The 111,821-nt window shown below is 51.5% G+C and overlaps 4 protein-coding genes and 1 non-coding gene across 5 annotated transcripts; 3 read left to right on the top strand and 2 right to left on the bottom strand.

Moving 5' to 3' along the window:
- The first annotated feature begins 4,093 nt into the window (after window positions 1-4,093).
- TBL2 (transducin beta like 2) lies at window positions 4,094-12,551 on the top strand. Its single transcript, XM_056108260.1, has 7 exons — window positions 4,094-4,262; window positions 6,197-6,327; window positions 6,478-6,662; window positions 7,575-7,726; window positions 8,242-8,368; window positions 9,656-9,808; window positions 9,954-12,551. The coding sequence occupies exons 1-7, from the start codon at window positions 4,136-4,138 to the stop codon at window positions 10,414-10,416; spliced, it is 1,338 nt and encodes a 445-aa protein (XP_055964235.1). The 5' UTR covers window positions 4,094-4,135; the 3' UTR covers window positions 10,417-12,551.
- Window positions 12,552-19,376: 6,825 nt separating this feature from the next.
- BCL7B (BAF chromatin remodeling complex subunit BCL7B) lies at window positions 19,377-35,148 on the top strand. Its single transcript, XM_056108266.1, has 6 exons — window positions 19,377-19,549; window positions 24,425-24,500; window positions 30,762-30,858; window positions 32,480-32,650; window positions 33,899-33,978; window positions 34,187-35,148. Exons 1-6 carry the CDS (start codon window positions 19,458-19,460, stop codon window positions 34,283-34,285), a joined length of 615 nt encoding a protein of 204 aa, XP_055964241.1. The 5' UTR covers window positions 19,377-19,457; the 3' UTR covers window positions 34,286-35,148.
- A 7,672-nt stretch (window positions 35,149-42,820) lies between these two features.
- On the top strand, window positions 42,821-105,346 carry BAZ1B (bromodomain adjacent to zinc finger domain 1B). Its single transcript, XM_056108252.1, has 19 exons — window positions 42,821-43,171; window positions 52,436-52,552; window positions 55,534-55,678; window positions 57,408-57,609; window positions 60,063-60,184; window positions 62,230-62,427; window positions 73,981-75,682; window positions 80,532-80,670; window positions 82,887-83,020; window positions 84,375-84,477; window positions 86,405-86,503; window positions 90,239-90,416; window positions 92,620-92,802; window positions 97,707-97,854; window positions 99,258-99,405; window positions 101,133-101,251; window positions 103,374-103,516; window positions 104,750-104,853; window positions 104,959-105,346. Exons 1-19 carry the CDS (start codon window positions 43,065-43,067, stop codon window positions 105,314-105,316), a joined length of 4,449 nt encoding a protein of 1,482 aa, XP_055964227.1. The 5' UTR covers window positions 42,821-43,064; the 3' UTR covers window positions 105,317-105,346.
- Window positions 65,432-65,538, bottom strand: LOC130017570 (U6 spliceosomal RNA). The gene has a single exon (XR_008791431.1). It is a non-coding gene; the product is annotated as a U6 spliceosomal RNA (small nuclear RNA).
- Window positions 105,347-108,886: 3,540 nt separating the features above from the next.
- On the bottom strand, window positions 108,887-110,894 carry FZD9 (frizzled class receptor 9). Its single transcript, XM_056108257.1, has one exon. The coding sequence runs from the start codon at window positions 110,857-110,859 to the stop codon at window positions 109,054-109,056; it is 1,806 nt and encodes a 601-aa protein (XP_055964232.1). The 5' UTR covers window positions 110,860-110,894; the 3' UTR covers window positions 108,887-109,053.
- Window positions 110,895-111,821: the final 927 nt, after the last annotated feature.

The raw sequence follows: 111,821 nt of genomic DNA, 5'->3' as shown, positions 1-111,821 counted from the left end.
CACCTCCAAAACTGCTTCCTGAGTGCAGAGGCAGGAGGAAGCCCTGAGCTTAGTGGGTGCAGCGCCCATCTCCCACGACCAAAAAACAAAGGCTGCTGCCTGGTCATGAGCTCCCCAGATACAAAACTCAGGGAGAATGGTCTGGGTGACCCTACTGCGTCCCCTATAACCTCCTCCCTGAAGAAGCACCCCCACTTTCCGTCCCCTGGCAAGCGCCTGACTGTGCCAGCTCCCTGCTGGGAACCCCATACTCTCCCCCTGCTCCGATTTCCCCAGACCCACGGTACAACAACAGCATGCCCAATGGGGACCCTTCTGATTCCTTCTTCTGAGTGTTCCTCACCTTTCTTTTTTGAGGGTCACCAGTGCTCAGGCAGCCCAAGGGCCACACAGGTGACACTCTACCTGCATGAGGTTCAACGTGCAGCCTCCAGAACATGGCAGGGCCCCAACCCAGTGGTGCGTGGGGTCATCTAGACCATACCAGGCAATGCCATGCTGTGGGGAATTGAACTGTGGGGCTAGCATGTGCTCTAGTACATGGAGTCACTCGCTGGCCTAATCCCTACCTCGTGTGTATGTGTGTGTGTGTGTGTGAGTGTGTGTGTTACTTTGGGGCCACACCCAGCATTCTCAGGGCTTATTCCTGGCTCTGCATCCTGGAATCTCTGGTGGGGTTCGGGGGACCATATATGATGCCAGGGGTTGAACCCATGTCAGGTGCATGCAAGGCCCCAGCCCTCCCTGCTATATGCTCACTCCTCTAGCGCCTCCCACAGCAACATGGCGTGGGAACCACAGCACGGTGTCCAAATCAGGAAGCTGGCCTTGAGGACAGTCCAGAGGATTCCAAGTCGGCCTGGGTTGGCCACGTGCAGAACGAGTTTCCTACCCGCTGGACTATCACTCTGGGACTCTACCTACTTCTTCACCTCCAGGAGCCAAAACAGAACCCATGAATTCTGAGACTGTACACAATCTTCCCCTTTCATACCTGGTCTCCCACGTGCCCCCATCCCCCAAGAAGGTTCACTCTGTGCCCTCAGCCCCAGGCAGGTCTGGAGACCAACCGAGATGCCAGGGGTTAAACCTGGCTTAGCCATGTGCAAGGCAAGCACCTTCCTACCTGCTGGACTCTCTCTCTCCAGCCTCCTGTTTTGTCTCTAGAAGGTGAAGAGAGCAGTTCACAGTTGGGCCTATCATGCTAAGTAAATGGAGGAGGAAATGTCCCCAGGGTGCTCTGGGCACCTCCTCCTAGCCCTCCCCACCCCACTCCCCAGTCCTGTCAACACCAGGCTCCTCCAACCAAGGCCAAAAGGGAAGGAAGTGAGGCCCCTCCATTTGTTCTCAGACTGGCTCTGTTTCCTCAGCAGAGGTTGCGGGTGTGTCTGTCTGTCCAGCCTCCACACCAGCCTGTTTCCTGAAGGCTCCACAAAGGAGACTCCGTGGTGGGGTGGAAGGGTGGAAAGTTCTGGAATCCAGATGCTCGTGTTTTTTTTTTTCTCCCCCCCTCCGCTTTATTCCAATGCTGTGGTTTACAACGTTGTTCTTGATGGTTTATTACAGGCATTCACTATCCCGCCACCCGTTACCTTCCCTCCGTCACTGTCCCCATTTGTCCAAGCATCTCTCAAGCCTGCCCTTGTAAGCAGGTCCACAATTTATTTTACATTGCTTGTAATCACTAAATGGCTACTGGAATGATAAAATAAGTAAAAGAGAAAGTGAAAATTATCTCTTACTCTGGGGATGGGCTGGAGTGATAGCACAGCCGGTAGGGCGGTTGTCTTGCACGCGGCCAACCTGGGTTCAATTCCTCAGTTCCTCTTGGAGAGCCCGGCAAGTTACCGAGAGTATCCGCCCACACAGCAGAGCCTGGCAAGCTCCCCGTGAAGTCTCACAATGGAGACGTTACTGGTGCCCGATCGAGCAAATCGATGAACAACGGAAGGAAGGACGGTGCTACAGTGCAGTGTTACCCTGGGGACATTAAGTCCTTGTCTGAGGGTTTACTGAGCTGCTGTTTGTTGAGCCTTCTGTGTTAACTTTTTTTTTAGTTGTGCTTAGTTGGCTTCTATGTTACATCCCATCCAATGTGGTGTGCTCCTACTGGGATGTTAGCATTGCTGAGAGTGGAGCTGTCCAGAAAATCTAGAATATTTAGCTGGGCAGTGAGCTTAAGATGGCAGTGGTGGTTGAAATGTGGATGTCACTGCTAGGGCTTCCAAAAGTGCAAGGGGGGTTGTGGGGGAGGCCGCTCACCCCAACTTCAAAAAGACCTGGAGTTTTCAGCCAAAATAAACCCAGCCGTACCTTAAATTTCTGCAGGCAAGCAACTCTGTGGAGCTCAGTTGTGAGGCAGTAAAGTCTTGCCTGAGGCATGGCTGCAGTTTCTGGGGTGTGAATGTGGCTGTCGAAGCTTTGGTAGGGCAGGCTGATCTGCTGGCCCACCCCCCTCCCAAGATTGCCCTGGAGGTTTCAGCTGGCACTGGGGGGATACAGAAATTTTTGCAGTTAGTTGATCTCTTTTGAGATTTAATTATGAGTTTCTGGAACAGACAGGTAGGTGAGCTTCCTTGGAGTAACAATGCTGTGACTTCTCGTAGCACTAGAGCTGGGCACCCCCAGCAGAAATGTTCTGGAAAGATCCTTCTCTCAGCCAGGAGTGCTAATCCTAAATATCCCTGCCCTACAGAACAGTTCTTTTTGGTGTACTCTGAATACTCAGTAGAGTCCTCAATGCCAGCTTCCTGGTTTGGACATCATGCCCCGGTTCCGAACCAGCTGTGGGTGGCGCTGCAGGAGAGACAGTAGAGTAGGGAGGGCTTCAGCCTTGCATGCGGCTGACATGGGTTCAATCCGTGGCATCATATATGGTCCCCAGAACCCTGCCAGGAGGATCCCTGAGTGCCGAGCCAGAAGTAAGCTGAGTACCACCGAGTGTGGCCCCAAGCCCGCAAACAAAATGGGGGTGCCTATGATGTGCACATGGAAACTTCCTATTTAGCTTTGATTTAGGGCCACACCCAACATGCCTTGGGGACCAAATGCAATGGGGCTCGGAGGAAAAAAATGCGGTGCTAGGGCTCGAACCTAGGTCGACGATACTGTACTACCTACTTCTCGGGCCCCCACCAGTAAATTAAGGATCGACAGAGAACACAGATCTGGTTCCACAGGGCCAGGGTTTTGTTTTACTTTTGGGGCCACGTCCGGAGGTGCTCAAGAGTTTTACCCCTGACTCTGTGTTCGGGAATCACTCCTGGTGGGGCTCGGGGGACCGTATGGGGTGCCGGGGATCCAACCAGATGGGCCAGGTGCAAAGCAAAAGCGCTAGCCTCTGTGCTATCGCTGAGACACCGGGCCCAGACAGTTTAGATCTCAACGGTCAGGCCCCATCCCCCCAGGTCCAGCTCAAGACACGCCCATCTGCCAGGCCCCGCCCCAAAGCTCCCCAACGGCCAGGATGCGCTCAAGACACTCTCATCGGCAAAGCCACGTCTCCAAGGCGCCCCAACGGCGGTTGCGCGCAAGGCACGCCCATCTGTAAAGCCCCGCCCCCGAGGCGCCTCACCGGCCAGGCCGAGGTCAAGACACGCCCATCCGCAAAGCCCCGCCCCTGAGGCTCCCCAATGGCCAGGCCCGCTCAGGCCCCGCCCCCATGGTTCTCTTTGGGACGGGACCCGCCCCTCGGGAAGCCCAACGGCCGGGCCGCGCTCCGAACACGCCCATCTGCAAAACCCCGCCCCCAAGGCTCCCCAACGGTCAGGGCGCGCTCAAGGCACGCCCATCCAGAAAGCCCCGCCCCTGAGACTCCCCAATGGCCAGGCCCGCTCAGTCCCCGCCCCCATGGTCCTCCCAACGGCCGGGACCCGCCCCTTGAGAAGCCCAACGGCCAGGGAGCGCTCAAGACACGCCCATCCTCAAAGCCCTGCCCCCGAGACTCCTCAACGGTCAGGCCCCGCCCCCAGGCCCTCCCAACGGCCGGGCCCCGCCTCTCGAGGCGCACTAACGTCCCGGCCCCGCCCCTTGGGAAGCCCAACGGCCGGGCCCCGCCCCGGCGCGTGCGCGGCCCCGCGGAAACGTGCGGGCGCCCGCGGAGCCCGAGGCTGAGCTGGCAGTGGGGCTGGCCACCATGGAGTTGCCGCAGACGCCGGAGCTGATGGGGCTGTCCCTGCTGCTCGGGCTGCTAGCTCTGATGGCCACTGCGGCGGTGGCGCGGGGATGGCTGCGCTCCGAGGAGAAGTGCCGCCGGCCGGCCGGTTAGTGGGAACGGGCGGGCCCGGGGCGCCCCAGCCCTCCTGCAGCTCGGGCCTGCGGGGTTTGTGCCGGGGGATCCCCCGAGCTCGGTTTCTCGTGTTGTGAAGTGCCGCCCCGCCGGGCTGGTCGCGCCCCTTGGGCGGGACGGCTTGGACGCCGGGTCCCCCGCGGCCGCGCTCGCTGCCCGAGGCCGCCCCGGGGTCTCTGAGCCGCAGCTTCTCCCCCGGGCGGCCACGAGAAGCTCGAAAACGCCCAAGTGCCCTCGGGTTTTTGAAGGCGCGGCGGCGGTGGGGACTCATTCATTGTAGCCGCCCCCCCCGGATGTGCGGCCACGTGTACCGTGTGCCTGCCGGACGCCTGCCAAGCGCAGGAGGTCTTCCTTTTGGAGAGCCCACTCCGGGGAGGGAGAGGATCCCGTTACCGTGCTGGTGCAAAAGGAGGGTGATCAGTTTCTGGGCCGAGGAACCGGCTGGAAACCCGAACTCCCGGGGTGGGCGTGGTCGGCCCGGCCTCACTTCCTGGGGACCTGGAGATCTGTACCTGGTTCAGTGCTGCACGACGTCCCCGAGGCGGCTAAGCGAGTGGCTGCGGGGGTGCTTGCAGGGCTGGGGATCGACCTGGGGCTCTTGCACGGAAAGCCTGTGCTCCTGCCCTTGGGAACCATCTCCCCCAGCGCTTTTTCTTTCTCCTTTGCGGGTAGGTCCAGGAAATGGACCCTGAGAGTTGGGGAACCCCAGCGGTGGAACCTGGAAGTATAGACTTCTTAGAGTTTGCCAGGGAGCCAAGAAAGGACTATTTCCTGGCAAAAGTCGAATGAAGACCAGGAGCCCTGAAATGGCCTTTGCTTGGATTGCGGCCAGGGTTGGGTGATGATGACCCAGCGACATTCTATAATAACGTTTGTGGGAGCTGGGCGCCCAGCAGCCTTGCCCTGCCAGCCTGATGCTTTGCCAGATTCTTAGCTATTTGACGCAGAAGAGTGGGTGCCTGAGACTCATCCCTCTGTGTGCACTGGGGTTTCTCTGAGCCTCTGATGATTGTGCACTGTCCTCCACTAGTCCTTTTGTAGACATTATCCAATACTCCCAGCCGCTTTTAAGGCCCAGAGCAACTAAGTGACTTCCCCGAGGCCGGGGGCTGAGGGCCAATGTCCCCCTTCATCAGGCTGTGAGGCTACTCTGCCAACACCAGCTTGGAGAAGACACCGTTGAGGTTTATGAAGGTGCCATGTGGGCTGCAGACCCGAGCACCCTCATCCAGACCGCTTTATGACAGAGACACAGTGCAAACCAGGCTTGGTTCCAGAGCCTTTGTGTTGCCGTTATCTGCTGCCCCTGCTGTCCTCAGCGCCTGGCCAGTCATGGGAGGCCAGTCAAGAGTGAGAGCCCAGGGACTGGAGCAATAGCACAGTGGGTAGGGCGTTTGCCTTGCACGAGGCCGACCTGGGTTCGATTCCCAGTATCCCATATGGTCCCCCGAGCACCGCCAGGAGTAATTCCTGAGTGTAGAGCCAGGAGTAACCTCTGAGCTTTGCCGGGTGTGACCCAAAAACCAAAAAAAAAAAAAAAAAATAGGAAAAGTGAGAGCCCAGGTGTCCCAAAATAGAGGAGGTATGGCTAATGGGTGGGAAAGTTAGATATGACAAAGGTGGTGAAGTGTCATGTATGATACCCTATTTGCAACAGTGCTGTAAACCACAGAGTCAAAACACATAAAAAAGAGCCTCTCCTAGAAGCAGACTGGTGAGTGGGGCGTTTGCCTTGTACCCGGCCGACCCGGGTTCAATCCCCGGCATCTCATATGGTGCCCTGAGCACTACCAGGACTAATTCCTGAGCGCAGAGCCAGGAGTAAGCCTTGAGCATCGTTGGGTGTGGCCCCAAAACCATTTAAAAAAAAAAATGAGGATGGCTGGGTGACAGTATCTTTCTTTCTAGACCAGAAAGCCAATGGGGTGCCAGTGTCAAAGTCTGTAAGTTCCAAAAAGCAGAAGCAGCAGTTGCGGGGTCGCAAGGAGAAGCCCCAGCAACACAACTTCACCCACCGGCTCCTGGCTGCAGCTCTGAAGGTAGGGGATGCCCACCCCACACCTACAGGCAGAACCCAGTGGGGAGGCCTCGTCCTCGCCCTTTCCCAGGCCCATCCCACTGTGTCAGCTTCCCTGTGCGGCTGCTGGTTTAGGGGGTCCCGTTCACTCTTCCTGCACCCGTCCCCCTAGAGCCACAGCGGGAACATCTCTTGCCTGGACTTTAGCAGCAATGGCAAGTACCTGGCCACCTGTGCCGATGACCGGACCGTCCGCATCTGGAGTACCAAGGACTTCCTGCAGCGGGAGCACCGCAGCATGCGCGCCAACGTGGAGTTAGACCACGCCACCCTGGTGCGGTTCAGCCCCGACTGCAGGTGGGACAGGAGGGAACCCCAGACTGGGGACCGTGTTTGGGGGGCAGGACGTGGTGAGCAGTGTGCACTTGCAGAGCTTGGGCACCGCCCGGAGCTCCTTGGAGGACTCTGCCCTTCCCCTGCCTGGCCGCAGCTCTGTGAGTCGATGGCCGACACCTGGCCTCCAAGTTGGTCTTGGAAGTGTTGCACCCAGGCGTTGCTCAGGGGTTACTGCACGCTCTGCACTCAGGCATCATTCCTAGTGATGCTTGGGTGACCTATGGGATGCCGCGGATCAAACCCAGGTTGGCTACGTGCAAGGCAAACGCCCTCCTTGCTGTGCTGTTGCTCTACCCAGGCCACAGTGCAGTGATTTGTAAACCCAGGGCTGGAGCGCTTTGAGGCCTGTCTTCAAGCGACTTCGAAGAGATTTGAACCCTGGGGTGGTGGTGGGGAGGGGCGGTTTGTTAAGTTAGAAGGTGGGCAAGAGGGATGGCAGGTGCAGGTCTTTTGAGGGTTTTTTTTTTTTTCTTTTTGGGTCACACCCGGCGATGCTCAGGGGTTACTCCTGGTTCTGCTCTCAGGAGTTACTCCTGGCGGTGCTCAGGGGACCATATGGGATGCTGGGAATCAAACCCGGGTTGGACGCATGCAAGGCAAATGCCCTACCCACTGTGCTATCACTCCAGCCCCTTTTGAGTTTTTTGTTGGTTGTTTTTTTTTCTTTTTGGTTTTTGGGGCCACACCCGGTATGCTCAGGGCTCACTCAGGGATCGCTCCATAGGGGAACTAATGGAATGCTGGGGATCGAACCTGGGTGCCTCCCCTGCTGACCCAGCTCTGCAGTCCTGTGATTATTCTTGAAGCTAGCATATATCCACGGAGGGCCTGTGTGACCACGTGAGTGACCGTGTTTCTGCCGCCCGTCTCCAGGGCCTTCATTGTCTGGCTGGCCAATGGAGACACCCTCCGGGTCTTTAAAATGGCCAAACGAGAGGACGGGGGCTACACTTTCACCGCCAGCCCGGAGGACTTCCCTAAGAAGCACAAGGCCCCCATCGTCAACATTGGCATCGCTGACACAGGTAGGGGCAGCTGAGGGTGGGTGGCACGCGCCCAAGGGGAGGGGACATGGCTCTCCGGGTAACTGTGTCCGTGCTGGCTGGAGGTCTAGGATGGAGGCTAAGGCATTTTTGCCTTGCGTGCCCCAACCCTGGTTTGCTCCCTGATACTGCGTAGGATCCCCCAAGCACCGCTAGGTGTGCCCACCACCCAAAAAACTTGCAAAATCAATACTATGCGTGTGGCCTGAGAGAACAGCGGGTAGGGTGCTCGCCTGGCACAGGACAGACCCAGGTTCTACCCCCAGCTACCTATATGGTCCTCTGAGCCCACCAGGAGTGATCCCTAAGTACCCGCAGGTAGGGTTCCCAAACCAAAAATAAATCAGAGTCAGTGCTGCACCCGAGTTCCAGCAGTGCAGGGGGCCGGGCTGAGTGCAGGCTGTAGTGAGTTTGTCCTCAGGGTAAGCCCGGCTTGGAAATGGAGGGGCGGTCAGGGGACTGGTGCCCCTCAGCTCACGGCCCTTCTTGGCCCCCAGGGAAGTTCATCATGACTGCCTCCAGTGACACGACCATTGTCATCTGGAACCTGAAGGGCCACGTGCTGTCAACCATCAACACCAACCAGATGAACAACACATATGCAGCCATATCCCCGTGCAGCCGGTGAGAGCGAGGGTCAGCGGCTGGGTTTCCTCATCACTGGGCTTCGGAAGGTCAGGGTGGGGGCCGTTCTATCTTCTTTGGTCACACGGAAAAGCCGAGGTTGTGTGTCAAAGGTACTTAGGGGCCGGAGAGAGCATGGGGTATTGGCGCTTGTCTTCCATGTGGTCCATCTTGGTTTATTGATTTTGTATTTATTTTGTTTTTTTATTTTTTGGGGGGTCACACCCAGCGATGCACAGGTGTTACTCCTGGCTCTGCACTCAGGAATTACCCCTGGCAGTGCTCAGGGGACCATATGGGAGGCTGGGAATCGAACTTGGGTTGGCCGCGTGCAAGGCAAATGCCCTACCCGCAGTGCTATCACTCCAGCCCCAAATATTTTGGTTTTTTGAAGTGGGGCACACCCGGTTACGCTCGGGGTTTACTCCTGACTCTGTGCTGAGGAATTAAGCCTGGCAGTGCTCAGGGGACCATGGAGGATGACAGGGATTGAACTGAGGTCAGCCGTGTGCCAGGCAAACGCCTTCCCCACAGGACAATCGCTCCAGTGCCCCCAACCTCAGTTTCATTCCTGGCACCATGTTTGCTACCCTGAGCACCAACTCAATGAGGCCCCCAGGCAAAACTTAAAACTTTCTGGGTCAGGAGAGCTATCCGAGGGGTTCAGGTGCTCGCCTTGTACACAGCTGGACCCAGTGCAGTCTCCCGCAGCACCGTGCATGTCCTCCAGGTCCCAGCAGTATGACCCATGACCACTGCTGTATGACCTAGGACCACTGCTGCATGTGGCCACCATCGCTCCCGCCTGAAAAATAAAGAAAAAGCATTTGGCGCCCTAAGACAACTTTCTTTTTTAGTTGGGGTGGTGGCCGTATTTAGTGGTGCTTAGGGATCCCTCCTGGCTAGCTTGGGGACCATATGGGGTGCTGGGGAATTCAACCCAGGTCAGCCCATGCAAGCAAAGTCCCCTCCCTGCTGTAGTATCACTTCTGCCCTAAGACAACTTCTTCTACTTATGACAGACTTTTAGTGGTTTTTTTTTTTTTTTTCAGGGGATAGGTGGGTCACATCCAGCTGTATTCTGGGCTTATTCCTGGCTCTGTGCTCAGCAGTTTCTCCTGGCGGCCCAAGGGACCCTATGGGATGCCAGGGATCAAATCAAGGTTGGCCATATGCAAGGCGAGCGCCCTCTCCGCTGTCTGTTCGCTCTGGCCCTGCGTTAGTGGGTTTGCAGGAACCCAGTTCACCTTAACGGGAGGCCTTACAAGGAGCCTTGGTTACCCGTAGGTTTGTGGCTTCCTGTGGCTTCACCCCTGATGTCAAGGTGTGGGAAGTCTGCTTTGGGAAAAAAGGCGACTTCCAAGAGGTGGTGCGCGCATTTGAGCTCAAGGGCCACTCTGCGGCTGTGCACTTCTTTGCCTTCTCCAACGACTCACGCAGGTGAGTGTGTGTCTGGGCTCCTCGGTGCTCTTCTGCCCCCCCGCCCCTCTGTCATCAGCGTGTCTTGTCCCGTCGGTGCGTGTCATCATGGCCCCCCCCCCACCCCCGCAGTTGAGCCCTAGAGCCAGGCCTTTCCCCGCTGCAGGATGGCCTCTGTCTCCAAGGACGGCACATGGAAGCTGTGGGACACAGACGTGGAGTACAAGAAGCAGCAGGACCCCTACCTGCTGAGGACGGGCCGCTTCGACGAGGCCAGCACCCAGCCCTGCCGCCTGGCCCTCTCCCCGGACGCTCACGTCTTGGCCCTGGCTTGCGGCAGCACCATCCGCCTCTACAACACGCGCCGCGGGGAGGAGGAGGAGCGCTTTGAGCGGGTCCACAGTGAGTGCATCTCCGACTTGACCTTCGACGTCAGCGGGCGCCTGCTGGCCTCCTGCGGGGACCGGGCCGTGCGGCTCTTGCACAACACGCCCAGCCTCCGGGCTGTGGTGGAGGAGATGCAGGGTCTGCTGAAGCGGGCCACCAGCGAGAGCACCCGCCAGCGGCTGCAGCAGCAGCTCTCGGAGGCCCAGGAGGCCCTGAAGAAGCTGGGCGCCCTGAAGAAGTGAGAGTCGGGGCAGGGCAGGGAGGCGCTGGCCGCCGCTGCCCCCCCCCCGGCTGGCTTCCCAGGGACTCCCCGGCTGGAAACCATCTGCTGGAGCCTTTGATGTGTTCGGCGCTGGGCCCACTCCTCTCTCCTTTGTCTGCTGAAGTGACTCTTGCCCGCTTAGATTTCTCTTCTTGCTGGTTCACCTCTGGCCTTACAAAGGTGCTTATCTTTCTCTGAGACCCCCAGGGGACGAGTCAGCTTCCCCGGGGCCATGGAGGCTGGCGAGGAGAAGAGCCATCACCTGATCTCTGACCTTACGGTCCTATACCCTGGCACCCAAAGAAGTTTGTTAACAGTGAAGGCCGAACCTGGGAGGACCTGGGTAAAGACCAGCACTTGGGCCAGCAACTAACTGGGAGGGAGGTTTATTTCCCAGGTCCAGAGCTGGCGGGGGCAGGGGGCAGGTGGGATCAAGGAAGGGCTCATCTTGCCAGCCACCGCTCCCAGCTCCTTCCAGAAAGTATTGAAGGCTTTTGATCTGTACCTCGATTTCCTTATTTGTAAAATGGAGACTCATTTTCTGTGATCACCGTACAGAGACGTTGTGAGTAGAAAAGGCCCTAAACTTAGAAAAGTAGCAAAGAGGAGGGGGTCGACCCCGTACCCGTCTGTCCCATGTCATGAAACAAGAGTGGACAGTGTTGCTGGGAACAGAATCACAAGCAGATGCCTCCCCGGGGAGAGGGAAGGCTCTAGGATTCCATCACACAGTCTGTAGCAGGCTCTGCTTCAAGGGGTGCACAAGGGCGGGTTCCCCGCTTCCAGAATAGAACCCATTCGAGGAGAGCGGGCTGGTTTCCGGAGAGATGAGTGAGCCGAGAGGTTCCATCAGACACAGATGAGAGAAAGGCCTATTTCCCTGCTAGTTTCTCTATTGCTCCAGAAAATTCACTGGAAACTGAGGCAGTGAGTGTGACGTGCGCACGTAGCTTGGATAGGAGGTTAGTATTTCGGAGATTGACTGGACAACCGGTTGGCCGTGGGCCAGAAGGGAGATGAGGATTTCTGGCAGAGCTAAGTCTAGACACAGTTGATTCGTCCAGAAGCAAATTCTTCTCACTCTAAAACCAGCACCTCCCGAGTCTTCCTCAGCCCTTCCAAATCTTTGCGTGAGCCATAGCCTTGGAATTCTCCAGACTTGTTCTCCCGGCATCCTCTGCTCATATCCTGCATTATTTCCCAAATCTGCTACTTTGCTCCACTTTTCCTGTCCCCTGCCTGTCCTGAGTCACTGTCCCCTACTGAACTGCAGAGCAGCTACTTCACTGCTCTCCCTCCTCACCCTGTGCAGTCACTGTCCTCGGGGTAGGCCAGATGGAAGCCAGAGGCCGTCATTTCAAAGGCTTCCCATCACACTTAGAATAAAACCCAAAATCCTCACCCTGACCGCCAAGCTCTGGTGTCTTCCTTCACACCCAGCAGTGTGTCGGGCTTGTCCCCGGCTCGACGCTCAGGGATCCCTCCTGGGGGCTCAGGGAACCATATATAGTGCCAGGGATTGAAGTTGTGTCAGCCATGTGCAAGGCAAACGCGCTACCCACTGTGCTCTCTCTCCGGCCCCTTCCTCTAGATCTTGTTCCCAGGTGGCCCCCAGCACAACCCTTACTGCTCTCCCTTCCCCCAGGTCAAAGTTGGTCCTAGCCTCAGCCTAGCACCTCTGCTCTGCTGTTCCCTCTGCTTAGAAGCATTTGCTTTTCTGTTGGCTGCAAGTCAGGCTAGTTTAACCAGCTCTCGGGTTCATTGATGATGCCGAGACCCTCGCCGCGCCCAGTCTGAAGCAGCCCTGGCTCAGTTCCCTCGTGGCATTGTTTTTGTGTGTGTTTCAAGATGTCCGAAGTGATCTGTGAGTGAGCTCCTTTGGATATTTGAGTGCTCCGGGCGGCCCAGCCTAAAGTCTAAGACCTTAGGACATAGTGGAGGACTCAGGTGATGAGGGGTGTGTGTCTGCTCTAGGGGTGCCCGTGAAGAATCCTCAGGATGTGACTTTTCAATCTAAGGGGTTAGAAGTGGATGATATTTTAAGAAAAAAAACATTAAGCATTTCTGGGCCAAGCATTTATGCAATAATCATATGTTGCCCACCAGTCTCAAAGGCAGCCTTTGGGTTCGTTGGGCCTGGGAATGTGTGGCCTGCCAGGCAGGGTCCCCACCATCTGTTCTGCGCGATACTAAGCCATGGCTGGCTGCTGGGATGGGGGGTCCCCACCATTTGCTGTAATAGTTGCCCGTGGCCGGCTGCTGGGACGGGAGTGCAGGAGCGTTGCCGTCAGTTTGTTACTATTCTCACCTCTACTTTCCACTGTGAATTTGTGCCACCAGTAGACTTCTGGCCGGTCATGCCCTGCACATGGGTTCTGGTGAATATTTGCTTTCTGCTTGTCCAGAGAGTCGCATCTTTGCTTATCTGCTTTGCTCTGGCTTTATTCTCATTGTGAAGGGGAGAGGAAGTGAGCTCAGAATGTTGAGTTACTGAAGTCAGCCGTCCGCTGGGTAGCACTCTGACACCCTGAGCATAACTGACCTCCCTGACTCTCTTTCCTCATCTGTAAAATGGAAATAAATCTGGTCCTTGGGGTGTGGGAGTGGGTGGTGAGTTTCTAAGGAGAAAAGAGAAAGCAGGATGCAAAATGCCATTCCAGAAGGTTCCTAAGCCTGGAGAAAGTAATGGGAGCTGAAGGCAGGACAGAGACTGCTGCCTTTTCTGATCAAGTGTGTTGTTAGGGGCTGGAGTGATAGCACAGTGGGTAGGGCATTTGCCTTGTACGCCGCCGACCTGGGTTCGATTCCCAGCATCCCATATGGTCCCCCAAGCACTGCCAGGAGTAATTCCTGAGTGCATGAGCAAGGAGTAACCCCTGTGCAATGCTGGGTGTGGCCCAAAAAGAAAAAAAAAAGGTGTTGTCAATACAGTAGTGTTAATTTTTTAATATTTCAACTTTTTTGGGGTTTGAAATTTTTCCAAATAAAAAGTTGGGATAATGTTAAAAATGGTGGTGATAGAACTTATTTTTCTCAGTCTTTGGGGGAAAAAAATGAAAATCAAAAGATTCACATTTGTGGGGCCGGAGTGATAGCCCAGCGGGTAGGGCGTTTGCCTTGCACACGGCCAACCTGGGTTCGATCCCCGGCATCCCATATGGTCCCCCAAGCACCGCCAGGAGTAATTTCTGAGTACAAAGCCAGGAGTAACCCCTGAGCATTGCTGGGTGTGAAAAAAAGCAAAAAAAAAAAAAAATGTACATTTGAAAGACCTGTTTGTGGGTTCGGGGTTAAGGCGCTTGCCTTGCTTGCAGCCAGACCTGGTTGAATCCCTGGCACCCCCGTGGGCGCAGAGCAAGAGTATCAACCAAAGAGTGTCAATCCTGAGTACCACTGGTTGTGGCTCCAAAACCAAAATATTGGTTAATTTTAATAAATCGAGGTGATAATATATGGTAAAGACTGTCCTACAAGGCTCAACGGGCTACTACTCACAGCATGCCGGCCCCCTCAGGTGCAGTTCCCGGCACCACTGGTCCACTAGGAATGATCCCCAAGCTGCATGCCAGGATTAGGCTCAAAAACAAGATAATTTTGGGACTGGGAAAGGAGAGCAAAGGTTTACGGCACCTGCCTGTGTTGGGGTGACTCATAAAGTGGGGAGAGGACGGGTCTCCAGAAGGGGCGTCTAGAGAGGATTCAGCAGGGAAAGGTCCCACTGACAGCCATCGTGAGGCGAGCTGGCAGACAGGGCCTTGATGTCCAGGAGCCGGCTTGATAACCTCACACCCTAGTGCCCCTGAGCACTGGGTAGGGGAGAAACACGCCAACTCCCTGTTGGGCCGTGATGGTGATGGTAGTACTCTCAACCACCAACAGGAATCTCCCAGGCTGGGGGTGATTCTCCTGCAATTGGTGGCTCCTGAGGGAGGAAACTGTGACAGGCTCCAGAACTGGGGGCCCCCAGCACCTCAGCTTCTTTCTGTGATACCCCCCTTCACCTGGTGCCTGGAAGTCTTCACAGAAGCAACATAAAACAACGGGGACAAAGAAACCCTCATGCCCACACAGGGTCGGGTGAGGGTATCTGCAGACTCTTAAGACCCACTCACTTCCCTGGTTTCTGCAAGACTTTCTGGGACCCCCACAGAACTGACAACCCCAAACTATAGTCCCTGACCCCTTGGAGTGATTCTGGGAAATCAGCAGCTATCGTTATTCATTGATGACAGACTTACCTGCGGTTGGCCACTGTGCCGTGGGGTGCAGCCCCCCACACCTGTTTGCTGGCAGTAGCCTCCCCTTTTCAGCCTGGTTACAGACACCCTTTCACCTTCCTGCAGGGCCAAGCCGAGGGCTTATGCCCGCTCTGCCTTTGCAGTGGCAGGTTGGGAAGTAACTAACGTTAGTTCTGCGGTACAGGCATCCATACAAACTGCTCTGCACAACCCAAGTAGGTATCAGAGACTTGGGGAGCCCGGGGGCGGGAAACAGCCCCCGTAGCAGCAGGGCCAGATGAAAGATGTTGATGTCATTGAAGCTGGTTAGGTGGACAGGGTCTCTGCTTCCCTCAGCTTCCTCCACAGCACCTGTGACCTGCCTGCCTCTCAGCTTTTTGTGAGTGGAGCCCAGGGCTAGTAGGAACATTTTTGGCTTTTGGGCCACACCCTGCAGTGATCAGAAGTTACTTTTAGCTCTGAACTCAGGAATTACTTCTGGCAGTGCTTGGGGAACCATATGGAAAGGTAGGATCGAACCCAGGTCAGCTGCGTGCAAGGCAAACGCCCTATCCACTGTACACCCTCTCTGGCCCCTCAAGTAGAAACCTTATAATTTTTTTCTTTTTGGGTCACACCTGGCTACTCCTGTCTGCGGTCAGGAGTCACTCCTGGCAGTGCCTGGGGGACGATGTGGGATGCTGGGGATCAAACCCGGATTGGCCGCATGCAAGGCAAATGCCTTCCCTGCTGTGCTATCGCTCCAGCCCCATCAAGTACGAACTTCTTAATGTGGTATGTCCCAGGTTTCTATCTCAGCTCCAAGTTCAATCGCGGAGAGCAGCAAGACTAGCAGGGATTTGTCTGCGGCTGCAGGACAGCGAGTGGTCCCCGCCATCGTTTCATGCTTCCATGCCCCAAGGCCAGAATGTTCCCAACACATCCTAGAATGTGGTGAGAAGGTGGCACGATCTGGAGTGTTCCCAGCCCTGCCTTTGCCTCAACCACCGCCAGGATCATCTCTGGGGAATCTCTGGGCTTGTGCAGGCTGGTCCCCACCCCTCTGCCACTGAGGCTGGAGCCATCGGTGGGGTATGGCCGACGCTTTGGCATGGAGGCTTCCAAATGGACCTGGCCTACCACCCGTTCTCAGGGGAAAAATATCTCCCTGCAGCCCATAGAAATGTCCCTTCCTTAAGCAAATAGGAAGCACCCCCCAATTGCACCCAGGCTAGCTACAGCCCTTGCTTGTCTTCCCATTGGTCCAGCAACCTCTGGGAGACACTGTCCTAGTCTCTGGTGTGGAGTTTGTGTCCCTCTCCTCTCCCCTCCCCTCCCCTCCCCTCTCTCCCTCCTTTTTGCATTTCCCCTCCCCCCCACTTCCTTTCCACCTCTGCCTCCCTCCTTGTAACCCCTGCTACCTTCTCCCAGGAGATGGCTCAAAGGAGAGTGTCTTGAATGATGCCAACCTGGGTAGCACTGGGTGTAGGACCCAAAAGAAATAAAATGCACACAGGAGCCATGGTCCTTTGAGCCATCTCCCAGGTGACACTCACCGTCCTCTGTCTCAAGAGGGCACCTGGGGGCTGGAGCAATAGCACAGCAGGTAGGGCGTTTGCCTTGCACGCAGCCGACCTGGGTTTGATTCCCAGCATCCCATATGGTCCCCCAAACACCGCCAGGAGTAATTCCTGAGTGCATGAGCCAGGAGTAACTCCTGTGCATCACCAGGTGTGACCCAAAAAGCAAAATAAATAAATAAATAAATAATCAAGAGGGCACCTTCACAGGTAGTCCAGCTGTGAAGGAGTTGGCCAGACTGGGACATCCAATTTCCAACGGAGGGAGGGTGGTTTCCCTTGAAAGAAGAGAGATATTTGGGACAGGAGAGCTAGCATGGGGTGGTTAAGGCAATGGCCTTAATGCGCTGTGAGCATTTTATTTCTTTTGGGGCCTACACCCAGTGCTACCCAAGGCTTATTTCTGGCTCTGAGCTCAGGGATCATTCTTGGCAGGCCAGGGACCAAACCCAGGTTGGCATCATTCAGGGCAAGTGGTAGCTGCCCACTGTACTATCTCTTCGCATCCCACCCCCATGTGCAATAAAGTTTATTATTATTTAGGGGTCATACCCAGTGGTGCTCAGAGGTTGCTCCTGGCTTTGAGTTCAGGGCTTTCTCCTTGAGGTGTTCGATACCACACGGTGCCAGGGATGGAACCAGGCCTCCCACATGCAGAGCTATGCCCCAGCTCGGTGAGCTCTCTCCAGCCCTCTGCTGCCCTCCCAGAACTATTGCAAAGGATGTCATTGACAGCCTCATGGGAACACTAGACAGGACCCCACTTGGAGGGTGGTCTCACCGTGCAGATAAGAGGGCAGGAAAGAGCGGGTTACCCCAACTTTAGAGGAGCTGCTGGACAATGAATAATGTGGGATAGAGGGGGGGTGGCTGTGGGGGATAGAAGCTTTGGGTGAGTGGAGAGAGGAAGGAGGGGAAGACTGGTACTTGGACCTGGAAAAGAGAAGTGAACCTGGAGTGGGTGTGCTGGGCTCTGTGCTTGGACCAGAGGACCTTTCAGAGGCCTTAGAAAAATTGGGCGCTGGAGAGAGAGCATAGCGGGTAGGGAGTTTGCCTTGCATGCGGCCGACCCGGGTTCGATTCCCAGCATCCCATATGGTCCCCTGAGCACCGCCAGGAGTGATTTCTGAGTGCAGAGCCAGGAGTAACCCCTGTGCATCGCCGGGTGTGACCCAAAAAGAAGAAAAAAAAAAGTCTAGAAAATTGGTCAGTTCAGGCATGTATGTATTGGTCTGCCCAGCATTTTCTTTTCCAAGGCTGCCTCCTCATCGTCTTCAGGGGAGCTGGGGATTGTCTTCCTTCTGTCCCTGCAGCTGGGGTGTTCCAGCTAGAGTGGGAGAGGGGCTCAGGCAGAGTCCACAGCCTACATTATTTGGGATCAGGGTCATTTCTTTTTGGGGACGTGGGGGGGCCACACTTGGCAGTGTTCAGGGCTTATTCCTGACTCTGTGCTGAGGGATCACTCCTGGTTGGCTCAGGGGACCATAGGGGGTGCCAGGGATCGAACCCAGATCAGCAGCGTGCAAGGCAAACACCCCACCCACTGTACTATTGCTCCAGCCCCGGGGTCTGGTTATTTCTAAAAGGTACAGCTATGGGGTCTGGAGCAATAGTACAAAAAGCAGGACATTTGCCTTGCATATGGCTGACCTGAGTTTGATATCTGGCACACCATATGGTCCTCTGCATCCCTCCAGGAGTATGCCCCAGCACCTCCAGGTGCAGTCCCGAATCTAACAATAAAAGGTACTGCTTTACTCCCAGTAACCCCTCCTCTGCCAGGCAGCCCTATTTGCTATTCCTGGGCCCCTCGCAAGCTCTGAGGCTAGAACTTATGCAGCAGAGATGGCTGCTGGGTGATCAAAGGCCACAGAGGGATACTCAGGCTCTCTGGCAAGTTCTGGGTTTGCTTAGCATCTCACTGGGGCAGACAGAAGTTAGTGGCTCTGGAGGCCAGACAAGCAGCCACTCGACACTTTCTCGGAGTAAACTGTCACTTGTTTCTTCTGTGGCCCTTGAAGCAACTATTACTGGCCAACATTCTCCTGAGGCTCTGCAGACCCTCAGCTACATCAGATTACCAAACCACTTTGCCTTTCCTTGATCACAGAGCGTTTTATGTATTGGGGGCTCCACTGGCGTTGGATGCTCAGCCAAGTTGTTTTGTAGTTCAATGCAAGGGCCCTGCAGTGCCAGGGATTACCCAACCACCCCAGCGGTGCTAGGGCTTGAACCTGGGTCAGGCACCAGTCTAAGAGCTGTAATAGCTCCTGGCCCTTATCCATACCTTTCTGGTTTCTGGTCTGGGTATTTTTCTACACCCAGCCCTGAGTGCAAAACCCCAGATTTTTGTTCCCAGTTCTTCCTACTAAGCCTCATCGTCGGTCAGCCATGGGAGTGCCCCTCAACCTGGACAAAGGGGAAACACAGAACATCCTGGGCAGCGTTTTCCCGGGGTTTCCAACTGACGGCTGTTGGTAGAGTAAGCGGTTGGTTACTGGATGAGAAAATTTCAGGTGGGTGCAAGGGAGCAAAGGCAAACATTAGAAAAGGGGTGAAACTCGCAGGCTGGAAGTCCGCGGCCTTTTTTTTATTTTGCTCTTTGGGTCACACCCGGAAATGCACAGGGATAACTCCTGACTTTGTACTCAGGGGACCATATGGGATGCTGGGAATCGAACCTGGGTCTGCCGCGTGCAAGGCAAACGCCCTACCCTCTGTGCTATCGCTCCAGCCCCAGTCCACGGCCTATTTGGGAGCAAGGGTACCGGCTAGAGCAGAACACGCGAGGCGTGGGGCTACGCGGGGGACACAGAACTCGGTGCCCCGACGGTCCGCCCCGAGACAGGGTAAGTGGTCCTGGCCAGGCGGAGGAAGGGCCGACCTCCAGGCTCCTGGGAAAGCCGGGGGCTCACTGGCCGCACTTCGCACTTCGCCAGGCGAGCAGCACGTGCCGCCGGCTCCGCCCGCCCGCACCCCGGCCCGCCCGGGGCGAGGGGGACTCCCGGGGCGCCCCGGGGTGGACGCCTGGGGCGGGTCGCGCAGGCGCGCTGAGGCGGCGAGCCCCAAGGGGCGGGCGGGTGCGCGCGCTCCCTCGCGCACGCGCGCACGGAGGGGGCGCCGGCCGCGGTGACGCTGCGGCGGCGGGCGGCGGCGCGTGAGGCCGCGCGGTCCCCGGCGCCTTGGGAGCCCGAGTCCCGGCCCCCGCCGCTCCCGCCGCCGCCATGTCGGGCCGGTCGGTCCGGGCCGAGACCCGCAGCCGGGCCAAGGACGACATCAAGAAAGTGATGGCGGCCATCGAGAAAGTGCGGAAATGGTGAGAGGGGCCGGGCGCGCCGGCGGGGGTGGCGGGGCTCGCGGGCGCGGGCCCGGCGGCGGCGGCGGAGCGCTCGCCTGACGGGCGGGGCGGGCGCGACCGGCCGGCGCTGGGGGGAGGGGGCGCCGGGGACGGCGGGAGCGGCGCCCTCACGTCGGCGTGAGGTCAGAGGGCGCGCCCGCCGCGACCAATCAGCGCGGCGCCCGCTGGCCGGGCCCGCCCCCTCCACCCCCCGCCGGCCCGTCGCGTCTCCGCGCCCTCAGGGCCGGCTGCCGTGGGGCCGCCGCGTCGGGTCGCCGCGTCCCCGGGTGCTCGGCCGGCCTCGCGCGACTCGCACGTCTGGGTCAGCGCCCGCGGTGGCCTCGGTGTGGCGGCCCCGAGCGGCCTCGCCACTCGGGCGCGTCGTCTTCGACTCCCGGCGGCAACTTTTGGCGGTCGCGCGGGCGGGGGGGCGCTTCCCTGGCCCTGCGCTCGTCGTCGGACCCGGGTTCGAGCTCCCGGCACCCCCTTGTGATTCCTGGGCGCAGAGCCTCCCCCCGTGAAAAAAAAAAAAAGGAAGTTGTTTTGGGCGATTCTTTACTTTCTTGTCCGGGGGACCATCCGGGATGCCGGAGGAGCGGCGGGTCGCCCTGGCCCCGGCGCCGCCCACCCCGCCCCCGCCCCCGCCCCCGCCCCGCCCCGCCCCGCCGGGGTCGTTCCCCGGCCCCGGCTCGGAAGTTGCGTTTTTGTTGGTTCGTTTTCTGAAGCGGTGAAACGGAATGCCCGTCCTGCCTGCCTTGCCTTTTCCTGAAGGTCGTTTTAACTCAAGGAAACGCGCCGAGGAAGACTGGAGAGGGAGCGAGCGGGGCTTGGCCGCGCCCGCGGAGGAGGACGCGGGTTCGAGCCCAGGAGCCTCGGGTGGTGCCACGCCCAGCCCCATCGGGAGTGATCCCTGAGCACCGCCGGGCGTGGCCCCCCAATAAAAAGGGCTTGAGAAAAAAGAGGGGAGACGGGCCTGGACTGATAGCACTGCGGGTAGTGCGTTTGCCTTGCACGCGGCCGACCCGGGTTCGATTCCCAGCATCCCGTAGGGTCCCCCGAGCACCGCCAGGAGTAATTCCTGAGTGCAGTAATTCCTTGTGCATTGCCGGGTGTGACCCAAGAAGAAAAAGAAAAAAGAAAAAAATGGAAATAAGTGCAAAAGAGAGAAGATAGGCTTCTTCAGAGTGGAAACCAGCCAGCAGAGAACAACAGGGACAGAGCGATTGTACAGCTGACTGACCCAGGTTCTGTTTCCAGCACCCCATATGGTCGGTCCCTTGAGCACCTCCAGGAGTAATTCGAATGCTGAGCCAGGAGTTACCCTGAGTATTGCCAGATGTGCCCCCGCCCCCAAAAAAAATTTCCAAAGGTTTCACGTACGGTTGAGTTTTGAGTTTTATTGGGGGGAGCGGTTGCAGGGGTTGAGTCTCCTACTTCCTCCTGACTCTGCAGGGATTCCTCCTGCAATGAGCCAACTGCAAAGCACTGACCAGAACTCATGGAACTTGTTTCTGTTTGTTTGGGGGCTATACCTAGCAAGTGCTCAGGACTCACTCCTGGCTCTGTGCGCAGGGATCTCTCCTAGTGGGTAGAGGTGCTTGGGGATGACATCTGTGCTCTGGATCAAACACAGGCCTTTTGAGGGCAAGGATTATGTATAGACTATTGGACTATATCACTGGCCCTTAACTTCCTTTTTTTTCCCTTTCTTTTTGGTTTCTGGGCCAAGCCAGAGAAACTTACTCCTGGCTCTTCATTCAGGAATTACTCCTGGTGGTGCTTGGGGATCATCTGGGATGCTGGGAATCAAACCTGCCTTGGCCAAGTGTAAGGCAAAGGCCCTACTGTTATCACTGCGGCCCTCACTTTTGTTCTCTAGTTCTTTCTTCCTGTTATCAGTCTCATTTCTTGAACAATATCAGTAGCAGCAGCTACATTTTCTGCTTTCTTGTAATGTCAGATTTTTTTTTTGTTTTTTGGGTCACACCCGGTGATGCCCAGGGGTTACTCCTGGCTCCACACTCAGGAGTTACGCCTGACAGTGCTCAGGGGACCATATGGGATGCTGGGAATTGAACCCGGGTCAGCTGCGTGCAAGGCAAACGCCCTACCCGCTGTGCTATCTCTCCAGCCCCCCTTTTTTATTTATTTTTTGCTTTTTGGGTCACACCCCGCGATGCACAGGGGTTACTCCTGGCTCCACACTCAGGAGTTACTCCTGGTGGTGCTCAGGGGACCATATGGGATGCTGGGAATCGAACCTGGGTCGGCCGCGTGCAAGGCAAATGCCCTACCCGCTGTGCTATCTCTCCAGCCCCATTTTTTTTTTAACTTCTTGGGTCACATCTGGCGATGCTCAGGGGTTACTCCTGGCTCTGTACTGAGAAATCACTCCTGGCGATGCTTGAGGAACCTTATGGGATGCCAAGGATCGAGCCTGGGTCGGCTCTATCTAGACTTGAAGCTTTTAGAAGACTGACTTCAAACTCTCCACCTCTGCTTCTCAGACTTCCTCTTATTCAAGAATGTTATGCTGTACTTTGCACCACCAATATACCAAGAATAGCACATCACATTTGATTGGGAAGACAACCAGTCTTAGGGAGTAACATATTTATACATATATATACATATTTATACATATATATATACACACACACAAAAGGCTCAACCTTTAACAATGTGTTACTAATCTCTTAATGGCTTCTGGGTGAAAAACAATCTTCACACATTTAAGAAACCTTTTTTGTCTCATTTTTACCGAATTATTCATAACAAGCAATACTATAGCACTGTAGCTCCTGTTGTTCTTCGATTTGCTCAAGCAGGCACCAGTAATGTCTCACAGCAAATTGTGAGACTTGTTGTTACTGTGTCTGGCATATCGAATACGTCACGGGGAGCTTGCCAGGCTTTGCCGTGCGGGCAAGATACTCTCGGTAGCTTGCTAGGCTTTCCGAGAGGGGCGGAGCAATCGAACCAGGGTCGACCATGTTGGCTGCGTGCAAGGCAAATGCCCTACTCGCTGTGCTATCGCTCCAGCCCAACAAGTAATACAAAATAAATTATTTTGGTTCTGCTTGGGGGGCAGGGTTTGGGGTTCGGGATGGAAATATGGTGGTGGGAAGGTGTAATGGTGGTGGGATTGGTGTTCGAATATTAAATGTAATCAAATATTGTGAACAACTTCATAAAAAAAAATAAAGAATATTATGCCGGACAGATAGTACAACGGCTAGAATATTTGCCTTGCACATGGCTGACCTGGGGTTGAGTCCCAGAATCCCGTATGGTTCCCTGAGCTGGCGACCACCAGGAGTGATTCCGGAGTGCACAGCCAGGCATAACCTCTGAGCATTGCTGATTGTGGCCCTAAAATCAAAATAAAAATTTAAACAAAGAAGAATGGTCTTGCATTTCCCCAGGTATAAGGGGTCAGGGGCCGTGAGAGAAAGGTGTGCTGCTCCTGTTTTAAAAGCTTGTCTCAGAAGCTGATCCAGTGTGAGAGTTGGTTCTGTTGACCGGAAGCATGGTCTCCTGCACTGCAACTGTTCATTTAGTTTTGTGGTACCAGCAATTGAACCTGGAGGCTCTCATGTGCAAGGCAGATGCTCAACTATAAAATTATCATCCTGGGACTAGAGCGATAGCACAGTGGGTAGGGCGTTTACCTTGCACGTGGCCAGCCCGGGTTCGATTCCCAGCATCCCTTATGGTCCCCTGAGCACCGCCGGGTGGTTCCTGAGTGCAGAGCCAGAAGTAATCCCTGAGCCTCGCTGGGTGTGACCCAAAAAGAAAAAAAAATCATCCTGACGGTTTTGTCTTAGTTTTTGTTTTAGTTTTTGGTAGGGTGCTCAGGTGCTACGTTGCCAGGGATTGAATTCAGGCCTCCCTGTTTGACTCCCAGTTTGATTCCCATATCCCACTTTGACTCCTAATACTATGGATAGTCCCCTGAGCACCAGGGGATTGAACCCCGAACACAGCTGGGTGCAGCCCTCAAACAAATCTTTTCTGTCCAGCAGGGCTTTAGAAATTCAATTGTTTTGCGAAGAAAAGAAATGTGCGCTGGGTGAGAGGTCATTCGGTGCGCGTGGGAGGCCTGGTCCCGATTTCTGGCAACAGAAACAACCGAACCAAGCAGTTCTGCCTGGTGGATGCCCAAGTGTGGCAAAGGGGTGGTCTTGGAGGAGAAAGGCTGTGCCCTCTGTAGGTAAGGAAAGGCAGCAACTAGAGGTGAAGGGTGTATGGGGCTGGAGCAATAGTACAGCGGGTAGGGCGTTTGCCTTGCACGCGGCCAACCCGGGTTTGATTCCCAGCATCCCATATGGTCCCCTGAGCACCGCCAGGAGTAACTCCTGAGTGCAGAGCCAGGAGTAACTCCTGTGCATCGCCAGGTGTGACCCAAAAAGCCAAAAAAAAAAAAAGAGAGAGAGGTGAAGGGTGTCTGATAAGAGATGTCTTCCTGGGGCCTGGAGAGATAGCACAGCGGGTAGGGCATTTGCCTTGCATGTGGCTGACCCGGGTTCGATTCCCAGCATCCCATATGGCCCCCAGAGCACCGCCAGGAGTAACTCCTGAGTGCAGAGCCAGGAGTAACCGCAGTGCACCGCTGGGTGTGACCCAAAAAGCAAAAAAAAAAAAAAAAAGAAAGAAAAAGAAAAGAAAAGAAAAAAAAGAGATGTCTTCCTGGAAGAAGTGATTTTGAGCTACAGAAGGGTTATGATTTGGTGGAGAGGGAAGTATGGGAGGCATTTAGGTGGATGGAATCATCTCTGTGCTAAAATAGAAAATCAAATTATGAACAGAAACTTTTGTTTTTTTCATCAGTGCTAAGATGTGTCTTTATTCCAGGGAGAAGAAATGGGTGACTGTGGGCGACACGTCCCTTAGGATATTTAAGTGGGTTCCTGTGACAGACAGCAAGGAGGTAAGTGGAAGAAAATCAAAGCAATGAAAGGTACCATCTGTTTTCCTTTCGCCTCTCTCCCTTCCTCCTAATTATAAAGGAGTTTATTTCTCCAGGATTAAGTTGAAAATGCTCCAAGGCACCCTCTCTTGTTAGTCTGTGCAAAGCCTCTCCTGGTTTATTATTTCCTCTTACATTCACTCTCCTTACTCCACCTCTCTCTCTTCTAGGGCCTGCTAGATTACAGCTCAGCTCTGTTCTGGGACAGAGTTTGGTGGAAGCAGTAGTTGTACCCACTCATTTCCTTATGGCTATGGTTGCCTTGAGTTACAATGGCAGAAACTTGAATAGTTTCTGTACAATTTTTCTGTTTTAAGCTTGGCGGATTTTATTTATTTTTGCTTTTCGGGTCACACCCAGTGATGCCCAGGGGTTACTCCTGGCTTTGCACTCAGGAATCGCTCCTGGCGGTGCTGGGGGACCATATGGGATGCTGGGAATCAAACCCGGGTTGGCTGTGTGCAAGGCAAACGCCCTACCCTCTGTACTATCGCTCCAGCCCCCTATTGTATGTTTTCTAAAAAACAGCATTGTTACAGCACTTTTTATTAATTTTGTTTAATTTTTTATATTAAATAATTTTTTCATAGTATATAAATATAGCATTTTCTTTAAAAACCTCTACTATTATGAACTTTATTTTTGTCAAACCTTGTTTTGTAATTGTAAATTAGAGTTACTACCTTTCACTTTTGCATTATATTCTCGATTGCTCTTTATTTATTGCCTTTTGTGTCACACCCGGCAATGCTCAGGGGCTACTCCTGGCTCTGACCTCAGGAATTATGCCTGGCAATGCTCAGGGGACCATATGGGTGCTGGGGGTTGAACCCTGTTGGCTGCATGCAAGGCAAATGCCTTCCCCGCTGTGCAATTGCTCTGACCTCTCTCTCTCTCTCTCTCTAACTAGGGGGTGGAAAGTGAGAGGGTGGTGCCCAGAGTCCATTCCTAACTAGCGGTGCTAGGGGACCATATGTGTGCCAGGGACCCAGTCTGGCCACATACAATGAATATGCTATAGCCATTAGACCATTGCTCTGTCCACCCCCTGCGTTTTCTTCTTTTTCTTCATTTTTTTTTTGGGGGGGGGCACATACAGTGATGATCAGGGCTGACTCCTAGTTCTGCACTCAGGAATTACTCCTGGTGATCTTGAAGGACTATATGGGATGCAGGGGATCGAACCTGGCTCGGCCATGTGCAAGGTGCAAGGCCGGTGCCTCCCTGCTGCACTTGGTCTTGGACCCCTACATTAGATTCTTTTCTATGCAGTGACCACATCTTCTCTACGTGAGAAGCATCTGAATTGTCTACAGCTTTTTGGGGGGAATGAGGAGGCAGAGCTTGGGGCCACACTGGGCGGTGCTTGGAGGCTCCTCCTAGCTCTGTGCTGACAGTTGCTCCCAGTAATCCTGAGGAGACCATGTGGTGCCAGGGATCAAACTGGGCTTGACCACCTGCAAGGGAAGCACCTTAACCCCTGTACTCTCTATCCCCTGCCTTGAACTTTTTCTTTTGGTTTTGTTTGGGGGGGCCACTCCTGGCTGTGCTCAGGACTTACTCCTGGCTCTGTGCTCAGGGACCGCTCCCAACAGGGCTGGGCGACCATATGAGGTGCTTGAATTTGAATTTGCATCAGTGAATGCAAGGCCAGCTCCCTCTCCTTTGTACTGCCTTTCTGGCCTAATTTTTTAATCTTAATTTCTTTTTTTTTTTTTAACATACCTGGCAGTGCTTATGGATCACTTCTGGTAGTGCTGGGGGACCTAGGGCCAGGATTGAACCCCAGGGTCCTTCGTGCAAAGCATGTGTTCCAGCCTCTTGAACTGTCTCCATGGCCCTCATAGTTGTGTTGATATTATTTTGGGGGGTGGGGGTGGGAGTTTAGGTCACACCAAGTAGTGCTCAGGGAGTCTTCCTGGCTCTGTGCTCAGGGGTGACCCCTGGTGGTGTTTGGGGGAACTATAGGTGGTACTCGGAATTGAATAAGCATCGGCCCCAGACAAGGCAAACACCTTACCCTTCGTATACTCTCTCCAGCCCTCTTATAATTGTGTGTGTGGGGGGATTATTTTGGGTTTTTTGGTGGTGGGGTGTTTGGGCCATACCCATTGGTGCTCAGGACTTACTCCTGGGTCTGTGCTCAGGGATCACTCCTGGCAGGGTCGGGGAACCATAAGGGGTACCAGGGATCAAACCCAGGTTGGCTTCATGTAAGGCAAACACCCTACTCTGTACTATAACTCTGACCCCATAATTGTTTTTTAAAAATTTCAAATATGGACTGGAGAGATAGTTCAGTGGGTAGAGTACTTGCCCCGCACGCGTTTGACCTGGTTTTGGTCCCCAGAACTCCCTATGGTCTCCTGAGTCTCACTAGAGTGTTTCCTAAGTGGAGAGCCAGGAGTAAGCCCTGGGCGGGTGTTATCCAGAACTCCCCTCTCACCCCCACTTCCAAAAAAAAAGAAAGAATTTCAAATGTAGGAGCTGGAGATATTGCTCAATGAACTGAGTGCATGCTTTGCATGCAGGGGCCCCAGGTTTTTATCCCCAGTACAACTCCTTTACCGAATGTGGCCCAACAGCAAACCAACAAAAAGAGTCTTAATAAAAATGCATCCCGAGGTGGAAGTGTGCCTCCCGCAGTAACACCTGCCTCATGTGTGGGCGACTCTGGGTTTGATCTTGGGCGCTGTCAGATGTGGCCCCCATGGCTCCCACTGCTGAAGAGAATAGGAACGCGCACAAAACCCCACATGCAGAAAAGTTTGCGACACGTGCTTGTGTAGGGTAACGAACCATGAAGCTCCTATCCTTGGGAAAACCGCCCAGGTTAAGCAAGAGAGCTTTGCTGGGGACAGAGGTCTGGCTTGGTGGGCACACGCGTGCCTGCCCGGGTGAGGCAAGCCCTGGAGAGCACTGCTCTTGCCTTAGAGATTCTGGGGCTCCCCTGGCGCTACCCCTCCCCTCTGCGGTGAGTCCTCTATTGCCTTTGCCTTGCTTTTCACTTCTCAGACCATCTGTACACGTTTTTAACCCAGAAGCAGTGTCATCATAGCTATTTCCTGCGTGTCTTGCTGCTGCTCTCCCCTGCGTTGTTTGTAGTATTCATCCCTGTAGAATTCACTCGGGATGCCTTCGGAGCTCTGTGTTCCTTCTCCTTGCTGTACGGAATTCCGTGGCAGGTCTTGTACCATAAATACTTTTCCTGACCCTCCTGGAGGTGGACATTTGGGTTATTTCTAGTTGAGGATAATCAAACAGGCTCACCAGGCAAGTACTGGCTTTGTCATTGTTTTTGTTTGGGGGCCACACCTAGCAGTGCTCAGGGCTGATTCCTGGCTCGCCAGTCAGGGATCACTCTTGGCAAGCCCTGGGGAACAAATGGAGATCCAGCCTGGGTCGGCCGTGTGCAAGGCAAGCGCATTACCTGCAGAATGATCTCTCTGGCCCTACATTTCCATTCTTATGACACCAAACTCTCATCCTGCCCTCGTCTTGCACAGCTATACCCTTTATGCCCATTAAATACTCCTCTTTCCTCTTCTCCATTTTTGATTGTGTGTTTCAAAGTTGATCGCCCACCATTAATTAAACACAGTTTCTCAACACTCTTAAGGTTCTGGGCATCAGGAAGAGGCGAGGGAAGGGTGAACAAATAGGGTTTCAGGCATTTTCCTTGACATGGTTTCAGAACATAAGTGCATCCTTAGATAATTTGTGGCCCATCTTTAACGGTGACTAGATACCTTTCCTTCTGCTGATTGAAAGTTCAGTATTCTGATTTTCTTTTTATGGGCTGTCTCTAATTTAACAAGACCTGTGTTTGCTGTTTTTCCCTGTCAGTGTTTGCCCTCTGACTCTGATTAATCACCCATTGCGTGTCTGTTGTTAAGGGTGAGGGGTCATAGCCACCTGGGCTGCAGGGGGGTGGGTGCAGGGCAGGTGTGGGCCATGGATTGAACCTGAGCCTCCTGCAAGTGCAAATGTGCTCTCAGCCTCCTGGGCTCCTTGTGACCCCAGAGCACATTTCACCGCCCTCACTTCATCCCTGCTTGGCCTTTTATGTTTGTCTTGGCGTTGCTGAGAGTGCTGGGTGGAGGTGGTTCCTGGTGATGCTTGGGAGGACGTGGTATGTGGACTTGTACATGTGATGCCAGTATTCCGGCCCTTCCAGCCATCTCCTTGGTGTTAGCATTTTTCCCTAGTTTAAAAAATTTTGTTTAGGCGAACCGGAACCATAGACATCAGGTAAGGCACTTGCCTTGCATGCGGCTTGGCCATACTCCATCCCCGGCATCCCTTATGGTTCCTTGAGCCCACCAGAAGTGAGCCGGGTGTGGCCCAAACCAACCCTCCCCCACCAAAAAAAAAATTTTTTTTTTTTTGCTTTTTGGGTCACACATGGCGATGCACAGGAGTTACTCCTGGTTCATGCACTCAGGAATTACTTCTGGCAGTGCTCAGGGAACAATATGGGTTGCTGGGAATCGAACCTAGGTCCACTGTGTGCAAGGCAAACGCCCCACCTGCTGTGCTATTGCTCCAGCCCTTCCCCCCCCAAATTTTTTTTAATTAAAACACTTACGTAGATAAATATGAGGGAAGAGAAAGAGGTAAACAAGTTCAGGAGAGAATAGGAGTTTCTCCAGAGGGGAAGAAGCTGAGAGTACTACTCAGGTTGAGATGCAAACCTCTCGCTCTCCACTTTGGAAAATGAGCTGGAAGAAATTGGGGGTCTTAATGTTAGTTTGTTTTTGGACCATACCTGGTGTTGGGCAGGGCTTACTTCTGGCTCTGTGCTCAGGGACCACTCCTGGCAGGCCCAGGGGACCAGATGGGGGTGCCAGGATCAAACTTGGGTTGACCTAATGCAAGGGAAGCTTCCTACCACCGGACTATCTCTACAACTCCAGAAATCATATTTTCTTTCATTTTGTGTTTCTGGTTTTTTATCTTTGGTCCACCCCACCCCTGACAGTGCTCAGTGCTTATTCCTGGCTCTGCACTCGGGGATCATGCCTGGTGGGGTAGGAGGCCATATGGGGTGCCAGGAATAGAACCCAGGTGCGCTGTGTGTAAGGCACTTGCTTGGCACCCTACCTGGTGTACTATCACTCTAACCCAGGAATCATTTATTATTTTTTGCTTTTTTGGGTCATACCCAGCAATGCTCAGGCTTTACTGCTGGCTCTGCATTCAGGAATTACTCCTGGTGGTGCTTGGCGGACCATCTGGGATGCCAGGGATTGAACCCGGGTCGGCTGTGTGCAAAGCAAACGCTCTACCCGCTGTACTATTGCTCCAGCCCCAGGAATCGTTTTTTAATAAATTTATCAGAATAAAGTGTAATCCAGAAAATAGTAAAAGTTGAGTGCTGTAGCTTTATTCCTAGTAGCAGTAAATAAGTGCAATCCTAAATATGTTAGAGCTATAGGTCTGCTAATTGAGAAGTGAGTGCACGGGAGGTGAGTTCTCAGGTGTGTGGAGCATGCGAGAGGGAGGAGTGTTGAGCATATGAACGGAGCCCTGCAGGGTGCTGTTGAGTTGGCCTGTTGGAGAGAGGTTGGGGTGCGAATGACCAGAACTAGATGGTGTTCCTGCTGGGACAGTGAGGAGACCCCAGGTAAGCATGGATCGATGAGCTGACTTAGACCCAGCCTTTTGGCTGTTGGGGGGGGCTCTCCTTGCCCCTGCTTGGGTTAACCATTGCCTTTCCTGTTGCAAGCTTGCTCTTACCCTTGACATCGGACTCACCATCTTCCTGCTTGTTGGAACTTAAGTCTTAACAGGTGGACGTGAGGGTGATCACCTGGCAGGGGGTTGGTTGGTCGGGAGTATAGCTCGGAGGGCCCATCGTCCTGCATTGCAGATGAAGGGACGCCTCTCTTTGTCCCCTCACAGGTTCCTCCTTCTTTGTTTGTCTTTGGGCGCTGCAGAAAGAAAACTTTCTCTCCAGTGGGTTGGGATCTCTCACTCGTCCCCCGAGGGAAAGGCCTGGCCCACTGTTTCCTCAGGCCATTGGCAGAAGCAGAGGAGGGGCCTATGTTCCTGTCACTGAGATACTGGGGGTGGGACTGTCCGTGTCCAGGACTCTGACTTTCTCTGTCCATTCTGATCCAGACCTCTGCGGGTCTCGGCAGCACCTCTCTCCCACTCCTGCGACTTCTCTGTGAGTCTCTTGCTTGGCTCTGTCATATTCCTCTGTTTTTCCTTTTCTAGAAAGAAAAGTCCAAATCGAACAGTTCCGCAGCCCGGGAACCTAATGGCTTTCCCTCTGATGCCTCAGCCAATCCCTCTCTCCTTCTTGAATCCCAGGGTGAGTCTCATCCTTACATCTTCCTTGCAGCAAAGGAGAAGCTTAGACAAACCATCACTAGCAGTGAGGCTAGTTGTGTGCGTCCGTCCTGTGCCGATGGGTTTGCTGTCACCTTGCTCGGCGCCTTGGCGTCTGTTCGTTAAAGCTCCTCAGTTCTCTCCCAGCGTGAGAGTAGGACCCTCGCTTCCCACAGGGTGCGGGCTGGGCGTGGCCAGTCACGGCTGTAAAGCCCCTGCCTAGCAGAACCCTGCAAAGTCCCGTTTTCAGAATCTGTAGTGCTTTCCTTCATGCGGTTCGGCCCGTCTAAGGTCTCAGCGGCCCCCCCAAACCCGTGGCATCTGCTCCTTGGTTGGCCCTGGGCCGGCTGACCCGGGGTAGCACTCAGCTTCAACCCTCAGCTCAGTGGCCCTCCCCTGGCCCATGAGAGGGATCAGGCAATGTTGTCATTCCCTTAGAAGGAACCGGGCCCCCACTCAGGCGCACTGGGGCTCCATTCTTCCCGTAGCGAGATGCTTCCACCATCTGAGAGAGCAGGAGGGAAGAGCACCAGAGATTTCCAGCTTCCTCTTGGATGGGAATGAGTAGGAAGGAGAATGGGGGGTGAATTCTCTTCAGCTGTGAGGGGCGCCATGGGTTCCACAGCGCTGGGGCACACGTGGGGTCTCATCCTCAGCCTGGTCCCTTCCCCTCCTTCTCATCCCATGACCACTGGACGAGCAGCTGGTGAGCTCCTGACCAGGCGCTGTTGCCTGAGCTACGGGCCGAGCAGCCGAGCAAGCCGGTCAGTGCGGATGACCATCGACTGCCACTGGCCAGAAAGATGGGGTGTTATTCTTCCTGCGGGACCCAAACCTGACTCGCCAGCGCATGCGGACCCCTACTGTCTGCTGGCTGGGAGGGACGGGAAGGAAGGGGATATGAAGAGAAACTGCTGCAGGGCGGTTTGGATGGAGTGGGGGGGCGTGGGGGCGAGCTGTGTAGCGTGTCTCATCGCGGGAGGGGCCATGGGGGTGGTCAGCGGAGGCCTGAGTCCGCAGGCTGGCTGAGAGGAAGGCCTGAAGGCAGCATCTGAGAGGAGAGTCGGGCCTGGCTGTACGGGGTGCGGCACAGGGGGCTGGGCCTTGTGAAGCGAGGTGGTCATTTGAGTGGTGCAGAGTTCTCCAGGTGCTGGGACAGAAGATAGGCCTGTGCACCCCAGTACAGGCCGTCAGGTGACCGGCACGCTGGGCCTGCCATGTCATTGGGACGGGAACGAGCTCTGAAGGCTCAGCATTGTCCTGCCCTTCCACCAGCCAGCGGGCAGCGCTTGGTCCCTGCTGGAAGGGGGTGGGGACGAGACCCCCGGGTCAGTGAAGGCGTCATTTGAAACACAAAACGTTGTGTAAAGCAGGAGCTTGGCATTGGGGCCCGCTCCGGGACTAGCCCATCTGGGAAGTAGGATGTGCGTGTCGGTCTGTTGATCCCTGTGCCCTGTGTCTGTGTGTAGCTGTTCCCCGCCCCCCAAGTTTCTATCCTTGTTCAGGGGGTGCTGAGCAATGATCCTGATGCTTGGTGATGGCTGGGGCTGCCTGACGCGGCATTCTGCTCCCTCACCCGGCGCCCCTGCCCATCTGCCTTTCAGACGAGAACAGCAACCAGAGCTCCGTGTCTGATGTCTACCAGCTCAAGGTGGACAGCAGCACCAACTCCAGCCCTAGCCCGCAGCAGAGCGAGTCCCTGAGCCCGGCACACACGTCCGACTTCCGCACCGATGACTCGCAGCCCCCAACTCTGGGCCAGGAGATCCTTGAGGGTGAGTCTTGTGAGTTTCTTGTGGGAGGAGGGGAGAAGGGGGAGTCTCATCTCTCTCTTTTTTGGGGGGGTGTCACACCCAGCGATGCACAGGGTTTCCTCCTGGCTCTGCACTCAGGAGTTACTCCTGGCGATGCTCAGGTGACCATGTGGGATTGCTGGGAATCGAACCTGGGTCGGCTGTGTGCAAACGCCCTTCCCGCTGTGCTATCTCTCCAGCCCCAGGGAGTCTCATCTCTTGCTCTCAGTGTTTCTCTTTTTTTGGGGTGGAGGCTGGAGGGAGGGTGGGTTTGGGGCACTCCTGGCAGTGCCAGAGATTGAACTCAGCCATTTACAAGGCAGGTGCCTTCCCCTTCCCCGCTGTCCTTCCTCTCTCCGGTCCCTTCCCTTCCTCACTGGACTCAGGCCGGAGCAGGCACCTTCAGTAGGCCCTGCCAGGATGAGCTTGGGATGCGTCCTCCCGCCTCTCGTGGAAGTGAGCCAGGAAGCTCGTAGCACAGGCCAGAGGAGGTCACTCAAGTGGTCAGATCCACACCTAGCCTGTGAGAGGCCCTGGTACCACTCCCACCACTTCTTCCTCTATGCACCCCACACCCAGCACTGCCAGGGGACATCCTTGCACCCCCTGAGCGCTGTAGGCCAAGTTTTGCTGTGAGTGGCCCCCAGGGCCCAATCATTGCCGAGTAAGGCCCCTGTAAAGTTGGGGGTAGTAGAGCAATGATACAGCAGGTAGGGCGCCTGCCTTGCTTGTGACTGACCTATGTTCAATCCCCAGCACCCCATATGATCCTCTAATCGTGCTCGGGGTGATCCCTGAGTACAGAGCCAGGAGTCAGCCCTGAGTAAAGGGTTGGGTTTGTGCCTGACCTGTTGAAGCCTCAAGTTTGGTCCCTTGGTGGCTGGAGCATTAACCCTTCTGGTCCACATAGCTGGGCCAAATGTCACCTAGAGTGGCCCTAGTCTCTAAAGCAGTGTTTGGGCCCCCTTCCCCCTATGGTATGTTACTGCTGGTCCAGACTGTGCAGGTTATTACTGGGAGAACTGGCTGGAGACTTGCAGTCTCGTCCTAGGACTGTCAGTTCATGTTCTTCTCATTATGTCCTGCGGACCTCTCTGAGTGTATGCGGATTCTTTGGCCCGTGTGCTGCCTCCGTGTGGCTCTTAGAAAAGGCCCCCTGGGTGGAGGCAGCACTTAGGAGCTGGGTACTCCTGGCAAGCTGGTTTCGTTTCTGACCTTGATGCCTTTCAGAACCCTCCCTGCCCGCCTCGGAAGTGGCCGATGAGCCGCCCACCCTCACAAAGGAGGAGCCAGTTCCAGTAGAGACCCAGGTGAGGGGGTCCTGGAGGGCCCAGAGTTGGGGACTCTGCAGAATCAAATGTGCTAGCTTGGGGGGCAGGGAATAGGCAGGTTGTGAGGGAGAGGGAGAAGTCGGGGAATTCATGGGAAGGATGATCGTGGCTCTGGGGCTGTGATCAGAGGAATGGAAGGTCCCGGCTCCGAGGGCTGACCCAGAAACCCTTCGCTGGCCATCCCTAGGTTGCTGAGGAAGAGGACGACTCGGGGGCCCCTCCCCTGAAACGCTTCTGTGTGGACCAGCCCGCAGTGCCCCAGACGGCCTCGGCATCAGAGAGCTAGCACTGCCCGCCGCGCTGCTTCCAGCCCGCTCTTCGTCGCATTCTGGTTCTGGCTGTGCTGTGTTGCTGGGGAAGGGCCTGCACGTGGACACCTTCCGGGCTGGGAGGCGGGCACCAGATGTGGGGTAGCAGCATCGTCTGTCTGTCCCTGGCACTGGGGCCCGCTTGCTCACGAGAAGAGAAGCTCTCATCTCCTTTCTGCACCCCAAGTAGGCTGGAGCACCAGCCCCCCCAGGGCCGTCTGTGGTAGTCCAGGCCCTCTGGATGTGGCTGCTGGCGCTCTTAGGAGGCCGGAGATGCAGAAGGCAAGTCGAGAGAAGAGGGTGCCCCGGGCACCTGAACGGGAGACTGCGGATGCGCCCACGTGCCATCGGATGAGGGCCCTGTAGGCTGCTAGTGGGAATGACAGGGAAGGAATGTTGGAGCGAGGGAAGGAACTCCTGCAGGGAGAGACGGGAAAGGTCCAGAGAGTTCTTGCTGTCTTGGCACTTCTGCCCATTCCTGAGGTTTTGTTGCCTCTCATGGGCTCTTCAGCTGCTGAGGGTCCTTTGTGTGTTCCCCACCCCCCCCACCCCCGCCAAACCACACCTTCCCAGCATCCTTGTTATCACCCCTGCATTTCATTCTAGTACCCCTGTTGTGCCACAAACTTCCCCAGCAAGAATTTGAGGACAGTACCTGCCCCCATAGCCCAGTTGTTCTAGAAAGTTCCCTTTCCTTTGAAATCTGCACGTTTAATTCAACTTTGTGATCTTATTTTTTGTTTCAAAAAGAAGTTTAAGAAAACAGAAATGGGCAACAGTGAGTGAAGACATATTTTAGCACTGAATAGAATATTTTTAAAATTAAACTATTTGAAATATGTCTTGTTTGGCTCTAAGTGTTTTCATTCTTCTCCCTCCCTCTCTCCCTCCCTCCCTCTTTGAATTTTGGGCCATACCTGGCAATGCTCAACCTCATTCCTGGCTCTGTGCTCAGGGATCACTTCTGAGCAGTGCTCAGGGCCCATATGTGTGGTGGGGATTCAAACCAGGGTTGGCCACGTCAAGACAGGACACACTGTACTGTCACTCTGACCCTGCTTTGTTTTGGTTTTATTTGGCAATGCTGGGAATCAAACCCAAGACCTCACATGCAAAGCCAAGTGCTCTCCCACAGAGCTACATCCTTGGGCCCTGGCTTTTATTCTTGTTCAGTTTCAGGGCCTAGTGGTTCTCAGATACTGCTCCTGCCTCTGTGCTCTGGGGTCACATCTAATCCTGCTGGGGGCAGTATTTGGTGCCAGCTATATCAAGACCCTGGACCTCTTGCAGGTAAAGTGTGTGCTTAGTCCATTGAGCTCTGTCTCTAATCCTGCTTTGTTTTATCTACAAAACTTAACATGGGGTTGGGAACCTGGAGAGATAGTCAGCAGGTAGGGCACTTACCTTGTACAGTGCCACTGGGATCCTGGCATCCCACACAGTCCCCCAAGCAATTCTGATTGGAGAGGCAGGAATAACCCTGAGCATTGCTGAGTGTGGCCCCCAAACAAAATTTAATGTGAGGTGGGGGATTGAGGGCTTTTACCTTTTATGTGGCCAGTCTGGGTTCAATCCCTGAAACCCCATATGGTACCTTCAGCACCATCAGGAGTAATTCCTGAGGGTAGAGCCAGGAGTAAGCTCTAAGCACTTCTGGGTGTGACCCCTTCCCCAAAAGATGGGAGAGTGCTTGCCTTGCACATTGCTGACCTGGGTTTGATCCCTGGCACCCCAAGCACTTCCGGAAGTGATCTCTGAGCACAGCTGGGTGTGGCCCTAAAATAAAATGTGAACATTGGAGAAGTAGAGGGGGGAGACAGTGCAGTGGTTAGGACTCATGCAAGACTCAATTCCCAGCACCACGTAATTCCTCAAATGTTGGTGGGGCCGCCGGACCTTCTGAGCACTGCTTGGGTGGGAGGCAAAAAAAAATATGGGGGTGGGAAACTATCTTAAAGGGCTAGCTAGCACACGCATGCATGGTGGAAGCCTGGGTTCAAGCCCCAGTATCATATGTTCCCGCTAGAGCACTGAGCCCAGAGTAGCCCCTGAGTGCTGCTGGGTGTGATCTGAAAAAAACAAGAAAAGGCACTGGAGCAATAGTACAGCAGTTAGGGTGTTTGCATATAGCCAATTTGGATTTGATCCCCAGCATCTTATAGGGTCCCCCAAGTATCACCAAGAATGATTCCTGAGTGCACAGCCAGTAGTAGCCCCAAAGCATACAGGCCCAAAGATCAAAATAACCAAAAAAGCGGGGGGGGGGGGCTGCTGAGCTAGTACAGTAGGTGGGGCACTTAGATGTGGCCATCCTGGGTTCAATCCCTGGTATTTCATATGGGGATGCTCAGGACAGTGAGCTCAGAACCAGGAGTAACTCCTGAGCACCACTGGGTGTGTCCCCTGCCCCAAATAAAGTTCACAGGGCTGGAATGCATTCCCTGTGCATACCAAGACCTAATTTCAGTTTATGCCAGAAAACGTCCTACTGTACTATCCAATCCCCTCAATTTCTTTTTCTTTTTCTTTTTTTTTTTTGCCTCTCAAGTAGTGCTCTGGGTGCCAGGGCCCCACTGGTGAAGTTTGGCCGACTGGGAAGAGCTTCAATGTAAGGGCCTAAGGATATAGTGCTGCTCAGACCCTGAGGTGCCAGGGATACCTGGGCCACACCAGTGGTGCCAGGGACCCCCACAGGGCCACACCCCTGGAGCAGGAGGGGCCTCCTCTCAGGGCTGCACCTATAATGCTTGGGGACCACGTGGTACCTGGAGTTGAATCCAGGCTGGCTGCATGCTAGGGCTGTGGCCCAAACTGCCCCATCACTGGCAATATTGGTTCCACTTCATTGATAGTCTCCTGAGGAGTTCAGGCCGGGGCATGCAGGCATTGCACAGTGGCTGAGAGCATCTGCCTCGGAAGTCCGTGGTCACAGTTTATTTATTTATTGTCTTTCTGGCTCACGCTAGTGATGCTCAGGGGTTACTCCTGCCTCTGCACTCAGGAGTCACTCCTGGTGGTGCTTGGGGGACCATACGGGATACTGGGGAGCAAACCCGGATCGGCTGCATGCAAGGCAAACACCCTACCCGCTGTACCATTGCTCCAGCCCCATGGTCAGTTTAGATGACGGGGGTCCCACAGATATCCAGTGTGATCCAGGCAGCTCTGCTGTGTGAGTCCACAACTTAGTGCCCTGCAACTCCAGTGCCACAGGGATTTCCAGCTGCCCTGAAGCAAAGAGTTGGGGTGCAACCCTCATGTGGGCACCAGAGCATGCCACAGGAGGACCACGGCAAGCGACACAAACAAAATGTGACCTTCAGAGGTCCGAGAGATAGATGACAGAGCTTTTTCCTTGCATGCAGCCAACCTGGGCCCAATCCCTGGTATTCCATGGGGTCCCCCAAATCCAGCAGGAATAACCCGAGTACCACAGGGATGGTCGAAAACAAAAATAAACCTTGTGTGCGTCAACTAAAGAGGGTGCCACCCAGCAAATACGTGTGCAGGCACAGCTGCTACAGCTTCTAAGGACCCCAAGGGTCAAGTGCCAGCACCACAGCAAAATATAGTGTGCAAACCCCTGTCATCCCATCACTGAAAACAAAGGGAAGGGAGCAATGGAAATGGAACTTTTGGGGGCAACCCAGTAGTGCGTAGAGTTTGCTCTGGGGTCACTCCTGGCAGTGCTCAGGGACCAGGTGTATTACTGGAAATTAAGCTGAAGTCAGCTGAGTGCCAGGGAAATAGCCCACCGTAGAGAGTACAGTGGGGAAGTTCTTGCCTTGCTAGCCAACTCAGGTTCAATCCCTGCCATTTGATTTGGTCCTTTGAACCCCACCAGGAGTGATCCTTGAGTGCAGAGCCAGGAATAAGCCCTGTGCACCGCTGGGTGTGACCCCCGTTCCCAAAATAAAAGGAAGGGTCAGAGAGGCAGTTAGCACTTGCCTTGCATGCAGTTTACCTGGGATTGATTTTGAGCCTGCCAGGAGTAATCCCCGAGCACTGCTGGGTATGGCACCAAAACCAAAAAGTCCTGTACTATCTCTCTGGCTGACATTAATAAACGACTACTGGATATATGTATGTATATACAAAACTTTTAGGCCCCATCCACTGGTATTCAGGGGCTACTCCTAGCTCTGTGCTCAGTGATATTCTCAGCAGCGCCACAGGGGACGGTGGCCTGCTGGGAGCAAACCACTCCTTCGTGCTTAACTGGTAAGGCTCCTGAAGCCATGTCCTTGGCCCAGTAATATAGTTTTGTAAAGGAATTACTTGTGGAGAATAAAAGAGAGTCAAATTTCCAGTATCCATTGAAAAAAGCCACCAGCTAATATTAAAACCGAAAATTAGGCTGGAGTGATAATACAGTGGGTAGGGCATTTGCCTTGCATGCAACCAACCCAGATTCGATCGGTGGCATCTCATATGTTCTCTCAACACCACCACTCCTGGGTTCAGAGTTAGGAGTATCCCCTGAGCATTGATGGGTGTGGTCCCAAAGCAAAAAATAATAAAACTGAAAAGCTTCGTAGCACTATAATGTATTCTGTTTGGAGCTCTAGAGATTAATAAAAAAAAAAAAAGGACAGGAAACTGCCCTGGGGCTGGAGCAATAATAGAGGTTAGGAGCTTGCATGCAGCTGACCCAGGTTCAATCCTCAGCACCCTGTAAGTTCTCCCAACCCCTGCCAAGAGTTATCCCTGAGAGCAGTGTTAGGAGTAAGTCCTGAGCCAGGTGTGGCCCCAAAACAAAACAAAAATCCCACTTTCCAGATTGAAAATAGTTGTCTGGGGGAGTGGGGAGTTTGGGGTGGTTTTTAATGTTTTTTAATTTGGGGGCCACACCTGGCTGTACTTAAGACTTACTCCTGGCTCTGTGCTAATGGATCACTCCTAGTGGGGCTCAGAAGACCACACGGGGTGCTGGGGATTGAACCCTGGTAGGCCACATACAAGGCAAGTGCCCTAGGCCCTGTACTCTGGCGGCTTTGTTTGCTTGCTCTGGAGGCTATACCCCTGGCTCTGTGCTCAGGGGTTGCTCCTGGTGATGCCTGAGGGCCCATATGCTGTGAATTCTCTCTTGAGTCTCCTAAAACATTTTTTGGGGGTGGGTCACACCCGGTGATGCTCAGGGGTTACTACTCCTGGCTCTGTGTTCTGGAATCACTCCTGGCGTTGCTCAGGGGACCATATGGATGCTGGGAATTGAACCTGGGTCGGCCGCCTGCAAGGCAAACGCCCTACCCGCTGTACTGTCACTCCAGCCCCCTCCTAAAACATTTTTAAAGATACTCATTATTGGGGGCTGGAGAGATCATAGAGCAGGCAAGCACAGTTGTTGATCTTTATTATCACCTCCTCTACCTTTATTTTGGGAGGTGCTTCTCTGCTGGAGCGGTAGCACAGAGGTAGGGCGTTTGCCTTGCACATGGCTGATACAGCCAACCCGAGTTCGATTCCTCCACCCCTTTCGGAGAGCCCAGCAAGCTACCAAGAGTATCGCGCCTGCACAGCAAAGCCTGGCAAGCTCCCCATGACGATGTATTCGATATGCCAAACACAGTAACAAGTGTCACAATGGAGACGTTACTGGGCCTGCTCGAGCAAATCGATGAACAACGGGAGGACAGTGCTTCCTGACAGACAGTGCTTCCTTCTCTGCTCCAGCTTACTTAATCTCCACTTCCTTCCTCAGGATTTCTAGCTGTGTTTCCGGCTCAGTAGGGCACCTCAGACTTCTCTAGCTAAACCTTGGGCCCATCCAGGCTGTTTCACTTTCTGATCTCTGCTTCATCAAATACCTAGGCTGGGGGCGGGAGCGATAGCACAGCGGGTAGGGCATTTGCCTTGCATGTGGCCGACCTAAGCATTGCCAGGATTAATTCCTGAGTGCATGAGCCAGGAGTAACCCCTGAGCATTGCCAGGTGTAACCCAAAAAAGAAAAACAAAAAGGACCCAGGCTGGATTCAGTCCATAGCCAACCCAACTGATTTATGTGACTCTTGGGCAATGGGCAATGGGCTGCTTTTTAAATTTTTGTTTTATTTCAGGCCCACTCCTGGCTCTATGCTCAGGGATCAGTCCCAGTGGGGCTGGGGATGGAACCAGGGTCCACAGCTGCAAAGAAAGGACCTCTCCAGCCCTGGGGGTTTTTTTCAACAAGAACAAATATTTTCCAGTTTGTTTCTGTTTGTTTTTGTCTCCACTTAGTAGTGCTTGAGTGGCCACACCTGGCTCTGTGCTCAGGGGGTTGAATCAGTCAAGTACTTACCTCCCTGAACTATCTCTCTGTTTTTGATGGTTCTGGAGTCCACTGCCCTGCAAATACCATTAGTCACCTCATCTGTACCTCTCTAACCCACGTGCATTAGGTTTAGTGCAAATGTGGTTGCATTCCAGTCTGTGGTCTTGCTTCCAACCCCCTCAGCACCATCCTTTCAGGCACTCAGTACAACCAGTTGGCACCAGTGTGGTTACTTCCTTTTCTCTCCGCTCTCGAAACTTTCTGCCTCAAAACCGTGTTTTTTTTTTTTTTTTTTTTTGCCACACCTGGCTATGCTGAGGTTACTCCTGGCAATGCTCAGGCGAGCATATGCCTTGCGCAGGATCAAACCTGGGTCAGTCTGTGCAAGTGCAGGACAATCGCTCTGAACACCCCCGCCCCCACCCCCCACATTTTTGGCACATTGTCTCAAGTTTACCCTCTGCCTAGACGTTTTGTCCTCATTTATCTGCCTGTGAAGTGTGAGGACGAATCTTTCCAGTATAGTCAACCCCGATGACTTGTTCCTGAGATTTCTCCTACACCCTTTACTTAGAAATGATTACTTAAGATGAGCAACTTTCTCTCATCAGGAAAGGCTTCATGGAGGTGGTGTCTAAGAATAAATTCATAATTTTTAGTGGTGGGGGGGTTAGGGGGTAGGTATATTTATGTTTTTGGGGCCACACCCAGAGTTTACTCAGGGTGCTCAGAAGACTATATGAATTGGCAGGGGGGATCGAACCCATATCAGCCACATGCGAGGCAAGTGCCCTACCAATTGTATATACCAGCTCCAGCCCAGGTGTGCTATCTTTTAACTTGAGGTGAGCAGAAAAGAAACAAGGTCCTGGCATTGATTTCAAGGACCCCTACTCCATCCCATTCGAAGTGTGAAAGAGACAAGTGAAGGGGGAGAGAATTACAAATAAGTATGTTTCCGATGGTAGTGGATAGTCAAACCGACTTTGGATGTACCTGGGGGGAGTTGGCTTGGAGAACCAGCTAAAAAGCCATCACTCTCCAGGCAGTTCCTGCTGTCTTCTTATTGCACATGCTGCATGCAGCACATAGAATTATGATTATTTGGGCGGAGCAATAGTCCAGTGAGGAGGGTGTTTGCCTTGCACACTGCTGATCCAGATTCTATCCCTGGCACTCCATATGGTCCCCCAAGCAACACCAGGAGTAAATCACCAAGTGCAGAGCCAGGAGCAACCCCTGAGCATCGTCGGGTGTGGCCCCCAAAAAACAAACAAAAAAAAGGTGATTATTCCGTTGTCGGCTGTTTCTTCAGGCAGGCTGGGGGTTTCATTTTTTTTCCTCCTCAGCACAGGGCTCGGAATATTGTAGGGGCTAGTGAATGAATGAACTACGTGAACGAGAAGATGCATCTTTTAATAGCTAGCTTATAATGCTCTTCCATGTTTTTCGAAGGAAACCCTACTTTGCAGCAAGGCCAGAGGAACAAATATCCTAATACGCAGATCTCAATCACTTTTCCCGGCCCCAGGAAGTCAGCTCTGGGGCGAGCTAGGCGGGGGGTTCGAGCTTTCTTTCCCCAGACGCACTCTGTGCTCGGGCCAGGTCCCGGGGTGACTTCGCGCCAATACCTCCTCCTTTCCGCCCCACCCACAAGCCCCCGGGCGTGGCCGAGCGCGCGGCGCCTTTAAGAAAGGGGCGGAGCAAGAGCGGAAAGACAAAGCCCCTGGCCGCGCGCTCTCCCTCCTCCCTCCGGCGCGCCGCACGGACAGTGGTACCCGGATGTCGGTGTCGCCGTCGGTGACAGATGGCGCAGTGTTTGTCTGTGTCGGGGTGCCTCTCGGGCCTGACCTCTCTCGGCTCCCGGCCCTTCGGCCTCCCGGCGTGACGCATCTCCCACTCGGCGGCGGGCGAGCCCGCGCGCCTGTCACTGGCGCTTATATAACGTGACCTTTCACCTCTCCGTACTGCCCTCTAGTGCGCTGCAACCCAACTACGCGGCAGGAAAAGGGGGCGGGGCCCGAGCCCGGAGCGGCGGCTCCGCGGAGCCAATCGGCTGCGGGCGCTGACCCGCTCCCCGCCTATGGGAGCCGTACGCCGCCGGCGCCACAGGGGAGCAAGTTAGTGTGCGCGTGGCCCGGGCGGGGGGGAGGAGGGGAATCTCCCGCCATTTTTCAATAATTTCCTCCGGTGCCGCTGAGCCAGGAGTCGTGACTGCCGGACGCGGGGGTGGGGGGGCTCCGCGGCGGAGGTTGGCCGGAGGCTGACCGAGCGGCCCACGCGGCGTGCGGGCGAGTCCCGTCCCCCTCGGCGCCCCCGGCCCATGGCCCGGCCGCGGCCGCGCCGGCCCTGAGGGAGCCGAGTTCGCGCCGCCCTCTCACCCCTCCCCTCCCCCACCCACCCCGGGCGCCAGGCGCTCGCTCGGGGCCGCGGGGCCTAGTGTGGCGTCCGCCGCGGAGCCGGAGCCGCCGCCGCCGCCGCTGCTGCTGCTGCTGCTGCCGCCGCGATGGCGCCGCTCCTGGGCCGCAAGCCCTTCCCGCTGGTGAAGCCGCTGCCGGGCGAGGAGCCGCTCTACACCATCGCGCACACGCAGGAGGCCTTCCGCACCCGGGAGTATCCTTGGCCCGCGGCGGGCGGGGAGGGAGGGTCGGGGCTGCGCGGGCTGCGCGGGCTGCGCGGGCTGCGGGCCGGCAGCTGTCAGCGCGCGGGCCTGCGCCCCGCGTCTGCCGGGCCGGGCCGGGCTGGACCGGGCCGGGCGAGCCCGCGCCTGCATCCCTCCATCTCTCTCCCCCGCGCCCCCGGCCGCCGCCGCCGCACTTTGTCCCCGGGGCCTCGCTGTCCCGGCGCGACCCCTGCGTCGCCCCCCGCGCGGCCGGTGGTCGGGCCCTTCTCGGGCTCCTTAAGTATCTCCGATCCGAGGGCGGGTTGGGGTGGGGAGGGGGGAGACCGGGGACGGGGAACGGGGGTGGCTTGGCTTGGCTGTCGCGGCGCTTTTAGCAGGGGGGGTGCAAGGGAAAAAAATAACAAGGAGGAGAACGGTTCTGCGTAAGTTTCTGGAATCGCACCCGCGCGGCCTCGGGAGGCGTCTCCGAGGGGGGCCTCCGGCTCGGCGGGGGCCCGGGGCGGCCCGCCCGGAGGAGGCGGCGCGGCTGGCGGCTCCACTGACAGGCCCCGGGGCGGGAGCGCGATCGCCGACCCGGGGGGAAAAGTTCCCTCGCGCGCGATGCGGCCGCGCGCGAGCCCGCCTGCGGGCGCTGGTCGGCGACGGCCACGGTGCGGGCGGAGCTGGGGGTGCGCCGCCCGGGAGAACGAATGAACGGGGTGCTCGGGGGGGGGGGGCCCTCGCGCCGCCGGCGTTCTTCGGGTGGGCTCGGGGGACGCGCGCGCGCTGGCGGGAGACGCGGCTCGTGGTCCTGGTTGGTTTCTTCTCGCGCAGGCGTCTGAGCCCGCGGCTCGCAAGTTGCCGGTTCTGGAGGGATGCCCCGCTTGCTTCCCGGCTGAAGCTGCTCCCCAGCGGAAAGGTCGGTGTCGGAATCGGGGTGGGTTCCTGGCGCGGTGGGGTGGGACTTTTTTTTTTTTTTTTTTTTTTTTGCGTCCCCGGCTTCCTCTTTGGAGGCGCTCGATTTCGGTTTCTGGAGTCCGCTTGCCTGGGAGTTCGTTTGGATCGCTTGGTTTCGGTTCTCTGGGATCGGTGCTAGGAACTCTGTAGGAGAGCATCTCACTGGGGGCAGCCCGGACCCCCTGCAGGGAGCTTCCGTACAAAGACCCCCCAGAGCGGGTCTCTGCCTGCGGGAGGCTTTGGAAGGAATAAACCCGGGGGCTGTCAGAACTGGAGTGGCTCTTGGGGCCCCCCTGGCTCTCCACCCCCTGGCTTGGCAGTTGTGCCCAGAGGGTCCAGGTGGACTTGTTTATTATGTCGGGAGTTAGAAGTAGTGACTTTTTAGCATTTTTTTTTGTCTGTTAGGATTTTTGAAATGTTGGGCGAGAGAAGTCGTCTGTCTCTGCTAAATCCAGATTATTTGGAAGATGCCCTCCTTCGGCTCTTTTTTTTTTTTTTTCCCAAAAAACAGTGACTTGAAAAAAATGATTTGGGAATCTGCCGATCCCTTTATAATGTCATTCAAATGCCATCTTTTGAGCCGTTGATCCTTGCATGTGTAATCTTACCAGATGTTGATTTTCTTTTTCTTTTTTCCTTCCCAGCTCTGGTTCTAGTGTAGAAACGTGGGCTAGAGAATGTTCTGACAGGGAACCAGGCAGGGCTGTAGTGGGCGCATTCTGCCTTTGAGCTCATGAGGCCGACTTTCTCTATTGGTGATGGAAACCGTTCACGTGATATATGTGGGGCAGTTTCTCTTAAGGAAAGGACAGGTCTTCTAAAAAGAGGTATTTCGGAACAGTTCTTCACGTTTAAAATGTGTTCAGCTAGTAGTTGGAGATCCTTAACAAAGGAATTCTTAAGTTGTATTACACCCAGGGCAATTGCCCCCTTGGGGATTTCTACAAGTGGAAGCACTTTGAGGATGGTTTTGAAACAATTGCAGGCTGTGGTTGGGGGTTGGCATATTTCTTTATTAGGCTGTTAGTGATTTCATTGAGGAGAGCAAGTGTGTGGTTGTTTGACCGCTGCATTTGAAGTATTGTTACTTTTTAATTCGTATTTATAACTGCTTTAATAGGATTTGATACTTTAATTTTCTAATATCTTTTGACTATAAGTATATTCTTCAGCAAATTTATGCTGTATTTTATTGACTTTTTTTTTGCCACACTTTTTGGTTTTCAGGTTTCACTTCTGGCTCTGCTCAGGGATTACTCATGGTGTTGCTCAGGGGATCATATGGGGTACCAGAGATGGAACCCTATCAGACGAATGCAGGGCAAGTGTCCTACCTGCTGTACCATCTCTCCTGACCTCCCCAAATAGTGTGTTTTTTGATAAGTTCTTGAAGACATTGTGTATCTTCACTAAACTTACAGTGTATTTGTGAATGATACATTTAATGATTATGGGGCCTGAGAGAGAGTAGGCCTCTTTGCCTTGCATGGGACTGACCCTTGTTCCATCCCCAGCATTCCATTCTGGGGGTCCCCAAGCACCCCCAGGAGTGATTCCTGAGTTCAGAGCCAGGAGTAACCCCAGAGCATTGCCAGATATAGCCCCCAGATGAAACAAAATTTAGTGGCTGGGTATTAGGAATCAGTGATGCTGTTTATTGAGCTGTAGCTTTGAAATTAACTCATATTATTTTCTAGATTGATACTGGAGGCAAGACAGTCTCTCAGAAGTACCCACACTTACTTGACTTACATCCCCTTTTCATGGAAAAGAAGAAAAACAACTCTCCTGGCAATCTACCTTTCTTTTTTTCTCCTTTTGGTTTTGAGGCCATGGCTGTACTTAGGGCTTACTCCTGGCTCTGTGCTCAGGAATCACTCTTGGTGAGGCTCGGTTGGCCCTTGGGGTGCCAGGGATCAAACTCTGGTTGGCCGTATGCAGTGCAAGTGCCTTACCCGCCCGGTCCACCTTCTTTTAAGGGAGTGGAAGGAAAGCACATCCTCTGTCATTCTCTTTGGCAAGCACTACAGCCTTCTGACGTGGAAGAATGAATTGTCAGAATCTTTCCTACTGGAGTTGCTGGACAGTCGGCTGGTACACTGACTATTGGCGCTTTGGTTTGTTTAGGGACCAGCAGTGCTCAGGGCTTATTTCTCTCTCTGTTCAGGAATGACCCCTGCTGGGCAGTGTGCAAGGCTAGTGCCTCGTCTTTTATACTTTCTGGCCTGCAGCACACTATTTAAGACAAGGTGGATGGCAAGGAGAAACTGAAGTTATAGGCAGAGAACTATAGAGGGAATGTTTAGTTGTATTGCTTTAATTATCTGAATTCTAAAGCTTAGGGGCCATAATCTTTGTAGCATTCGTGTATGAAAACTCAGGTGGTGGGACTGCACCATATAGCACAGCGGGTAAGGTGTTTGCCTTGTACGCGGCTGACCTGGGTTCAATCCCTAGCATCTCATAGGTCCCCTGAGCACGACCAGGAGTAATTCCTGAGTGCAGAGCCAGGAGTAACCCCCTGAGCATTGCTGGATGTGACCCACAAAAAAAAAAAAAAAAGGAAATAAAAAGAAAACTCAGATGGTGTAGTGAAAAGGAAATGTTAGCATAAACAGCTAACCTGATTCTAAGCATGGGAGACTAGAACATGCTTTAGGAGTTGGAGTATAGTTGAAATTACAAGATAATATTTTTATTATTACTTTTTGGGGGGTCTTACTCAGTGATGTTCAGGGGTTATTCCTGGCTCTGCACTCAGGAATCATTCCTGGCAGTGCTTGGGTGACTGTGGGATGCCGGGGGTTGAACCTGGCCTCCTACAAGGTAAACACCCTACCCACTGTACTATCCTACAGCCCCTTGCAAGATAAGATTTTATGGACAGTTGAGACACTGCGGGTTTTGTTTTGGGGCCACACCAGGGCTTACTCCTGGGTTTGCTTACTCCTGGCTCTGCACTCAGGAATTAACTTCAGACGTGCCTAGGAGACCATACCAAATGGTGGTAACGAATCCTGGTTGGCTGTGTGTGCAAGGCAAACACCCCACCTGCTATATTATATGGCCCCAGAATACTGACTTACTATGTAGATTTTTCCAGATTAGAGATTTTTTTTTGAGGGCGGGGGGGCACACTGGAAGAGTTTACTCCTGGCTCTGTGCTCAGGGGTTGCTTCTAGAAGCCCCAGGGGACCTTGTGGGATGCCACGAGCAAGGCAAGGGCCCTACCCGCTCTATTCACTCTAGCCCCCTCCCCCAAAAGGCAGATCTTGAGAGTCTTGAGTGGGTGCTTTAATCCTTCCATTTAAAACTCTTAGGTTTATAGTTATGTTTATTTAACCCCCACATTTTCTGGGCCACTTCCCCTCAAGCGAGCAAGTGCTTATAAAGAAAGTCCTTACAAGGCTAGAGAATAAAGTGGCTTGTTATGGGAAGCAGACAGCTTTTTTTTACCCCCTTCTCCTTTTGGGCCACACCCAGCTGTGCTCAGGATCACTCTTTGTGGGGATGGGGGACTATATGAGATGCCGGGGATTGAACCAGGGTTGACCTGTGGAAGACTGTGCCAGACCTGCCTTACTATTGCTGTGGTCCCTCAGGCAGTTTTTGAATTTAGGGGATAATGGGCACATGAGGAGTTAGTCTGGGACAGTGCTTCACAGGGTGGGTAGGATGCTGCCCCCCAGGGGCAGGGGTGGGGGTTTACCATCAACCCCTCCCCTCCTCTGTGTGTAGAGGGGAGGGGTTGATGGGTGTAGTAGCAGAGTTCACAGGTGGGAGGCCTTGATCATTTAAAGGTTGGTTTCCAGGGGCTGGAGTGATAGCACAGCGGGTAGGGCGTTTGCCTTGCACACGGCCCAACCCGGGTTTGATTCCCAGCATCCCATATGGTTCCCCGAGCACTGCCAGGAGTAATTCCTGCGTGCATGAACCAGGAGTAACCCGTGTACATCGCTGGGTGTGACACGCATGAAAATAAAGTTTGGTTTCCAGAGTGTTACTGAGTGAATCTCCCTCCCCTGCCACACCCCAGAGTAGGTCAAATAAATTTGGGAACCTCTAATCAAGAATTTGAAAATATTTGATCATTTTTAATTCTGCTGCCCCATCCATTACTTTGAAAGGAGTAGCTTTGACATTTTGTCTAATTACTTCTGCTGTAGTTGTTGGAACATTAAACCTCAGTTGGCATTTGCTGTAAAAGGGTTGAGAGTAACGTAAAATCTGAAATGCGATTTAGAGGCATTTGATTTAATATTCTTCCAGGAGGCTTTTCTTTTTTTCCTTTTATTTCCTCCCTTCCCCCTTCTTGGGCCACACCGAGTTTCTTGGGACTGTATGTGGTGATTGGATTTGAACCCTTTTTTGCAGCCATAGCCCCATGCAAAGCAAGTACCTTAACCTCTATTCTCTGTCTCCAGTCTTCCTTTCAGTATTCAGTTATTGTTGCTTTATTTGGTCTTTAAAAACCAGAAGAGTTCTGTAAACTTAAAACTGTTCTGTATTGGAACTGGAGAACTAGTACAGGCACTTGCCCTGTACGTTGCTGACCTGGGTACAATCTCAGGCATCCTGCATGGTCCCCTAAACCCTCCCAGGAGTGATTTTTGAGCACAAAATATTACAGGTGTGGCTCCGAACCCCCCTCCCCCCAGTAAGCCAAACTATTCAATATTGGGGACTTACAGAAATTGTAATGCGAGACATTTGGAATTAACTAAAATGACCAGTCAATTAAAATTTTTCAGCTACAGTGCTAGGGATATTGCTCGGCCGTCGAGCACTTGGTCTTGCTTGGGTGAGGCCCTGTGCTTAAAAGGAAATCAACTCCTGTTGGAGGGCATTCATCCTGAGACACAAACTTCAGGTGTGTAGAAATACAGTATGAGCCACCGACATTCAAGACTCTAGGATGGGGAAAGCTTATCTGGCTAGGTTGTGTGATGCTGGAGCTCTGTGTTTGATCTCCAGCACTTCGTGGTCTTTTGGGAGTACCTCTGACCCTCTTACAGTGCAGTGTGCGAACCCGCTCCTCATGCCCCTTGATAAAAGCTCCTTGGGCTAGAAAGATAGCTTCAGAGTTCGGGCACATGCTTTGTATTTGGAGTCTCATGGTTCCCGGAGCACCTCTGGGATCCCCAGCACTGCTTAGCTGTGACCCAAAAAACAGTTTCAGGTGGTCATAGTTGGGATAAAACAAAATGGAAGAAAAATAGGGAAGAGATTTTTTTTTTTAATTCTAAAACCCAGGCTGAAGGGGCAGATGAAGTTTGCATTGTGCTTTGTTAGCCCTGGTCGTGCTCAGGACTGATGCTAACTCTGTACTAAGGTTCCCCTGATGAAACTCGGGGGCCTTGTGTGGATGAACCCAGGGATTGAACCCAGGTCAGCTGCATGCAAGCAAGAGCCCTGACCGCTTCTTTTACTGTCTTTGGCCCTTCATTGTGCTTTCTAGTGACAGAAAAAGCTGGAGGAAATCTCATGACTCACGTGACTTGGGGGGAGGTGGCTAGGAAGTAGACCTTGGTGATGCTCAAATCTTAGTCCTTACTCTGTGCTCAGGGATCACTGTTGGTATTGCTTGGGAGTGCTGTTGTCAGCGGCAAACGCTATACTGCTGTTTCTGATTGGACTCTCCCTTCTATCCCTGGTGGATGGCCAAGAATTGCAAGGAGGGGACCCCAGGCCCACTGAGCATCCCTCCTCCAAATATGACGAGGATTTAAGCTTTGAAGAGTTTCTGAGATTGAAGCTTTGCTTCTGTTTTTGTTTTGCAGTGCTGGGGTTTGAACCCAGGGTTGCCCATTCTAGGCCTATGGTCTGCCACTAAGCCACAATTCCAGCCCAAGTTTGAAGTGCTGGGCCCATGCAGAGGCCCATAGCTTGATCCTTGACACTACATGGTTCCCTCAGCACTAAGTGTTGGAGCCCTAGTGTCCCCCAGGAATTCTGGGGAGACCCCGAAGTTTTAAAAAAAGATTAAAAGGAGAGGGTTGGGAAGGTACCTCAGTTCTAGAGCATTTGCCTTGGTTCTGGGTTCTAGTCCCTGCACTAACAAAAACATTTGTTGCGTTTTGATTATGTATTTGGGACACCCCTAGGCGTGCTCAGTGTTTACTTCTGGTGGTACTTTGCAGAGTGTATGTGGTACCAGGGATTGAACCGAGGTGGGGCACATTCCGTACTGGCCCTTCACACCTAAAACTTTTGAAGGAAGTTTCACATGGCTAAGGTGACTGGGTGAGGCTTGTGCGTTGGTAAGGGATGCACCCAGGAGAGAGTTGCCTCACTAGCCCTGTGAGGGCGCTCGAGGAGCTGTGACTTTGCCTTACAGTTCATGGAGGTTGAACATTTGAACAGGCTGGCGGCAGGTCAGGTGCCCTGCGCTGGGAATCTGCAACCTTGAGAGGAGCTCACAGGCTGGACCCACCGGTGATGCAGCCATCACAGACGACAGATGCTTGTGCACGGAGAATCTCCTAGCTCTTAAAGTAGGCAGAAGCATAATTAGAAATAATCAGAAATAAATTTGGTGGAGTTGACAGGAGGTGGCCATTGTAGTCAAGTGAAGCATCTGTAGATCTTCGCTAGGGGGCCGAGACTGGTGGAGACCACATGTTTCCGGGGCTCAGACATAGGGCCTTAAGCAGCCCTCAAGCGAAAGAACTGCTTTTCACTTGGTTAGTAGTGTCTGACTCCCATGCAGAAAACCCTGGAGGAGGAATGAAGGTTTATTTCTGTTTGGATTAAGCATGAGGCAGTCTCTGAAGTGTTTGCTTTGTGACGCTTTTACATAGAGTTGTGGGTATCCCAGTGGAGGAGACTGAGCGGAAGTTTCAGGGACGGATGAGGTCACCAGATGACAGTGATTTCTGTGATAGAGGGTGGGAGAGAAACCTCACAGGGCAGAAGGAATTTTATTTGAAAGAAAAAAAAACATCATTTGTAAGTATTTAATTTAAACAGGTTAAAAAAGTTCCCCTCCTTCCCCTTTTGATAGGAAAATTAAAAAGCTAAACAAAATCTGCATTGGGGGAGTGATTTTTCACTGTGGAAGCCAGGCTCTGGGATTGTTTTTCCCTGTGGGACTTGTACATTTTGGGGGCCTGATATTTTTTGTTTGGTTGGTTTTGGGGCCACACCCAGCTCAGCTGACTTACTCCTGACTCTTCCCCTCAGGGATCACTGCTGGTAGAACTTGGGGACCATGTGGGGTGCCAGGGACAGAACCCGGGTCAGCCTCCTACAAGGCAAATGCCCTACCCTCTGTACTATCGCTCTGACACTGCTCCCCCCTACCCAACTCCTTAATTTTGTTTGCTGGTATTTTAGTTTTGTTTTGGGCTTGACTCAGATGTTCAATGCTAATCCTGTCTCAGTGCTCAAGGAGGTAGAGTGCCATGCCAGGGCTCAAAGCCAAGCCTCCTTCATGCTTCCAATCCTTTGGGCAAACTCCCAGCTCTTCCACAGGGAGTTTTTTTTCCCCTTGGTTCACCCTGCAATGCACAGGATTATTTACGGCTTGATGCTCACCTGGGTGCTTCCAGTTGTGCGCCAGGGACTATGTGCCAGGGACTAAACCTGGGCCATCAGCATGCAAGGCATGCACTAGCTTTAAGCTATTTTCTCACTCAGATTATTATTATTGTTGTTGTTGTTATTTGAGAGGGTGGATACTCAACTACGCTCAGATATTACTCCTTGCTCTATATAGGCTCAGGGATTACTCCTGGTGGTGCTCAGGGGATCATATGGACTGCTGGGGATTGAACCCACATTTCTGCATACTAGGCAAGTGCCATACCTGTTGCACTGTCTCTCCAGCCCCCATGTGGCCAGGTTATTATTTTGGTCTTTTTTGGGGGCGGGGACTGCATCTGGCAGTCCACTCCTGACTCTGCTCAGGAATCACTCTTGGCAGGGCTTGGGGTGCTGGGCTTGATCCTGTATTGTGTAAGGTGTGCACCCTCCCTGATGGACTGTCTCTCTCATCTCATTCTCTCGAAATTCTTACTAAGTCTTGGGTTATATTTTGCCTTGATTTTTTTCCTTAGGAATTTTTAGTCACTCTGTAGTTCTCGGATGGATCAAGGAAACCACATTTGTACTAAAATTTTAATATTGTTTTTCTAAAGCGTAGCATTCTAATCATACTGCAGTCATAACCTGTTTGGATTTATAAGTTGAAATCTCTGGTTTCAGTTTTCTCTTATGCTGTACATTATCTAGGAAGAGTTTTAAACTCTTAGGGAAAACGTGCATGTGTGGGTTGTCTCTGCTGCCTGAGTGTTATTTTCCTGAGCCAGCGCCGCCAGAGAGTATGAAGCCCGCCTGGAAAGGTACAGTGAGCGCATCTGGACTTGTAAGAGTACTGGGAGCAGCCAGCTAACGCACAAGGAAGCCTGGGAGGAGGAGCAAGAAGTTGCCGAGCTGTAAGTAATGAAATAGTTCTAGCACCATTCTTGCCTCATGAACATTCTGGAAGTGTGGCTCTGTGCAAGGGAAGCTGTAGAAACAAAAGTAATACGGGCTGGAGCGATAGACTAGTGGCTTAAGGTTCTTGCCGCCTTGCACACGGCCTACCTGGGTTTGTTTGAGAAGTGTTCATTTTGTTATCCAGAAGGTTTGAACCAGCAGCATTCGTACCAGCAATGGATAAGGGGTTCTTTTTCCCTGCATCCATATCAGCACAGGTTGTTTTCTGTTCTTTGTGATGTGAAAATCTTTTCTGATTATAAGATTAATCTAGGGGTCGGAGCAGTAGGACAGAGGGTAGGGCACTTGCCTTGTGTCCAGCAGACCCAGATTTGATCTCTTTATGATATATGATATATGATATAATCTCTTATGATATAGCATGTGATCCCCATGTGATATCTTGACCACCAGGAGTGGTCTCTGAGTGCAAAGCCAGGAGTAAGCCCTGAGAGACTGGGAGACGTCACGAAAGAGAGAATGCATCTCTGAGGGCCAGGGAAGACTTCATGGAGTGAACAAAATTTGGGGACACCCTGAATGGTTGATTAAATAAAGTGTGAAAGGAGGAGGACAAGGTTAGCGAAGGCAGGCAGATTTGATTGAGACTGGGGAGAAGCAGATAACTGGAGTTAATTAAAGGGAATATAAAGTTTTAATTTAGCAGTCAGGTGGGGCAGCAGTCTAATTTTGAACAACAGAGAATGAGAATAATTGAGAATTATTCCTCACCTGGGCTGGAGCGATAGCACAGCGGGTAGGGCGTTTGCCTTGCACGCAGACAACATGGCCGACCCAAGTTCGATTCCTCCGCCCTTCTTGGAGAGCCTGGCAAGCTACCGAGAGTATCTCTCCGGCACGGCAGAGCCTGGCATGCTACCTGTGACGTATTCAATATGCCAAACACAGTAACAACAAGTCTCACGAAAGGAGACGTTATTGGGCCCGCTCGAGAAAATCGGTGAACAACGGGAGGACCATGACCGTGATGAATTCCTCACCATGTTGAAGTGTTGCTTGAATCTTGTAACTGATTCTAGTCTTTACCCAAAGCATAGTTATTAGCAGCCTGATTAAAATTGGATCGCTTGGGACTGGAGAGATAGTACAGTGGGAAAGGCCCTTACCTTGTACCTGGCAGACCTAGGTTCGGACTCCGGCACCCAGTATGATCCCCTGAGCCCTCCAGGAGTGACCCATGGGCCAGGAGTGATTCCTGAGTACAGCCAGGCATGGTCCCAAAACAAACAGAAATTGGATAACTAATTGCTCGCCATTTCATTTGATTTGCTTCCCATTTTCTGCTATCATAAAGGTTCCAGCAATGAATATCTTGATGCACATATGCTTTTTGCAAATGTTGCAAATGTTACTCTGTACTTTATTTATTTTGACTTTTTTTGCCACTCCTGGAGAGGCTTAGTGGTTACCCCTACACTGTGGGATTACTCCTGGTGGTATTCCAGGGACCATGTGGGATGCTGGGCATGGAACTGGGGACCACTGCATGTAAGGCAAATTCCCTTTTTTTTTTTTTGCTTTTTGGGTCACACCCGGCGATGCTCAGGGGTTACTCCTGGCTCATGCACTCAGGAATTGCTCCTGGCGGTGCTCAGGGGACCATATGGGGTGCTGGGAATCGAACCTGTGTCGGCCATGTTGGCTGCGTGCAAGGCAAATGCCCTACCCGCTGTGCTATCACTCCAGCCCCGCAAATTCCCTTTTTGAGAAATGTTTGAGAAATAAAAACTAGCACGCCATGTTTTACTTTGCAAAAGGAGTTCAAATCATGGTCTCAACATATTAACCATTCCTTATTCATGAAGTGAAAACTCTAGATATCTTACCATGTTTTGTGAATGCTAAATGAATGCTTTTGTTTTATTTTTTGGTTTCTTGGGCCACACCTAGCAATACTCAGGGTATATTCCTGGCTCTTTGCTCAGAGATCACTCCTAGGTGAGCTCGGGACCATATGGGGTACCAGGGATTTAACCCCGATCAGCCACACACAAGGCAAACACCCCACCCACTGTACTATCATTCTAGCCCCCTGAAAGTATTTTATTGATTGCAACTTAATGTAAGTAGATTTTTGTCTGGGGGCTACCTTCTGCAGTGGTCAGGGCCTTCTCCCAACTCAGGGGCCACTCCTGGCAGTGCTAGGGGATCTTATAGTGGCCAGATTGAGCTTGAGCCGGCTGTACAGTCTCTGGCTGCTCATCCACTAAATTTTCAGTCTCCTGTTCCAAAGATGTAAGCGAACAGTTCACACCTAACAAGACAAGTTTGCAAAGACTAATGAAAGGAGGTTCACCTTACTGGGCCAGGGATTCCACTTGGGGCTGAGTGCATGCTTGCAAAAGTGGGGAGCCCTGAGTGATTTCTGGAACCATGTGATCCCCCAAGCACAGAGCCAGGAATAGCCTCTGAACATCACAAGGTGTGGCTCAAAAACAAAATTTTCCCGTCTCTTCCTGTGTCTCATGTGTTTAAATTTTTTTTGGGGGGGGAGTGGGGAGCACACATGGAGTTGTGCTTAGAAACTTTTGACGTGGTGCTTGGGAGTTGTTCTTCTTGTTCTTGGGGGTTTATGGGCTGAGCGGATGCTGAGGATAGAACCTGGGCCTCCCACGTACACAACATGCACTCCACCAGACCCTGGGACCTTCACTTCAGCTCTGGTTTATTTATTTTTGTCTTTTTTGGGCCACCCTTGGTGGTGTCTGGGGCTGCTCCCTGCTCTGTGCTCAGGGGGACCATGCAGTGCTCGGGGGGGTTGAACCCCAGGGTCTCCTGCAGGCCAGTTTTGATTTATAAGCTGGTGTTTCTTGGCTTCTTGCGTATTTTTGCTAAAGAAATGTTTGTTTTGACCTGACTTTAGTCTCTGGAGATAGACTTCTGTGGTTTCTTGGTAACTGATAATGGATTTCTTCAGCTTGAAGGAGGAGTTCCCTACCTGGTATGAAAAGCTTGTTCTGGAAATGGTCCACCATAACACGGCCTCCTTGGAGAAGCTGGTAGACTCTGCCTGGCTGGAGATCATGACCAAATATGCTGTGGGAGAAGAATGTGATTTTGAGGTAAGCACCTACTTTGCATTTTCACTATTTCTATTATTTCAGTGTTTGGACTACTTCTGTCTCCTTGGGACTTCCTCCCTGGTTCAGGGAACTTTTGGCGGGGTGCAGCTGCATGTAAGGCGTATGCCATACCCTTTGTACTATCGCTGTACCAAGCAACTGTTGTTTTTGTGCCAAACCTGGAGGTGCTCAGGGATTATGCCTGGTGGGACTTGGGGAACCATATGGGGTACTGGGAGTTGAACTTGGGTCACCCCCATGCAAGGCAAGCTTTGTACTTGCTGTCATGTCTCTTTGGTCCCCAAGCATCTTTTGTTGTTCATTTGTGTTTTTTGGGCCAAACGTGGCAATGTTTGGGGTCTATCTCTGCTGAGGAATCATTCCTGGTAGTGCTTAGGGGTCCACATGGGATGCCAGAGATTGAACTTAATGGGTTGTGTGCAAGGCAAATGTCCTACATGTCGTACTGTGTCTCTGGCCCCCCAACACCTATTTTTAAAAAAAAGTAATGTGATTTGACTCTTTTATCATAGGTTAAAATTAGGCCCCTTTTTTGCTTCGTTTTTGGGCCAACCCTGTGGTGCTCAGGGCTTCAGCTTGGCTATGTGCTTAGGGATTACTCCTGGTGGGGCTCGGGGGACTATATATGGGATACTGGGACCTTTCGGAATTGAACCTGGGTCCTTAGTGTACAAGGCAAGTGCTTTTGACAGTACACAAAAAGCTTGAACTGGAAACAGTGCCTGGAGAGTACGAGGGCACATGCTTTGCACCCCATAGAGCCCGGTGTGGATCCCTGGCACCACATATATGCCCAGAGCACTCGGGGCTACACTCAGGAATAACCCAAATGGTGCCAGGTATGACTCAAACCTCCAAAAAGATTGCAGATAGAAATGTGCGATTTTTTTCCCTTAATAATTTACAGGACAGGGGATTATGTTTGTGGTGCTGAGGATTGAATTGGGCTTGGTTTTCTGCACAGCAAGTGCTTCTTTGCCTCTTTTGTTTTAATTAGATTCTCTGTCAAACTGCGCTCTCCCTGTCTGACCTTGTAGTTGTCAGGGGAAAAAAAGGCATTCAAAGCCAGGAGTAACCCTTGAGCCCCACTGGCTGTGTGACCCCCCGCCTCCCAAAAAAAATAAAGTCACTGAAAACCTATTTTGTCCAAGACATTCACATTTATTTATTTGTGGTTTTGGGCAACTGCCTGTTGCTTACTCCTGACTTTGTACTCCAGTGGGCTGAGGTACCATATGGGTTGCTGGGGATGGAACCTGGGTTGGCTGTGTGCAAGGCAAATGCCCTACCCCAGTATGAACTGTGAACTGGAACTGGGGGGGGGGGGGGGGGGTCTTTATTTTTACATTTTTTTTGTATTTTTTTGCTTTTTGGGTCACACTTTGCCTTGCAGTTCTCAGGGGTTTTTCCTGGCTCTGCACTTAGAAATTATTCCTGGTTGTGTTGGGGGGGTATGTGCGGGGTAGCAGACAACTATATGGGATGCTGGAGATGAAATGGGCTCAGTCTTTAGCAAGGCACACATCTAATTCCTGCACCTTCTTCCTGGTTTCTAAGACTAAAAAATGTTTTTGTTGTGTGGTAATAAAAGCTAGCACTTCACACATGCAAGGCAGTTGCCCTATCTCTGAGCTCCAGCTCCAGCCCCAGCTCTGGATTCTTCCTTCTTATTTATTATCTTTGATTCTGTCCTCTGTCTCCTTTACAGGTTGGGAAGGAAAAAATGCTCAAGGTGAGGATTGTGAAGATTCACCCTTTGGAGAAAGTAGATGAAGAGGCAACTGAGAAGAAATCTGATGGTGCCTGTGATTCTCCCTCAAGTGACAAAGAGAACTCTGGCCAGATTGCTCAGGACCACCAGAAGAAGGAGGCAACAGTCAAGGACGATGAAGGGAGGAGAGAAAGTATTAGTATGTATGGTGCTGCTCTCCTTAGTGACGCATGTGAAATTTCTTTCTGCTTCTTTGCTTTCGGGCTATATCCCACCATGCTCAGGGACCACTCTTGGCATCGAAGGGGACATTGTACTCTGCAGAGATTTAAACTCTGGAGACTGCTTGACCTTTATACTATCTGGGTGGAGTCCTGCCCACAGTTTGAAATGGTTTTTTATTTGCCTTTTGGGTCAAACAAACCAGGTGGTGCTCAGGGCTTACTTCTGGCTCAGGAATTACTCCTGGCAGTGCTCGGGGACCATATATATATATATATATATATATCTGGGAAATGAACTCTGCTTGGCCACGTATGCAAGGCAAACTCCCTACTATTGCTCTAGGTCAAATCCTTTTTTTTTTTTCTTTTGCTTTTTGGGTTATACCCGGCGATGCACAGGGGTTACTCCTGGCTCATGCACTCAGGAATTAATCCTGGTGGTGCTCGGGGGACCATATAGGATGCTGGGAATTGAACCCAGGTCAGCTGCATGCAAGGCAAATGCCCTGCCTGCTGTGCTGTCGCTCCAGCCCCTAGTTCAATTTTTTTTTTTTTTTTGGCTTTTTGGATCACACCCAGCAACGCTCAGGGGTTACTCGTGGCTCTGCACTCAGGAATTACTCCTGGCGGTACTTGGGGGACCATATGGGATGCTGGGAATCGAACCCGGGTCGGACGCATGCAAGACAAATGCCCTACCTGCTGTGCTATTGCTCCAGCCCCCCTAGTTCAAATTCTTAATCTGTGATGATTCCTAAACTGACAGTTTAACTTCTAGAACTAATTTGTCTTAGATAACCTGTATTTAATACATGTAAAGCTAAATGGATCATCTCTTCCTGTTGTCTCTCCAAGGCAAGTAAAGAAGAGATGGCTATTTTTCTCCACATCCTGAGTCAGTCCGTGGCACCACCATCTGTTCAGTCCCTTAGGCAGAAAACTTGGAAGCTGTTAATCTACCTTGTTAACAGTTCTATGTCTATATACCTCTGGGTTTTGATTTTGGGCCACACCCAACTGATTCTCAGGAGTTACTTCTGGCTCTGCAGTCAGGGATCACTCCTGGTTGCACTACAGGGACCATATGGGGTTCCTGGGAGATTGAACACCCTCTCTACTGTGATATTGATCTAGTTTTTCTAAATACCTCTTAACTCCTTTCCTCTGTTCCAATTAGTTCAGCATTGAATCTTTTTTTTTTTTTGCTTTTTTTTTTTTTGCTTTTTTTTTTTTTTTTTTTTTTTTGCTTTTTAGGGTAACACTCGGCGATGCATAGGAGTTACTCCTGGCTCTGCACTCATGCACTCAGAAATTACTCCTGGCGGTGCTCAGGGGACCATATGGGATGCCAGGAATCGAACCTGGTCAACCACATGCAAGGCAAACCCCCTATCTGCTGTGCTATTATTGCTCCAGCCCCCTCAGCACTGAATCTTATGCTTTAATTTCCTTCACATTTTGCTCTCCTAAGTGAAGAAAGGTTTTTTTCTCTCCTTCTGTAGTGCTTAGGGACTGTTAATTGGCTTGAGTTGGAGGCTGCTTCCAGGGCTTATTGCATGTAGGGGCACTGCAGTACCTTAATACCTATACTACTTAATGCCTATATACTTAAAACCTATACTACTTAATACCTATACTACTAATGATCTTTCGAAAATACACATAGTCACTTAGACCAAAACTTTGTTTCTGTGTTTATGGACAAATTCCAATCTTCTTTTAAGTGGTCCCCAACTGGAGAGATAGTACAGGGTTAAGGTATTTGCCTGGAATGTAGAGGATCCTGATTCAACCACCAGCATCACATGAACTTCAGGTGCCACTGAGGGCTCAGAGCTGGACGTTACCCCCAGCGCAGCTGTGATCCCCACATTTCATACCTCCCCCGCAGAACAAACCTCATGCATCCAGACCTCAAGACCTCATCACGCAGAATCTCTGATCTCTTCTTTTTCCCATACCTGGTGGTGCTCAGGGACTGTCCTGGCGTTCTGCACAGGGGTCATTCTTCAAAGTGCTTTGGAGACGGTTCAGTCCTGGAATGGAGCTGTTGAGCTATCTCCTTGGCCCCAAAGTTTGTTTTTTCTAGTTCTTGCTTTTTTTTTTCTTCTAGCCTAAGTTAAATATTGCTTCTTTCAGGCTGGGGAGCTGAAGAGCCTACCCCTGAGCACTGCTGGGGTGACCTCAAAACAGAAACAAGGCCGCTGCTGTGTTCTGAGGATTTTTCTTAACTTTGAGGACAGTCCTTCACGGGCTGTTTTATAACTTCACCGGTTGACTCCTTTAGATAATTGAAGTGTAAGAACTTTTTTGCGCTCACTCAGTAGCACTTGGTAGTGTAGGGTGGGTGATCAATAAGATTATAGTGAATGATCATCTAGAATTGAAAGAGTTTTTCTTTTTACTGACTTTCTGTTAATTTGACTAGATGACCGAGCGCGAAGATCGCCGCGCAAACTTCCTACTTCACTGAAAAAAGGAGAAAGAAAATGGGCTCCTCCGAAGTTTCTGCCCCACAAATACGACGTAAAACTGCAGCATGAAGACAAGGTTAGTTGCTGGCACTTAAATGGCAGCCTGTTCTCGGGGACAACATTTAAGGCAGGATTGTGGGGTCAGTTTTCTCAGAAGATATTCTAAGGAAAAGATAATTGAGTGTGTTTCTGCAAGAAATTCTGTAGGTTTATAGCCATAGTAATTATGGCTTTAAATGGCAGGATTTTGGTGTTTGTGGGTTGTTTTTTTTTTTTCCTAATTACACTTTGGGGGTGGAGTCTCCCAAGAGGTTTTCGGAGGTCCTTAGGGTCCATTCTGGGCCAGCAGTTCAGTGCAAGGGCCTAAGGATGCCGTGTTGTGTGGGCTTTGCAATACTAGGGCTTCCTAAGGCCAGCCTGACTGGACGCATTCAAAGCTGTGGCCAACGAAAACTTGGGGGGTGGGGTGCATGCCGTGCCTGCACCTTAAGGCCACACAGCACGACTCTTTGCAGCCTTTCAATTGTAGGTTTTTCCCTATGGGAAAGCATGCTTTCTCTTTTAAAAAAAAAGTTTTTGTTTTGTACAACGGGTAAGATGTCTGCCTTGCATGCACTGATCCTGGTTCAGTTCCAGATCCAGTCAATCATAAGTGATCCCTGAGCACATAACCAGGATTTAGGCCCTGACCACTGCTCTCAAACATGTCTGGTTGTGGCCACAAACTGGAACACATTCTTTCCAGTTTTTTTTTTTTAAATGCATTTATTTTGGATTTGGGGCCAGAGATTCTGGGGTCTTATCATCACATATGCATGGCATGATGTAAATCATGTTCTGTGGCTGAGCAACATAGCCAGTCCAACTCTGCTGTCTTATTGATTCTAAAAGGTTGTTTTGGGTTGGGGTGTTGGTCTACATCCACTTGTATTATTTCTGGTTATGTGCATGGAAATGAAGCCTGGAGGTGCTCTAGGACTTATCACCCGAGGTGACAGAGATGGACCAGTGATTTGCAGCGTGCAAGACAAGTGCCTTACCTCTGACTCATCTTCTGCGCACCCCCCCCCCCACCCCTGTCCATTTTTGGGCCACACCCAGTACTCCTGGCTGGCTCAGGGGGAAATATGGGGTACTGGGGATCGATTCCAGGTTGGCCACTTGCAAGGCAAGCACCTTTTTCTTTCCCGTTTGTTTGATTTTGGGGCCACACTTTGCGATTCTCAAGAATTACTCCTGGAGGTGTTGGGACCAAATGGGGTACCAGGGATGGAACCCGTGCAGTGGAAGGCAAACATCCTACCCTGCAAGGCAAACACCCTACTCGTCTCTTTCCTGAGTCTCCTGCCCCTAGAATGTATCTTTTTTATTTTTTTTTAATTTTTTCTTCCCCATACAACTTCTAATGTATCTTCTTTTAAAAAATTGAATCACAGTGAGATACACATTTTCAAAGCTGTTCATGATTGTATTTCATTCATACAGTGTTCCAACCCCCTTCCTCCACCTATGTACATTTCCCAACACAGTGTCCCCAGTTTCCCTCCTGCCACCGCCACCCTCCCAGCCTGCTTCTATGGCATGCGCTTTTCTCCTTCTCTCTCCTAGAGAGAGAATGTATCTTAAAGTAAATTTTCAAGAATTATTTTCTTAGTGCTACATAAAATGCTATCTTCATTGTCTTTTAGGTTATTTGAGTAAAGCGATTTACTTTTTGGTTATTACAAATTTTTGACAAGTTGACTGGACGCAGGACAGAGCCAAGTGTGGGAGACAGCTAATCTAAGATGCGTCCACTAGTCAGGGTGTTGGGGAGTCTCAGCTGCTTCCCTGATTATCATTTGTATTTTTGGATGAATGTTGTTTTAGTAAATTTTTTTATTAAAATACTAAAATTGTGAATTTTTTTTTTTACTAAAATGTTACTTGTAAATATTTTTATAGAAAGTTAGAAAATTCAAATAGAGGGGCTGTAAAGAGAGCTCGATAGACTGACTGCGCCTGTTGGTACTCTTTCCAGCCCTTGGAATTGCTCCTTTTCGAGGGAGGACCCAAGCCTTTGCTTTAAGTGATTACTTGCATTTTATCCCTCTACTGAGTTGCTTCTGTTTGTTCCCCTAGATCATCAGTAATGTGCCAGCAGACAGCTTGGTTCGAACAGAACGCCCACCCAATAAAGAGATCCTCCGCTACTTCATCCGGCATAACGCACTACGGGCTGGGACTGGGGAAAACGCACCCTGGGTCGTGGAAGATGAGCTGGTGAAGAAGTATTCCCTGCCTAGCAAGTTCAGTGACTTTTTGCTTGATCCATACAAGGTAAGGTGACTACTCTCTGTACAGCATGATAGAGAACACCATCGTGCTTTTGTCTTCCCGGGTGGTCTCCTAAAGGATTTGGGGCAAATTTTGAAATCTTAATATTAGATTACAAATTCAGAATTTCTCAGCTACGTCTGTTTTATAGGGGCTGTGATAGTGGCACTTATAGTAAAGAGACCATATCGAATACTTCTAAAGTTAAATTTTTTATTATAATCGCATAATTAAAAAACACCAATATACATTTTTTGTTTTATTTTTTTTTTTTTTTGCTTTTTGGGTCACACTCTGCAGTGCTCAGGGGTCCATATGGGATCCCAGGGATCGAACTCGCTTTGGCTGTGTGCAAGGCAAACACTCTCCTCATTGTATTATCTCTCCAGCTTCTACATGTCCTTTTTAACCTTAGATCCTTTTTGGAGTGAAATATGGCATACATACAAAAAAGGTTTTACAGATTGGTTCCTAAAAATGAAAATTGATTTTGTATATGAAATAAGATGATCAGATATACTGGCTGCTTTGAAAAGAATACTATTCACATAACAGGTAACAGGAAATTGAGCATTTCTCTCGAGAACTAATTTTTTTTTAAAGTCATCTCATTTCATCTCAAAACATTCTTATGGACTTGTGTACTTTATATACATATGTACATATATATGTATCAAAGCAGCCCAGCTTCCCAGAAGGGGAAACTGAGCTAGCTTAATCAGAATCATCAGGGAGAAGATGAGAAACCCAGCACTTGTCCTTGGATTTATGATCATCTTTTTTTGTGTCAGGGATTTTCTAACAAGATTTTCAATGTAGGTTTGGAATTGTTGATGCTTTTCTTGTTGGAAAACTTTTATCATCTTGGTCTCTGGGCCAGAATAGGCCCAGAGGGCTGCTAATTTTTGCTAACTCTCCAAGCAGGGAGGTGACTCCTCCGGTACAGACTCTGCATTTCGTCCCTAGCACTGCCGCTGCACACACACACACACACACACACACACACACACACACACACCCAGCTCCTCTGGTATGGGCCATTCATAACCAACAACAATCAAAAAGTCATTTCCAGGGTTTCTTCTCTTTTGGTTTTTGGGTCACCTTGGTGATGTTCAGGGGTTACTATTGGCTCTGCCCTCCGGGATCACTCCTAGTGGGGCTCTGGGAAACCATGGGGGATGCCAGGGATTGCACTTGACTCAGTCATGTGCACAGCAGGCGCAAAACCCTTCTCACTGTACTAACTCTGGCTCTAGATTGGTTTTTTTGTTTTGGGGACATACCGGATAATACGTAGGTCACTCCTGGCTTTGACTCAGGATTAGCTCCCGGCGGTGCTCGGGGAACTATTTGGGATGCTGGGGAATGAACCTGGGCACACAGCTTGTCTGCCGTACTATCACTCTGGCCCAGGTTTTCTTTCATATTTTTAAATCTCTTCCTTTCACTGTGGAACACTAAGACCCTCATAAGTTATAAAGTTAAATTACCTCAGTTATTTTAGTTTGATTTGGGTAATAGAAGTATTCAAGAAGTGTGTTCATTCTAAACGTTGGTAAAGACTTTCAGTCATAGTTGTAGTTGAGTGTTTAGCATGTCTTCCACCAGCTTGGGAACTAGCAGTCCACTGCATGCACAACATGCTCTCACTCAGCCTCTTGGGCCTTTTTTTTTTTTGGACTGCTGCAAGCTATTCTAGTCAAATCTGCTGTAAGAGGGAATGATTCTGGGTGTGGGTCTGTCCCGCATATTTAGGCCCTGTATTCTATGCCTGGCACTGCATATCTGACCATTTCTCCTCTCCCCACAGTACTGGGTGGGCCCTCTGGCTCCTAAATATGGCTTAGAGTGGCCTTGGCCCCTCATCATGCTCACAGTTTCTCTGACAGGTAGCAAACAAAAGAAGGGAGTGGTTTGCTCTTCAAGTCCATGTTTTTCCTTGAATATGTGTCTCGGCTTGCTTGTCTGTTAGTTTCTTTTGGTACCTGTGTTCCCTTGAACATATCTCTCCTCTTTTCCTCCTCTCATATCTTCCTTCTTTCTGGTTTTATTTTATTTTATTTTGGGACCACACCTGAAAGTGCTTGGGGCTTACTCCTGGTTGTGCACTTGGGGATCACTCCCAGTGGGGCTTGGAGGACCATATGAGGTGTCAGGATTGAACCTAGGTCTGCTGAGTGCAAGGCAAGCCCCCAGCCCTCTGTTCTATTTTTCCGGGGCCCTTACATCTTTCTAAGTAAGCTTCAATTGAAAAACTGTCTTCCTTCACTTAAAAGAAAAAAAAGGTAATGAATTTACTTCAAAAGACTAGTATAAAATCCATACTAGTGTAAAGTAAGTAGGAAATTAAATTTATACCCTTTTTTTGAAGATAAGTTTTATTGGGGAAAAGTTTCTGATGGTTAAAGCTGCAAGCACATTACTTTCAGTTACAATTCTACAGACCTAGTAGCTGCAGAGATGCCAGTGTTCAAGTCTATTTTAAAATTAATAACACAAGCCCACATCTAAAGTTCTCGGAGTGGTTTGGAATGGGAAACCACTGATCTCAGTTGTTCTCAAATGTTGTTCCACCACGTCCTTAGAAGTCATAGGATAAAATCAGTGAGCACAGATGGACATTGCTTTTCATGAGTGATTTGGACAAGAAGCTTCACACCTTTGAGAACACAGTAAGATAACAAGTCCCAATTGGTGGGGTATGTAGCATACAGCATGAGTTTTACAGGGCTTCGGGGAGGCAGGGGCTAGGGCAGTCAGCAGTCATTGGCAAGGGCACATGAGACAGCAGCCAGCAGGAGGGAGGAGTGCTGAGGGCAGGCGCGTCCCGGGCCTGCCCAGCCTTGCACTTGCTCAAAGAAAACACCTGCGACATCTCACAATACACCTTACCCCACCCCAGTCCCCAGAAAGTCTAGGTCAGCAAAGCTAGAGATAGAGGGTCCTGGTCAGGGTTCCCACGGGGGACTGCCTCTCATCTTCTTCTGGTTCCATGTGATGTAAGAAAAATATGGACCACTTCATGACTTTGTGTGTCATTCTTGTGCAGGGGCCATGCTAATCTTCTCTGTATCATTCCAATTTTACTATATGTACTGCTGAAGCAAGCACTGTACACTATTTTTCAAAATGTTTCCTCTTGGAGCCACACCTGGTGGTACTCAGGATTTCCTCTGACTCTGCCCTGAGAGATCATTCTCTTGGGTCCTGGGGTCAGATGAGTGTTAGGCAAGTGTCCTGCTTGCTGTACTACCTCTCAGCCTGTTTTTACACTTTTCGGGGTGGGCAGAAAAAAGATAGGGCCAGCTCAGCAATTTCAGGGCTTACTCTTGATTTTGTGCTCGGGAATCACTCTAGCAGGGGTTAGGGAACCATATAATTGGGGCTGGGGTCGAACCTGGGTCAACCCCTTTCAAACCAAGCACTTTTATCCTGTACTGTCTCTCAGGTTCTATATTTACTTTCTCATTTATAGATATCTGAACCAGGTACCATAAAGCTAGAATTTAAATATTTATCACAGATAAATGATGATGATGATAAACCAGATCATCTTTGTTTCTTCATTGTTTTTTCACTGAAAAGGAATTTATTTATTTATTTATTTATTTATTTTTGCTCTTTGGGTCATACCCGGTGATGCACAGGGGTTACTCCTGACTCTGCACTCAGGAATTACTCCTGGAGGTGCTCAGGGGACCATATGGGATGCTGGGAACTGAACCTGGGTCAGCCGCATGCAAGTCAAGCGTCCTACCCACTGTACTGTCATTCCAGCCCTTTATTTTGTTCTTTAAAATAAATTTATATCTTTCGGTTTTGGGGCCATACCTGCTGATGCTCAGGGCTTACTGCTGTCTTTTGAGTTCAGGGCTCACTTCCAGCGAGGCCTGGGGGAACCATATGGGGTGCCAGGGATTGAACCTGGGGGTGGGCGCATACAAGGCAAGTGGCCTCTGTGCTATATTACCTTTCTGATCTTATTTCACTTCTTTGTTGTTATGTTTTTGCCCTGTTCTAGGCAGTGCTCAGGGCTTACTCCTGGCTCTGTGCTCAGGGATCACTTCTGACGGGTTCAGGGAACCATGTGGGGTGCTGGGGATCGAACCAACGTCAGCCACGTACAAAGCAAGCATCCTACCTGCTGAACTATTTATCTAGCTTCCCCTTGTTTTTAAATTAAAATTAGGGGGTGTTGAAGAAATAGCACAGCGGGTAGAGCGTTTGCCTTGCACACAGCCGACCCGGGTTCGATTCCCAGCATCCCATATGGTCCCCTGAGCACTACCAGGAATAACTTCTGAGTACAGAGCCAGGAGTAACCCCTGTGCATCCCAGGTGTGACCCAAAAAGCAAAATAAAATAAATAAATTAAGAGGTGATGGAGGGTTTTTTAAGCAGTGCTCAGGAGCCTCGGGGCCCTTATTTCAAAGTCATCTAGGTCAGCTGTTCAATGCAAGGGCCCCTGATGCAGGGCTGTGAGAGCACCTGTGGTGCTGGGTGTTACCTTGCAGGCCTCCAGGGCTGCATCCCATCCCTCTTGGGAGACCTGTGGTGCCAGGGTTTGTTTTTGAGTTCTGATGTGCGTACATGCTAGGGCATAATTCTTAAGCACAGTAGTCTTCCTAGTTCATCTAAGGGGAATTTCCCCCCCCACCCCCTCAAATTTTGGGGCCAGAACAGCAGTATAGCGGGTGCTTGCTTTGCTCATGGCCAGCCCAGGTTCAGTCCCCAGCATCCATATGGTCCCTAGAGCACTACCAGGAGCAATTTCATTTCTTTCTTTATTTTTATTTTTATTTTTGGGTCGGTGATGCTCAGGGTTACTCCTGGCGGTGATCGGGGGACCATATAAGATACCGGGGATTGAACCTAGGTTGGCCACATGCAAGGCAAACGTCTACTATTGTACTATCTCCCAGGAGTAATTTCTGAGGGCAGAACCAGGAGCAATATTTGAGCATCTTTGGGTGTGACCTAAACCCACTCCTCCCTCCAAAAAAAAAATGTGTTCAGCGGCTACTCCTGCAGTTATCCTATACTGTTTCTCCAGCCCCCTAAAGAAAATTTTTATTTTTTTAATTTTAATTTTTTGCTCTGTTGGGTCCCACCCAGCGATGCTCAGGGGTTACTCCTGGCTCTGAATCACTCCTGGCAGTGCTCGGGGGACCATATGGGATGCTGGGAATCGAACCCGGGTTGGCCGTGTGCAAGGGCAAATGCCCTATCTGCTGTGCTATTGCTCTAGCCGCGTAAAGGAAATTTTAAATTGAGGATTTAAACATTAAAGATAATAGTAGGATAAAAAAAATTTTTTTTTCTTTTTGCCTCCAGTTTCTTTAAATGTTTGTATTTTGGTTTGTGGCACACCAGCCTGATTGTGTGCTTGGGGATTATTTCTGGGCTGCTGGGAGTTGAACCAAGGTCAGCTTCTTGCAAGGCAGGACCCTCCCCGCTGTCCTGTCTCCAGCCCTTGGGCTTTACTCCGTCTAGTTGTTTGTGTATATTATTGGAGAGAGGCAGCTTGGACAGAAAGCAGACGACACCCTTTTGTACCTGGGGCTTTATTCTGGTGCCTGCAGGTGATATTGGAGGCTGGGATAAGACAGATGTGTGATCGGGCATACTCCTGGCTCTTTGCTCAGGGATCTCTCCTGGTGGTGCTTGGGACATAAGTGGTGCTGGGGATCAAACCTAGATTTTGGGGTTCTTTTTTCCTTTTGGGGTCACACCTGGCGATGCACAGGGGTTACTCCTGGCTCTGCACTCAGGAATCACTCCTGGCGGCGCTCAGAGGACCATATGGGTTGCTGGGAATTGAACCCGGGTTGGCCGCGTGCAAGGCAAACGCCCTACCCGCTGTGCTATCTCTCAGCCCCAAACCTAGGTTTGATTTTAAGTTTAACTTAGCGTCTGAATGGCTGCTCTAAAGAGGTTTCTTCGCTTTATTAGATTTCCTTATTTGTGGTGTGTTGTAGGTGACAGGAAACAGGTATAGAAATGAATATTTTTATTCTTTGACAGTTTTGGGCGGGTCTTTGCCAAATAATACTGCTGATTTATACATTCATCCCTCTCTCCCTTCCCACGTACTTCTTTAGTAGATTACTTGTGCTGAAGGGGCGGGGGAGATCCCTCAGCACATAAGTGGTTTTATACTTTTTCAGATCCCCCCGAGTCCAGCCATGCCGGCTCCCGTTTGGCTGTGACTGCCCAGCATGGCCCGTGCTGAGACGCTCCGGTTTCTGAAGGACTGCTCGCGCGGGGAGCCGGCCTGTTGGGAGGGGGTTGGGTGAGTTCATTTCTTTCATTTTTCAGAAAATAAATGATACGGTGTGGTTTGGCAAAAACACACCTTCTAAACCGTTTATTTAAAAATGGACAGCTGGACCTGGTCAGCTCTTCTTGCATCATTTCTGCATAATACTGCTGAAATTGAAGAAACATTATGTTAGATTTGAGTGGCTTTTTAAATACAAATAAAAATTGTAAATTAAGAAGTAACTCAAGGGCTTCAGACATAGTACAGTGGACTGGGCACTTGCCTCACCTGTGCTCGACCTGAATTTGACATCCCACCCTCAACCCCCCCCCCCCCCCCCCCCCCCCCCGTGACCACATGTGGTTTTTCCGGCCCCTCCAGAAGTGATCCTCAAATGGAGATCCAGGGGAAGCCCTGATCACTGCCCAAGGTAGCCTAAAACGACAAATAACCCAATTATAGTAGATCTTATAATTGATCTGGTTTATAATTGAAAGGTTTAAGGGGGCTGGAGAAATAGTACAGTGGATAGAGCACTTGCCTTGGACACCAACTCTGAGTTTGATCCCTGGTACCCCGGGTTGTCTTCTGAGCCCACCAGAAATGATCCCTGAGCACAGAGCAAGGAGTATACCCTGAGTACCACTGGGTGTGTCTAAAAAATAAAAGTATTCCTTTCAAATGCTAAAAATGAAAATGTTGAGGCTGGAGCAATAGCACAGTGGGTAAGGCTATTGCCTTGTGCACAGCCTACCTGGGTTCGATTCCCAGCATCCCATATGGTTTTCTGAGCACCACCAGGGATAATTCCTGAGTGCAGAGCCAGGAGTGACCCCTGTGCATCGCCGGGTGTGACCCAAAAAGCAAAAAAAATAAAGAAGAAAAAGTTAATTTGATTTCCTATTTGGTGATAACCTTCATTTGAGGGAAGACTGTTGTTATCTGGAGCATTAGAATGTATCAGGTCTGTCACATCTGCTCTGAAGATCAGCCAAGGCTAACTGGGACTGAGATGCTGAGTAGCTTTTGGAATATACGTCTGTTTTTCATTCTTCCTGGGAGTGTTGACTTGTCCTATAATCTGAAAATTATGTTCTCTTTAAAGTGTCGGCACTACTATTCTCCAGAAGGAGTTGGTATCATTTTTTTTCCCTTTTTCTTTTCTTATTTTGTCTGTTGGGCCATACCTGGTGATGCCCAGGGCTTGCTCTTGGCCCTGCACTTAGGAATCACTCCTGGCAGTGCTTGTGGTACCGGGGGTTGAACTCAGGTTGGCCCTGTGCAAGGCAAGCCCCCTACCTGCTGTACTATTGCTCTGGCCCCGGAGAAGACATGTTTAAGTTCTCTTTGTTTATCTCTTAATATTTTGAAGTTAATTCTGGGGAACTAGAACTGAAAATTCTGCTTACTCAGGGAAGTAAACCTGGAGATGGGGGGTGGGGTGCCATGCAGGGCCAGGGATTGAATTTGGGTTCTCCACATGCCAGGCATGCTTCATTTCTTTCCATCACTGTGTTGGGCTCCAAATTAACTTCTAAGATTAGAGAATTTATTGTATTCTGTTTTAGAGTGGCGCATCCGAGCTTGTGGATGTGTCTTCCCTGCGGTGCGCTGGTCACCACTCCCCTCTGCTTTGGGGATGCGGCTTCCCTTCCCCCTCTGCCATTCTGGAGCGGCCATCTTTAGTTTGGGACGTGATGACTCTTTGTTTACTTGTTGGAGTTCTCGCCTCATACTTCCTTAAGTACAACAGGTCTTGGGGGTGTTGCTTAGCGACTCAGTGCTTGCCTTGCATTTATGAGGTCCTGGGTTTGGTCCCTGACCACATAATAAAAGAAAACTCATACACACAAAACTATTTACTTCAGGAAGAAAATCAAGCTAGAGAATGTATTCAGAAGAAGGACCTGTGCATGTGGTCCACTCATTTCTCAAACTTACATGTTTCTTGTTGCCTGGGTTCTGTTGAATTTTTTTTTTCTCTCCTCTCCATTTTGGGCCATGCCAATAGTGCTCAGGACTTTCTCCTGGCTCTGTATTGAGGGATCATTCCAGGAGGGGTTCGGGACTGTATGGAGCTGGGGATTGAACCAGGGCTGGCTACATACAAGGCAAATGTCCTACCTATTGTACTATTGCTCTGACCCCTCTCATTTCCTTAATGTCTAAATCTTATTTTGGCATTGTAATTCAGTTGATTAAATTTTATTCAACCTGTTTACTCCTAATGAAAGCATAGGAATTTTTACCATCCAGAGTGGAATTGTCACCATGACCTCTGTACCCTTACCACCCACCCCTTTTTTTGGGCTGCACATGGTATCGGACCTTACTTGCAGTGTGATGCTGGGGGGTTGAACTTGGAATTCACATTTAAACAGAGACACAACCCCACGGCAACATGACAAATGGGCTTCTAGCATTACTAATTTTGTGGAGGTACCAAATCCAGCAGTGCTTAGGGCTTAGTCCTGCCTCTCTGCTCAGGAATCACTCCTGGAAGTGTTCAGGGAACCCTCTGGGGTGCCAGGGATTAAACCCAAGTTGGTCACATGCAAGGCAAGTTCCTTAGCTGCTGTACTGTGACTCCATCCAATATATTACTAATTCTTATCATGATTCTAAGGTAGCTATTTGAGGAGAAATAACAGAGTATGGAGGAGTAGAAAAATACCCAGGAAACTGGTTTCTGGGTGTGTTGCTGTCAGTTCCTGATGCAAGTGGAACCCCTCCCAACTGTTGCATCCCATCTGTTTTTGAACCCCATCTGACAGTTTCAGGAGTGACCCCTGGTGGTACTTTGTGACTGTGTGTGGTGCTGGGATCCAATTTGGTGTTGGTAGGATGTGAGGCAAGCACCCTAGCCCCTGTCCCCTCCCTCCCACCTGCTATTGAATCTTCTATTCTCACCAGTTAAAGGTGAATCTGTGCACACAAGGATCAGCAGGTGCAGGAGCAGAGATAAGGGTTTTTTGTTTTGTTTTGTTTTGTTTTGTTTTGGTTCTGTGAGATAGACAAAGGTTGTGGCGCTGGACAGAGAGGAAGCAAGGATGGTGCAGGTGAGCTCCTGGGGAGGGACTTGAGAGTGCAGCAGACAGGGCTCTTGACTGCATGGGGTTGCCCTGGTTTTTGAACTCCAGCACCTCTTAGGGTTCCCTGAACCCCACCATGAGTAAGCCCTGAACACTGCTAGGTATGGCCCCAAAACCAATAAAAAAGTGGCAAGAGTGAATAGTTCAGTCACAGACAGTAGAGGAAAAGAATCTGAAATAGATAAAGACATGACCAAAGAGTGCTGATGTACTGGAAAGAGATCTTTAGGTGCAGAGAGAAGGCAGAGAAGGAACCTGTGTGTGTGTGTGTGTGTGTGTGTGTGTGTGTGTGTGTGTGTGGTCGGTCATTGATACCTTCTGTTGGGTTTGGGGCTAGCCTGCTGATGCTCAGGTGCCCATGTAGTTGCAGGGAAAGAAGCCAGCCTCTTGCACGCAAAGCTGTATACTCAAGGCCATTGAGCTATTCCTCCAGTCCTGATTTTTGTTTTAATTTATGAACTTAGTACTTTATAAAATTACATAGTTCTGTCTCAAGATACTTAATGTTTTCAGTTTTTGGGCCACATCTGACTATACTCAGGCAGAGTTCTCTCCTAGTAGACTGAGGGGACTATACGGGGTGCCAGGGATCAAACCCCAGTTTGCCACATACAAGGCAAAGTGCCCTACCCCCTACCCGACCTGACTCTAGCCCCTCAAGATATTTTAAAAACCTTTTAGATGTCCTGTTTGGGGTACAGCTGGTGGTGCTCAGGGCTTTCTTGTCTGTTCAGGAATCACTTGTGGCAGTGCTTGGTGGACTATAAAGGGACCAAAGTGGAGTCAGCTGTGTGCAAGACACCTTAACCCCTCTACTAACTCTCCGGACTGATGTGTTGCCTCTGTTTAGATCAGCTATTCTTAATGTGGGGTCTGTAGATGTAGATCCTTAGATTACCTGCATCATCATCATCATCATCATCATCATATTATTATTGTTATTACTATTGTTGTGTTGGGATCAAACACAATCCCTTTTTTGGGGGGGTTCACACCCAGTAATACTCAGGGGTTACTCCTGCCTCTGCACTCAGGAATTACTCCTGGGGTGCTTGGGGGACACGAGATGCCAAAGATTGAATTGGGATCAGCTGTGTGCAAGGCAAATGCCCTACCCGCTGTACTATGGCTTCTCCTCTGTAATCCCTTACTTGTAAGGCACAAGTACCTGCAGTACTATGGCTACGGCATCCAGATTTGTTTTATTTATATTTTTAGATCTACTTGGGGCCAGATCCAGGTGTCCTGTGTAATAGGCATATATTTTTGTGCCCCTTGAGCCCCATGTCTTCCTACATGTGTGATTTTGGAAAGTTTATTAAGTTTAATGAAGTTTTTGGAATGTTTATTAAAGTATTTTAGAAACCACAAGCCTATTTAGATGTGGAAGACTAGGAGCATAGAATTTGGGGGCCCAGGGGTTATCATACCCAGGACCTACACATACAAGACAGCTGTTCAGCTACTGAGCTACATCCCCGTTGTTTAAAGTTTGTGTTTTAGTTTTCCAAATACTTCCAGCATGGTGATCAGGTTGTGTTTGTTCCTGCTGTTGCTGAGGGAACCATGTGGTTCCTGGGATCAAACTCAGGCGTCCAAGGTTGTAGCAATAGTGCAGCAGAGAGGGTGACGTCAGGAGTTGTTCCTGAGTGCAAAGCCAGGAGTAATCCCTGAGCATCACCTGGTGTGGCTCCAAATCAAAAAAACCCATAAACCTTCAGACCTCCTTACCTGTTCAGCACGTGAACCCGCCCTTTGGGCCATCTTCCCAGCCCAAAATTCATTCTTGAGTCTAGTGTTCAAGAGAAATATTCATTGATGAGTCAAAACATTAGCTCATCGGGGCTGGAGAGATAGCACAGCGGTAGGGCATTTGCCTTGCACGCAGCCAACATGGCCAACACAGGTTCGATTCCCAGCATCCCATATGGTCCCCTGAGCACTGCCAGGAGTAATTCCTGAGTCCATGAGCCAGGAGTAACCCCTGAGCATCGCCGGGTGTGACCCAAAAAGCAAAAAAAAAAAAAAAACATTAGCTCATGTTCATATCTTTGTTTGGGGGAGACAAGGTGACATTGAACAAGTAACGAATCTGTAGCTTTACCTGAAAAACAAGGGAAAGGGGACTTTTAGGATGCTTGAACATCTCTTTATAAAATTTTTCTTAAAAAATTTTTTTTGTTTGCTCTTCAATTCTAGTACATGACTCTCAACCCTTCTACCAAGAGGAAGAGCGCGAGCTCCCCAGACAGGAAGCCCACCAAGAAGGCCAAGGCAGACAGTGCTTCCCTGAACTCCCCACTCAACCCGAAGCTCTGGTGTCACGTACACTTGAAGAAATCCCTGAATGGGTCCCCACTCAAAGTGAAGAACTCAAAAAATTCCAAGTCTCCAGAAGAGCATCTGGAAGAAGTGATGAAGATGATGTCTCCCGGCAAGCTGCACGCCAACTTCCACATTGCCAAGAAGGGCCCGGCTGCCAAGAAGCCAGCCAAGCACGGCGACAAGCCCCTGAGAGCCAAGGGCCGAGGCAAAGGCATCCTCAATGGACAGAAGTCCACAGGGGGGGCCAAGTCACCCAAAAAGGGACTGAAGACCCCTAAAACAAAAATGAAGCAGATGACTCTGTTGGACATGGCGAAAGGTACCCAGAAGATAACACGCACCCCACGGAATTCTGGGGGGACGCCTCGGTCCTCGACGAAACTGCAGAAGCACCTGCCTCCAGCTGCTCTACACCTTATTGCCTACTACAGAGAGAACAAAGACCGGGAGGACAAGAAGAGCGCCCTGTCCTGCGTCATCTCCAAAACTGCACGCCTCCTCTCCAGTGAGGACCGGGCCCGCCTCCCCGAGGAGTTGCGTGGAATTGTCCAGAAACGCTTCGAGCTGCTGGAGCACAAGCGGAAGTGGGCCTCGATGTCCGAGGAGCAACGCAAAGAGTATCTGAAGAAGAAACGGGAGGAGCTGAAGGAAAAGTTGAAGGAGAAGGCCAAGGAGCGGAGAGAAAAGGAGATGCTTGAGAGGCTGGAAAAGCAGAAGCGGTTCGAGGACCACGAACTGGCGGGCAAAAGCCTCCCCACTTTCCGGCTGGTGGACACGCCAGAGGGGCTGCCCAACACACTCTTCGGGGACGTGGCCATGGTGGTGGAGTTTCTGAGCTGTTACTCGGGGTTGCTCCTCCCCGACGCTCAGTACCCGATCACTGCCGTCTCCCTCATGGAAGCTTTGAGCGCAGAGAAGGGGGGCTTCCTCTACCTGAACCGGGTGCTGGTCATCCTCCTCCAGACCCTCCTGCAGGATGAAATTGCTGAAGACTATGGCGAGCTGGGCATGAAGCTCTCGGAAATCCCGCTGACTCTGCACTCCGTCTCGGAGCTGGTGCGGCTGTGCCTCCGCCGGTCTGACGTCCAGGAGGAAAGCGAGGCCTCTGACACCGAGGACAATAAGGATTCGGCACCCTTTGAGGACAACGAGGTGCAGGATGAGTTCCTGGAGAAGCTGGAGACGTCTGAGTTCTTCGAGTTGACCTCGGAAGAGAAGCTGCAGATCCTCACAGCACTGTGCCACCGCATCCTCATGACGTACTCCGTGCAGGACCACATGGAGACCAGGCAGCAGATGTCGGCGGAGCTGTGGAAGGAACGGCTGGCGGTCCTGAAGGAGGAGAACGACAAGAAGCGAGCCGAGAAGCAGAAGCGGAAAGAAATGGAGGCCAGAAATAAGGAGAACGGGAAGGAGGAGAACGGGCTCAGCAAAGCGGAGAGAAAAAAGGACATTGTGAAGTTCGAGCCCCAGGTGGAGCTGGAAGCGGAAGACATGATCAGCGCTGTGAAGAGCAGGCGGCTGCTTGCCATTCAGGCGAAGAAGGAGCGGGAAATCCAGGAGAGAGAGATGAAAGGTAAAGGCTGGACCAGGGAGCCGAGGGGGTAGAAGGAAATTTCAAAGGTAGTGGCAAGGGCATCGCTTGTCCTGTTGAGATGTTTTTGTCTTCAGTAGCCCAAACCCTCCGAGGTCTAGAGTGGTCTGGCATCCTGCAGTTCCTGATAGTTAGGCTCTGATGAATGCAGTGCTGGCCTTGTTCCCAGTGCTGTCAGAGACCAAATCTACACAGATAGACATAATGGACTTGGGAGTTTGGGCCTGGGTTTCATTCTTCGCCGACTCAGCTGTGGGCCTTTGGGCAGGTTAAGTATCTGCGCCTCAGTGTTTCATTTGTTGTTGAGATTGTTTGAACAGTTCTATCCATAAATGTATGTTCTGGGTTGTGCCCTGTCACTGAGCCACATCCTGGAATGGCTAGCTCAGTGGCTGGTGAAGTGCTCAGCTGTGCATGGTTCTTGGGCAATCCTTGACAGTGCTGGTAGTGGGGTGGTGCCCTTGCAATGCTGGGGATCGAATCCATGGGAGGCGTGATCTCTGGCCTTTGGTCATTTCAGCAAATAAACAACAAGGGATTTGAAGCCTGCTGCATATTTGCCGAATCAGATGTAACTTTTCCGATACTTAAGTGTAGGAATACCAAAATTGAAGTATTATAGCAAAATCCAGTCAAATGTCTTAAAAAGGTGTAGGTAGTTGGAGAGGTAGTAAGGTGGTACACATCCCCCCCCCCCCCACACACACACACACTGACTTGTTTGTTTTTGAAAGTTGTTGTTCGTTGTTTTTGCTTTTTGGGTCATACCTGGCAATGCTCAGGGGTTACTCCTGGTTCTGCACTCAGGAACCACTCCTGGTGCTCGGGGGACCATATGGGATGCTGGAAATCAAACCCAGGTCGGCCGCGTGCAAGGCAAACGCCCTACCCGCTGTGCTCCAGCCCCATAGTTCCAGTACCAGTACCACACCGATCACCATTGTACCCACCTCCCGCTAGAGACCTTGTTTCTTGTATATGGCTTGCTTATGTTGTATGTGTGGTTTACCCCAGTTTCATGTCTGGCACTGCACAGTCTCTGGCATCCATCAGGAGTCAGGTGGGAATAGATTCCCTCCCCACTGTTCTGCCAGGTATGCCTCAAATCAAACACCAGATACTGGGTTGTAATGTAATTCAAATTCCATCCAGTTCATTTTCAATAGATGATTCAGTGTTTAATATATTCACAGATATGTGTAAACTTCTGCAGTTGTATGATATTTTATTCATTTAAAAAGTAAATCTAGGGCTAGAGTGATAATACAGCAGATAGGTGCTTGCCTTGCATGCAGTGCCCAGGATTCTATCTGGCACCCTGAATTTGATTCCTGTCACTCCAGATGATCCCCTGAGTACCACCAGGTGTGGTAGGCCCTCTGTCCTTCAACTGTCCTCCCTGCTGAGTTGACGGTCTGTCCTCTCACTCTAGGTTTGCCTATTAAGGTGTACTGTCTGCATGGCATCAGTTAGAGAGGCTGAAAAGGGTGATGGGGATTGAACTCGGCTGCCTCATATGAAGAACTTGTATGCTGTCACTGAGCCACGTCCCTGGCCCAGAGCATATTGTTTTTGATTGGCTGTGACTGGTTTCCACATACCTATTTGTCATTTTTAGCTCTTTGGAGAATGTCACTTTAGCTCTCTTGCACATTTTCAAATAGGGTTTTTTTTTTTATTATCAACGTAAATCTTTTATTACACGTACAGTCCAAAAACATTTCACACTCCCCCCCCCCCCCCCGATAATGTTCATTGAAGCACAGGTGTTTAAATGTTATAAATTTGGGGGGCCGAAGTGACAGTATAGAGGGAGGGTGCTTGCCTTGCATATGGCCAACCCATTTCGAACACTGGCATCCCTTATTGTCCCCTGAGCACTTCCAGGAGTAATTCCTGAGCACAGAGCCAGGAGCAATCCCTGATCATCACTGGATGTGGCCCCAAAACAAAAACAAAAACTTTTTTTCCTTTGGTTGCTCATGTCTATGGATCCATAGCTAAATTCCAGATTATGAAGATTTGACCCTGTGTTTTCTTCTAGAAGTCTTAGTTTTTGCTCTTATGTTTAGTTCTTTGATTCTTTCTTTTATGACTTTGGCCTCCCAGGCAGTGCTTGGGATGTACAGACCTCTCCTGGCAGCACCCACCAGCTGTGCCAGTGTATCTGTCCAAGACTCAAAGGATATCAGCTACTTGGGCCCCGTGGTGCCAGGAACCACCAGGGCCAATCGACAGTGCTTGTGGGTCTCCAGGGCTATACCTGATAATACCTAGGGTTCTTGGAGGCTCCGATTGGGGTCTTATGCATGTGAGACATGTGCCCCAACCTCTGTACCATCTTCATAGCCCATTTGATTCATTTGACTCAATTAGTTTTTGTCATATGAGAAGGGCAGGTTTTTTTTGTTTTTTTTTTTTTTTTGCTTAAGGCACTACAATGCTATATATGGCATCATCACTCTCCATTGAATGATCTTGACACCCTTGTCAAAAATCATTTGGCTTTTGAACTCAGAATTATAAACCATCGACCTATATAGGTCTACTGTGGCTTTGTAATTTGGGGGCCACATCTAATGATGCTCAGGTCTTACTGATTCAGGGATGACTTGTTGATAGTTTCAAAACCATATGTGGTCTCAAGGATAGAACTGGAGTCTACCCCATACAATGCAAGTCCCTTAGCCCCTGTGTTATCTCTTTGGCCTGGCAATGGCAATATTTTTTTTGTTTCATTTTGTCTCTGGGCCACATCCTTGGTGCTTAGGCCCTCCTCCTGACTCTTCACTCAGGGGTTTCTCTGGTTAGGGCTCCAGGTACCATCTGGGGTGGGAGCCATGTTGGCCACATGCAAGGCAAGCCTCCTGCCCTCTGTTCTGTTGCTCCCTTCTTGCATTATGGGAGGACCCTTGGCACTCAACGACAATCATTATTTATTAATTGAGTGTTTTTTAACACGGTGTACACAAAATTAGTTTTAGAATTACTACTATTGCAAGAGAAACCTACCTAGCAAATAAGATTAGGTTTTTCCTGTGGGCTTTTTTAATTGCTGCTGTTTATTTTTTTGGTATTTGGATTTATTTTTGGTTTTGGGGTACACCCATGATTGCTCAAGCTTACTCCTGGCTCTGTGCTCAGGGATCACTGCTAGAAGTGCTCAGAGGACCATATGGTGTGCCAGGGACTATATGGGATACCAGGGATTGAGCCAGGGTTGGCTGTGTATGTGGCAGGCACCTTGCCCTTTGTACTATCTCTCCAGCCCCAGATTCTAACCATTTATAAGTTTCCAGAACTGGAAAGTTCATTGGCCTGAATTTATGCAAGGCACCCCAGGTTTGCTACCTGAACAGAAAACCTTATATAAGGTTTCCAGCTGATGAAATGAATATGGTAAATAGAAGCTCATTGTCACAGTCGCATGCTGTGGAGAGACTGGATTCTCAGACATGATTTTAAGTCAGGTGTAAGAAAGAGTGGGCAAGTCTGACAGCGCCCTTCCTTGGGAAGTCCTTTAACCAGAAAAAAAGGTGTTATTTCTGTTTCAGTAGACGTTAGCTCGTTCTCCTTATGTCTGCTGAAATAATCCTGCACAGCGCTTCTCGGTGACTGTTTCTATATCTCCATTTTCATGTCTCTTGGCGCGTGTTGGGGATCACAGCCTCAGCCTGCAACTTTAGCTGCTTTTTTTTTTTAATCCGTTTTATTTATTTATTTTTATTGAATCACCATGAGATACACAGTTGCAAAGTTTCTAGTTGGGTTTTACATTGCATGCATTCTGCCCTGAGCTGGATCCCAGTGATTGATTCCTGCTAGTTGTGGTAGGGATGGTCCAATTCACAGCTTATTTCCTGGCCTGGTGATACGATGGTACTTGAGCCCAGTGGTACTGGGGGTAGCCAGGATGTGACACCCTACAGTGTTAAGGGTGGTTGCTGGGCAGGAATCAAAAGGGAGGGCCTAGAGGCTGGAGAGGTAGTATAGTGGGTAACGTGCTTTCCTTGCAAGCAGGCGGCCCAGGTTCAATCCCTGGCACCCCATAAGGTTTCCCAGCAGCATCAGGAGTAATTTCTGAGTGCAGAGCCAGGAGTCACCCCTAAGCATCACCGGATATGGTCCAAAGACAAAATTGGTGCCTACAACATGGAAAGCATGCACTCCATCCCTTTGAGCCGTCTCAGTTCCTGGCAGTGAACTTCTAACTGTAAAAGGACTATAAAAAAATGTCCAGTAGCATTTCAAATAAAATAGCGTGTGGGCTAACTTTATATCACGCTGCACTATTTTTTGCCTGAAATACAGTCATTTCTTAGCATTTTTTGAAGTGTTATATATTCTAACAGGAAAAAGTTAAGACATAGTATTTCTTAGAGAGAAGTAAAAGACAAAGAATATTTGGTTAAGGCCAGTACTTTAGAGCCAGGTGTTACATAGTTCAGTGCTGTAACATATAAAATAAAATTTGTTTTTTTTTTTTTGCTATCATGCTCCAGATTATTTGTAGCTGCGGAGGGGTAGTCTTCCTTCACTGAGTGAGATTCCATCATCACAGGATCCTTTCTTTATCTGGGTCACACCCAGCGATGCTCAGGGGTTACTCCTGGCTCTACATTCAGGAATTGCTCCTGGTGGTGCTTAGTGGACCATATGGGATGCTGGGAATTGGACCGAGGTCGGCTGCCTGCAAGGCAAATGCCCTACCCACTGTGCTATCGATCCAGCCCCTGGATAGCAACTTCTTAACAAATGTGCTTTATCCCACAACTTAATTTGTATAGAATTCACAAAAAATAATCTTGTTGATTGTTCTTATCTTTTGCAGTCAAACTAGAACGTGAAGCAGAAGAAGAGCGAATCCGGAAACACAAGGCAGCAGCCGAGAAGGCTTTCCAGGAAGGGATCGCCAAGGCTAAACTAGTCATGCGTAGGACGCCCATTGGTACCGACCGGAACCATAACAGGTAAAGCACTAAGAGCTTGTAGGACCATAAATTGTTGGCAGTACAGAAATTCTCTGAAATCTAGCTTCTTAACCCGGGTTGCGGCCACATATGGGGGTATGTAACTTATTTTTTTTTTTTTGTTTTTATTTTTGGGAGCCACATCCAGTGGTGCTTGGGGTTTACTACTGGTTATACTTAGGGCTTACTCCTGGAGCTATGCTCAGGTTTCATTCCTGGTGGAATCGGGACTATATCAGGTGCCAGGGATTAACCTGGGTTGGTCGTATGCAAGGCAAGCACCATGTCTGCTGTACTGTGTTTCTGGACAACTTTTTTAAAAACATTTTTTAGGAGACTGGAGTAATAGTACAGCAGGTAGGGCGTTTGCCCTAAACACAGCCAACGTGGGTTAGATTCTCAGCATCCCATATCATCCCCTGAGCACCGCCAGGAGTAATTTTTGAGTGCATGAGCCAGGAATAAACCTTGTGCAATGGATGTGACCCAAAAAGCAAAAAAGAAAAAAATTTTTCAGTTTCTGGTCATACCTGGTGATTATTCCTGGTTGGTGCTCAGGGGACACTATGGGATACCTGGGATTGAACCTGGGTTGGACATGTGCGGGGCAAGTACCTTACCCGCTTATTTCAGCCCTAAATTTTAATTTGGCTTTTTTTGGGGGGGGTCACACCCAGCGGTAGTTGGATTACTCCTGGCTCTGCACTCAGCAATTAATCCTGGAAGTGCTCAGGGGACCATACAGGATGCTGGGGATCAAACCCAGGTCAGCTGCGTGCAAGGCAAACGCCCTCCCCAATGTACTACTGCTTCGGCCCTAAAATTTTTGTGTGAAATTTCTTCATAATTTGTTATCAGTAAATGTTTTCTTTGGTGTCTGGCTTATGTAGGTCATGTAATAAGTTGTGTAACAATTTTTTTGGGTAAAGGCAGTTGTGAGTGGAAAAATTTTTTTAAGAGGCTTTCATCTAAAGTACTAAGAAAAGATACATTTGCTTTTCACAGATTTTGAAATAAGGTTTCAGATAATAAATTTCCTGCATATTTCAAATCATAGGATTACATATTTATTTATTTATTTATTTATTTATTTTGAGGGTGGGCACACCCAGCAATGCCCAGGAGTTACTCCTGGCTCTGCAGTCAGGAGTCCACTCCTGATAGTGCTCTGGCAGCCAGATGCCAGGGAGCCAACGTGGGTTGACCACATGCAAGGCAAAAGCCCTATGGTTCTTGCCCCGGAGTTTCAGATTTAAATAAGTACATAACACTGTTCTTAGCTCCAGTTACGGTGATAGAGGCTGGCTAAAAATCGGTAGCACTGTAGCACTGTCCTCCCATTGTTCATTGATTTGCTTGAGCAGGCACCAGTAACGTCTCCATTGTGAGACTTGTTACTGTTTTTGGCGTATCAAATACGCCACAGATAGCTTGCCAGGCTCTGCTGTGCGGTGGGATACTCTTGGTAGCTTGCTGGACTCTCTGAAAGGGACAGAAGAATCGAACCCGGGTTGGCTGCGTCCAGGGTAAAAGCCCTATTCACTGTGCTATTGCTCCAGCCCTGACATGGGCATTTTATTTTATCTTATTTTATTTTGCTTTTTGGGTCACACCTGGCAATGCACAGGGGTTACTCCTGGCTCTGCACTTAGGAATTTCTCCTGACAGTGCTCAGGGGACCATATGGGATGGGCTGGGAATCGAACCCGTGTTGGCAGCTTGGAAGGCAAACGCCCTACCTGCTGTGCTATCACTCCAGCCCCCCAACATTGGTATTTTAAATGCATGCATAGTAGATACCTAAAGTAGAAAAATAATTAGAAATAATAACAGATAGCAAAGTTCAGGGCTGGAGCGATAGCATAGCGGGTAGGATGTTTGCCTTCCAAACAGCCAACATGGCCAACCCGAGTTCGATTCCTCCGCCCCTCTCAGAGAGCCTGGCAAGCTACCGAGAGTATCTCGCCCACACGGTAAAGCCTGGTAAGCTTCCTGTGACGTATTTGATATGCCAAACACAGTAACAAGTCTTAAAATGGAGACGTTACTGGGCCTGCTCGAGAAAATCGATGAACAACAGGAGGACAGTGACAGTTACAGCAAAGTTCAAACCCCTAAGTTTAATTTTCTTTGTTTTGTATTTTTGATTGCTTATTAACATTCTGGTCTCGCGTGCTCCTGATCTGTTCTTATATGTGTGTGGTTATGATTCCTAGATACTGGCTGTTCTCGGATGAAGTTCCAGGACTGTTCATTGAAAAGGGCTGGGTACATGACAGCATTGACTACCAAGTTACCCACCGCCGCCGAGAGCGCGCAGACCCTCAGGACGAGGACTACTGTCCCCGAAGTACGTGTATCTGCTCTTTACACTGCTCAGATAGGCTCACTAGTAAGGACTGTCCCTGTTGCCTTTCTTCTAGGGAAATGGTTTGGGGTCGGTTTTGTTTCTGTTTTGTGTTTTTAGGTAGATACTTGGGATGGGAAGAGGTGAAATGCAGAGATAGGAAAGTTTCCTTCCTGTCTGATACTAGTTTTGATTAGTAGCTTCCCATAGGTCACTCCGGGGCTAAAATTGAGGTAAATGGACTAAGAAAGTCATTAACGCTTCGTTCTTCACTCTAAAACTGCATGGTGGGCCGGAGAGCTGGTGTGGTAGCTAAGGTGCTGGCTTTGCACATGGTCGATCTGGGTCTGATTCATGGCATCTCTGTGGTCCCTCCACGGCCATCCAGAGTGATGTCTGAGTACAGAGCCAGGAGTAACCCTGGGAATTCCTTGGTGTTGCTGCCCTGAAAAAAAGTAGTGGCAAGGGTATGACTTAAGTGGTCACTGTCACTGTCTTCCCGTTGCTCATCGATTTGCTCGAGCGGGCCCAGTAACGTCTCCATTGGAGACTTTGTTGTTACTGTGTTTGGCATATCGAATACATCAAGGGGAGCTTGACTCAAGTGGTAGAGACCATATTTTCCAGGGCTTCGGTCCTCATCATGTGGGTGGAGCCCTGATGCCTTCCGCCCTCTTTCTCAGCATCAGCCAGGAGTGGCTCCCCACAATAGAAAAACAAAAGTAAATTGTTATTTGTTCCTTTGTACTTGAGCAGGTTGTGCTCAGGTCTTACTCCTGGCCCTGTGTCCAGGGATCACTCTTGGCAGCACTCGAACCCTAGTCGGCCACATACAAGGCAAGCGCTCTATGCGCTGGATTATCTCTTTAGCCTTCTCTCCTGCCTGTTCTTCTGGTTGTTTTTCTGATTACATGTGTATATTCAGTTTGTTAAATAACTGGAAAATCACATGGATAGTTTGCGTCAGATTGTCTCACTTAAGCATTATTGTCATTTTGGAGCAGATAAATCTTGTTACTGATTTTGTTTTGCTTTGGGGCCATGCCTGGCAGGACTCGGCTCAGATATCACTCCTGGCATGTTCAGAGGACTACATGCATTCCTGGGTGATAGAGTTTGGCTTGGTTGCATGTTCTGCATGCACCCTACCTTCTGTACTGTTTCGCTAGTCTACTCTAACACATTCACTTATACAGTTACCTGTATCGCTAAATATCAGAAAGTTTATGTAAGATATTTTAGAAAATACACTATTTCATGTGTGAATGGTGGTAAGTAGCATCTATTCTACTGCTTTTGAAATTTGGAACTCTACTTTGGAATTGGGTTTAATTATATTTAATCTTATTTTTCTTAGGTAAGAAAGCAAGCCTCAGCAAAACTGCAGTGAACATGAACACACATCATGGGCCAGAAGTCGCTGTGGAGACCACAGTTCCCAAACAGGGACAGAATCTATGGTAATGTGAGCATTCATCAGGTTGCTCTTTTTCCTTTGCATTGTTATGAAATTTTTAATGTAGTGATATCAGTAAATTAATGACTAGTAATGATTATTAAGATTCGTTTGTTTGATTTGGGATGCCACACCCAGCAGTGCTCAGGGCTGACTCCTGGCTCTGCACTCCTAGAGGGCTCGGAGGACCATGTGGGATACCAGGGATCGAACCTGGCTCAGCCATGTGCAAGGCAAGCATTATGCCCGCTGTACTGTACTATCACTCTGGCCCCAATTAAGACATTTGTGTGACTTTGGTTTCTTGAATATTTAGTGCTTTAAAATAGAGACATTTTGGGGCTGGAGCAGTAGTACAGCAGGTAGGGCATTTGCACGCAGCTGAATGTATTCAATCCCTGGCATCTCGTATGATCCCCTGAGTCAGAAATAATTCCGGAGTGCAGAACCAGAAGTAACCCCTGAACATTGCCAGGTGTAACCCAAAAAGCCAGACAAGAGAGAGAGAGAGACTTTTTATTTCTTTTCAAATGTGAAAATATTTGTTCAGAGGATCTGGAGAGATTATAGTCCATAATTTTGTAAACCTTACATAGCATTAGAAGTCATTTTTAATCTCTTTGGAAATAGAAGGATTTGGGTGATTTTTGTTGGTTCATTTTGCCAGGAGGGGAATGCCATACCTCTGGTGCTCAGGAATCAATCCTGGCAGTGCTCAGGGGACAGAAAGTGTTGCCAGGGATCAGGACTGGGTCGCTCCCATGCAAGGCAAGCACCCTACCCAGTGTACTGTCCCCTGTCCTTATTTGAGAATTTTTCTTTATTAAAAAATAAAAATTATGTCAGCAGTGTAGCTGTAAGGGCAGGAAACATGTGTAGCGTGAGTTGGGCCCTGGGTGCAATTCCTAGTACCACATGGCCCCTCAGACTCCATCAGGTGTAGCCCCGTGGCCCCTAGCATCTCAGAGTGAGCCCTCCAAAACAAAAAAGAAAGAAATGTGATTTTTTAGCCTTTAATCTTCCTTTGCGTTGTGCTTTTCTGCAGGCAACTAGGTTTTGACAGGGTCCTCTCTACTTTGCAATTTTATCAACCTCTTTGGCTATAAATCATCTCTGGTTCAGTGGGGTTTTCTTGTGGTTTCCCCCACTCTCACCCTCACCCCCCAACTGTGCTCAGAGCTTCCTCCTGGCTCTGCGCATAGGGATCACTCCTGGTGGTGCTTGGGGAATTATGTGGAGGGCTAGGGTTCAAACCCTGGTCTTTTGCACTCAAGGCTATCTCTGGTCCCTCAATCTCTTTTCACCCTTTATTTTGGGGTGTCACTTTCAATTGTGAATGTGCAGGTGTATGGGCCATTGTGTCTATTAATTATAAAACTAAGGTCATAGTGGTGCATATGCTGCCTGAGCACATACGTCGCCCCCATCTTCCCTCTTGAGATGTGTATTTTCCTGCTTTCCTGTCTGATGCTGGGTTGTGTGTGGGGGCTCTCTCTTGAGCAGGTTACTCTCCACTCTCTCCCACTTTATCTCCCTCCTTCCCTTCAAAACCTCCAGTTTAAAAAAAAAAACAACTAAGGTCATATTTTTGCAGGGACCATTGACTCTGGTATTCTTAGCTTAAAGTTAAAGTTTTAGACTTACTGGGAAAAAACGGTTAGTCTCCTGTGAGGAAGTATAGAATTCTGCTCTCACAACACTCACTGCTGACCTTAGATTCTGCTGCTGGGGGCGGCGTGTGCTGGCGTAGTCTGCTCCCACCCAGCATGCTCACACCCCACATGTTTGATTGGGAGCTGTTTGCTCACACCATATCCAGCCGCTTTTGTATGGAATGAGGTTGGCCGTGTGCAAGTGTTTATCCCTCTGCTCTCTCTCTGGCCCAGAGTCGACTCTTCACCAGAGTTACGGAGCTTGTTTTCATCTTGTAGGTTCTTATGTGATAGTCAGAAGGAACTGGATGAGTTGCTGAACTGCCTTCACCCTCAGGGAATAAGAGAAAGTCAGCTTAAAGAGAGACTGGAAAAGAGGTAAGGGGTTTTAATCTTTCTCCTCAAATCCTCTTTCTGTGGCTACCCCCCTCCCATCTAATACAGTAACTTATGAAATGTAACCTTTCATATTCCTGTTGTCTATTTTCTTGGCATGTCACACTTACTTGAAAAAGAAAAAAACATGCCTTTAAACCATTTACTATTAGGGCCGCAGGGTTATTCATTTGAGTGGTGCCTCAGTGCACAAAGTAACCCTATGATACCCCTTGCCGCATTAGTTGATTCTCAAAAGGATTCAGTCACTATTCAGAATAACCTGGAAATGAGAACAGCTTAAATGTCTAATTATAATTGGATGTGTAAATTTATATACATAAATTTAGCTGTAAAAGGAATGAAATACTGGTTATGTTACGCTGTAACATGGTTGAACCTAAAAACTTGCTAAGTCAAAAAAGTCACAGTGTAAGAAGTACCATGTGACTCTGTCCCCATGAGAGCTCCAGAAAGGACGGATTCACGGGGACAGAAGGATGGGTAGTTGTTGGGGGTGGAGGGGAGCAATGGCTTGCTTTAGGTTTTGGCAGCATCAGGCAGATCTCTTATGGCTCTTGTTTTTGGGGTGACCCCTGACTCCGGATATCACATGATGTGGGGGACTTGAACTCAGGTTGGCCACATGCCAAGTTAGCACCTTGACCCCTATACTGTCTCTCCAGCCCCAGAAGGGAGTGTTGGAAGTCATGGCCAGAACAGGTGTGGGGGCTCTTTTTTTGGAAGGGTAGGAAATGTTTTAAAATTAGTTTAATGAACACTGGAAGTATATAATCTTAAATAAGTTTAGGGGCTGGAGCAGCCCAGAGGGGTAGGGCATTTGCCTTGCATGTGGCTGATCTGTGTTAAATTCTAGACAACTCATATGGTTCCCCCCCCAGCCTACCAGGAGTGGTCTCTGAGCACAGAGCCAGGAGTAAGCCCTGAGCATGTCCAGATACGTCCAAAAAATAACAAAAAAGATCAGCTCAGAGTTGAAGAGAGAGCAGGGCACTGGCCTGGTATCCAGCTTACCATTATGTGATCCTGGCACCATATGTTCCCTGCTGATCACCACGACTAAACCCTAAGCATCGTGTGAGTGTGGCCCCAAAACCAAAATAAGTAAACAATGAAGGGTAAGGTTACGGTTCAGTGAAAGCCTCAGATGCTGCTGTCTGCAATATTTGCATTGGTTCTGTTTGCATATTTTCATGTTTGAATGTTTTGATTGACAACAGAAGGAGATAAGATGTGTTCTGCGACTTGGCCAGATTCCCAGATTCGTGGATGCTAGTAGGCCGTTTGGTTAAAGCCCATTCCTTAATGCACATGTTCATGAAAATTGTATTCAGTGTCCCGAGACTGTATGACTAGACACAGTGCCAGTCGAGTTCGGTGACGTCCCTTCCACTTGGTTCAAGTACACTTGTGTTAGAATGAAAGAATTTCTTTTCTTTCTTTGCGGGGGGTGCGGGGGAGGGTCACACCTGGTGATGCACAGGGGTTATTCCTGGATCTGCACTCAGGAGTTCCTCCTAGCAGTGCTCAGGGAACCATATGGGATGCTGGGAATCAACCCAGGTCGGCCGTGTGTAAGGCAAACGCCATACCCGCTGTGCTATCTCTCCAGCCCCCGGAAGAATTTCTTATTCTAAACATGGGCCAATCAGATCCTTTCATTGAAATGTTGGAGATCATCAGGAAAGATCACAGGTGAAATTTACATTCAGGGTGATAATTGGGGGTGAGGTGCCTGCCTTGCATGTTCCTCACCAGGGGTCTTCTCTGGTACCACGTGACTGCCTGAGCATTGCCTGGGTGCTCTGCTAGTTCCCGGCACCAGAGGCTCTGAGCAGCCCCACCTCCTGGGGCTCAGTACCCAAGCTCAGGCCCAGTTGGTTGAATGTATTGAGGAATGACTGTTGGGCTCCTGAGCACAGCTTGGGAGGCTCCCTGAGATTATTTCCTTTCAGTTTTATTGAACATACACAGACACCTCAAGAGTGAGAGCTAAGAGAAGTATTATACTTGAGATTTATCCAGTTCAGAATGTGTTTTTCATATTTTGGTTTTTAGATCACATCTGGTGGTGCTCAGGGCTTACTCCTAGATCAGTATTGGTGGTACTTGGCGGACCCTGTGTGGTTCTTGAGTCAAATCCAGGCTGGACGAATGCAGGGCAACCCACTGTACTCTTTCTGGCCCAGAATGTGCGTGTTTAAAATCAAAAAATAAAGGGCTGGAGTGATAGTACACCTGGTAAAATGGTTGCTTTTGCATGCAGCTGACCCAGGTTCAATTCCCGCCATCCCATATCACTATCACTGTTACTCCATTGTTCATCGATTTGCTTGAGCGGGCACCAGTAGCATCTCCATTGGTCCCTGTCACATGCTAGTGTAGCCCGGTCGCATGTTGGGGGCTCTTTCAATGTCAGGGGAACGAGGACCATAATTGTTACCGTTTTTGGCATATCGAGTACGTCACGAGAAACTTGTCAGGCTCTGCCGTGCAGGCAGGATACTCTTGGTAGCTTGCCGGGCTTTCCAAGAAGGATGGAGACTTTTGGGACAGCCTTTAATCACCATTACAGATGTTCCCAGTCAGGCATATACACGGGCAGGTAGCCTGCCAGGTTCTCTGAGTGAGAAGTAGAAATTAAGAGGTCGCTTAGCCGCACGATTCCAGGAGCTTGGTTTTATCGTCTTTGGATCTTGGCCATTGATGGGGTTACACGGCAGTTGGTGGGTGTAACTGTCTAGTTAGTGGAAGATGGGAGGGTCTGGGTGGAGGAGGCTCAGTCCCGAACCAAGCAGGTTTGGAGATCTTAGCCCCTGGGTTCCTCTGACAGTTCCTTCACACATGAGCTCGTCTGAGCGTGTGAAGAATGATCTCAGCATGCTGTGGCTGGGTCTCGGAGGTCTTCAGCTGCCAGGGCTCTGCTCGGGGCAGAGAGGGAAACTCAACCCGCCCCTCTGCAAGGGGCCCCAGTGAGGACAGCCAGGCGCGGGGGCAGGAGACTCTATGTTGTTCTTGGTTGAGCTTGGTTTTATAGCCACCCCAGATAGTCCCCCATTTTACCACTCCTGCCAGGAGTAATTCCTGAGTGTAGAGCCAGGAATAACCCCTGAGCACCTGGACCAGGTGTGGCTCAAAAAAACAAAAATTTTTAAAATGAAATCAATGAGGCCGGATAGTACACAGTACAGTGGGTAGAGTACTTGCCTTGGACACGACTCACCTGGGTTTAATCCCCAGCATCCATGTGAGTGTTCAAGCCCCACCAGGAGTGTTCTCTGAGCACAGAGCCAAGAGTAAGTCCTGAGCATTCTGGGCATGGCCCCAAAATAAAATCAAGAAATAATAGTTCTGTGTCAGTTAAAACTTGACCCAGTGACCTGTAGTCAGCTTAAAGGCCTGGAGCAAGTACTTGGCATACTCAGTCTGGCACTGCATGCCTGTGGCACCAAATTCCCATGCACAGCCACCGCACACTAACCAAGGTGCTGCCAGGTGTGACAGTCTCAGGGCACTGCAGCCTGAGCACTGAACTCTCAGTTCTGTAGCACCAGATGTATCCTGGTCAAGGGCCCTATAAACCAAAGGAAAGGAGAGAGATGAGATGAAAAAAACCAATCTCTAAATAGAAAACATGTCATTCAAATAATAGAAATTTGTAGTCCATCTTCTTCATAGTTTCCTGGTTCCTACTTTGCTTCATCCAATTTTTTCTAGGTACCAGGATATCATTCATTCTATTCATCTGGCTCGAAAGCCAAATTTGGGTCTCAAATCTTGTGATGGCAACCAGGAACTCCTGAACTTTCTTCGAAGTGACCTCATTGAAGTTGCAACAAGATTACAAAAGGGAGGACTGGGTTATGTGGAAGAAACCACGGATTTTGAAGCTCGGGTAAGAATATAAGAAAATACCCTAATATAAGAAAATACCCTTTGGTATCTGTTACTCATTGAAACTCAGTTTGGGGGCTGGAGCAATAGCACAGCGGGTAGGGCGTTTGCCTTGCACGCAGCCGACCCGGGTTTGATTCCCAGCATCCCATATGATCCCCTAAGCACCGCCAGGAGGAATTCCTAAGTGCAGAGCCAGAAGTAACCCCTGTGCATTGCTGGGTGTAACCCAAAAAGAAAGAAAGAAAGAAAAAAACTCAGTTTGGAGTTGTTCCCTGGAACTGCCTTCACTTTCCCAGATGATTTTGAAAACCATGCTTTGGGTTTCTCTTTCAAGTCCCATGAGAAGTGTGGGAAAGCTACTCAAAGAACTAGAGCACAAGCTTGCGTGTGTGAGGCCCAGAGTTGTAAATTTGGCACCGCAAAGGCCCTCCCTCCACTTGCAGCCAGGTGTAGTCCTGAGCTCCCAGCATGGGGAGGCCTCCCTAAAATGTGACGCCAAATGTTCTCTCTGTACGCATGGCATTCTTTGTCATTTGTAGACTTCCAGAAAATCTAATTGATGCCTAGAAACTTGGTTCAAAAAGAATTTTTCTGTTAGCTGAATGGAAGCCATTTCTGGAGCCATGCTCCTGGCATTATTTGTTCCAAGTCAATAGATGGGAATTTCATTATCTAAATGAGATCAATCAGATCCTTCCGTGGAAGGATTGGAGGTCATCCAGTAGGATTAAAAATTAAAATCCAGTAGGATTTACATTTTTCCTCTTTGATTTTGTTGGATGTTAATCAGACAGACATTTTTATTTTGCTTGTTTTCCCTCCCTCCATCCCTCCCTCCCCAGACCCCTTGGTGCTAGGGGACTAGGATACCTGGGTGGTCTCTAGGCCAGCCGCATGCAGCACACAAAGGAGCACTAACGTGCCGGCCCTCGGGCTTCATCTTAAGTCTGTCGCAGTGCATTGTATTGGGGACTCCATGTTCTGGTCAGCTCTCTTTGGTTTGTTTTGGTTTTTTTGGTCCACACCCAGCAACAGTGCTCAGGGCTTACTCTTGGATCAGGGATCCCTCCTACTGGAACTTGGAGGGCCACTTGTGGTTCTGGGGATCGATCCCTGGTCAACTGTGTGCCATCATTACTGCACCCCCTTTTTTGTTGTGTTTGGGCCACCCTGGCAGTGCTCAAGGATCGGATCCGGGTCAGCCTGTAACCCAATTGTAAATTTTTAATTTCAATTCTTAATAATGGGCTGAAGTGAGCGTAGCGGGTAGGGCGTTTGCCTTGCATGCAGCCAACCTGACCGACCCGAGTTCGATTCCTCTGCCCGTCTCGGAGAGCCCGGCAAGCTACCGAGAGTATCTCGCCCGCACGGCAGAGCCTGGCAAGCTCCCCGTGACGTATTCGATATGCCAAACACAGTAACCAGTCTCACAATGGAGACACTACTGGGCCCGCTCTAGTAAATCAATGAACAATGAGAGGACAGTGCTACAGTGCTAATTACTAATAATGAGTCTTTTGTACATTTCCTGGGGAAGGGGACTTAAACCTATATGTAGTTCTTTGCATCACGAAGAAGTTTTTAACTCCAAGATTTTTGTCACTTATTTAGCAGTTTTTTTTTAATTACTTAGCTTATACTACACCCAAGCTATCCCTTGTTGTTGAGGTAGTGATATTTTATAAAGCGATTTTGATCAAGTTATTTAGCTTGTTTTCTCATCCATAAAATAAACACAAGACTTCAATGAGACCAAGTATATAAAACAGAACCATAGAACAGTGGATAGGACGCGTGCCCGTGATTTGATCCCTGGCACCCCACATGGTCCCTTGAGTCTGCCAGGAATGATCCCTGAGCACTGCCAGGTATGATTTGGAAGCCAGTAGGTCATTTCTGTTTTCTTTTTCGGCTTCCCTTGCCTGGAGACTGTACTTTGTACACAGCAGGCGCCCACCCATATTGGGAGCCCATTAGTGAGTCCCATGACCTTGTTAGCAGACCATCTGAGTGTCCTATGAATCCTTTGGCTGGTGAGTGTGATGACAAGTCAGCTGCCCTCGGATACTGCAGCTATTCCGTGTCCTGAAGGGCCCCATTAAGTGGTTTGGGGTCTGTGCTGATCCGAATCAAGTTGCCTGTCATCCCTTTTATTTTTCTCCTGGCTTTCTCTCAGTCTTGTGTTAACTGATTTCCTCTAGGTTGTCTCATTAGAGAAATTAAAGGATTTTGGCGAGTGTGTGATTGCCCTTCAAGCTAGTGTTATAAAGAAGTTTCTCCAAGGCTTCATGGCTCCCAAACAGAAGAGAAGAAAAGTCCAAAGTGAAGATCCTGCCAAGAGTGAAGAGGTGGATGAGGAGAAGAAGATGGCGGAGGAGGCGGAGGTAGGGACCGGTGCAGATGCCCTTCTGTGGTGGCACGGGAGAGGACGGTCTTATTGTTTCCCCTTATACCTTTTTTGGGGGCCACTGGGATATAACTTGATTTTATCTGTTTTATTTACTTTTCCTGATGGGGGTGGGAGTGGGGAGTTCTCAGTGATTCGTGGCCATCCAAGACACAGTTTAGTGCCTGAAGGTGCGGTGTATTCAGACCTGCAAGTGCTGGGGATCACCCGGGCCTCCCTGCAGTGCTAGCATACCCTCCCCACCCCCCCAGGGCTGTACTCATGGTGGTCTAATCAAACACAAAGCAGGTCCCCAAACTCAGACCATTTCTCCCACCTCTTGTGGTTGAATTTTCAAATTGTTTGTCCATTTCTTTTGAACGCTGCCCCTGGAGCCAGTGTCCCATTCATTTTTTATCACCTTGCTGAAAATGTGTGCTTTGCTGGCCGGTGTGGAGCATAGCCCTGCCTCTAGGACAGGTCACAGGCCATCGTGTCCCTCCCCGTTTACTCAAGCAGGTGCAGTTTGGGTTGTGCTAACGTTTGTGGTCGTGATGTGCAGTCACTACCTCACCACCTACAGAGTGCAAGTGCAGAAGGCACTTGCTCTGACTGTCTCTCCAGCCCCTGTGCAACACAGGTTTAATGATCTTACATCTGCCATCACTTTTAAAATTCAAGAGGTAGAGGAAGACTGGAAGGAGTCGCGGGGATATTGGTGTAAAGTATTGGGCACTTCTTAGGTTTTTGCTTTGGGGCCACACCCAACAGTCCTCGGGGGACTCTATGCAGTGTCAGGCAATAGAACTGGGGTCAGCGTCCTTTCAGCCTTACTGAGTATTCTCAGGTTTGTAGGGTTTTTCCTCCTTGGTGTTTGGGCCACACTCAGCTGTGTTTAGGATTTTCTCCTGGCTCTGCTCAGCGATTACTCCAGACAGGTTTCATGGGACCATATCCAGTTCTGGGTGGCCACGTGAAGAGCAAGCACCTGATCCCCTGCACCATCTTTCCAGTTCCAGTCTTTAGAATTCTTAAGGGGCCCCACTATTGCCAACACTAAACCCTCTTGTAAACTTTTTTGGCGGGGGTAGGGTGGCGGGTTGGGTGCAGATCCACCTGCCTTTGTCCAGGGGCTGCTCCTGGTGGTTCTCCACAACTGCATCCTTGGCAACGCTCAGGGCTTACTTCTCAACAATGCCCGGGGACCTTGGGATGCTGGGAATCAAACCTGGATAGGCTGCACCAGAGCCTTCCCTGCTGTACTGTCTCTTCAGCCCCTAAACTTTGTACTATTTTTGCAGCTCATTGAGCTCTCTCTATGTTGTTGTTGTTGTTATTATTATTATTATTATTATTATATCATCATCATCAAGCCTGGCAAGCTACCTGTGATGTATTCGATATGCCAAAAACAGTAACAAGTTGCATAATTTGTTGAGACGTTATTGATGCCCATTTGAGCAAATCGATGAACAAAGGGAGACCGTGCTACAATGCATTATTTTGGGGGGAGTTCTGGGATTGGCCCATGGACTCACAGGTGCAAAGCTAATGCTCTATCATGGAGCCACATCTGAGCATCAAGTCCCTCTTAGCTTGTCAGAAGAGACTTGATTCTTAGCTTGATTGGGGAGTAAAGTAGGGGCACTGTGCCAGCATAACCTAAGGGCCAGACACATAGTCCACGAACGGAGAGCATGGAAGAATTTCTTGGAAAATCAATTAGATTGCCTGCTAAGTAGTTCTGCCATGCTCCCCGTTACCGTGCCTGCAGCCCCCCAGCAAAGGGCAGCGTTGCCGCTGCTCTGAAACTTTCCACTTCCCTTTTCTTTTGAACGTTTTCCAGGTCGCATAGCCGGGGTTTTTTTTCAGCTGGCCCGGGCTTGTTGAGTGAGCTATTAACAGTCTCATCTGGGTTTTCAGCTTCCTTATTTATAAAATTAGATGTGTCTAAACTATCTTTTAACAAAAAGATGACTGGTTGTTTCAGGGATTTTATACTGATTGCCCTTTCTTATGCTAAATAGAGAGCTATATAGTGTGTCCAATCCTAGGTACTGTTCAGCGATGTTTTTTGTTGTTGTTTTGTTTTTGGCAGTGGGGAAGGGGGATATATTTGTTCCGGCACTCTGATGGTCTCTATTTCCATTTTAAACATTGTCTTATAAAGACTGATTTAAAGCCTTGTATCTTTGCCGAGATCCGATACTGCTTTTTTACTGTTAGACAAAGGGTTGCCAAAAATGCTCCACAAAGTCATCGTTTTGTCTCAAATTAAGGAGCGATTAACAGCTCGCCAGCAACTGCTCTCAAGCCTAGCTTAGATGAGAGAGGCAGCCCTGAGTGTGAAAGCAAGGGTTTATTTATTATTCGTTCTTTTTGAGTTTGCTTTTTGGATCACATCCAGTGATGCTCAGTGGTTACTCCTGGCTCTGCACTCAGGAATTACTCCTCCTGTTGGTGCACCAGGGGCTCTGCAGGATTCTGGGGATCAAACCCCAGTCCGCCATGTGCAAGGCAAATGCGCTACCCTGTTACCATCGCTCTGGCCCCAAGGGTAAAAAGGGCCATACCACTCCTTGAAATTTCACTAAGTAAGCAAGCAGATTTACAGAAGCCAAATAAAGCAGTTAGCTGAACAATCCATTGATTAATACAGAATCCAAAAGTAAAGTAAGCAATAGTTAAACAGAAACCAAAAATAGTAGACAACCATAGAATAGTCAATCAATAGAGTAGTCAAAACAGTTGATTGATGCAGGAACTAAAAATGATACACTCTTCACTGATCCCCTCTTGTCTCGCGTCCTGTTCAAAGGGCCAAGTGAATATGTACATTCTGGATGCCAGCGCCAAAGTAAAAGCAGCTTGTTTCTCAAGGGAACGGGGTCAGTCTTCACAGTGACTGGTGTATCAGCTGGCTCTTCCTTGATTTAAATTTTTGCTAGATCAAGAATGTGGATCTTCTGTTGGCCTCCCAGTAGTGCCAGGCAGTTTCACTGGTCGCTGCAGTGTGGAATAGCATCATCTCTTGCCACTTTTTTCTTTTTGGGTCACACCCAGCGATGCTCAGGGGTTACTACTGGCTCTTCACTCAGGAATTACTCCTGGCGGTGCTTGGGGGACCATATGGGACGCCGGGGATCAAACCCAGGTGGGCCATGTGCAAGGCAGCAAATGCCCTACCCACTGTACTATGGCTCGGCCCCTCCACTTTAGGTTTTAAGTGCAAAATTTTATGCTGCCAGAGAACAGTATGTTCTTTGAACTTTCAAGACCTTAATGATTTTGCTCTCAAAATTAGAGGGTGGTTGAGTCCCGGCTGGTATAGTAAGTTCTCTATAGCAGAGGCTGCTAAGCCAGCCACAGAGCACTGGATGGAAACCTGGAGACCCAGAGGAGACGGGCATAAAAAAATCACTGTGGGACCTTGGGCAGGTTTTTTTTCCATGAAAAATAATCGGGTTCCACAAGTACAGAATGTTCACAACAGTGTTATTCAGAACAGTCGGAAAAATAAGCCCCAGAAACCAACCCCCACCCTGTCCCACGATCAGCATGATCGGAGAATGTGCCTGTCCTTTGTTGGCTGCTCCAGACTGAATGCAGTGAAGCACTGTTCCCTGACGCAGAGTGGGTGGCCGGCGCTCTTGGAGGCCCCGGCAGGCAGCTTCCAGCCACAGCACCGCATGGCCCCCACAAAATAAGGGTGAATAAGCTAATTTCTAAGATCGCTTTCAGTTTTGTTTTAGTTTTTGGTTTAGGGCCACACCCAAGAATGCTCAGGGCATATTCCTGGCTCTTTGCTCAGGGATCACTCCTGCCACTGCTCAGGGGACCATATGGGATGCTGGGGATGGAACCCAGGTAGGCCACGTGCAAGGCAAGCATCCCATACTACTGCTGTACTATTGCTCTAGTCCCTCATTTTTTATTTTAATGAGGTCAGATAAGCTATTGATTTCCCAAAACTTAAAGTTTGTGGGAAATAAGCACTGCTGCATGCTGAGGGCTTTTTCTTGCTTCCTGCCTTTACCCAACTGCCCACTAGAGAGCAGCAGAGCCCACCCACTTCAGCCTCTTCTGCCTCCTCTTACCCAGTGGTCCTCAGTGCTCTGTGTTCAGGGATCACTCCTGCAGGCTCAGGGGACCGTTAATGGTGCTGATGATCAAACTCAGGTTGGCTGTTAGCAAGCCGAGGACCCTACCCATTCCAGCCTATACTGGGTTCATTATAAGCAGTTCTATTTTCTGAAATCAATGCAAGTTATCCTGAGAGTAGCCATCCAAATTAAGCCAGGCTCATTCCCTCCCTCCCTCCCTCCCTCCCTCCCTTCCTTCCTTCCTTCCTTCCTTCCTTCCTTCCTCAATACTCAGGGCTTACTCCTGGCTCTGCATACAGGAATTATTACTCCTGGTGGTACTCAGGACCACATAGGATGCCAAAGATCAGGCGCAGGTCGGCTATGTACAAGGCAAGCGGCCTACCTCCTGTATTATCGCTTCAGCCTCAGACTTTAAAATTTTTCACATTAGTTAGAAATTAGTGATAAAATCAAGATGAATATTTCTCTTTCAGTTACTTAACACTTTTAAGGACTCTTGAATGCATTACAGATACTCAGTATTTCTGTGTTATCTGCACACCCTGGTAAAGAGATCCTTCTTTAGTCACCCTTCATCTAAGCCCCAATTCTTTGACCTTGGACAATGGTCTTTTTCCCCTTCGGAGCCTTGCAGTGTGTATTCACTCCTGCCCTGTCAGGCTCATGGGTTAATCCAGAGACGTTCCTTGAGGTGAACATACTCCGAACAGTCTTAAATTTCTTCCTATTTCTAGTTCTCTCCAAGTTGCTTGTCTTCGAGGTCCTTCTCATGACACGGGTCTGGTTTGGTCTCTAGGTGGCGTCTGCACTGGAGAAGTGGAAGACGGCGATCCGCGAGGCCCAGACCTTCTCCAGGATGCATGTTCTCCTGGGGATGCTGGACGCCTGCATCAAGTGGGATATGTCAGCGGAAAATGCCAGATGCAAAGTTTGTCGGAAGAAAGGTAAGTGTCCCGAATAATTCTTGTTGTTTAGTTCTGGGCCACAACCGACAGTGCTCGGGACTTGTTGCTGGGTCTGTGCTCAGGGATCACTTCTAGCAGGCAACTATATGGGGTGCTAGGACTGGAGTCTGGGTCAGCAGCATGCAAAGCAAGTAAATTCCCTACCTGCTGAATTATCTCCAGCATGCTCACCCTCCCCCAAAAAACTCTTTTTAGCAGTACACAACTTTTAGTGGGTGGGGTGCTTGCCTTGCCAGTCTGGATTTGATCCTTTGCACCTATGTCGCACCTTGGGCCTCACCAGTAGTAAGCCCTGAGCACTGCCAGATGTGGCTCGAAAACCAAAAATTAAATAACACTGCACAGCTTTTAAATATGATTAGATTATGCTGGGGGGGAGAGTCTGTGAAATGCTTGTCTTTGAAATTGCACGCCATTCAACCAAAGCAAGCCCTTTTCCTTATTTTTGAATATGAAAGAACTTTACTTTCATCCATCTTAAAGAACTTTTCAGGGAACAAGAATTAGTCTCGGTGCTGGAGTGATAGCACAGCGGGTAGGGCATTTGCCTTGCACACAGCTAACCCGGGTTCGATTCCCAGCATCCCATATGATTCCCTGAGCACCGCCAGGAGTAATTCCTGAGTGCATGTGCCAGGAGTAACCCCTGTGCATGGCCAGGTGTGACCCAAAAAGAAAACAAAAAAATTAGTCTTAACATCCCTCAGCTTGATTTCGAGTCATCTGTGACTGAGACTGGCATTAGCAGCAGAGGGCGCTGTTTGCACATTGTGACGGAGGCACAGGGCAGTCTCCTGAGGGCCCTGAGCACTCTGTGCAGGGGGAGCTTCCGGGCTGCTGTTTCCAGCAACTGGCTGCTCAGTGGCTCGAGTTATTATTTTGTGAATTCAGTTGGGTGTAATTTTCAAGCCTACCATTAAACCACTCAGTTGCTCTAAAATCTGATTTAGAATAAAAGGGAGTAAGGGGAGATGAAATCACTGGTTACATTGATGCCGTGTCTCAAATGTCAGGAAGCTGAACTCTTCATCAAACCCTAGCCGCCATTAGTTGGTTGGTCAGGGCAAAGAGCAGGGGGTTCCTTAATGGGGTGCCCTTTGCCTTCCTGCTCTCTGGCTTTCTCCCTCTCACAGCTTGGGGGGACTTGAGGGGGTAGAAGTCAGAAGAACTCAGCTCTAAATTCACTAGAACTTCAACAAAAACCCAGCCCCCAGCCCCCCCCCCCCAACACACCCCCTACCTTCCACCCCACCACCACCCTGGGTTTTTTTTTTAATCAGTATTCTAGAGTGTTTGTTCTTTCATGGTGTTAATTGAGGGGTGTGGCTCTCTTTCTCATAACCTCCCGCCCTCAGTGATATGTTAAGTTTTTCTTCTCACAGGTGAGGATGACAAACTGATCCTGTGTGACGAGTGTAATAAAGCCTTCCACCTGTTTTGTCTGAGGCCGGCTCTTTATGAAGTACCAGATGGTGAGTGGCAGTGCCCGGCCTGCCAGCCCGCTACTGCCAGGCGCAACTCTCGTGGCAGGTGAGACTTGGCTTTGTTTTGTCCTGTTTGCGGTGCTGGGCACGAAACCCAGGTCTCCTGCTCGCAGAGCATGGGCTTTATCACTGGGCTCCACCCCGGCAGAGAATTTAGTTTCTTTTTCTTTTTGGTTTCTGACTTGTATCTATCAGTGTCCTGGGGCTACTCCCGACTCAGTGCTCAGGGCTGCTGTGTGGAACCAGAGATGGAAACCATGTCAGGACGCGTGGCCCGTGCTTTGAGCCATCTCCTTGAGAGTTTCTCCAGTTGAACGGTTTCTAAGGAGCTTTGTGTTCACGTGCTGTTTCTTGGTTTTGTTCAACTCTCCGGTTGGTCGTTACTTCCCTTGGGGGAGGCGCACACCAGTGGTGTCTCGGGATCTCTCCCACTAGGGTTCGGGTCACCAAACTTCCGTCAGTCCTCTCCGCCGTACCATCTCTCTGGTCCCCGTGACCATTGCTTATTCCTTTCTGCCTTGGCTTCCACTTGGCTCCCCTGGGATGAAGTGTCAACTCTGCCTTCCTCCCTCACAGTTGCCCTCCTCCTCCCGATGAGGACTCAGTGTCCAGTGGCCTGCGCTCACACCTTTTGTCTTCTGGGTTCTCTTCCTTGGCCAGATGTCCACGCGCCTCTGACTTGCCTGCACTGCCCAGTCTCACAGTCCCCCTCTCTGGCCTTCCTGGGGCTCTTCTCGACTGCTTCCTTACCTCCTCCCATCTGCCACCCGTAACTCACCAGCTCTTTGTAGGGACACCCACAGGACTTGCTCAAGATAAAGATCTGCCTGTGTGGCTTCCCACTCAGAAACTTCCATCTTGGGGCAAGGAACCTTGGGGTGATGGTGGAGCCATCAGGCACCTGATTATGGGCTTAGTTGTAACAGCATGCAAGGCTGAAACAGTGATTTGGGGGAGGCTGGAGTGATTTGGGGGAGAGCTCAGAGGCAAGGGCACTTGCCTTCCTCTTGGCCAACCATATGGTTTGATCGCATATGGTCCCTAAAGCACCACCAAGTCCTGAGTGCAGAACTAGGAGTGACCCTGAGCATTGCCAGGTGTGTCCCCACCCCTCCAAGAAAATAATAATACGATTGTTAGTGTCTGAGAGTAGGAAGCATTGTTCCTCATCAGATCCCAAGGCGGCCAGACCCAGGGCCTCATGAAAAGTAGCTGCCTAATTGCCGCCAAGTTAAAAGCGCTCTGACCCCCCATTGAAATTCAAGGTCACCAAAGGGCCGCTCCAAGGCACCTCGCCTTTGAAGGCGCAGAGCTGTCTGATCTGACCCACCTTCCAGTGTCCCTGGATGCCTTGCTCCATCCCAGCCTACTGGCGGGAGGCAGCTGCTCCCAGCTGGGATTACTGCACTTTGATGTGGTGGTCATCTGTGCGCTGTCCCCGCCGCTGGACGGGGGCCAGCAAGGTGGAGCTGCACCTGTCTGGCTGTTTACCCCTGGAGCGCCGGGTCAGGCCAGCTGAATGGCGGAGAGGGAACGGCTCGGCACTGTCTGATGTTGAGAGAAGCAGGCTCGCGTGTGCTCCCAGTTTCTGTCGCCAAGGTGTCGGAGGCCTGCCTCTGGGTTGAAGCAGGTTGGCAGCCTGTGGCCTGTGCCCCAGCCTGGCTGGGTCTCCTGCACTCCCTCCTCCCAGCAGCCTGATGATCTGCAGAAAGGGTGCTGTTGTCTGCGCTCATCTCAGGGCCATTGTAACCTCAAACTGGGTCTTCCCCACAGGAATTACACTGAGGAATCTGCCTCTGATGGCAGTGAAGAAGAGGAGGAGGAGGAAGAGGACGAGGAGGAAGAAGAGGAGGAGGAGGAGGAGGAAGATTATGAGGTGGCTGGTTTGCGACGTAAGTCTTCGGTTTGCCTTACTCATTCACCTCCTGTCCTGTCTGTCGCCCTAATGTGCAGTGGCTGGGCTGGCAGGAGACCTGGAGTGCCTTGGACCTTCTCCGCTCTCGGTGACCTTGGGGCGCCCCCGCCTGCCTTTCTTTCCGGTGCAGTTCTCAGGTGCTGTGCACCTTCCCGGTAGGAGGGTGGCTTGACTTCAAGGTCAGCATTCTGCCGCACACCCATCGAGTGCCCAGAGATCTGCATGGCAGGGCTGCTTCTGAACCCCCTTGGTGAGGACAGGGAAAGTTCCCCAGCCAATTTGCCCTCCTGCCCTTCTCAGAAACAAACTCCTCACTCAGTGCCCCTATGACACTCAGGCTCCTCCACCCCCAAGCCTCACATCGCTCCTGTGGCCTCCTGACTCTGGGGAGCCTTGTTCCGCTCTGCCAACTCCGGTGCTGGCCGAGGACTGAGGCTCCGCTAGCTTGAGAAGGTTGGCAGCTTAGGCTGAGTGGGTGGGTAGTGGCGCCCATTCCTTGGGTGCTAGCATCAGTAGGGGCCTCAGCCATGCGCACCTATAGCTCCGTCTTCTTTGATTTTGGTGGGATGCAGATGGCACTCGGGGCTGTGATGGGAGCAGAGTAAGAACAACTCAGACTCACGGTGCCACGCAAATCTGGGTTAGCCACTTCATATGTACACGCATGCTCATACCCCAGGCACCATTTGGGTGCTGGGGACTGAACCAAGGTTCCAGCTTTCTGACCACCTTCCAGTCCTCGGTCCAGGTCTTACAGTTTTCTACAACTAGACCTCAGCTCTGCAGCCTTACTTTCTAAAATGCTCTCCGGCCCACAGAACAGAGGTGAGGTGGAGATTTTAGTGAGCATGTTCTAGTGAGCATGTTCTACAGTCCCGGTGCTGTAAGGGCGGTGTGCTGGCCCTTGGTTGGCCCCCCATGCTCCACTTCAGGGCTTTGCTCAGGGACCACTTAGTTTCCCCCGTGTATCCAGTGAGCGGGGAAGCAGCTGGTGTGTTTCCTTCCGCTCAGCACGTGTTTGCCAGCTTCTTTGCCAGGGGTCTGCAACCTGCTTCCATTGCTGAGCTATTCCCCTGCTCCAAGGCCCGCCCACTGATCTTTCTAGCCTCACCTGCTGGAAGGATCCTGGGAAGAATTCGATGTTCCAGAGCCCGTCAGCTTTGACTTTCCAGCCACCAGCAATGGGGTTCTCTCGTGCTAACCACGGGTTCTGGCTTGGTGGCTGTCCCTGGCACCCACATTTCATTTTGGCTTCTTTTTCACTAGTGTTGGCTGGACACTGTTGCTCTCCCGTGGTAGATTGTAGTACTGGTTTATTTGTTCTATTTTTTTTTTTTTTGTTTTATTTTGTTCTGTTTTGGGGCCATACCCAGTTAGGCTCAGGGTTTAGTACTACCTCTGAACTCAGGGATCACTCCTGGTGGGGGCACCCTATTGAGGTGCTTCAGATCGAACCCAGGTCAGCTGCGTGCAAGGCAAGCGCCCTCCCCACTGCCCTGACCTCATTCTTGGTATTGTTGCTTCCGCATGTACCTGTCTGTGCAATGTCACCTCGTTCTGTGCAGGGACCGTCGGGTGTAAAGACCATGAGGTCATCTGTGTATCCTGAGTACAGAGGTCAAGGAGCGTTGCTTTGATTTTGAGCGTCTGTTGTCTTGGTCCTATTCTCTGGAGGTTTTCTGGAAGTGCCCTGCTCCCTCTCTCAGATGTAAGCAGGACTGTGGCCGGCACACTCAGGACATGGCCCATCAGCTGGGCTGGGCTTTTCTTCCCCCCCTAAAGCTATTTTTAGAGCCTCAGCTTTTCTCTGCAAAGGTCATGGTGGTGAGGGAGCGCGTGTGTTAGCTAGATCATCCCCTTGTCCAGCCGTCCGTCTCCCGAGAATCCACACTCAGACTGAGCTCGGGTCAGGAGTTCTGGACAGTGGCCACTTCTGAGCTAGTGAGACCCTTCCGGGTTTGTGTTCCTGGGACTCAGTGGCCAGGCTATAATAGATGGCCGCTGTGCATTCACCTCCTGTGTCCACCATGGGAGTCCCAGCCGGCACTGCGGGCTCCTCCATCCACCACTTGATTCCGTGTGCACTTGCTTTATTTCAGTGAGACCTCGAAAGACCATCCGGGGCAAGCAGGGGGCTGTTCCCCCCACAAGACCAGGCCGCCGGCCAGGTAAGAAGCCGCACCCCGCCCGGAGGGCTCAGTCAAAAGCACCGCCCGTGGATGAAGCCGAGGTGGATGAGCTGGTAAGCGTCTTCTCCGGCTGGGGTGCGGGTGTCAGTTCTGTGCCTCTTCCCGCTCCCCCAACCCTCGTACCACTAGGTGTAGCCCAAAAACACTGATCTCTCTTCTCCCCACCAGTGTCTCTTTGCTCCTGCGTTAGGGATCTGCTAGGCAGCAGGTGGGGCTGCCCCTCCCGCTCCCTCCACCCTCAACTGGGGAGAAGGAGGCAGATGGGTGGGCCCCAGGCTGAGCATCCCAGTCCCTGGGAGCTGCTATGTCCGGCATCCCTGCTGCTGCCCGCGGCCCAGTCTCTGGTGATCGGCAGCCTGCAGCTCGCTGGGTTCTAAAATAGCCTCCATGTGTCTCAGGCCGAGGAGGGCTGGGGCTCTGGGGAATGCCAGCCGTGTCCGCGCCCCCCGTGCTGGGTGGCTGTTGCTGACAGTTGTTCCGGCAGCCGCCCTGGAGTCCCCACCCTCGCTGCTGTGGGGGGCTTTGCCTTTGATGGCACCAGTGCTTTCAAGAGCAGAGAGGCCCTAGAAACTTCCCTGTCTGGGCTGCTCTGGGGGCGGGGAGCCCACTGTTTGGGGAGACCCAAAGGCACTGAGATGAGAGTAGCGTGCCCCCACCCTCAAGCCCCCCATACACAGTGCTCTCGGCGTAGCCTATGGCCTGAGGAGCACCCCCCACCCCATCCCCCCCTGAGGGACAGCACCCTCCTGCTTCGCTGGCAGCTGGACTCCTTTGCTGTCTGGTGGTCCCCAAGACTGACCCACATCCACCCAGATCCATCTGCTCTCAGAGAATCTTCTGCCACGCTGGTCTCTGCCACCAGGGGGAGCAAGTGAGCAGCGGCTCCAATTTAGGGGCACAAGGCTTTGATCCTCCCGCCCCCACACAGTGCCCCATCTCTCATCCTTGTATAATTATGCATGGGGGGAGAGACATCACACTCCTAGTGGTGCTGGGGGGGCACCCTCCCCAGAGCCTTCAGCCTACTTGTGTGTACTTATTCAGGGCTGGAAGGATAGTCCAGGGGCTAAGGCACTTCCCTTGCCTTATGGCCAGCCCATTTGGTACCGGCAGTGTGAAAGGCTGCTCCTGGTGGCGCTCGGTGTCAGGACAGACGCCCTACCTGCTGTACGCCCACCCTGGCCCACCAGTGTTTATTTAGCCCCTCCATTTCCCCGGAGATGCACCTGTGCGGCCCGTCACTCTTCTCTTGGCCCTGAGCGGCTTCGCTCTCCCGTCTGGTGCAGGTGCTGCAGACCAAGCGGAGCTCGCGGAGGCAGAGCCTGGAGCTGCAGAAGTGCGAGGAGATCCTGCACAAGGTCATCAAGTACCGCTTCAGCTGGCCCTTCCGGTGAGCCGCTGCCCCGCCGGGTGCCCCCCGATCCCTTTCCGTCGGGATACGACGCGGCCTGTCCTGTCTAGCGTGTGCTTGCTCACTGGGTTTTGGTTCTCCCAGGGAGCCCGTGACACGTGACGAGGCGGAGGACTACTACGACGTGGTCACGCACCCCATGGACTTCCAGACGATGCGGAACAAATGCTCCTGCGGGAACTACCGCTCGGTGCAGGAGTTTCTCAGCGACATGAAGCAGGTGTTCGCCAACGCCGAGCTGTACAACTGCCGGGGCAGCCCCGTGCTGGAGTGCACGGCCAAGACCGAAGAGTGCCTGCTGGCGCTGCTGCGCAAACACCTGCCCGGCCACCCCTACGTGCGCCGGAAACGCAAGAAGTTCCCAGAGCGCCCTGCTGAGGACGAGGGGGACGGTGGGCTGGAGCCTGCTGGACAGTCCAGGGGCCGAAGACAGAAGAAGTAGGCAGGGCCGTGGTGAGGGAGCTGAAGTCGGGGTGGGGGGACCGAGGGGAGAGCAGGGAGGGTGGGGGGGACCCAGGAAGGGAGAGCGCAGGAGTCCAGCAGCCTGCGGCCTGCCCACGGAGGCGCGAGCGTGGAGTCCCGTGTGGGTTTGGTGGCAGAAGCGAGCAGTGGGTGTTGGTGACCTTCTTTTTCTCCCCCTAAGTATCCGGGAGGAGCGTGAGGGGCGGCCGTGCCCGGGAGCCCAGTCCTTCTCCTGTCTTTGTTCCCGGGGTTCTGCCCCACGGATCACCACAGCAGTGCCAAGCCTCTGGGCTCGGGGGGATTTCTGTACGCCATAGGGGAGGGGGGGGCAGGCCCAGGCGGCCCCCCGGGCTCCTCCCTCTAGTTCTTGATGACCTCATGCCCGCCGTGTCGTCCCCTCTGCCCTGGCCCTTGCAGTGGCATGTCAGTGCTATATGGAATTCTCTGGTCACCAGCATCACCATCTTGGCAGAGCAAAGGGACATGCCCTTGGGCCCATCCCTGACCACCCCGTCCCCTCCTGGGAGATAGCCCTTCCCTCCCCCACTCCCCATCCCACTTTGCCTCCCCCTTCCAAAAACACAAAAGGGTTTTAAAAAAAAAAAAAGGAAAAACCGAAGGCACTTCACCTAGAGACCGGGGTCCTGCTTCTGTCCGGTCATGACGGGCCTGACCAGGATGCGTCTGGCCAGAAGAGGGTGTTGGAGCCCAGCCCACCCGCGCACCGGATGTGCTCTTAGGGGAGCACGAGAGAAGCAGGAAGATTGAGATGTTTAATTTTTTAATGGACTTTTCTAGCTATTCCAAGTTGCTTGTTCCAGCAGCGCTGCTGTCTAAAGGACACCGTGTCCGTCCGCGTCCTTGCTGTGGCACATGTACAGTCGTTTTATGGTAATGTGGTCGCTTCTCGCCCACGCCCCCGCCCGCACCCGCTCACCTGCGAGAAGTCGGCATGGAGGCTCTTGAGGCGAGTGGGGGGACTCTGGGGGGGCTCTGTGGCCTCCCCGCTCCTACCTCCCCTCCCCTCCCATTTCACCTCCGTCTTGGAACTCCCTTGAAACCCGCATCTTGGGGTCCGAGTGGGGGCTGACAGGGGGACAGGAGCAGCTCAGACCAGCCTCCCCCCCCCCACGCGCAGTGCTGGGGTGGGCTTTAGGCAGAGCTCCGCAGACCCCTTTCCCCTTCGTGGCAAGTTTCTACAAAAACACAAAACAGGGTTGGATTTCCTACCCATCAGCTGCTGGCGGGAAAGTTCCAAGCGCTTGGGCACCTACTTAGGTTAAGGGGAAAGCAGCCGCCCGTGGGGTTGCAACCCACAAACCCTGAGAATAAGTGGAGCCTCTCACCCAGAACCTAACCGGGACGACGAGGTTGGCCCGTTTCCCTTGCTGGGGCGAGCGACCCCCTTCTCTGTGGGCCTGATTAGCACTGACTAGACCGCCTCATGCCGCGCCCGCCCACCGGCCTCTCCCTGCCTGTTCTTGTCGCAGTAAGAATCGCAGTCCCGCCTCGTGACACCTGAGCTGTTTGTTTTTTAAATCGTCTTTGAGGAGGAAGGGCCCCTCGAAAGGGTAAACTTGTAATAAATTGGAATTTCAAATAAATATTATGTACTTGTGTTTATAAAGAAGATGTGATTCCGCAGATCTGTTTATCCCGGTAGTTGGTGAGCTGGGGGTGGGGCTTCAAAGGTGTATTTGTGGCCACGTGCTCAGGACTGGGGTCCCTGCCAGGCATCCCCACCAACACCCCGTACCCCAGAGACGCTCTGCTGCGGGGCTGGAGGAGGCCAGCACCAGCGGACAGTGCCAGCCACACGCGAGCCTGGAGCTTCTCTCTCCAGTGCAGGGTGATCTTTGGGGGCACCTTCTGCTGACTTCAAATGAGTCGTTGTTCCTTGGGGAATCAAAGCACCTTGCCTGGCTCCACATTCTAAACTGGGAACCCTTAATCTCCAACTTGTCAGGAAGCCAGGCGTCCACATTGGGGTGTGGGGTGAGGGTCATCCGTCCCAAAGCAGGAACAAATGCACATTTGGTTCTGCACATGCCCTGTAACCGCTGACCCCCCCCCGGGGGGGGGGGCAGCACAGGCAGGCATGGCTTCTGAGGCATTCTGTGAGGCTCTGGGGGTGCCCGTGTGTTTCCCTTTCTTGGCCTAACACCTGCTGCTCCCCGCCCGCCTGTGGTGCTGTCTGGAAAATGGAGCTCAGAGGGAGGGTCCTGGGCCTTGGCGGGGTTGCGGTGCAGGCCTGCTCGCCCAGCCCATTCATCCTGGAAGTGGGGCTTTCCCCCCAGCTCAGGATTCCCCGCCCGCCCTGTCTGGGGCCCTTTTGGTCCCCACTGCCCCTTGCCTTCCTCCTGCCCTGGAACACTCCCTTTCTCCGCTGACCCTGCTCTGGGGTGGCAGCACCCCACTTGGACCTGTCACCTTCACTGAGCTCAGTCGGGCTCAGCTCTAGGGGAGCCCCCGGGAAAAGGCAAGGTGGTAGGACCGGGTCCTTAGGTGGGGTCACGTCCCCTCAACTCAGGGCTAGACTATCTTGGGGGTTTCCTCCCCCAAACAAAGTCAGGGACCTGTGAGGTAGGTGGTGGCTGCCAGAAGGTGCTGGCCTTCAGCCCCCCTCAGATGAGGCCACCTGGGACAGGAGCCACCATCCCTCACTAGCTGGTGGCCCTTACAGTGGACAGATGGGACAGGTCCTGCTGCCCTGAGTGCCCCGCCTCAATGCACGCACCTGGCTGGCAGAAAAGCGGTTGAACTCCCCGCTGCACCTGCCCTTCCCCTGGGCTAGCGATGTATGCCCACTGTGCCCCAGGCCTCCCATTCTTTTACTTTTGTTTGGCCATTTGGGTCACACCCAGCTAAGTTCAGGGGTTACTCCCAGCTCTGCACTCAGGAAGCACTCCTGGTGGTGCTCAGGGGACCATATGGGATGCTGGGGATCGAACTCAGGTAGAAAGCGTGCAAGGCAAATGCCCTTCCCACTGTACTATGGCTCCGGACCCTGGGGGTTCCCATTCTTCATATGACCGACCCTGCTCCACCTAGGGACCAGAGCTTCCGTGGGAGATCTGGATAAGCTGACACCCCACTTTCTACAGGCGAGGAACATCATTGAGAAAGATTTGCCTGCAGGCCCCAGAGAAGCTAGTGTGTGTGTGGGGGGGGGGGGGCATATCCCAGGGTCTTCAGAGCTCCCCACCCCCCCACCCCGCTGTAGCATCCCAGCTCACTCGGGGAAGCAGGACTGGTTACCTCAAAGACAGCCTATGGGTGCCAACCCTTGGTGCTGTCTGGAAAATGGAGCTCGGAGGGAGGGTCAAGGCCCCAACTGCACCCACCCCCGGCTCTGCTCCCCGCACAGAGAGGACTCAGCGGTGCCACACGGCCTTTATTCCAGTCACAGCACAGGGATGCAACAATAAATTACATCATTAAATAAACTCCCTGCTGGACCAGCCCCCTCTGCCCTCCTCCCGTCTTCACGCTGCCCCCAGCCCTGTGGGGACTCCGCAGCTCCCCCCCCCCCCTTAGGGGAGCAAGTCCCACTGGGGCCTGGACAAGGGAGGCTGGAAGGCATCTCTCCACCCGCTACAGGGGCCCTTCTGCTCACTTGCCTGGCCTGACAGCTGGGCAGCTGTTCCTCAGCTGTTTCCTCCGGCGAGGGGGGGAGGCTGGCAGGGGGCAACAGCCGCCTGGGGCCGCCCTGTGTCCCTAGAGATGTGTGGGGTTCTCCAGAGAGAGATCTGTCTTAGTCATGTGCAACACCACGGTAGGAGCCTTGTAATGGCAGTGGGGGCCGTGACCATAGCCCCCGGGAGCCCGGCAGGCCTTGGCCCGCGCCCGGCCGGCTGCCATCTTGCGGTGGCACAGGCTCTGCCAGGTCTGGAAAGTCTTGGAGCTCCACACCCAGACGCCGCTGGTGATGCCCACCACCAGCGACATGAAGATCTTGAGCATGAACACGGCCACGGTGGGCACCGAGCCCCCCTGCAGCGAGCAGTCCCGTCGGCCCCCGGGCGTGGGGGCTGCCACGCACGGCTGCTCCGTGGCCCGGAGGTGCCACACGTCCATGTTAAGGCGCTCATAGACATAGCACACGATGACGCAGGTGGCCGGCACGGTGTAGAGGATGGAGAAGACGCCGATCTTGACCATGAGCTTCTCCAGCTTCTCGGTGTTGGTGCCTCCTGTCTTCATGATCTTGCGGATGTGGAAGAGGGCCACGAAGCCAGTCAGGAGGAAGCTGGTGCCCAGCACTAGGTAGCAGGAGAGCGGCACCAGCACGAAGCCCGTGAGCGCCGCCGCGTCCATGCTGGCCACGTAGCAGAGCCCCGTGAGCTCGTCGCCGGCCACCTTGCGCAGGGTCAGGATGACAATGGTCTTGAGCGCCGGCAGGCCCCAGGCGGCCAGGTGGAAGTAGCTGCCGTGCGCCTCGATGGCCTCGTGGCCCCACTTCTTGCCGGCGGCCAGGAACCAGGTGAGCGTCAGCACCACCCACCAGAGCGAGCTGGCCATGCCGAAGTAGTAGAGCAGCAGGAAGACCAGGGTGCAGCCCGTGTTCTCCAGGCCCTCCTGGATCACGTAGAGGGCGCCGGCCTCCTGGTCGCAGGCCACGCTCTGCGCGCCGGCCACGGCGCGGATGAGGAAGGCCAGCGAGTAGACGTTGTAGCACATGGACAGGAAGATGATGGGGCGCTCGGGGTACTGGAAGCGGTGCGGCTCCAGCAGGAAGGTGAGCACGGTGAAGGCGGTGGAGAAGAAGCAGAGCGCCGACCACACGGCCATCCACACGAGCGCGAAGTCCTTGTCCCGCCGCGACCAGAACACCTCGACGCCGGGGCCGCAGCGCGGCGCGCACGAGCGGCTCTTGGCCACGTACTGGAACTTCTCGGGGTTCTCGCAGGCGCCGCCGCCGCCGCCCGCGCCCCCGGGGCCCCCGGGGCCCGGGCCCGCGTCGCCGCCGGGGGGCCGCGCGGGCCGCGGCGCCACGGGCAGCATGCCCAGGCCCTTGTGCGGCTCGGCCGGGCCCGCCGTGGCGTTCTCGGGCGCCTCGATGCACAGCGCGTGCGGGTCGTTGCGCGTGGGCAGCCGCGCGCAGTCGAGCGAGTCGGGCCAGCCGAAGTTGAACTGCTCCATGATGGGCGCGCAGCGCAGCCGCGCCTGCTCGCACATGGGCCGGCAGGCGGGGATGGGCGTCGAGACCTGGTCGGTGCACATGGGCGCGTAGAGCGAGCACAGGAAGAAGCGCAGGTGGCGGTGGCAGCCGTACTGCACGAGCGGCGCGAACTCGGCCAGCTCGGCGGCCGCCTCGCCCTGCGACGTGTGGCCCAGCAGGTTGGGCAGGCGGGTCAGGTTGTAGCCGATGCCGCGGCACATGGGGATCTCCACCGCCTGGCACGGCGCCGGCGCCCGCCCGCGCTCGGGGTCGAAGCGGCCGATCTCCAGCGCCGCGCCGCCCGCCGCCAGCAGCGGCCCCAGCAGCAGCAGCAGCGCCCGGCGCCCGGGCGGCCCGGCCATCCCCGGCGGCCGCCGCTCACTCGGGCCGCGCCGGCCCGCGTCCCCGGGCGCGCCCGCCACGTCGCGAGCCCATCGCCGAGCCGCCCGCGCGAGACGCGCCGAGCCCGCCGCGCCGCCACGGCCGCCGCCGCCGCCGCCGCCGCCGCCCGAGCGCGCGCCCAGCCGCAGCCCGCGCCCGCCTCGCCGGGCCGCCGCTACCAGCCCCGGGGGCGGGGCCCGGGACACGCCCTGGGGGCGGGGGCGGGACACGCCCGGGGGCGGGGCCCGCGCCTCGGGCACGCCCCCTGCCCGGCTTTAAAGGCGCCGCGTCCGGCGCCCACCCGCCCGCCGGCCCGGTCGAGGTACGGCGGGGCGGGGCGGGGCGGGGCGCGGTGCCGCCTCTCCCCCTTCTCCTGCCTGCCCGCCGGCCTCTCTCTCCCGATGTCCCTGGGCGCCCGCGCTGACCTAGGCTCACGTGCCACCCGGGGCCCCCCCCCCCGGACGGTGCCAGACACCCCACCCAGCCCAGTGCCCCGGGAATGGCCCCAGGCTGGACCGCAGTGCAGAGCGGACGTGGACGGTCTATCCAGCGGTCTCGGTGCTGGGTGTTTGGCATCGTGGCCTCCTTGGTTTGGTTTTGTCTGGGCTCCACACCCAGGGGACAGGGAGACGCAGTACCCGGGGGTCCAGCACCTGCTGCCCCTGCCTGCAAAGCATGTGCTCCTGTGCTCCTCTCTCTGTCTCTCTCTCTCTCTTTCTCCGTCTGTCTCTGTCTGTCTCTCTCTCCTCTCTGTGTCTCTCTGTGTCTCTGGTCTCTGTCTCTCTATCTCTCTGTCTGTCTCTCTTTCTCTCTCTCTGGAATTCTCCTGTTTTTCAGTCATCCAAATTGTTTTTGTCATGACACGGTGCACTTTTCAACTCTCCTGAGAAGAGTTCTCGCCAGGAATTCTCGACATTTTACAGATGCACAGACTGAACTCAGA

This window comes from Sorex fumeus, unplaced genomic scaffold, assembly GCF_029834395.1.
Source record: "Sorex fumeus unplaced genomic scaffold, SorFum_2.1 ptg000199l, whole genome shotgun sequence".
Taxonomy (NCBI): Eukaryota; Metazoa; Chordata; class Mammalia; order Eulipotyphla; family Soricidae; genus Sorex; species Sorex fumeus.
The sequence above is the reverse complement of the archived record's forward strand: the minus strand, read 5'-3'. Positions and strand labels throughout refer to the sequence as shown.

Excerpts from the sequence above, each read along its gene's own strand:
- TBL2 (XM_056108260.1), top strand. The coding sequence starts at position 4,136 with ATGGAGTTGCCGCAGACGCCGGAGCTGATGGGGCTGTCCCTGCTGCTC. Across the intron at positions 6,663-7,574 it reads CGGTTCAGCCCCGACTGCAG|GGCCTTCATTGTCTGGCTGG; the intron begins GTGGGACAGGAG and ends GCCCGTCTCCAG. Across the intron at positions 9,809-9,953 it reads TTCTCCAACGACTCACGCAG|GATGGCCTCTGTCTCCAAGG; the intron begins GTGAGTGTGTGT and ends TCCCCGCTGCAG.
- BCL7B (XM_056108266.1), top strand. The coding sequence starts at position 19,458 with ATGTCGGGCCGGTCGGTCCGGGCCGAGACCCGCAGCCGGGCCAAGGAC. Across the intron at positions 24,501-30,761 it reads CTGTGACAGACAGCAAGGAG|AAAGAAAAGTCCAAATCGAA; the intron begins GTAAGTGGAAGA and ends TTCCTTTTCTAG. Across the intron at positions 30,859-32,479 it reads TCTCCTTCTTGAATCCCAGG|ACGAGAACAGCAACCAGAGC; the intron begins GTGAGTCTCATC and ends TCTGCCTTTCAG.
- BAZ1B (XM_056108252.1), top strand. The coding sequence starts at position 43,065 with ATGGCGCCGCTCCTGGGCCGCAAGCCCTTCCCGCTGGTGAAGCCGCTG. Across the intron at positions 86,504-90,238 it reads AAAGAGAGACTGGAAAAGAG|GTACCAGGATATCATTCATT; the intron begins GTAAGGGGTTTT and ends AATTTTTTCTAG. Across the intron at positions 99,406-101,132 it reads AGGCGCAACTCTCGTGGCAG|GAATTACACTGAGGAATCTG; the intron begins GTGAGACTTGGC and ends TCTTCCCCACAG.
- FZD9 (XM_056108257.1), bottom strand. The coding sequence starts at position 110,859 with ATGGCCGGGCCGCCCGGGCGCCGGGCGCTGCTGCTGCTGCTGGGGCCG.